At 45.4% G+C, this 110,911-nt stretch overlaps 5 protein-coding genes across 20 annotated transcripts; 3 read left to right on the top strand and 2 right to left on the bottom strand.

The window, feature by feature from the left end:
* Positions 1 to 5,744: 5,744 nt before the first annotated feature.
* LOC108702670 (zinc finger protein 704) lies at positions 5,745 to 14,642 on the top strand. Of its 3 annotated transcripts, none has more exons than XM_041578345.1 (9): positions 5,745 to 6,023; positions 7,762 to 7,931; positions 9,280 to 9,356; positions 9,682 to 9,893; positions 10,146 to 10,246; positions 10,385 to 10,637; positions 11,437 to 11,520; positions 11,817 to 11,902; positions 12,494 to 14,642. In XM_041578345.1, the coding sequence occupies exons 1-9, from the start codon at positions 5,940 to 5,942 to the stop codon at positions 12,603 to 12,605; spliced, it is 1,179 nt and encodes a 392-aa protein (XP_041434279.1). In that variant the 5' UTR covers positions 5,745 to 5,939; the 3' UTR covers positions 12,606 to 14,642. The 3 variants fall into 3 exon arrangements, with proteins under 3 accessions (XP_041434279.1, XP_018093764.1, XP_018093765.1); XM_018238275.2 differs by lacking the exon at positions 5,745 to 6,023 and adding an exon at positions 6,030 to 6,198; XM_018238276.2 differs by lacking the exon at positions 5,745 to 6,023 and adding an exon at positions 6,616 to 6,639.
* Positions 14,643 to 18,188: 3,546 nt separating this feature from the next.
* Positions 18,189 to 46,056, bottom strand: zbtb46.S (zinc finger and BTB domain containing 46 S homeolog). 4 transcript variants are annotated; one of them, NM_001093696.1, is given in 6 exon segments: positions 18,189 to 20,155; positions 23,109 to 23,284; positions 26,330 to 26,605; positions 33,845 to 34,787; positions 37,554 to 37,654; positions 45,838 to 46,030. In NM_001093696.1, coding segments are annotated over 4 exon segments (1,731 nt in total). In that variant the 5' UTR covers positions 34,755 to 34,787; positions 37,554 to 37,654; positions 45,838 to 46,030; the 3' UTR covers positions 18,189 to 19,786.
* Positions 46,057 to 59,116: 13,060 nt separating this feature from the next.
* On the top strand, positions 59,117 to 67,253 carry tpd52l2.S (tumor protein D52-like 2 S homeolog). 7 transcript variants are annotated; one of them, XM_041577798.1, is made up of 9 exons: positions 59,117 to 59,243; positions 60,372 to 60,538; positions 60,937 to 61,085; positions 61,693 to 61,752; positions 62,821 to 62,922; positions 63,609 to 63,635; positions 65,001 to 65,042; positions 65,223 to 65,271; positions 65,363 to 67,253. In XM_041577798.1, the coding sequence occupies exons 1-9, from the start codon at positions 59,225 to 59,227 to the stop codon at positions 65,447 to 65,449; spliced, it is 702 nt and encodes a 233-aa protein (XP_041433732.1). In that variant the 5' UTR covers positions 59,117 to 59,224; the 3' UTR covers positions 65,450 to 67,253.
* A 1,845-nt stretch (positions 67,254 to 69,098) lies between these two features.
* dnajc5.S (DnaJ heat shock protein family (Hsp40) member C5 S homeolog) lies at positions 69,099 to 82,708 on the top strand. Of its 5 annotated transcripts, XR_001933249.2 has the most exons (6): positions 69,099 to 69,667; positions 75,070 to 75,185; positions 76,227 to 76,440; positions 78,240 to 78,411; positions 78,498 to 80,251; positions 80,290 to 82,708. XR_001933249.2 is itself a non-coding variant. In XM_018237383.2 (5 exons), exons 2-5 carry the CDS (start codon positions 75,079 to 75,081, stop codon positions 78,596 to 78,598), a joined length of 594 nt encoding a protein of 197 aa, XP_018092872.1. In that variant the 5' UTR covers positions 69,099 to 69,667; positions 75,070 to 75,078; the 3' UTR covers positions 78,599 to 82,708. The 5 variants fall into 5 exon arrangements, 4 of the variants coding, with proteins under 4 accessions (XP_018092872.1, XP_018092873.1, XP_018092874.1 ...); XM_018237383.2 differs by having other exon boundaries at positions 78,498 to 82,708; XM_018237384.2 differs by lacking the exon at positions 69,099 to 69,667 and adding an exon at positions 71,817 to 71,878 and having other exon boundaries at positions 78,498 to 82,708.
* Positions 82,709 to 83,927: 1,219 nt separating this feature from the next.
* Positions 83,928 to 86,283, bottom strand: LOC432183 (E3 ubiquitin/ISG15 ligase TRIM25). Its single transcript, XM_018238270.2, has one exon. The coding sequence runs from the start codon at positions 86,217 to 86,219 to the stop codon at positions 84,633 to 84,635; it is 1,587 nt and encodes a 528-aa protein (XP_018093759.1). The 5' UTR covers positions 86,220 to 86,283; the 3' UTR covers positions 83,928 to 84,632.
* Between the last annotated feature and the right edge of the window lie 24,628 nt (positions 86,284 to 110,911).

Raw genomic sequence — 110,911 nt, 5'->3', positions numbered from 1 at the left:
CCTGTCTTGGGGGGGGGGGGAGGAAAATATGAGACACCCCCCAAGTAATTGTAATCAATAAATTAATCCCACGGGCGGGTGCCCATGGACTTTTTACCCTGAAGCTACCTCTTCCTGTCGAGTGCACATACGCAGTACCGTGAAGAGCCAACCTTTTAATTAGTAACTTTTAGCAATATTCTAAGAAAATTTGCAGTTGGTTTTTATTTTCTATCATTTGTGTTTGAGTTATTTATCTTTTTATTTAACAGCTTTCAAGTTTGCCATTTCAGCCCTCTGGTTGCTAGGGTCTAGAGATGTCGCGAACTGTTCGCCGGCGAACTTGTTCGCGCGAACATCGGGTGTTCGCGCTCGCCGGAAGTTCGCGAACGTCGCGCGACGTTCGCCATTTTGGGTTCGCCATTGTTGGCGCTTTTTTTTGCCCTCTCACCCCAGACCAGCAGGTACATGGCAGCCAATCAGGAAGCTCTCCCCTGGACCACTCCCCTTCCCTATAAAAACCGAAGCCCTGCAGCGTTTTTTCACTCTGCCTGTGTGTGCTGAAGAGATAGTGTAGGGAGAGAGCTGCTGCCTGTTAGTGATTTCAGGGACAGTTGAAAGTTTGCTGGCTAGTAATCGTTTTGATACTGCTCTGTTATTGGAGGGACAGAAGTCTGCAGGGGTTTGAGGGACATTTTAGCTTAGGTAGCTTTGCTGGCTAGTAATCTACCTTCTACTGCAGTGCTCTGTATGTAGCTGCAGTGGGCAGCTGTCCTGCTTCTGATCTCATCTGCTGACTGCTGCAATAACAGTAGTCCTTGTAAGGACTGCTTTTATTTATTTTTTTGTTGTTTTACTACTACTACTACTACTACTATAAGAGCCCAGTGCTATTAGTCTAGCAGTGTTGGGGAGTGGGACTGGTGTGCTAATCTGCTGCTCCTAGTAGTTCAGCAGCACCAACTTTAATTTTTTTTTTTTTAATATTCATTTTTTTTTATTTTACTTTTTTTTATTTTACTACCGCTATAGTAGTGTATAAGTTGACCTTTTAGGCATTATTTGCCCTGTAGGCATTATTTGCACAGTGTTTTCTTCAACCCGCCATCTAGCTGTGTGACCTTGTTCACATTCTGTCTAAATATCCATAATATTACCGTCTCCAGAAAAAACACCGGAGTGACTTTTTTCAAGCAGCCATAATATATTTTACGTAATCCGTATCCACCGCTGTAGTAGTGTATACGTTGACCTTGTAGGCATTATTTGCACACTGTTTTCTTCAACCCGCCATCTAGCTGTGTGAGCTTGTTCACATTTTGTCTAAATATTGATAATATTATCGTCTCTAGAAAAACCACTTGAGTTACTTTTTTTCAAGCAGCATTCATATATTTTACGTAATCCGTATCCACCGCTGTAGTAGTGTATACGTTGACCTTGTAGGCATTGTTTGCCCAGTTTTTTTGGCCGCAGCCACTGAAGCACAGAGGCCAGAAAAAATATGCCATATAAATGCTGAAAATAGTCATTTTTTGCCATACGTTGACTCAACGTATATGGCAAAAAATGACTATTTTCAGCATTTATATGGCATATTTTTTCTGGCAACTGTGCTTCAGTGGCTGCGACCAAAAAAACTGGGCAAACAATGCCTACAAGGTCAACGTATGGCAAAAAATGACTATTTTCAGCATTTATATGGCATATTTTTTCTGGCAACTGTGCTTCAGTGGCTGCAACCAAAAAAACTGGGCAAACAATGTCTACAAGGTCAACGTATGGCAGTTGTTTAAAGAGAACAGTAGATTACTAGCCAGCAAAGCTACCTAAGCTAAAATGTCCCTCAAATCCCTGCAGACTTCTGTCCCTCCAATACAGAGCAGTATCAAGCAGATTACTAGCCAGCAAACTTACTATCATCTGTCCCTGAAATCACTAACAGCTCTCCCCCTACACTATCTTTTCCAAGCACACACAGGCAGATTTTTCAGATACATTTTTGCCCTTGATCCCCCTCTGGCATGCCACTGTCCAGGTCGTTGCACCCTTTAAACAACTTTAAAATCATTTTTCTGGCCAGAAATGTCTTTTCTAGATGTTAAAGTTCGCCTTCCCATTGAAGTCTATGGGGTTCGCGAACCGTTCGCGAACCGCTCGCGTTTTTGCGCAAGTTCGCGAATATGTTCGCGAACTTTTTTTCCGACGTTCGCTACATCCCTACTAGGGTCTTAATTACCTGGAATATGAATAGGAGAGATCTTGAAAAGCAGCAGTAACAATACATTTGTAGCCTTACAGAGAATTTGTTTATAGATGGGGTCAGTGACCCCAGTTGAAAGCAGGAAAGTCAGAAAAAGAAGACAAATAATTCAAAAACAATAAAAAAGAAAAAATGATGGCCAATCGAAAAGTTGTTTAGAATTAGCCATTCTATAAAAGTGAACCACCCCTTTCAGCAAAAAAGCTTTCACTCTACCGTACATTCACATGCAGGGCCATCAGGGGGTACAGTTGTACAGGGCCCAGGACTAAAGGGGGCCCCGGCTGTGCTGCAGCTTTCGAATTACCCTGCCCCCCCTTAAAGGAGAAACAAACCCATTATTAAAAAAAACCCTACACCCCTACCCGACATAGACCTTCCTCCCCCCCCCCCGGGCTAGCTGCTTCTCTGGGCCAAATGCCAATTTTTACTTATCCCTCGGTGCAGAGTCAGGGATCGCAGTTCACGGCAGCCATCTTCCGGGTCTTCGTGTCTTCTTCCGGAGCTTCAGCAATTACTGAAGACCCGGAAGATGGCTGCCATCAACGCCAATCCCTGAATCTGCACCAAGGGGTAAGTAAAAAGTTAGGGGCATTTGCGCAGGGTAGCAGCTAGGCTGGGGGAGGAGGGAGGGGGGGTCTACGTGGGGTAGGGTTTTTTTTTTTTTAATAAGGGGTGCCGAAGATCTGAAGCGCCAAAGACATGAAAGGAGCAGATGCTGAAGTCCCGAAGCCTAGAAAAGACTCAAAGCCATAAAAGGAGCTGAAGAAAACCAAAGAAGCCGCTACCGCAGAGAACAAGGAAGAAAAACCTAAGGCAAACCTAAGGCAAGTTCTGTGCACACAGGCCTCTGAGCTACTGACGAAGGAAGTCACTTGTACAGTTTCCCAGCAGGTGCAGTTTCCTGCTAACAGGAGCCCCAGCCCAGGGTATAAGGTAATAAATGACAACACCTCTTAAAGGAGACATATTGTCTTAAAATAAGAACGTACCAGTGTATTATACTCATTTAGATATAGAAGAATTGTGCTTGTATTTCATTCTGATTTATTGAATATTTCTGCAAAAACCCTAATAATCACTCCCTTCTCTTCCACTTTCTGCTCCCTGAATGCCCAGGCTGTGTAGGGGAGCCGGCAGCTCACTGCACTGTAGGACAGGAACCAATCAGCAGCATACAGGACCTGATAGGGAACTGAAGCCTCTCTTTGCTTGTGTTACTGCTGGGCTGTGATTGGCTGTCCCCCTCCTACTGTGCTTCTGGCAGGGACCGTTAAGACACACCCACCTCATTTAAAACACAGACAGGGACCAAAGAACATCTATAGGGAGCTCCAATAAAGGGGCTATTTTTAAAAGATAATGTTAATTTTTAACACCATGTAAAAGCAACACCATATATTACTTTGCCTACAAAATGAGGGTTTTTTCATTTATCCTATATGTCTCCTCTAATTCTAGTGGCACCTTCTCAAGCAGGCCCGGACTGGCAATAGGTCAGTTCGGGCAATTGCCCGAAAGGCCGCATTATGGTTTGTCCAAGTGGGCCGCTTCTAATCCTGATTAGAAACTATGCTGCAGCCGCAGCGTCTCTCACTAATGACTTCCGGCTGTTTCTGGAAGGCAGCCTGACACAGTGGGACAAGCAGTCCGAATAGTTAGCTTGGGGGAGGACATTGTATCTACTTAGCCATCTCCCCCTCCTGCAGGCAGTGTGCGATCATTTCACTATCGCTCTTGTGACCTGCTGCAGCTCCCGCCTCCCACCAATACTAACTTCAAGAAGAGATCCGCAGTCGGAAGAACAAGTGCGGGAGGGAGAGGCCTCTGAATTTCTGTGCAGCTCTGGTGAGCCAACGAGGGGCGAAAGAAGGGTGGATAATGAGCAATGTCAGGGTGTGGAGGAGGAGGATGACGGAAGCAGCTAATGCAGGTGGGCCTTGCCTGCTAACTTTGACTACCCCATAACCGACACAAACTGCATGTTCCTGACTATCCAGCTGCCTCCTTCTCTGCACCCTTCACAGGCAACTTACACATTCTCTGACAGCCCCCCCCCCCCATTACTTCATTGACTGCTGCTGAATTGGCTACTACCTCCAATCAGACACCCCCCAAGAAAGTTTTTTCCATGCCCCCCCCAAGCAATAAAGTTTGCTTGGTGTCACCAGTTACATACAGGCTATGTGGGTTATTCTCTTATTTCATTTTACTTTTAAACCCCATTTCTTTTTATTTTACTGCTGGAACTCCCCCCCCCCCTCCTCTGCCCTCCTCACAGTCATTTATCTTGTCTGTACACTAATTTTTTTGTTGTACTTAGGCTGGGGTGCATATAGTGATTAAATTAAATAAATCAAATGCAGGCTATTGTATTATCAATAGATTCATAAAATACATTAAATATTATTATTTATTAATATTAATGAATTGATTAAATAAATTAAATGGAGTACTGGTGTTTATAAAATGTGTGTGTCTGTGTATAAAGTAGAACACCAATTTACGTTTTTCAGGGGACCAGAAAAACAAATGTAAAATCAGGGAGATGTGTTAAAGTGACTTTTTCTTCAAGTACTGGTTAGCTTTTGTGAATAAAGGAAGGCCCTCAAGCTCAGGTTTTCTGGTGGGCCCCAGGTGCCCCAGTCCGACACTGGTGCCATTGGTGCAACTAGTCTTCTTGGTGGCCCTAGCATTCGTCTGCTGCGCAGGACTACAAAAAGGGATGTTAGTCCTGGGTACTTGGGCAAACACCTCTGCCTAGACTGGAAGCAGGGCAGACAAGTCACTTCTGAGCACCCCCCCCCCCATACTTGACCCTAAGGCTAATGTCACACTTAGGTGATTTGTGTTGTTTGAAGTACATATCCAGCACTTCTTGCTCCTGTTCTTCTCTGGTTTATGTGCTGTAAACCGTATCTTTTTTAGTACTATATGTTCAGGATCCAACTAATGACCTGCATGATTTTTTTGCAGTTTTACCCCAATATATGAGTGAATGTGTACAAGACCAGCGCGTGTTTACATGTGGGCTGCTTTGATTTTTTTGCCCGGGCTGCTTTTTACCCCCAGTCCGGCCCTGTTCTCAAGGCTTCTGCTTTATTTAAACTTCAGAACAGAGCTGAATAATTATGTCAACTTCTGTGCCCCATCAAGGCTACGGGTGATTTCGGGGCAGGCTTGAATGAGAGGCACGTTACACAATACAGGATTTGCCTCTGTGTACAGCCCAACCAAGAAATCAGCGGCACAAACCCAATTGAAACCCTAAAACATCACTCAGAATAGGTAGAAATTTTAACCAATCACTAGACTCGCCTGTCACCAGCTGGCTAAACTACAACCAATGAGCGATTACCTACAACCAATCAGCAATCGCTCTTCTAAGCGACGCAACCAATTAGCGGCTTGCATATATCAGCGTAACTAAAACACCGACACACGAGACGGACCCAGCTGTCCATTGGTTGCTAAGTGTCCCATTAGTGCAACCAGGAAAAGGTTCCAGCCGTTCACGTACTAAGGATTCCCTGCGCATCAGAACAGTTCCAGCCACTGCGACCAATATGTTCGCTTAGGGGCTGTCGGGAGTGGTCGGAACTTAGTGACAGCAGAGCGCAGAGGCTAGCAAATCGCCCCGCATCTTTGTGAGCACGTGACACAAGTGTTCGGGAAAACAACAACAATCCCCCAGCCAATGGAAATAGGGGGTATGGCCACGTGCCAAGGGGCGTGCCGCTTGTTGATGTTCGATCTTGGCCTATTGGAACCAAGGAGGAGGGTGGGTGTGAAGGGAGCGCAAGGCGGAGGTGGGCGTGGTACCGGTGCGCGCGTTTCCCCGTTCGGTCTCTTTTCCCGTCCCGAATATGGCGGCCGCGAGCACCGCACTACCGCTCCGAGCTCCCAGGAGCAGCATGGGAGGCGTGCGGGAACCTGGGCCCTGGCAGGGAGCGGAGGTAACTGGAGTGGGCCGGGGAGGGGCAGCTATACACTACCTCTATTCCCCGCACCGGCCCCCGGGGTGACTGTCACGTGCACACACTTACCCGCCCGCTTGTCTCAAGGGTCATCGTCCCATAAACTGACACCGGCCCCGCCCCCCTCAGGGTTACCTGTCTTGTACTCCCAGGCCTTTCCCTTCCGAGGTTGACTGTCATTTATATATTCTGCCCCTCCCCCAGCGTCATACGCACTGGCCCCGCCCCGCCCAGGGTTCTCATGTTCATTAACTTTATCCACCTGTGTTCAAGGGTAACTGTTGCACGCACCGCACGTACTGGCCACGCCCCCCTTTGGGTAACCATCATATGGCGCATTGGCAGGCCCTACTCCCAAGAGTAACTGTGATATATACACACACCCCAGCCTGGCCCCTGTAACTGCCAGATATGATCAAGGTACCAGTAATGCAGGGATGAACTGGGGTTCATTGGGGTGTAACTCTTAGTAGGAGGTGAGGTGCCACCTAGATGTCATGTTACTCCAACACACTCACTCAGACATAGCAACTCCCCTTATAACCTCCATAATACTCCCTAGTACTCCTAGACACCAGTATAACTGACTTCCCCCCAATAATACCACCCCTGGACACCCATATCACCGAGCCTTCACCCCACTAATATCCACCCCATGTGCCCCTGGGAACCACTAGTACTGAACCTCCCCCCCCAATACCCACTTCTCCCAGGAACTCCTAGGTACCAGTAGTATGGAGTCTTCCCCCTTAATACTTGCCCCAGGTACCCCTGGGCACCAGTAATACTAATTTCCCCCAATTATATTTGCTCCCAGGTGCCACTGGTCACTTATAGTATTGACTCCCCCTCTCCTAATACGCTCCCCCCTGGTGCCCACAGGCACTGAACACTGAGCCTTCCACCAATTAATACTTACCCACTACTCTTGGGTACCCCTGGACACCAGTATTACTAACCATTGCCCTCACTAATACTCACCCTCATATGCCCCTGGCACCTGTATTACTGACTCCCACTAGTACTCACCCCTGGGCACCCGCAGTACTGAGCTTTTCACCCGTAATACTCAGCCCCAGGTGCCTGGTCACTAGTAGTGCTGAGCCTTCCCCTCAATACTGATTACTCCCAGGTGCCTGGTCACTAGTAGTTCTGATCCCCGTCCCAATACTCAGCCCCAGGGTAGTACTGAGTCTTCCCCCATTAATACTTACCCAATACTCCCAGGTCCCTGGGTACCAATAATAATGAGCTCCCCCCCCTAATACTTTACCCTCAGGTGCCCAGTATTAATGACAATTCCCCCAACTGATACCCACCCCCCAAGTCTGTGCCTCATGTTCAAGGGGAAGTAAACCCATATATCTATAAATATGTACCTACATACATGTCTAGTAATAAAATGCTAAGCAGCCTCCCCTCATTATATAAAGTTATAGGTAAATGTGTCTGTTTGTCTCTACACTGCTAGTTCTCCTAGGCTTTACGTCAACATTTTTCTTATAGAGCTGACAGTCTAATCAATACTGATCTCACCTGCAGGTGTCCCTCTCTTGCTGTGACTCTGGAGCCAGATTTGAGCGTGACAGGATTTTGGAGTCTCAGGCCGGGCATGGCCAGCACCATATACTTCCTACCCAGCAGCCTCAGTATGGTAGCAGCTACAGCCCACAGGCACCGCCCTCTTCTGTCATTCCTGTCCCCAAACACAGGTCAGTGGGAGAAGAGGGGCAAGTACCAGATCTCTGCTTCAACTACAGGGACATAGACATATGGGGCATTAGGAGAGTAATACCTGTACCAAGGAGCTTACAGTCTACAATGGGACAGGTTATTGTACACGTAATACTTCCCCCTGTGTTCTTCAGAGGCATGTTAAAAGAAGCAGGTATTTAATCAGATCCCGACCCCCCCTTAAACCCCCTTTGTAGGTAATGGGTGGGGAAGGCGTGGGCACATTATGGGGGACTTGTACACACACACACTCGCAAACACACCCACACTTGTTTTCACACATACACACAGACTCACACACATACTGTACATACAGACTCACACACATACACTCAGCCACACTCACATGCTCTTGGATAGTGGCAGGGGGTTTGTCCGCTGTTGCGTATAGGAAGAGGGCAGAACCCATAGAAAGGAAAGAAACTGGCTGAGAGAGGTGAGTACTGAACAGAAAGAAGCACCAGGAGAAGTAAATCCAGAGGAGGGATAAATGGATTCTTGGCCAGAATAAAAGTAGCAGTTGAGCATGAGGGACATGAATTCTGCCTCTTCCTTATTATGGGGTTATCCCTGTAACATATTGAGTTAAATTGCACAATAAATGTGCAAGAATGAAGTTCTGCTGTTGAGCCTTTTTGTTCCTACTAAGTTTCTTCAATGCAGCAATTATAACCCTGGTGGTAGGAGTAGAGGAACTATATTTTAAGGCTTCCATATTGACCTAAAGTATGGCACAGATCATTGTTTACCCTTTAATAACACCATTGGGGGAGTTTGTTAAATCTGGCTGCAATTGGATTGTGACTCGGAGAGAAGTTGTGGGAAGGAAGTAGAAGCAATAGGGAGTTATGAGGAGGGTTATATGGAGCAATATGATGAGTTATGAGGGGTTAGATGGAGCAATGGGCTGAGTTATGGGGGTTAGATGGAGCAATGGGAGGAGTTATGGGAATGGTAATATGAGACAATTGGAGGAGTTATGGGGGGTTAGATGGAGCAATGGGAGGGGTTATGGGAAGGGAAATATGGGGCAATGGGAGCAGTTATGGGGGTTAGATGGAACAATGGGAGAAGTTATGGGAATGGTAATATGGGCAATTGGAGGAGTTATGGGGAGGTTTATATGGAGCAATAGGAGGAGTTATAGGGAGGGTTATATGAAGCAATAAGAGATGTTATGGGGAGGGGTATTTGCTGGAGTAAATAACATATAGAGAGTTGGCAATACAGGGTGGGAGTTACAGGGGAGCTATCATATTGCTATGCTGGGAGTTTTAGAAGGTAGATTTCCTTTCATAACCATATGTATCTGTCACTTTACTTCAGGCTGGATGAGGCAATTGCTGCTGCTGCCTTGACGAGTTTGTCATCGGGCCCCATGGCTCTGGGAGTGGGGAGCACAGGTAAGTGTGGGGTATTGCTGGGGTGGGGCTACAGAGGAGCATATACATATAGAAGGGAAGTGATGGAACAAGACCCTCATAGAATTCAGCTTTCTAACCCTGTTTCTGGGACCCCCCTCTGGGAAGTGTGGGCACTTACAAACCTCTGGGTCAGTGATGATCAGTAGGGGTGGAGCAGCCTGGAACTCCCAAAATCAGCCCAAAACATTTTATTTTCCTCAGGATACCATGATACCACCCTTAAATGTCCAGTGGCACCAACTTATGAATTGCATTATGGATCATAATCCCTTCTTATCGCTTCCTCTCATTTTGTTTGCTGCAGACTCTAACGGACAACAGTGTTGGGATAGCACTGCCGTTTCCTCCATTCACAGAAGCATAAATACCAGTGGGCTGTACATTGAAATGCCTGCCTCATCCATCTCATCTCCCCCTCCGCACTCAGCGCACTCCTGCTTCCACCCAGATGCTGCCATTGAGGATTCAGACACCACCCACCTCTTGTTTGGTGATCCGATTCCACGAAAGAGAAAGGTGAGGGTTTCTCCTTGTTCCTTTGTGAAAATAATATAATATATAAGCTTTCCCCCCAGAGACTTAACACCTATGGGTCCTGCTACCCCCCTCAGGGAAAATGTAAAAGTGGATGAGTTGGGGATCACAGGACGCAAGAGAGGCCATGGATGGTCCAGCAGAGGGATTACCAGGAACGGGGCAATTGGGTCTGTGTCCTTGGCTTCCTTATAGCATCTTCCTTTTATCTGCTTTTTTTTTTTTTTTTTTAAGAATTCCGGCCGGATTATGTTTCGTTGCTTGTGGAAGAATTGTGGAAAGGTTCTTAGCACTTCTGCTGCCATCCAGAAACATATCCGAACAGTCCATCTTGGGTAAGTGAGCGAGGGAGGATGCACTTGGAGTTTGTGCAGGTGATTGTGCAGCTGGTCACTTTGCTTTGCTGGGCAGTACATGCAGGAAAAGCTTGGGCTGCAGGTGGCAGTAAAATACAGTTGTTTGGTTCCTTGCAGGCGGAGCACAGAGCAAGAGCACAATGATGGGGAAGAGGATTTCTATTATACAGAAATTGATGTCAACATAGATACTCTGAGTGATGGACTCTCCAATCTGACTCCCACCTCACCCACCACATGTGGACCCCCATCCTTTCCATACGCCATGTCCCTGGGAGCTGTCAATGGCACAGAATTGCCTCTCATATCCCCACTGAGTCTTTCTGCTCCTGGCAACCTATGCCACGTGCACTCAGATCATGCATATCAGGTGAGAGATTGTCTCATGGCTAAGGGAAAGGTATGGTATGATAGAGAGCAGGGGTAGAAGGACTAGAGGCAGACAGGAAATGATAGAGAACAGGGGTTAGCGGGAGTCGGGATGAAAGTGAGCAGGGGTAAAGAAACTAGAAACAGAGGCAGGTGATAAAGCAGAGGGGGTAGAAGAGTTAGAGGGAGGCAGGGGATGAGAGAGCAGGGGGTAGAAAGTTAAAGGGAGGCCAGAAATGATAGAGAGCAGGGGGTAGAGGGGTTAGAGGAAGGCAGGGGATCACCATAATAACTATAGAGGCAGCAGCCCCTGGGGGGCAGGTGGCAAGGACCATGGGGTGAGTTTCCTCTATAGTTAAAATCCAGACACTCAGTTGGCTGGGGCGAGCAGAGGGTAGCGGGGGGGGGGGTACTTGAAGGTTTGCTGTGTGCGCCAGGCCCCTCAGAAGATTTGTTTTGCAGGGGGCCCAGTGCCTTATAGTTACACTTCAGAGGATGATAGAGAGCAGGGTTAGAGGGAGTCAGGAAATGATAGAAATCAGGTGGTAGCGGTAGAGAGAATGATAGAGAGCAGGGGGTAGAAGGGCTAGAGGTAGCCAGGGAATGATATAGAGCAGGGGTTAGAGGGAGACATGAATGATAGCACAGGGTAGAGCGGTTAGAGGTTGCCAGGGGGTAATAGAGGGCAGATGGGTTAGAGGGAGGCAGAGGCTGATAGAGAACAGATGGGTTAGAGAGAGTCTGGGGTGACGGAGAGCAAGGGGTAGAATCTTGTGTAATTTCTTCTTTGTCCCCTTCAGGCTTTGTCTCCTGTCACCATTTCTGACAACCCCAAAGTTGGATTTTCCTGGCAGTCACCCCCATTGCTCATCAAAGCTCCAGCAGTGAGTACATCGTTTGTACAACACACAAGAGTCATAGTTAAGCATACAGGGTGAGGGAACCCCAACAGGAGTGCTAAGGAAGCTGTTTTACATTAGAGAGGAGGAGGAAGGTACATGAGTGGGAGTGCTAGGTGTGTTACACTAGGAAGGAAGAGCAAGGTACATGAGTGGAAGTGCTAGGTGTGTTACACTAGGAAAGAGGAGGAGGGTACAGGATTGGAAGTGCTAGCTGTGTTACACTAGGAAGGATGTACAAGTGAAAATGACTGTAACGCATGTATAATTTCTCCCTATAGGTCCTTCCAGCGTTGAGTATAACTGAGAAGGTGCAGCCGCAAGTGATCACTGCTCCCTCGCTCTCTAAGCCAAGCGCAGTGACCCGGTAATCCCCTCAGTCTTTCTGTTGCTTCATATTCTTAATAGACATATGGGAAGGGTATCAAGATGGCACCCACCTGCCTGGTTCCAGAGAACCACTATCCATCCCCTGCAAACTACTGTGAGACAGTTCCACTACCCTATGTTACTAGCCTATCCCTTGTGTACTATTTCCCACACACACACCCTCTTATCCTGCCCATCTATGTCTCCTGCCCACTCACTGAACCCTATGTACCATTAACCATCCACCAACTGATTTTTGCTATTACCCACTCACTAATCCCATCAACTTTGTGTACTGTTACCCGCTCACTAATCCCATCCACTCTGTGTACTGTTACCCGCTCACTGATCCAGTCCACTCTGTGTGTGCCATTACCCACTTACTGAGTGCCACAACCCTCCTGATGATCCTACCCACTTACTGCTTACTAATTGCCCACCCAATGATTCAGCCCAGTCATTTTGTAACCATTACCAAGTCAATTGATTCTGCCTACTCACTGTACTATTACCCACTCACTCATCGTATCCACTCACTTTGTAACATTACCCACTCACCAATCCAATCCGCTCCTTTCCTCTCCCACAGAAAGCCACGTGGAGAAGCCAAGAAGTGCCGCAAGGTGTATGGGATGGAGAGGAGGGACATGTGGTGCACGGCGTGTCGCTGGAAGAAGGCCTGCCAGAGGTTCATAGACTGAAGGGTGCTGGGGTACTTTAAATTGGATCCAGGACAGTTTTAATCTTTAATAATGAATTCCCTTTTCCCATTTTGTTCCAGTGGAGCTCAGTGTGGCCTGTTGGTCAGGGTCAGTGTCCTGCATCATGGGGCATTGAGGGGCCAGAGCAAGTCATTTTTATAGGGCGATGGGCACCACAGGGACATGGTGGGGCAACTGTGCATTTAAAGATGTTCCAGGCTGTACCTTAGCCAGCACCTTTGACATTTATTGCACCCCACTATAGGCACAGCTCAACCTCGGGGGTAGTTGGGGCACTTTTTTTTGCCTGTGTGTAAGGGTCATGCTCCTCCAGCCTCATTGTATAATATTGGGGGGCACTTTCCGGCCTCTTGGGGAGGGATACATTAATACCCCCAGACCCTGGGACTGTCCTATCCTGCTAATATCCCTAGGAGTGCACTGCACACTATTTCACCCTGGATTCAGGCATGCTTGTTTTTGCCCCGGCGGGGGGGGGATATTAGCAGTTTGTCGCTATCTTTGCACAGTAAGGGGCACATTTTATACGTGTTTTAGTGAGTTTTTGTATTCTGTGACCTTTAAAGCAACAGCAGCACTATTACTGGGGAAAGTGTGAGCTTGCAGTGGCCGCACTACGTCGGTGCTGTTTGTGGGAGTATAATATACTGCACTGTATCAGGTGGGACGGTAGTTGCCAATAGGGGGTACATTTGTGTATGTAAGGGGGCAGTTGTACTGTGGCAGAATCATGAATAGTGTGACTGGGGGAAGCGTACGGAGTGTGTGTGTGTGACTGGGGGCATCACCCTGAGTTGTACTGAAGACCCCTAGGAGGACTGGGAAGGGTCAGTGCAGTGGGCCCATAGATTAGGGTGCCTGCGGGTCAGGCAAAGTGACTAGTCTCATGTAACCCAGTATGAAAAAGACCCACCTTCTCCAGCAGTTACTGCCCCTGCCCTAAACTGTGCATAGGGTTGCCACCTTTTCTGGGAAAAAATACCGGCCTTCCTATATATTTATCTTTTTTCCCTATTCATAACATTGGGATCAGCCATCATTTTTACCGGCCAGGCCCTACCTGTGCATCTGGCCATTTGCAAGATCTGGGGCAGTTCCCATGAGGCTTTTCTGCCCAACAACCCCCCCCCATCAAACTTGTAGCCAAGGTAGTGACATCACACTCTAATGAGCTGGTGATTGGTGGGGCAGTTGCAGATTGTGTCCAACCGTTTTACAAACTCACTCTAGAGCTAATTTGGCCCTTGGGCTTGGAACACAGTCCTTCCTCCTGCCTCGTTCTTCCCTCTGTGCTGGGTCAATTCTACCAAATCACAGCCAGTTGCTGCTGGTACCAATAGGGGCCTGGAGTAGTGAGCTCAGTGCATGTATATAGTGAGGCACGGCCGGGCACCCCCGAAACTGAGCGCCTCATTTATATGGGCCCTTAGGCTGCTGCTGGAGGGGAGTGTGGTTCTTTCTGCTTGATATGATTTGGTATCCCCTGCACCTCTGACCTGTGTCTGCACAAGCCATCTACAGGGGCAGAGTTGTACCCATGTGCATGGAGGTGGCGTGTGGCAGAAAGCACGGATATGTCACATGTCTCTAAAGGGCTTCTCTGGGACATTCCAAAGTTGCATGTGAAACGGAGGCTTCATATAAACTTTATGTGTAACGATAATGGGGAAAACTTTCTTGCACTAAGTGTGGCCGGGCGTGTCAGGCTTCCTGTGCCACTGAGATTGCACTAAGTTTGGCCGGTGCATCAGGATTACTGTGCACAGAGTGTGGCTGGGAGTGTTGGCGTCTGCATTTGCATTGCGCGCTCTTCAGTCAGTGCCACTGAGTCTTTGGGGGGGGGGGGTTCCTGTAGGAAACTGTGTGCACTGGGTGGGTATATGGATATTACTTTCCATTTGTCAGGCTGAGTTTGTGACATGACACAGCGCCACCTTATGGAGCAATTGTGCCAAGCACAGAGCTGAACCTCTCACGTCTATCCGCAGAAATTAAAGATTTTCTTTTTGTACCTTTCTGCTGCTTTTCCTTCTTGAACTGGACACCAAGCACTGACACCAACACTGAACCCCAGGTTATGCACCACTCACCTGCCCTCTAGATTATCCCATGTTTATATAGAGCAGAGTATTTACATCAGTCCCTGTATCAGTGAATTTACAATCTAAAAGCCCTTTTATTCCCATCAGTCCCTGCCTCAGTAAGATTACTATCTAAAGCCCTTATCACATTCCCATCAGTCCCTTCCCCATTGGGCTTACGATTTAAGTGCCTTATCACATTCCCATTAGTCCCTGCCTCAGTGAGCTTACAATCTAAGGGCCCTTTTATTCCAATCAGTCCCTGCCTCAGTAAGATTACTATATAAAGCCCTTATCACATTCCGATCAGTCCCTTCCCCAGTGGGCTTACGATCTAGGGGCCTTATCAGATTCCCATCAGTCACTGCCTGATTTTATAATCTAAGGGCTTTGTTATATTCCAATCAGTTCCTGCCCCAGGGACTATACAATTTTAAGGTACTATCACCTTCCCAAAGTGAGCATGCACCTGAAAGCACTGAAGTAACAGCCAATCCTTGGACTTGGTGTAGCAACAATGGACTTGGTGGGGCAACACTGAGGAGTGAGGCGATTCCCTGTTGTTGCCACCCCAGGCTCAAGGGCACAGATATAGAGACCCGCCCTTCAAGTAGAGCAGCCTATTCCCTCTGACAAGGTAATGAAACTGTCAGACCCTGTAGTGATCAGTGGAAACAGAATATTCTGTAATTTTGAAAAAGTGAGCTAATACATAGATGTCCTTTAAGAAAGAGTACTTCATCAGTAAGACAGCCTCAGAGGTCTTACGCTCCTGCCCCTGGGTCTAACTATTAGTTGGATGATAACATTACTCCAAACTCGGTGGAAGCTCTTATTAAAGCTACAAGAACATGGTTCTCCAATCTTTTTTACCCATGAGCCACATTTAGTTCTGAGCTGGAGTTTACCCAGGGGGAAACAAGATCAGACAACATGTGGGTTCATTCTTCATAGATATGAACATGAAAATCCAAACCTTCTGCTCTTGTTGTCCAGACAATTGTTCGGTAGTTGTGGACTCTTGTACCTGGTCTCAGAATCTTCCTAAGAGCTACTCCTTTCACTACCTCAATATCCCAGAACAAGGCAGATACTGTACTAAGACAATGGTAGCGGAGAAGAGTTTGGTTCTCTTGCAACCCTCCAATTCTTCCAAAAATATTATAATGAGGGAATTTAGTGCATCCCAATCCAAAGACAAGGACTTTAACAGGAAACGCTAGCAGAATTTCCTAGATATATTACAAAATGTATATCTGTAAGAACAAAGATGGAGGCACTCGGAGGGAAGTTACCTATTATGTATTCTGCTGACAGCCCCAAGTCCCAAGTGGTGTTTATAAACAGATAAGAGGGGGCTGCAGTTACTCAAGGATACTGGGAGATCTCCCTATGTCTAAATTGCTATGGGGGGATAATACCTGGCAGCATAAGGGAATTTGTCCTCCAATATATATTTTTGTGGCATTCCTCATTGTGCAGAAAAGCCATAGTGGATCACTTTCTAGCCAACCCATATCCAGAGATTATACTTAGCATTGCACAGTGTACTCTCTTTCTCCCACAAACTGATGCATCAATAGTGGTTTTTAGGTTCATCCCCTCCAACATTCTCTGTGCCAAAACTTATGAAAACAATAGGGATCATTTAAGCATGAGTGTGCCCATTAGTGCTCATGCATGGAGCACTTTTGCCTGGGGACTGGCTGCAGGTACAATGATCTGGTGCAAGGTGCAGCACCAGCAAGTCATCCCTGATCTATGCCCTATGTTCGCCACCATTCCTTTCCTTGCAAGTAATTGGTGTGGGGGGTGGGATGCATGGTTCCACCCCCTGCCCATCATGAATGCAAGTACCACAGTATTCATGGGGCAGCCACAGGTCTCTGTGTTCCGAAAAAAGTTGCATGCACACAGCATTCCACTTGTTAAATGACCACAATTATCTGAGCTTCATAGTAACTCAGGTTGAAAGACACGTCCATTGAGTTCAACCCTTTATGTTTTAGTGAAACCTGCTTAACTGTAAAAAAGTAACCGTCACCCTGCCTTAGTTCTTCTCTCTTCAGGCTGGGCCCCCTTAGCTCATAACAAAGTTACAGATATATAGAAACATTGGGGTAACAGTCACCCTGCTATACTTCCAGGGGTACCCAAGACACAAATAAGCACTCGCCCCAAATCTCCCCCTAACTGGCCTTCAGACTGGGCCCCCTTGGCTCATAAAAAGGTTACAGATATATAGAAACATTGGGGTAACAGTCACCCTGCTATAGTTCCAGGGGTACCTAGGGCCCATATAAGCACTCGCCCCAAATATCCCCCTAACTGGCCTTCAGACTGGGCCCCCTTAGCTCATAACAAGGTTACAGATATATAGAAACATTGGGGTAACAGTCACCCTGCTATAGTTCCAGGGGTACCCAGGGTACAAATAAGCACTCACCCCAAATCTCCCTCTAACTGGCCTTCAGACTGGGCCCCCTTAGCTCATAAAAAGGTTACACATATATAGAAACATTGGGGCAACAGTCACCCTGCTATAGTTCCAGGGGTACCCAGGGCACAAATAAACACTCACCCCAAATCTCCCTCTAACTGGCCTTCAGACTGGGCCCCCTTAGCTCATAAAAAGGTTACACATATATAGAAACATTGGGGCAACAGTCACCCTGTACAAAGGGTACAAATAAGTACTCACCCGAAATGTCACTGGAATTTTATTGTAAGCGATAAAACAGAAGGGAAACTATTGGTTTCCGTGTGGTGGGTTTCAGGTCAGACTCCACTTGACTGATCATACAGTGCAAGTTCCGTACTGCATGAAAGTAAAAATGGGAATCAGAATTTTCTTTTTCAATTTTCATAAAACATAATTTTATGAACCATCAGAAAGATGTTGCCCCTCCATCAGGCGCCTGGGGAGTTGAATTAGTAAACCCCATCTAAAGTTTGCCTCAGGAACCCGTTATTCAGAATGCTTGGGACTTGGGGTTTTATGGATAATGGATTTTTCTGTAATTCGGATATTCATACCCTAAGTCTACTAGAAAACCATTTAATACATACAGACACACACCAGTGTAAACAATCCCAACTTTGCCAGCTTTTCCACATAACTAAGCCCTTCTATTCCCTTTACTGGCTCTTCTTTGCACTCTATAATTTTTTGCCCATTACTCTGGTGCTGTGTTTGCCAAACTGCTCAGCATGTGGGTGAGCCGGGGTGCTGGTTCCTGTACTAAGGAACAAAGAAGACAAAGTTAATGACACTATATCAGCATTTTGGGGATTATTGAGCATGATGATCTAATGTAACCCACTCAGAGCTGAACTCCAGCCCAGCAGTGAAACCTTAGAGGTGTTTCTCCAATTGCTGCCACCCATTCATATAATTTGTATGAACAAGCACTGGCACTCAAGTTGTTAAAAGTTTCCAATGCCAAACACCCTGGTAGAAAAATCCAGTCCATATAATATATTCATTGCACGGCGTTGCCATTTTATTGTCTGAGAAATGTGTAATAAAAAGAAAACAGGGTACAATAAATAATGTGTGTGTATAGGAAAGCGCAGGGTCGGCCCCTTGGGGGTGGAGCAGGGAAATCTTCCTATAATATTAGCGCTACCAATCCCCTTTTAGCTGTAAATCTGCACCCAATATCCAGTTCTTGCATATTTCACGAAATTATATATATATATATATTTATATATAAATATTCAATCAATTTATGGGAAAGAGTAAAAAAAAAAGCAAAAGGGGTGGATGGTGACTAAGAGAGGGTCTCCCCAGCATTAGCAAACAGGTTAGGGTGGTAAAGTTCATGAACTGATTAACCCTCTGAGTGACAGAGCAGAGAACTCCATGATATTCTTTGTTTATGTCAAGTGGAAAATAAATGTGCAGCCACCGGATGGCGCTAAAGCACAAGCCAAAGTGCAGCTGTAGTTCAACAACATGTGAGGGCTGCAGGTGACCCTCCCCCTGCCGGAATCAATGGCTGGAGTGGATCATTATCTTCCTGATGGCATGGAGTCAGTTGACGTGGGCAGAGGAGTTACCAGTCCATAGGCCAGGCTGCTCACCCTCAGGAAATGCAGTTGAGGAACAGATCTTCCCACAGAGCCAGGATAAGGGGGGGGGGGTAAGGATTAGGGAGGGGCGGCATGTGCAAACGGGAACTGGTTAAAAATAGACTCAGAATGAGAGATCAGAGAAGCCAGAGCCCACCCAACCAGCCCTCTGTGCCACCACGGATCCTAATCTCAGACCTCAGTTCAACCCAGTGTCTCTCAAGCAAATAGGCAGTGGCAGCTTTAAGTAGTCGGCAGCTGCTTCGGCTGAAGAGCTGGCAATGCAATTAGTGGCTAATTATGGGGGAAGGGCAGGGAAGCCTTAATAATTACTGACATATAATGCTATGGTAGGGTTGCCACGGCCCACCTGGCCGGTATTTTACGGGTGCCATTTGATGGGCGAGTCCCTGCAAGTCTGGTACCCACACATGGAATGTTTTCTGCATGTCCTGCTACAGAGTAACCCACAAGGTTTTGGTGCCCAGATGGAGAGAGAGAGAGAGGTGGTGGGTGGGGGTGCCGTGGGGCGATGGCTCCTCACACTGATTGTGTTCAGCAATTAGAAAACATTAGAAACCTCCTAAAAAGATTTGCTTAAAAAAACAGCAGCTGGCAGGGCAGATGGGGGAGAGGCAGGGGTGTTAGGGGTATTGAGGGAGGTGTGAGTCACATGGGAAAGAATATTCGAAGTGGGGGGGGGGAGTTGCCTCCTAAGCAGTTTGTGAAAAAGTGTGACTTTGGAAACTGGGGCCCCTGGATGGCTGTCAAGGATTTAGGAAGTGTGGCCCCTGAACTGTACAGGTCCCTCTGGCAGCAATCACAGGAAGGAATTGTCAGTGAAGTGAAACCAGTACTGGCCCTGTGGCTGCCAGAAATAAGCAATGGCAAGCGGATCAAACAACCTGCCAAGTCTCCTGCCACCAGTGGGGGAGGGGGGGGACCAGATCATTAGCTTCCTCTGCCAGAAAGGTCTCTTAGGGTCCTTGTTTAACCCTTTCTTCACTAGGCTATCCAGGTAAACTCTTTCATCTGCCCCCCACTCACATCCGGGGTGCAATCCTCAATGTCATCATCTTCGAGTATGACATCATCCTGTGAATTCTCTGCCTCATCTTTCCATTTGATGTCATCCTCTTCCTCCCCGCCCATCTCCTCGTCCACCTTCAGCTCGTCCACATCATCCAGGTAGTGGGCTTCTCCTGCGTACATGCCATCAGGGGAGTGTCCTCCTCCGCCATGAGCCACGCCGCGTCCTACACAATCCACACAAACGCCGTGCCTCCGGGAGCCATGTTTGATGCCAACACTGGCGGCGGACATGAACACGCGGTTACACACCTTGCACACGTACTTCTTGTCCTTACTGTGCACCTGGAGGGGGAAGGTAACAAAAGAATAATTATGGGGGCATCTGGGAACCAGCATTCTCTTCTGTGCCCAGGCACACACAGTCTAATTATCACCCCTTTAGGGGCATATCTGTATAGGAAGCAGAGCTTTTGAGTGCTTCAAAGTTAATGAAATGTGTCTTATTCTCAAATTTTAAAGGAATTGTGTAGTATTAAAATAAAAACTGGCTAAATAGAAAGGCTGTGCAAAATAAAACATGTTTTCAATATAGTTAGTTAGCCAAAAATGTAATGTATAAAGGCTGGAGTGACAGGATGTCTAATATAATAGCCAGAACACTACTTCCTGCTTTGCAGCTCTCTTGGTTTCCACTGATTGGTTACCAGGCAGTAACCAATCAGTGACTTGATGGGGCCACATGAATCATAACTGTTTGCTCTTGAATCTGAGCTGCATGCTGAGGATCAATTGCAAACTGAATAATTATGTCTCGTGTGCCCAGGGCCGCCTTCAAAAATCACAGGGCCCTGTACGGCAAAATTTTCTGGGCCCCCTGTAAAAAGGCCACACAGACATCAGAAACATTAACATTAAACACCCCTAAGTTATAAAAAGCCATTGGTGATCAGGGTACCCCCCTGCAAGTAAAAAAAAAAATACTGATGGCCTGCCCTCTCCCCAAGTTATAAAAAGCCATTCAAGTAAAAAAAAACAAAAAAACATTGGTGGCCAGGCCCCCCTTAAGGGGGTCCCAGTCATGCTTCACTTACTTGATAAGCCAGGGCCCCCTGCTGTCAGTGTGCTGCAAGCTTCAGAAGAGAGAACTGGAGAACCCATACTGCCCGATTTTTCTCCTATTAAGTTCTCTGTAATCATTGGTCACAAAAGTTTAAGTCCTGGTAAAGCTGCATTGGGATTTGATAGGCTGGATGAGACGTTCCTACATCACCTATCCAATCCCTGTACAGCTTTACAGGGACCTATCCTTAAGGACCAATGAGGGTACAAAGAACTCAGATCTGAATAGGAGAAAAATCATTTGTGCACTGGAGCTCCTGTCCTCTTTTCTGAAGCTTGCAGCACACTGACAGCAGGGGGGCCCGGCTAATCAAGTAAGTGAACCATGGCCGGGAACCCGTAAGACACAAAAACCATCGGGGCCCTGGACAACTGTCCCCCCCTGATGGCGGCCCTGCATGTGCCCCCCTTAAAGTCACTGACTAACTCAGAGTTATAGAGCTGAAAAGCAGGAAGTAGTGTTCTGTTCTGTTAGACATCCAGTCACTCCAGCCTTTATACATTACATTTTTGGCTAACTAACTGTATTGGAAACATTTTTTATTTTGCACAGCCTATCTATTTACCCAGTTTTTATTTTTACACTGAACTGTTCCTTTAAAAGAAAACTATACCCCCCAAAAATGAATATTTAAGCAACAGATATTTTTAAGTAAATATTGCCCTTTTTTACATCTCTTGCCTCGTGTGCTGCCTCAGAGATCACCTGACCAGAAATACTGCAGCTCTAACTGTAACAGGAAGAAGTGTGGAAGCAAAAGACAGAACTCTGTCTCTTAATTGGCTCATGTGACCTAACAAGTATAGTTTGTTGGTATGTTTGTGTGCACCGTGAATCATACGATGCCAGAGGGCGGCCCTTATTTTTTTAAAATGGCAATTTTCAATTTATGATTACCCAATGGCACATACTACTAATAGTTTTAAAAAATTATTATGAAAATGGTTTATTTACATGAAGCAGGGTTTTACACATGAGCTGTTTTATGCAATATCTGTTTATAGAGACCTACATTGTTTGAGGGGTATAGTTTTACTTTTAAGGGTGGACCCTCTGGCTTTTAGTAACAAAACTGCACCCCACAGTCTCACTGGATCTTTGCTAGAGCCCCACAACCTGGCACCTTGCTAAAGCTGCACAGTGTGCAGGTCTTGAGATGTCAGACTTGCAGTCCTCCATCTGTAGCTGAACTACAACTCGCAGCAGGTGGGAGATGTATACATAAAATGTGATGGGGAGGCAAAGCAAAAGGTTAGTCCTTCCTGTATTCCCCTTTGTTAGACTCACCAACTGACATGCGCATGCACTGGTCTCCTGAGCTATATATAACTGCGCCCCTCAACCCGTACCCTCCCAGGTCTAGTCGTAGCAGATAATGCAGAGGAGAGATAAGGAGCGCCAGACGCAGGGACAGATGGCACGCAATTACATGACAGCAGAGGACACTCTAGGAAGGGGCCGGCTCAGCTGCCATGGTAACCAGAATACAGGGCTCTTTAAATCACCAGGTTCTGCCCCCAACATATATTCTAGATACAAGGAGGGGATAATATACTGGGTCTGGGAATATAAGGGTACATGAACAGAGCTCTCCTGCAACCACAGAACAATCCTATGCTAACCCAGCAGCTAAAGAGCTTTTCTGCCCTCACCCCGCTACCACAAAGCTTTTCTGCCCTCACCCTCAGCCAGCACCCACAGATCCTCCCTGCCCTCCCCTAGCACCCATAGATCCTTCCTGCCTTCACCCACCAACCAGACATCCTTCATGCACTTACCCTCCACCCACAGCCCTCACTAAGCAGAGCTGAAGAGCACAAAGTATGAAGGGAGGGGTGTCCCCCTGATCTCACACAGGATGCATTCACCCACCTAGTTCCATCTCAGACTTACTCAAGCCTTCTGATTCTAGGTCAGTGGTCAGGACTAATGGTCCAAGCTCCCTTTGCAGTGACCACAGTGTAATACTGAGCGTGTAACAGAATCACAAAAACACTTCTGTCCATATGTATATATGAGTGGGAGCTGCCATGTTATTTTGCTGACTGTACAGCATGCATGACTGCATGAGAGATACCAAGTCTAGATCCCTGGGTTGTAGTTTGGTGTCAGTGTATTCAGCTTTGGGTTCCTTAGAAGCATGCCCTAAATGGTACCAAGGGTTCCTCCGCTTACCAGCGTGTGCCTCTTCATGTGCTCCCTCCGGGTAAACTTCTTGCCGCAGATCTCACAGGGGTACGGCCTCTCCCCTGTGTGCGAGCGCATGTGTCTCTTGAGGATGCACTGGTGCATGGCAGAGAAGCTGCAGTACGGGCACTTGAACTTCTTCCGGATGACCGTGAACTCATTGACTAAAGGAGAAGCGGGAGGTTTAGGATAAGGCAGGATCTCAGAGAAACCTACCTTTACACAGCAAGTCCAACACTTGCCCCCCACCAACATATGACGACTGCAAGCCAAGGAAAACACACACACACACCCAACATAAGCAGCAATAACGGCTCCTTTGTATAAGTCTATAGGAAATGGTGACATTCAGGGGCAGATTTATCAAGAGTCGAATTGAAAATTTAAATTTTAGTCTTTTAAAAGAGAACAGAACCCATAGTTTAAAAAATCCCTCCCCCCTATCCTAGGTAGACCCCCCTCCCTCCTCCCCCCTAGCCTACCGCACCCCCCCCCCCAGGCAAATGCCCCTAATTTTTTACTTACCCCTCCATGCAGATTCTGGCCATGGGAGTTCACGGGCGCAATCTTCTTTATTCTGTCTTTTTTCGGAAGTTTCAGCGAATGCGCAGTCGGAGTAAATTTTCAGTCCGAAACACTGGGCATGTGCCAAAAGCCCCAAAAATTCTGAAAATTTTTCGAAAATGTTTGTGACTTTCGCCGCAAGCGCAGTTGTTTGGGACCGAAAAATTACTCCAACTGCGCATGTGCCGAAAATGCCATCAATACAAGAAGATTACCGGAGAAGATGAAGATGGCTGCCATGAACTCCGAGGCCTGAATCTGCACGGAGGGGTGAGTAAAAAATTAGGGGTATTTGCCCGGGGGGGGGGGGTGCAGGTAGGCTGGGGGGGAGGAGGGAGGGGGGTTCTACCCAGGGTAGGGGGAAGTTTTTTTTTTTAAACTACGGGTTGAATTCTCCTTTAAGAACTCGAATTTGACTATTCGCCACCTAAAAGCTGCCAAATTGCTGTTTAAATGGGAGAGGTCCAGGGATCAATTCGGAGTTGTATGCAGCCTTCCTGACATTTTTTTAAATTTGGGTCGATTCAAATCATCCGAGTTTTAAAAATGAGATTTTATTAATACATTTCAATTGGTTGAATTTCGAATTTACAGGAGTTTAGGGGGATTTTTAAAAACTCACATGAATTCGAAATTCGACCTTTATGTGCCTCCCCGTGTACACTATTTAGCAGGTTTTGCAGAGATTCGGCAGATTAGGGCAGGGTTTATAGCCCAGAGATTTTGGCAGATAGCCCAAGGTGGCAAGGGTGCATTTTGGGAGGTGGTAAGGGAGAGGGGAACGGTTTATTGATTTGGGACCAACACATTAGAACATCTGCTCCAAGCACATTGGGCGAGGCAGAGTACAGTTTAGCAGTAATACACTTATATTCTAATTTCATTAAATGTACTTAAAGGGATACTGTCATGGGAAAAATATGTTTTTTTTCACAACACATCAGTTAATAGTGCTGCTCCATTGCACTGAAATCCATTCCTCAAGAAAGCAAAACAGAACATTTTGAAATCTGTCATGGGGCTAGACATATTGCCCTTTTCCCAGCTGCCCAAAGTCATGTAACTTGTGCTCTAATAAACTTCAGTCACTCTTTACTGCTGTACTGCAAGTCGGAGTGACATAACCCCCCCTCCCAGCAGCCCATCAGCAGAACAATGGATACAAAGGTAACCAGATAGCAGCTCCCTAACACAAGATAACAGCTGCCTGGAAGATATAAGAACAGCACTCAATAGTAAAAATCCAGGTACCACTGCAAATTCAGTTACATGGAGTAGGAGAAACAACAGCCTGCCAGAAAGCAGTTCCGTCCTAAAGTGCTGGTTCTTTCTGAAAGCACATGACCAGGCAAAATGACCTGAGATGGTGCTTACCAATATTACAACTAAAAGAAATACACTCGCTGGTTCAGGAATGACATTTTATATTGTAGAGTGAATTATTTGCAGTGTAAAAAGTGTCATTTAGAAATAAAAATGACATCAGTCTGGCAGCTCAGTGATCCAGGTGCAGATTCTGAACAGTTTTGCAACATTTGATACATTTCTCAATTTTTATTTTGTTCAGTTTTACTTTTATGATCTTTTGTTGGATCTTTATTGCTCTTGGTTTCTCATTGAAGAGCATCATTTGCTACTGTATCTTTGTGATTTTACATTCAATTTTTGGAATTTTGTTTATTATTGACTTGTTCATGAACAATAATAAACGCATGGTAAAAATGAAATGATACATTTCTCAGCAGCATCTCTGGAGTATATCAACAGCTGCCCGTAAAGATTCTGCTCAGCAAGGACAAAGATAACAAATCTATCAACTAATTTGTATCAATTTAGAAGTTTACAGGGTCGGCGACCCCCCCCCCCCCACCCCTGGCAAAATGATGGATAAATTGAAGATAATCATGCTGCTGGATATTGTAATAAGAAGGTGACTAGGCTGTGGACACAGAGAAAGAGGCCAGTCTGTGGGTGGGAGTGTCATTAACCCCTTCCCTGCCACACACAGCACCAGATGGGAAACTTACTGGCCCTCATTATTGTCATAGTCAGGTTCTAGTCACACTGGGGGGGGGGCAGCACAATAACACAATGGGGCTTATCTATAAACAGTGGGCAAATTTGCACCTGGGCAGTAACCTATAGCAACCAATCAGATGATTGCTTTCAGTGCTCAACCTGAAGCTGGCAGAGAAAAGCTAATGACTGATTGGTTGCCATGGGTTATTGCCCAGGTGCACATTTGCCCACTGAGAGCAACAACTCCCTACAGTTCCATTGGGGTTTTTACACTGTGGGTAGTATTGGAAGACCAGGCACCTCTAGCACCTGGATCCCCAGAACCAACTGATGCCAGACCCATGGACAAACCAATATAGATCCAGGCAGGAACCACAATCTCTTCTGGACCTGGACCATGGTTCACCATGGATGTAGCCAAGATGGACCATAATTTGCAAGTTAGGCCACTGGGTGAATATGTCGAGGTTATACCAAACATAAGGAAACTGGAGTTATAGGAAAAGCAGGCTCTGAGACCCCTGTGCATTTCATCTTGTTGGTGATTTATTGGGCAGGGCACTTGTGGGGAATTGATGCTGGAACAAGACTCGGGGTGAGGAAGAAATAACAAGAAAGAAACTTACGAGAGAGGGAGTGAGTACCTTTGGGAAGGTATTCAAACAGCAGGGAGCTCTCTTCCCCTAGAATGTCAGCCTTTAGGGACAGGAGGCTGTTTTTGCTGAGCAATGCAGAGCGCAGGTTGGTGACCTGTGCGTGGGTCTCATCTTTCTCCAGCCCCAGGGGGTGAGACAGGTAAGTGGCCTCACCACCCTGCAAAGACTCCTCGCCTTGGGAATAGAGATCCACTCGCTCCTCTCGGCTGTCCGAACTGCCCGGCTCAATCACTGTCACCTCATCACCTGTTGGTGGGACATTAAAAATTGTAAGGTGGGGGGTGGCAAGAGCACACGGTCACATATTTATATACCTATTAACACCTTATCTGCAGTAGCACTATGTACTTAATCCTATGCACTCTTGACACCTGTCCACACTAGGGTTGCCACCTAGCCACTATTTTACCGGCCTGGTCGGTAAAAATGATGGCTGATCCCAATGTTATTAATAGGGAAAAAAGATAAATATATAGGAAGGCCGGTATTTTTTTCAAGAAAAGGTGGCAACCCTAGTCCACACAGAGGCCCAAACACACTTATACAGTGGGACAGGGGCCCAAATACACATACGTATAGTGGTACAGGTCAGGAGCCCAAACACCCACACATACAATGGGAAAGGGCAAGGGCCCAGAGACACATACAAAGAGACAGGCTAGGGGCCCAGATAAACACACATACAGCAAAAAAATCCCAGATACATCAGTAAGAAGGACAAAATGATATTAACATAAGAAAGGTCTGCAAGAGAGTATGGGTGAAATAACATATGTTGGTTGGGTACCAACAGACCTGTCTAGGTGCAAAACAGGCCCCTGGTGAGGCCCAGTGTGAGGTGGGCATCTTGTTACACTTGCCTGGGAACACACAGACACAAGTGGGAGCCAGAAGGCCTGATAGGCCAGTGCAGCCATAAAATATAGAGAAGCCCAGGATTAATATAGCAGCAGGCGCCCGGCACTAATGGATAAACCTACATAGAGGCTGGAGGCTCCCTAGCCATAACTGTGTTATTTGGTGGGTGACTGTGCTTCCATCATAAACTGGTGGGTGGGAGAAATTATCTGGAATCATTAGTGCCCCTAATACACACAGTGCAGGGCCTTTATAGTTCCTATTAATAGTCCCCCCCACTTCCCTATCCATTTAGCCTTGCCCCCACCCTTCCATTATATCTCCCCTTCCCACCTCTGGCACTAAACCAATACACCCCACGCCTACCACTAACAATACCCTTTCACTCCTGGGAATGACAGCAGTGAGGGGTGGAGAGGTTGGGAGTTGCAAAACAGGATACAGGTTGGACCAGTTTCCCTAATCCCCCCCTCAGTAAATGTCCCCCATCTTGTATTATGAGGGTGTCAAAAAGGACCACCCCTGTATGAGCCTACTGGCAGTCACCTGATTCTTTCGGTTGCTCTTGCCCCTCCCAGTTACAGGTGAGCGAAAATGATACTGATCCTCCAGAGGCCCCTTCTGGCCCTCCTAGCACCACCTTTATTCCTGGGGGCCCCAGGACTTTATTATCATGAGACAGGGACTGGGATCCCAGCCTGCTATGTCTTTCTGGCACACACAAGGTTAATATGTGAAACTTCCCACAGCAGGGATTTTTGAGCCACTAGCCTGCCGCACAATATAATTAGGGCATCTTAAATCCAAAACAGGGACTTCTCACTTGGGAGCCCCAGACATTAATAGAGTTTATATATAGGTGGCCCCAAATTCCTTATACCCCAGTGGCACAGTCAGAACGCTCCAGTGCTGGATAGCTGATATACTGCCTTACACTTCAGCATTATCCCTCCATCATCCATCACCCACCTAGCACCCAACACCCTACAAAGTATTCTCTCTAGGGCACCTGGATGTGGTGCATCTCAAATATACCAAATAGCAGTGGAGGGAAGGAGTATAGAAATGCCCAGAGAGGGTATATGGTTCCTAGCAGTGAAAGAGTATAGAAATGCCCAGAGAGCTCTGGCAGTGGAGGGAAGGGCTATGGCAGGGATCCCCAACCTTTTGAACCCGTGAACAACATTCAGAAGTAAAAGGAGTTGGGGAGCAACACAAGCATGAAAAGTGTTCTTGGGGTGCAAAATAAGGGCTGTGATTGGATATTTAGTAGCCCCTATGTGGATTGTCAACCTACATTGATGCTCTGTTTGGCAGTACTTCTGTTTTTTTATGCCAAAAACTTATCTCCAAGCCAAGAATTCAAAAATTAACATCCAAGGGATAGGAGAGCAAAATGTTGCTCACGAGCTACTGGTTGGGGATCACTGGGCTATGGGAATGCCAAGGGAGGGGACATGGGGCAAGACTTAGGCATATGGTGAATGTGGCCTTGGCATTTAGCTAGAGTCAGGGTTAACATCTCCGAGTGAATGGCATGTGCCAACACTGGGTGGGTATCAGTAGGGGCACAAGCCAGGGTGGTGCCGGGATTCCTGGCTGTTTATTTGCACTAGAGACAGATAGGGATAATTGCAGGGAGTAGGAGGCTGGGGGTGTAGAGTTACTGGGCACAGGGTCACTAGAATAGGACTTTTCTTTGGGGGAGGGGTAGCTAGTTCTCTCTGTACCAGTGTCTCATGGTCCCTTGGGGCCCCCTCCCTTATTGCACCTTTCAGCCAGAGGGGCCTTTGTGTGTACAAAGAGGGGCCCAGTACAGTCTATATGTCTCCCAATGATACAGCACAGCCTCCCCCCAGGGCTAAATCATCTGCCCCCTGAATGCACTTCAGCCCTGTGCAAAGGTTTGTGAGAAACATTCCATCTGCATGCAGGTGAAGGGGAGGAATGTGGGGCAGTGGGGAGGGGGGGCTCAAGAATGTGGTAGATTTTCTAGGCTGGGTCAGTGCCTTTCAATAGCCAGCACCTGCAGGACAGGGTGGGACCCACAGGGGGATGGGGGAGCAATAATAACTACCTTATTTCAGCTTAATCTTCCCCTTAACTGAGGCTTGGAAGGAAAGGGTTAACAGCCCCAGTTGCTGATTTACAGCAGTACCAGCCCCGATGCCCCAGTGCGGATATACAGCAACACCAGGACCAGCCCCCAGCCCTTCAGGACACAGCCCTTGCCCCACCCTGGGCAAATAAGCAAAGCCTGAGATCCCTGTGTGGAAGTCAGGGAGTTGTGCTTATCTGCCAGCCTGTTTGGAGAGGGCACCAGGGAGGGATAATAAAGTTACAGCAGGGTGGAGCTAGAAGAAAGGGCTAGGAAGCAGGGGGGCCCAGGAGCCATTGGGGTCACATAAGGTCTCAATTCATATCCAATTTCAATAAATATTGGTTTAACAAGTCAACATCTAGACATTTTGGGGGCCTGAAAAATAATATGCTGTGGGGCCCAGTAATATCTAGTTACACCACTGGCTGGAAGGCCCATAGGGGAGTACCTTTATTAAGTGGAGCTGCTGCTTCCACAGGGCACCCCACACGCTTTCCAGCAAGAAAATAAAAAAAATATTTCTGGGAATGGAACAGCCATATTCCCTGTAGAAAACCCCCCTGCACAGTCACACCTCAATTCAAAGGCATCTGGGCTCACCTAGGAATCTTTGGCAGAGGAAAAATCACCCACAGGTCCAATGAAATGGCAATGGTAGTATATGGGATCAATTACAGGGAAGATGGGAGATGTAGTCCAGCATTGCTGGAGAGGCCCAGGCAAAGCAACAGGCAAGGGTTGCACTAGCAATTACTCCTGTCCCACCCCCTCCCTGTGGGGGAGATCACAGTGGGAGCAATTATTCCCAAACACATTAAGCCGACTCGTGTCCTTGGTAACCAATCTTGGATCAGCTACAGATCATCCAGCCACCCCCACAGGGTTCTGGGGCATTCCAGGCCAGTCAGAAGGGGAGACACCTTGGTGCTTGAGATTATTTTACAGCATCTGATTATTGCACATCAGGCCATTACGGTGCCTTAATCTGCACATGAGGCCTTATTATTCATTGCCCACACAGGTGAGAATGGAGCTACTCTACAAGGGCAGTTGGTCCCTGTGTGTGTGGCTAACACCAGCCACTCTTAAGGGACCAAGTCAGTATTTTATTGGCCAGTGTATGGGACGCTCCATCGGGTTTCCCTGATCGTCATCTATTGAAAATCAGACAAATGTCGATCAGACGGGTTTAAAAATCACATCCGATCGAGGACCACATTATCAATCTGACGGCATTCCCAGCCTTGTGATACAATCGTTGGGCCTTAGGGCTCACAATCAGATTAGCCAGATATCTCCCACCTCAAGATCAATGAGCAGATCTTTGAATGTATGACAACCTTAAAAGGGGCAGTTCACCTTTAACTTCAATTTTAGTATGATGTAGAGAGTGATATTCTAATCTAAGACAATAGGCAATTGGCTTTAATTTTTTTTTATTATTTGCGGTTTTTGAGTTATTTCGCTTTTTCTTCAGCCTCTCTACAGTTTGCAGTTTCAGCAATCAGGTTGCTAGGGTCCGAATGAACCAAGCACTGATTTGAATAAGAGACTTGAATGTGAATAGGAGAGGCCTGAATAGAAAGATGAGTAATAAAAGTAACAATAACAATACATTTGTAACCTTAGAGAGCATTTGTTTTTAGATGGGGTTACTGACCCCCATTTCGAGAGCTGGAAAAGATTGAGTAGAAAAAGGCAAATAATTTAAAAACTATAACTATGGCAACCAATTGAAAAACTGCTTAGAATTGGCCATGCTATAACATACTAAATTTTAACTTAAAGGTGAACCACCCCTTTAAGGTGAGACCCTATAGGTGGCAATACCCATATGGGTCCACTGCCACTCTCAAGCACAGTGAGACCCTTTAAGGTGCCATTACCTATATGGGCAGCTGATTCAGAAACAGTTCCAGCCTTTGGTCCAATCAGAAACAAGGGGCACCAGAAGACCATTGGGCCCTACAAGTATAAAGTAGATATTACTCCAATCAGGAAAAAAGTGCAGTAATTCATAGAAACAAGGTATTTATTTTCATTAGTCATTTCCATTAGCTTCTCCTGTGTTAGTAAATAAGCCCCATGCTGAGGGGCAGTCTCTTTCTTCTACCTCCTGCTTAGTGTCATGCGACAGACAAGAAAGCAATGTGGGTGTTCTCGGCTGCAGAGCTAGCACTTAGGCAGTTGCTATTTTTATCTAGCAGGGGGAACAGGTGAGTGCTTGAGGCCAAGTGGAGCAAGGGTTAAAAGCAACTTAGCCACACAGTGGTGTTACCATAGGGAAGAGAAGGGAGTGAGGGGGAGGAGGGCAGCAATGGAGTCTGGGGAGAAGGAATGTTGGGTGGGGAAGGGAAACTCTCAGTCCCAAAACTGCCACTGCCAGTGTCTAATGCACCTCCCAGCCTCCCCAATCCCAAACAAACTCATCCAATTAACTTCCCCCCCAACCTCCACTGGATCAGCCTGCCCAAAACACTGCCAGTTTGCAGCAACACTGTGTCTCACTATATATATAAACTTTGCCACATAAAGGACATAGCACTGGCAAGCAGTATAGCAGCGCCAACACAAGAAGCTATACCCTCATACTGTACTAATACATGTATAAATACAGATATCAGTTACAGCGACCATTTCCCTTAAATATATTTAACATTAGGCACATGTTGCCTTTAGGCAGTGGGATTGTTGAAATCCAGAGCCAGCTCAGCCCTTTTCCCTACATATACGATGGTGCTGCCATGGTAGTTTTCTGGGAGTGTTTAGAGAGTTCCCAGCATGCCTCACATCAGATCACCAATCTCATGTTGTTCCCTCTCTCACAGAGCAGAACACATGTCCCACATGTTGCCTCACTGGCACTCCCAGGGCAAAAAGAAATGCTGGCTAGTGTCTCACATAATCGCTCTGATAACACTGGGGGCTCTCAAATTCTCCACAAAGGGGGTCCCACGAGGGATTATCCTGAAAGAAGAGCCTCAGTTACATTGTCTGCAGGCTCAGGCTGGCAGTTGGCTTTAAGATGCTATAGACTAGTTAATGGGTCTACTTTATATACCAGTTGGGGCCTGAATGCCCTTGCTTTCCAAACGTCCCTCTTCTACACTTTCCTGTGTGTATGTTTGTATAGAAACAAAGGTGGTAAGGTGTGACAAGGCCAGAAGCCAACTATGAGTTGTATGAGTCTAAAGGTGGCCATAGATGCACAGATAATATCGTACGAAACAAATTTTCTTACGATATTCGGTGCGTGTATGGTGGGAAAAGAGCCGACCGATATCGGCAGAAGACTTGGATATTAGTCGGCTCGGCAATCGGCTGGACGGTAAATTTTTATTGGGTGCCTTTGAAGGCACCCAAACATCAGCCATTGTTAGTGCTGAATCGTCAAATTCTATTGTTTCTACCTGTATATCTGACGATTCAGCTCTACACGTGTGTATTGAAGCAAACTATCTTTCTTGGAAATAGCTTTTCCAAGAAAGATCGTAATTGGTATGTCTATTGCCACCTTAAATGGCCACCTTAAGAGAAGGGGTATTAAAAGTATAAACACAATTAGGTGGCAGGAGGAACACCCTCGGAGTTGCAGCTACACATGATTTGCTTTGTGTAACAGGAGGCCGCTACCGCTCAGCACACTCACCCAGGCAACTTTCTGCAGCCCCTCTGAATGAGAGAGAATTAGGGGGATTTCACTGTCCCTTGACCTCATTTCTCAGCACAGGGGAAGGCGAAAACTGCCCTGCACGACAGGGGGAAATCCCAGCACATAAGCTCCATGCCGCAACGCCTCCATGTTGGGGGGGTATAGCGACTTGGCTCCTGGTGCACAGTGGGAGGGGGATTCTTACTGTGTATGTTTTAGCAAATGCGGTTCTAAGGTAACTGGGACCACTTCTGAGCTCCTGGCGAGCAATCAACCCCCCACCCTATAGCAGTGAGCACAAAATACTCAGTTCTATGCCACAAGTCATTATACTGAGACTTAACCCAGAGTGAAGCTGTTTAATCCAAACAAGTACTCATACTCATGGGGCCCCTCACCTATTGGTTCCAGTTCAACCATGACTGGGTGGGATTGGATGGGTGTACCAGGGTAAGGGAACAAAGAGCTCACAGGCTCAAACCCAGCCCTGGGTTTACAGCATAATCCCAGGATTGGGTTGCATTATTTTAACAGGATTTTAGGAAATTGAGTTCTAACAGCCTTTCCAGAATACGAACAGCTGAACCCAAACTGAGAGGCTTCTGGGTCTCCATGGAAACTGATAGGACAGGAACTGCAAGGTCAGTGTGACCCATGGATCAACAAAGAGAGTCAACTATAGGCGCCTCAGAGAAGCCTGAACAATTCTTCCAACTGAACAGCCATTCACCTACCTCAAGCTTTATCTAACGATAGGGCAACCCCTGAGCACTACCCCCAGCATAGACAAACAACCCAACTGTCCCTAACCACTACTGCAGCATAGATTAAACATGCAACTCCCCCCAAGCGCTAGATATAATCTGTTACTTACCGGAGTTGTCCTGGTTGCTGTAATGCCACTGTGAGCTGGAGATGAAGGAGGGCTCTGGGGAGCCAGTTCTACAGCTCTCCACCATTTGTTGGGTTATGTGACGAACGGTCTCCTTGTTCTTTCTATTCTTCCGCCTCCCAGAGTGCTGCCAGCCTTCCCCCTGCTCCAAGTAAGATGCCCCAGGGTCACCCTTGTCTGGGCCCACATAACGAGGTGGAGAGTCCTGCTCCTCTTTTATGTGCAAAGGTCCATAACATACATCTCCCGCCCAAACAGAGGACACTTCATCCTGGCTGTCCCCCTTATGTTCAGTGTCCTCCTTCCCATAACTGCTCCCTCCCTCATGACAGCTGGCGATGGCAGAGTCTCCTGAGGAGTTGGCCGGGCTTGTTCTTCTAGCCAGCCATGGAGAGATGCTTCGCCCTGCCACAACAGCGGAGAGAAGAGCCTCAGCACTGCTGGATGGAGCACCCATATCATAGTCTGTTAAATCATCAGAAGTCTCTGACTTTATGCTGATGTCCAGAGCAGCCTTGATGAAATTGTGACAGGCCTGGACGATGTCAGTCATCTGCAGATAGCTGGCGGCAGACATTACCTCAATGACATTCTTACTGGTCAGGGCCAAGTGGGCAGAGTACATAAAGTCTATGATGGCCTTGAAACCTTGGGCAGTGACTATGTCCAGCTGCGTTACGGTAGTCTGCTCTGATGCTTTTTGCACCTGACAGTACAGGGTCTTGAAGTATCGACTGCTGCCCAGCAGGACGTTTTTATGCGCTTTGAAAATTTTTCCCTCCACGATGATGCAGACATCGCAAAGGATGCCATGTTGGCGCTGTTCATTTAACTCCTGCAGCAGCTGCCGGTAGTGGGAAGGGATCTCCATGTCCTCTTTGCGATTATTCATTTGTGGGTGTTTGTCTGCTGCCCCCACACAACACTGCAGGATAGAGAGAGAAAAGGGCAATTATTCAGTAAAACAGAGCCACACTGCTGTCATGGCAATAAAGGCCCCAGAGATAATAAGAGCCCAAGAGATCCTCCTAATTACATGTACCACATAGTAAGGGCCCGGCCTTTTGTTATAAATCCTTTTCTAGTTCACTTACAAGTCCACCAGTAAGCTCCACAGGGCACAGCCTCCCAGTAATCATCTCTAAGCTAGTGTCCAAGGGCAGGGCTTCTCCCCTTAGCCAGTAGGCTTCTTGGTGGGCAGTCCCTCCATTGTATTACTAGTCAGTGGGATCCTTGGTGGGGGGTCCTTTCCAGTATATCACTAGTCAGTAGGTTCCTCAGGCAAAGTCTCTCCCAGTGTATCACCAGTTAGTAGGCATCTTGGTTGGAAGTCCCTCCCAGTGTATCACTAGTTAGTAGGCTCTTTCCTGGGGGGGGGGGGGGGTCCTTCTCAGTGTATCACTAGGCAGTAGGTCCCTCCCATTTTATCAAGTATTACTAGGCTTCATCGGGGGGGGGGGAAATCCCTCACTGTGCATCATTAGCCAGTAGTCCCTCCCAGTGTATCACCAGTTAGTTGGCTCCTTGGTGGGGGGGGGGGTTCTACACAGTGTATCACTAGTCAATAGGCTCCTTGTTGGGGGATCCCTCCCAGTGTATCATCTGTCAGTAGACTCCTTGGTGGCGGGGGTCCCTCCTAGTACATCACTAGTCAGTAGGCTCCTTGGTGGTGGATCACTAGACAGTAGGCTCCCTGGGGAGTGGGGGTCCCTCTCAGTGTATCACTAGTCAGTAGGCTCCTTGTTGTTGGTGGGGGGGGGCTCCCAGTGTATCACTACAATCAAGTAGAACTTGTATATTTACTCTTTAATCAGGTATCAGGAACCCTTGTGTCAATCCAAAGCAATCATACAATCAATCCAAAATGGGTAATGATACCACGAGGCACAGAATATTGCTGCTGCAAAGTGGCTTTATTCTTCAACACTATTGTTGAAGAATAAAGGCACTTTGCAGCAGCAATTCCTGTGCCTCATGGTATCATTACCCATTTTCAGATTGACTCCCAGTGTATCACTAGTCAGCAGGCTCCTGGGGGGGGGAAATTAGTTTATCACTAGCAATCAATAAGTTCCTATGTTCAGTGTTTCAGCGTTTATGACAGTGATAACTCCAATTGCACAAAGTAGACTCACAGAAAAAAAAGACGACCCAAGAATAACTTGACATGGCCAGGATGGCTACAAATATTTATGGGCACAGAGGTTAAATAACCCCCCACACTGGTACAGTACTGTGAATGGCCTGCCTACCTACATATACTGCTTTGCAAATTTGCACTTAAAAATCAGAGAGTCAGGATCCCACTTCTGTGCTGCATTCCAGGGCACAGAACATCAAAGGGGCTCACAACCACCCCAGCCCCCTCTCTCCCTCCTCCCCACACCCTAAGGGTAGGGACACACTGGGCGATTTGGGGAGATTTAGTCGCCTGGCGACTAATCGCCGCGACTTTCCACGACCAATCTTCCCCGAATGCCTCCCCTCGCTCTGCGCCTGGCTAAAATGAAAAATCGCGATTCGTTTTCCGAAGTCGCCCGAAGTTTCCTCGTGAGGCAACTTGGGGCGACTTCGGAAAACGAATCGCCGCGTGTGATTAGCGCAGGCGATTTTTCATTTTAGCCAGGCGCAGAGCGAGGGGAGGCATTCGGGGAGAAAAGTCGCTGCGATTAGTCGCCAGGCGACTAAATCTCCCCAAATCGCCCAGTGTGTCCCAGCCCTAATGCTGCTTGGCTTGGGGGGTGGAATTCTGGCTTAAAGAATCAAACCCTGGAGCATGCGGGGAGCAGGTAAGGCCACAGGTAACATGGGGGGGGTACAAAAGGGAAAGACAGAGAGCTAGAAAACTAAAATAAATTTGGAACCACAGGTGGGGAACCAATACTAGAAGCTTGTGGGCATACAGAATAGGAAGGAGAGAAGAATAGCCACAAAGCAGAAAAGCGAGCACACATACTGTTGTAGATAGATTGAATTAACATAGCATGGATTGTGTGAGCACAAGTAATATTCACAGCAGCAGATGTGTAAGTGGGACAGAACTGTGTCACTAATTAGCAATTATGTATCAGTGGGCAGAACCGACTGCACATCCTGCACAAGGCACTGTCCCAAGACAGAAAGTTATTCTCTGCAAGCACTGTGGTTTTCACACCTTTCTATAGGAGCTGCCTGTCACCTGGAGACCAGCATGTCCTGTTATGATAAGTAGAAGCCACAATGTACAGGAAGCCAGCATCCCAGGCAGGGGCATCCGGCTGTATAACACTCATCTTAATCTTATTAGGTGATACATAACTAGACTGTAAGCTCCTAGGATCAGGTCTTCCACTACATCACTAAACTGTAAGCTCCTTTGGCCAGGGTCTCTAATTACATCACTAGACTGTAAGCCCCTTTGGCCAGGGTCTCCCATTACATTACTAGACTGTAAGCGCCTTGGGTCAGGGTCTCCCATTACATCACTAGACGGTAAGCACCTTGGGCCAGGGTCTCCCATTACATCACTAGACTGTAAGCTCCTTGGGCCAGGGTCTCCAATTACATCACTAGACAGTAAGATCCTTGGGCCATGGTATCCCACTACATCACTAGACTGTAAGCTCTTTGGGCAAGGATCTCCTATTATATCACTAAGATATTATAGGATCTCCTATTATATCACTAGACAAGGGTCTTGTAAAAGACTTACCAAGAGCCAATCTGTGTAGATTCTTGACTAATGATGACTGGGTGTCATATGAGCTTGGAGCATGATGGTTGCCACGCCACTGAGGGAGGTCTGGGGAAGCCCTGCAAAGGCAAAGGTAATAAAATGTTTTCCATAGAAAGACTATGGGCCTGAGAATATATAGTTATCTACAACTGCCCCAGCCCCAACAAATACAGCATTTTATCTATACAGCATGTTCAGTTAGATCCTGGAGAAGACTGCTGGACCCCGGAGCAAGCCCAAGATAAACCCTCACCCAGCTCCAGCCCAGAAAAGCCGTATCTGAAGGTGGATACACTATAAGATCCACTTGTTTGGTGAGATCGCTGATATGCCCAACTAAAGAATATTGGGCTTTAACATGGCCAAAAGATTGGATTACAATGGTAGCCATTGTGGTTTCCAATCAGAACGGATAATCAAATCTGTCCAAATGAAATCTGGTTGATTTTCGGCCAGATATTGGTCTTTTGGACCAGTCGGAGGTCCCATACATGGGCAGATAAACTAAAAAGCTAAAAAGCTGGCCATAGACACAAATGACCCTACTTTACTAATGTGAGGTCTACTTTTCGTGATATTGTCCCATTATGAGCTACATCCATAAAAGCATTGTTAGCACTTCATGAAAAATATTACTTCTAAATATCAGAATGAAAAGCATGAAACAGGAGGGTGATTTAAACAAGCTGTTTGTTGTGTCTTGAGATCTACTGATCCCCAGCTAAAGGTCTACTGATCTACCTTTTGGACACCCCAGCCATACACAATCTAAAAATTGGACTACATTTTCGGATCGTGTGTGCCCGACATTTTTTATACCATGGCAATTGGTCGTTTAGTCTATCAGACAGGTTAGAAGATTTATATTGGCTACTAATAAGATCTCTGAATATATTGCCTATCAACGTGTCACTATGATATCAACGGGTAACTGTCATTACTATCTGTCAGACATAACTTTTGTACGACTGCGGTCTGTCAATTAAAGGGGTTGTTCACTTTCAAACACTTTTTTCAGTTCAGTTGGTTTCAGATTGCTCACCAGAAATAAAGACTTTTTCCAATTTCTTTCCATTTTCGATTTCTGACCATTTTTCTAATATTGAAGTGTAACGTTTAATTTTTCACCTTTTAAAGCAGTTCTGGGAGGGGGGTCCTACTGTAAAGTCCTGCGCAGGTCCTCTTTAGTCAGATTCAAAGTAAAATACACAGATAAATACATTACACATATATGACCAGCCACCCCTTGGTTTACAAAAATCCCCCCACCCACACTTAAACAAATGTCACAAGTGCATCATTGGCCTGGGGTAGTGCATATATACATATAACCAAACCAAACACTCCGTTACTTTCTGACTCATAAGCGGAACCATCTGAATGTACTGGATACTTTTCCATACAACCACAGGTTATTACAGAAAGGATGACCTCAAATCAAATGCCCCACCCAAAGGCACAATAAACCCATGGTCACTGTATTGTATACATGACATGAGTGAATAATTGAACAGGCAGTCCTCTTATATGATACCACAAGACAGTAAGCTCCATGGACCAGTAACTCCAATAACACCAGTAGACAGTAAGCCCAATGATCATGGTTTATCATCATATCACTGGACTGTATACTCCTAGGGCAAGGTATTTCATTAAAACACTAGGCTTTAAGCTCTCTGGGGCAAGATCTCCCACTATACAATAATATACTATAATTTAAAGGGATACTGTCATGGGAAAAAAATTTTTTTTCAAAATGAATCAGTTAATAGTGCTGCTCCAGCAGAATTCTGCACTGAAATCCATTTCTCAAAAGAGCAAACAGATTTTTTTATATTCAATTTTGAAATCTGACATGGGGCTAGACATTTTGTCAATTTCCCAGCTGCCCCATGTCATGTGACTTGTGCTCTGATAAACTTCAATCACTCTTTACTGCTGTACTGCAAGTTGGAGTGATTATCACCCCCTCCCTTTTCCCCCCAGCAGCCAAACAAAAGAACAATGGGAAGGTAACCAGATAACAGCTCCCTAACACAAGATAACAGCTGCCTGGTAGATCTAAGAACAACACTCAATCGTAAAAACCCATGTCCCACTGAGACTCCTTCAGTTACATTGAGAAGGAGAAACAGCAGCCTGCCAAAAAGCATTACTCTCCTGAAGTGCAGGCACAAGTCACATGACATGGGGCAGCTGGGAAATTGACAAAATGTCTAGCCCCGTGTCAGATTTAAAAATTGAATATAAAAAAATCTGTTTGCTCTTTTGAGAAATGGATTTCAGTGCAGAATTCTGCTGGAGCAGCACTATTAACTGATTCATTTTGAAAAAAAATTTTTTTCCCATGACAGTATCCCTTTAAGGGTAAGGGCCTTCCACTATCCTATTATACTGTAATTTTCTGAGTTAGGGTATCTGAGTTAGGAGTATACAGTCCAATACTACTATCGTGTAAGCTTACTGGGACAGTGTCTTCCACTATACTACTTCAGTGTAATCTTGTTATTTAGGTATGTTACCCAATTTATTCCCAATTTTCAGTGAAGCCTCGTGCCACTACCAGGGGTACTGTTTGATATGGGGGAAGAGGAGACCAATAATGCTGCTCTTCAGGCATCCAACTACCGCATATCAAAAGCCACACAGCTGTATGTCACAGAATATATAAATTTGGTACAGAGAAACCCCCTTTCTCTGGAACAGGATTGCAAGGGACCCATTTAGATAAAAAGTGGTTATTTTCCTGTGGTCAGATCTAATATCAAATTCCTGGTGCTGGTAGATAATTTCCCCCTGTAGCACAGAATTCTAACCCTCCAGCAATGTTTTACCTGAACATGATGTTCAGTGGGTGGATAGGAATTTCCTTGGCAAATGCATTGGCTTTCACTAGTGTATGTGTGGCCCTAAGTCTGCGTATATACCCCATGTGCAGGAGGACCTTGCTCTGTAAGGGAATAGAGTACATTATATTTATTTTTAAATACAAACTCGCTGCAGCACTTGTGAGATAGTGTTTATTGTGCCAACAAACCAGGCAACCAGGCAACATTTCTGGCTCCAGCCATTAAAACAGAACTCATTATATATCCTTCAAGATCTTCCCCTGTCCCTCAGATTTCACTCACAGTAAACAAAACCACCTTTCATTCCACCACACAGGCACGCTGCCTAGGATTTATCCTAGACTCACATCTGTCTTTTTCACCACCCATTCAAACACTTACAAAATCTTGTTGTATTCAACTGTGCAACATTGCCCGAATACAACCATATCTCAGTTCAGAAATCAAGTAAAACACTGATTCAGTCTCTCATCATCTCCCGCCTTGATTACTGCAACCTACTCCCTGTAGGTATTCCAACAAATCACCTTTCACAACTCCAATCTGTTCTAAATGCGGCTGCTAGACTCATCCATTTATCTCACCGCTCAACATCAGCTGCTCCCATATGTATGTCCCTTCACTGGCTCCCAATCTCCTCTAGAATCAAATTCAAATTACTAACACTCACATTCAAGGCCCTTAATAATGAAGCCCTTCCCTATATTTCATCCCTGATCTCCAAATACACTCCTTCACGAAACCTTCGCTATGCTTCTGATCTTCGCCTCGCTTCTCCTCTCATCACTTCTGCCCATTCTCGTCTACACGACTTCTCTTAGGCTTCTGCTTTTCTCTGGAACTCTCTGCCTCGAGCTGTCAGACTTTCTCCTTCTTTCCAAACATTCAAGCGCTCCTTAAAGACCCACCTGTTTAAAGAAGCTTATTCAATGTACCTTAATTAATCAATCATTGCTGTATCATAAATCACAAAATTGTTTCTAAAATCCTAATGTCTCAATTGCATCCTGACCTTTAGTTTGTAAACTCGAATTTGTAGGGCCCTCTAATCCTATTGTACTCTGTAACCCTTGTTTGTTATCCACCATTTATTCCCTGTTTGTTATAACTAAGGTAAAGCACTGCGTATCTTGTCGGCGCTATATAAATAAATGATGATGATGATGAATAGAGTTCATTATATTTAGGGACAAAAGCAGCCCTCTGTAAGAGAATATGGTACATTATATTTAGAGACAGGGTTCGGTGAATCTCCCTCATGTGCAAAGCCACGGCCCCACTCCGTAAGGGAATAGGGTCGATAATATTTAGGCACAGAGGCCGTGTATATCGCCCCCATGTATATGTGGGTATATAAACAGACAGACACAAAGGGAGGGCCCATTCTGTAAGGGAATAGGGTACATTATATTTAGGGACAGAGGCATGTGTATATCCCTATTTCCAGGAGGGAGGGCCCCGATCTGTGGGGACAATTAAAGGCAAAGGGACAGTAGAGCCGGTGTTGGGCTGGGGGTACCATGGTTTTAGATGCAGACAGACTGCCTCCAAGCACTGTCCCCACACAATATATACTATTATTATTTACCCACCCCCAATCTGTAGATTATGGCAAATGCCAGAGAGACTGCTAAAAGACGTCATAAATAGTAACTATTTTTTGGGCCCATGAAGGACTGTTTGGGCCTTTTGTACTTGAAATACCAGGGCCTACATTGCCATAAGCCAATACATATATAAAATCTTCATACGGGTGCAGTCTCCATGGTGATGTCAGTCTGTACAACTGCTTCACTAGCTGTGACCACTGGCCTGGTCGGGGAGGGGATACATAACCTGCTGGCTGCAAGGAGCAGATTGGGCTGGGAGTGATCCAAATCCAAAAAGGTGGGGAGGAATTTGATTTGATATGGGAATGAGATACAGGAATGGAAAAGGTAAAGGGGTTAGAGTTAGACAAACAGTGAGTGGGCTGGAGGAGGAAAGAGATATGGGGGGGAGATACAGGAATGGGGTAGGACAATGAAGGCACAGAAATAGTTAGTGGCTAGGGGGTGGTAAAAGTTATGGGGGACATATACCAATGGGGGAGGGAAAGGAAGTAGCAATGGAGTGGAAGTAGGAAGGGATTTTGGAGGGAGATACGTGAATGAAGAGGAAGTAGGAAGCTGGGGGGTTAAAGGGGGGGTTATGGGAGGGAGATACAGGATTGGGGGTGGAAGTAGAAATTGAGGAAGGAAGAGATATATAAAGGAGATACAGGAATGCAGGTGGAAGTAGGAAGTTGGAGGAGGAAGGAATATGGGAGGGAGATAAAAGAATAGGGGTGGAAGCAGGAAGCTGGGAGAGGAATTAGGAGGCAGAAGTATAGTGAGTGAAAGAGTTTGGACTTGAGAGCAATGTACACAAATTAACTTGGCAGGGAGGGCGCCTGCACACAGAGAATGAACCAGGAATCAATAGATACAGCCCCTTCCTATATAACCACTGTCTGGAACCGAACACCTAAAGAGGCTCCTTTGTTAGCAAGCTCTTTAACATTCATAGTTATATAGCTCTCCTTCTGTATTCCTCTTTTCTGCACTCTTAGCAGTTTGCTCTGTGTACAATATGAGCGAGGCAACAGGGGTCCAAGAGCAATTACACATTCCATAAAACAGGAAGTTGGAATTTCATATCAATCTGTCACTTCCCTTTCCGATTACTTCCTCTAAAAGATTACTGGTCAATTACAGGGTTTCAGGGTCCTACCAAGTATGGAGAGAAACAATGTGCATAGGTGAGACTAGAGCCAGGGAGGAATGAGCCATACATCTACTTGTGTACAGGTGTGACTAGCACTAGGTAGGAATGAAACATTCCCCTACTAGTGAACAGGTGAGACTACAACCAGGTAGACACTAACCATACTCCTTCTTGTGTACAGGTGAAACTAGAGCCATGGAGGAATTAACCACACCACTACTTGTGCATAGGTGAGACTACAGCCAGGTAGGAATGAAGAATACCCCTACGTGTGTACAGGTGAGACTAGTGCCAGGTATGAATAAGCCGTACACCAACATGTGTACAGGAGAGATTGGTGCCAGGTAGGAATGAACCATTCCCCAACTTGTTTACAGGTGAGACTACAACCAGGTAGGAAAGAACCATAACCCTTCTTGTATAAAGATAGGACTATTGGCATATGGTAAAGAATCATACCACTACTTGTGCACAGAGGAGACTAGAGCCAGGTAGGAATGAACCATTCCCCTACTTGTTTACAGGTGAGACTACAACCAGGTGAAATTCGGTGCAGGTGAGACTAGAACCAAGTAGGAATGAACAATACTCCTTCTTGTGTACAGGTGAGATTATAACAAGGTGTGAATTAACCATTTGCCTTCTTGAGGTAAGGCTAGAGATAGGTAGGAATAAACCATACCCCTACAGGTGAGCGTGAGACTCAAGACAGCTTGGAATGAACCATACCCCCTACTTATATATGGTTGAGACTAGAGCCAGGTAAGAATAATCCATACCCCTACTTGTGTAGAGTTGAGACTACAACCAGGTAGGAATGAACCATAAACCTTCTTGTGTTCTGGTAAGACTACCGCCAGGTAGTAATAAACCATACCCTGACTTGCGCACAGATGAGGCTAGAGCCAGGTAGGAACAAACCATACTCATTCTTATGTACAGATAAAACTAGAGCCACTCAGGAATGAACCATACCCCGGTTGACACAGGTGAGACTACATCCAGGTAGGAATGAACCATAACCCTACTTGTATGCAGGTGCAGTTAGAGTCAGGTTGGAATGAACCATAGCCCTTCTTATGTACAGGTAAGACCAGTGCCCCATCTCTGCTTGTGTATAGAGGAAACTATTGTCAGGTAAAAGTGAACAATACCTCTACTTGAGTACAGGTGAGGTCAATCTGCACCACACAAAAATATCACTACAGGCAAACATTCCTGAAAGTTAGAAACCATAAATACTGACAAGCACTCCGCAGTCCACTCGTAGGGTGAAATCATTCAAGTTTATTTCAGCAGATTAAAAACATTTCAATCCGGACGCGTTTCGTATCAAAGATACGTCGTCATAGGTATCACTACCTATCTTTGATGCGAAACGCGTCAGGATTGAAATGTTCTTTGATACGAAACGTGTCAGGATTGAAATGTTTTTAATCTGCTGAAATAAACTTCAATGATTTTACCCTACGGGTGGACTGCGGAGTGCTTGCCAGTATTTATGGTTTCGAATGCACATCACCTACAGCTACTGGTTACGCACCCTGGCCGCCCGTTTACCTTGGTGAGTGCGGCTTTCAGGGGCGCTTCACCAATGAGGCGAGTTGAGGCTGTCGCCTCAGGTAGCAGCACCCCACTAGGTACCAGGGGCAGCAAAAATGCTGTTCCTGGTACTTTAAGAGCCACGTTTTCAGTTTTCAAAACAGAAATTTGGCTCTTCTAGCGCAGAGAGCAGTTAGCGTACTGGCCCTCTCTGCTGCCCTTGTGGACCCCCTCAGGCGCAAAAAGGTAAGTGCACGGTGGAGGGGGGGGCGGCAGCAACTGCTGCTGCCTCAGGCGGCCCCTTTTCCTAAACCTCTATGTATTGATTGAAAAGTGTTGTAAACCCAAGAGCATGGGACCTGGGGTATATACACCCAGGTCATCGGATTAAAAGGGTAACGGCTAGAAGGAGGCTATTAGTTGTTTCTATAAATGTATAAATTTTAATAGCGGGTTTGAGATATTTCCCAGTAAAAAAATATTCATGCATACTAATGCCTTATAAGAATTGTAGCTTGAAATTGAGCTTATTCTTATAGTTGAATAATTGCTGCCTTACAGGTGCAATTCCACCAGTTGGTTGAAATAAAAACCCTGAAAAAGAAATTCTAAAGTGGTGGAAATACAACTCCCCAAAGACACAAATACATAAGGCAGGGTAAATATTATATCACCTCTAATCCAAAACACCCCAGTGGGTGAAAAGGGACGACCGTAATTCTAAATTCCTCAGTGGGATAAATATCCATAGCAACACCCCACCCAAGTACAAACAACCCCCCCCCCCCCTATATCCAAATGAAAATACAGAAATACCCCAATAAACAGAAATACCCCAGTGGGGCAACTATACCATTATAGTCCCTCACAGATACAATTGCCCCAGGAGAAGGTGAGGCAGACAGAACTCACAATAACAGTAACACGAGTACAGCTGACAGACTAATAACCCAGTGGGGCAGATACTCCATAAAGACAGTGGGGCAGTTACTCTATGAAGGAACAAATAAAGAAATACAATAACAGTTGCCCCAGTAGAGCTGACAGACACCCAACATAACAATTATGATACAGACAGACAGATCTTTCCAAGTGGAAGTACACATCACAGACTCCCCCGGTACCTGTCAGTGCAGCTGATCGGCGCCTCCGCTCCCGGTCACTCGGTGTCTGTCTCCTGTGCGCGATCCCGACTCTGTCAGACGGCGCGGGGGGCGGAGATAGGGCGGAGCCTAAACTGAGTCGGAGTTGGGTGGGGCGTCTGGCTACCCAGACAAGGTGAACCCCCGCCCACTTAGCTCTAAAGATTTGACACTCTTCCGCCAGAGCTTCCCACTTTGGGGTTGGAGGGGTGTAATATAAGCTATTTTAGGCCACACCTCCAAACCTTTCCTTATTGGTCAGCACTGGCGGAAGGAACGCCCATATCGAGGGCTTGGCCACATCTATGTGTCAGTTAAGAAAATGAGGCGGGGACAGGCTGAAGAGCATGTGGGAGTTTGAAAGACACGTGACAGACTAGGTGCTACCTGGGGTTCGTTTGTGTCACACTTTGGTCCTGCCCATGTACCGCCTCCATGTCTCGTATTCTGCCCTACTTGCCTTTATGCCACTGCACTAACACTGTCTCTTCCCTCCTGCTGCTTTACTTACTCGTCTTTTAGCTTCTGTCCCTGTACTTACCCCTATCTTTTGAATGAACATGTAAAGAAGACGGGGGTAAGTACAGGGGTAGGAGGTACTTACCCTGTTCTACTCGCCTGTCCCTCACTTACCTCCATGGACCTTCTGCCCTACTTACCCATCTGTCCTGTACCTACAGCAATTCTTCCCTCCTGTCCATCTACTTACCTCTGTCTTTTACCTCCTGTCCCTGTATTAACCCTGTCTCTTCTCTCCCTGCAGGCAGTCCCGGATTTGTGGAAAGGTCACTTAGGCCCTGGCCCAACCACACCCACATTAGTTCAAAAACACAGGAGATACAATCCCTTTTTAAATTTCCTGTGCGCCAATCCCCATTGCTCCGGTCCAGATGATGACAATTTGCACAAATAAAGGCGAGAGGACAGGGGCGATGAACGGCAGTGGGTCTAGGGGCGCCCACTATGTAAATCCGGTCCTGCCTGCAGGGTCGGACTGGCCCACCAGGAAAACTCCCTGTGGGCCCAGGTGTCAGTGGGCCCTCTTGCTTATAACCATTTAGCCTATTTCATGGTCATTCCCTATTTCTTTATAGGGAAAAGTTCCCTTCCAGCCTAGCTGCTACCCCGGGCAAATGCTCATAACTCTTTACTAACCCCTCCGTACAGATTCTGTCCAGCGGAGTTCACGGGTGCCATCTTCAGCCGCTTCTGTAATCTTCGGAATGAGACCAGTGCTTCGGAAATTTTCGTGAGTTTCGGTGCATGCTCAGTTGTCACAAAACAGAAAATTGCTCCAACTGTGCATGCGCTGCTACGCCGGTCTTATTCCGAAGATTACTGAAGAGAAGAAGATCATTGCCGTGAACTCCACTGGGCAGAATCTGCACGGAGGGGTTAGTAAAGAGTTATGAGCATTTGCCTGGGGTAGCAGCTAGGCTGGAAGGGAGGAGGGGGGTCTATCTAGGGTAGGGAGGTAGGGTTTTTTTTGTTATTAAGGGTTTGTTTCTCCTTTAAGTTTTAATAATTTACTTATCTTAAACAGTTACAATTGTTTCATTGCTTATCTTAAATTGTTACAAAAGTATCTAAGGGCACCTTACTCAAGCTGCTCCCGCTTATTGTACCCTAATAACCCCAGACCCTTTCTCATGATGCCTCAGTCCGCCCTCCCCCCCGAAATGACCATGTGTGTTGAAAAATGGGGACAGAGTGAGAGACGTGGCCCCTAATTAAGTCTCACCACCACCCAGGCAGCTGAGTAATTGTGCTGCACCATGGGGGGCCCAATCGGAGCCCACTTTTTTCCATTACACATGACATCACAGGAGGTGTGATGCAAGCTGCCACTCTCACTATCAGGAAGGAGGAGGCTGAGATATCATAGGAAAGCAAATAGGCATTCCTTTTTTTTGAAAGGGCCCGTGGCGCCTGTGAGAGACAGGTAAGTGGCTTGTTGGAGAACATTGCCTTGCAGTAATGTAGGTTGGATAGCAGCCAGGGCTCTGTTTACAAGAAGTCAGTATTATGTTCCCTGTCAGGTGAACCCCAATGTGACTGGGCTCTAATATTGGGAGTCCTAATGGGAAGAGACTGAGGAGCATAATGACCAATGACAGATCAACGGCAGGATCTCTGGGCTAATAGCTCCTCTTTCCATCCTACTTAACCCCCCCCATGCCACCTGGCAAAGGGGCGAGAGGCAGCTGTTCCCTTTGGGTACCAGGGACTCCTACATGTTAACTCTTTCCTCTGACACAGGTTAACCCTTCTGTCCTCCAGTGGGTGTTTCAGTGTTGTAGCCTCTCTTCCCCTCCCTCTTATCTCATACTTCCCAACATTTTGGAAATAAAAAGAGGGACAACATTTTTTGACCACGCCCATTGTGTGGCCACACCCCCTAATTACCATGTTAATTTTACAAACTTTGGCAGTTTTTTTTTTAGTTATTACAGTTTTGCTAATGAAGGTGAATTGTGAGTCTAACTTCTCCCAAGGGACCTGTTATCTTATATCATTACAATTACTTATTTGCTTATCTCAAAATTGTTACAAAAGTATCTTATCTGCAACTGTGGCTGTTCTGGGCTCTCTGCCAAAGGCCAATTAAGTTAGAAACATTGTTTCTTTTTCTGGCTGTTCAGTGCAGAAAAAAACGGGACTTTCCAGTACAAACGAGGGACTATGGGTTGAGCTGTCAAAAGAGGGACTGTCCCTCTAAAAACGGGACATTTGAGAGGTATTTTATCTACTCTCTGCACCCCTCTTCCCACTCAGGGAGCAGCTGGCGATTCCTTCCTCCCAAACGGAGAGCTGCAGGTCCCCTGGAGGTGAGGGGGAAGGGGGTGTTTCCTCTCTGTTAACACTGGATGGACAGGCCATGCTATATATATATGTATGTGAGTAAAAAGTACATGTGCTAAATACACAGTAGGAAAGAGGTCCCTGTCCCATAGAGCTTACAATCTAAGCAAGTGGATAACATACAGCCACAAATTGTGTAGAGGTTTGGGCATTGGCCCATACATGCCAGAACGGGACCAGACAAGATAGTTCTAGTGCTCCCTCAGTTCTCCCATTTGGGGGGCTGTCACTTTGGTCCAAGGGCTTTAATAAAGGGCATATAAAAGAGTTGCTGCCCATATAAAGGCCAATGTAATAAAAAGCTGGCCATATGAGAGCCAATATAATATAAAACTGGATGTATGAGGGCCATTGTAATGTATTGCCTTGGACTGCGCAATACTGACAATGTCTTACAACCATGTCTCTATATTCAGTAAAACAACTCTGTATAGGCCCACCAGGGGCACATACATACATTACTTGGGACAATTGTATGTCATATTGAATGTCACTGCCAGCAAAGAAAGGGTTATTCTGTAGTCCGAGGGCAGATTAGAAGGAGGAAGGCTGAGAAGGCAGATGGCAGTGTGATGGGGGAGGGGTGGCTGGAGAGGTAATTTACCCCATTCTGTGAGGGGGAGGCATTAAAGCTTTGGCAGATGGAAGGGGTAAATATCTCCCCTTTACTTCTCACCCTACGAAATGGATAGTCCTGCAGTGCAGGTGCTCTTCGTGGATACTTTCTAGGCAGAGAATTGGTTAACTCAAATTTGAGCCCATGCCAGACTCTCTGGGCACCTAATGCACGGGTGCAAAATGTATCCTGATAGGGAGAGGGGCTGCATGCAGAAAATGACCTGCCCACCCCCCACACCTAGTTAGAGACACTGACATTGGGAAGTCCCTTCAGGGGGATATGCAGCAGAGACAGAGAGTCTGAGGGAGGGGAGAGAAAAGGGTAATGACTCAGTCCCTGCCCCAGCTATGAATATATATATATATATATATATATATATATATTTATTATTTTTTTACCACTGAACAAAGCAAAATACCCAGGTGCTACTCAAATAGACATTATCAATAGTTTTCCAAGGGAGAATGAGTGCACACTGGGAACCTTTAAATAGGTTATTTTAAAACCATAATTTTATTTAAGTTAATTAAAAACAGGCCGACGTTTCGGTCCACTTCTGGGACCTATTTCAAGACGATATATATAGAGAGAGAGAGACAAATACAAGAGGTCCTCTGCACTCAACCCAAGCCTCTTGTATTTGTATATCTACACGGACGGATACATGCTGATCTGACTCTCCCCACACTGCCTGCACTGCTGTGATCTCTTGATATTTAGGTGAGGCCTTACTAAAAATATCCTGGTCAGAGAAACCCAGGAGTTTAATAAAATATCATCAGCTGAAAGAACTGAGGTCTAAATAAAATCACAGAGTGATCGATGTAGCTGGGGGCTTAATAAAATACCATGGGCTGATAGATGGAGCTGGGGCTGAATAAAATGCAATGGACTGATAGATGGAGCAGGGGTTGAATAAAATACCATGGGCTGATAGATGGAGCTGGGGACTGAATAAAATACCATGGGCTGATAAGTGGAGCTGGGGCTTAATAAAATACATGGACTGACAGATGGAGCCAAGTGCTGATAAAATATCAGGGATTAAGAGATGGCTGAATAAAATATAATGGATTGATAGATGGAGCTGGGGTGTGAATAAAATGCAATGGGCTGATAGATGGAGCTGCGGGCTGAATAAAATACAGTGGACTGATAGATGGAGCCAATGCTGATATAATATCAGGGATTAAGAGATATCTGAATAAAATATAATGGATTGATAGATGGAGCTGGGGCTAAATAAAATGCAATGTACTGATAGATGGAGCTGGGGCTAAATAAAAAGCAATGGACTGATAGATGGAGCCAAGTGCTGATAAAATATCAGGGTTTAAGAGATGGCTGAATAAAATATAATGGATTGATAGATGGAGCTTTGGGCTGAATAAAATGCAATGGACTGATAGACAGAACTGGGGGCTGAATAATATACAGTGGACTGATAGATGGAGCTGGGGGCTAGGTTGGTGCCTTGCCCAGCGGATGGTGTGTGTGGGTAGGTGCACTACTGGCACATTTATAAGGAGTGCCTCATAGAGAGACAGATGGACCTGCTTTTTATCTCTTTGCTTTGTCCTTTCTAAATCACCATTCCCCCCCCCCCACCCCCTTACAGCTAATGTCATATCCCCAATCTGCGCTAAAATCTGCTGCACTGAAAGGGTTAATCCCCAACACCCCCCACTTCTCTCTTTCCCCTCTCTGACCTTTCTACTAATATCTTTCCTCTCCCCACCCCCTCCTTATCTCTCCCCCAGGCGCTTTCCCCCCTTTCCTTCCCCCCCACCCCTCACTCATCCTCCTGCTGCTATTCCTGTTCTGCCTTCCTGTCCGCCCCCCCCCCCCTCGCTCACATGCCCATGCTGTGCCAGGTCAGCAGGGAGAGGGCACCTTGTACCACACTGGGGTATTTGTGGGGCTGTTGTCAGGCTCAGAATCAAGACACAAAATAAGGTCTCATCCTACTCCATACATCCAGGCACAGAGGCATATCTCTGCAACTACAGGGAGAGGGGGCCCCTGGCAATACAGGATAGCAGGGACTCCCATCTAAGGGATCTTCAACCTGCAACTCTCACCATCCAGCTGAAAGTCAGAAATTCTTGATGTTTTACACAGTAAAAAATATGTCCACCCAAAGGGCACCTGTGATGAGGGTTCTCCATCCTTCCCCATAACTTGCCCTTCATGCTGTGTAATTCTTTATTACCCTCCATATGCTTGATATGGCAGGAGGACTGTTGTGGGGTCTATATAAGATGGGGGTAAACATGTGCTATAAGATAATGTCAAATTATCTTCTTAGGCATGAATTTGGGGCAAAATCTTCTAGTTCTTGTACTTTTCAGCAGTCAGCCCCTACAGAACATGCTTGGCTAGTAGTTTGCAACAGCACAGTTTTCCCAAAAGATACTTATAGTTAGTGAAATGATATACCCCTATTGTAAATAATAAGAATATTAGAAGTCACTGGGGGGGGTTCTGTGACCAGATCAAGGCTGCAGGCTGAGTTATACAGGACTGTATGGCCACTCCCACTCAAGGTACTGATGGGGTTGCCACCTGGCTGGTATTTTACTGGCCTGGCCAGTAAAAATGATGCATGAGCCCAATGTTATTAATAGGGCAAAAAAGATAAATATATAGGAATTTCTTTGCAGAAAAGGTTGCAACCCTAGGTACTGATCTTCGAGCTCTAGGACTGAGAAATAGTGCTGGGTAAGTGCTGAGAAGGCAGAATGGGAGTGAAAAAGGGAGGGTGTGTGGACTCCCTACTGCTCTTTGACCTGCTGGAAGGTGGGGGAGCACCTGAAGGGAGAGGGGCAGGAAGGCTTTTCAGTCAGAGGAGAATCTGCAGTCCCAAGAGGGGGAGGGAGGGGACAAATAAAGGTCCCACTCAGGCAGATTGAGGAGCAGAAACAGACATATTTACATTGCTGTAAAATATCCCAACTTTGGGGTGCAATATCCCCTTCCATACCTGGGCATTAGAGTTGCTGCAATAAATTGACCCCTGGGTGATTCTGGTATGGCCCAGACCCAAACAAGCTGATCCTTGGGCCGAAGACACAAGTGGCAATTTGTCGCAGCAACTTTTTATTCAAAAAACATGATCGCAGCAATTTAGCGGCCATAGATTATTGCACAAATCGCCAAGATTATTTGCAGAATGATTGTGGTCATCAATCTCTGTGATTGTTTTATAAGTCATGGCGATGAATTGCCACGTGTCTTCGGTGTATGTCTTGTATTGTATGTAATGGCTACATGGAATGCAATATAGACTGCAGCATCCATCAATGTTTCTTACAGTAGAAGAGGAAGAGGATTCAGCGTGTGCTCAGATGTAAAGTGGGGAACCCCCTAATTTACTAACTCACCCCAAGAGAATGCTCCATAGAGCCTGATGTGTGCAGACCCCAGAGATTCAAAGGGTTAATACTGATGGGGAGGGGCGCTTCCCCAATTGGAAGAGAGTGAGAGTGGGAGAAGAGGAACTCCCTGGACCCCTCCTGCTGCAAAGGGCTATTTTGGGGAGCCAGAGAGTATGATGCTTCCCCTTTCTGTTGTGCCTGTGTATGTGGGTATCCGCAAGGTAGAGCAGAAAAGAGGAAGTGCCCCCACAACCGACCCCCCCCCCACACTAGCCGAGCGCTCACCTGTCTGCAAACAACAAAGGGAACATATAGGCTGCCTGTCTTCCAGAATGCAATAGAACTGCAAGCTCCTGGGCACAGGGCAAGGTAACCAGATCAGTGCTTTGGTTACAACCCCCCCCCCCCCCGGACAGGCAAACTATATATCCATAAACATGAAATGAAAATGAAATGATTGGCCCCACAGCAGAATCTTTTTACGGCCCAGGACATCATTTGTACAACTATTGTTAAAGGGATACTGTCATGGGAAAAAAAATTTTTTTCAAAATGAATCAGTTAATAGTGCTGCTCCAGCAGAATTCTGCACTGAAATCCATTTCTCAAAAGAGCAAACAGATTTTTTTATATTCAATTTTGAAATCTGACATGGGGCTAGACATTTTGTCAATTTCCCAGCTGCCCCATGTCATGTGACTTGTGCTCTGATAAACTTCAATCACTCTTTACTGCTGTACTGCAAGTTGGAGTGATTATCACCCCCTCCCTTTTCCCCCCAGCAGCCAAACAAAAGAACAATGGGAAGGTAACCAGATAACAGCTCCCTAACACAAGATAACAGCTGCCTGGTAGATCTAAGAACAACACTCAATCGTAAAAACCCATGTCCCACTGAGACTCCTTCAGTTACATTGAGAAGGAGAAACAGCAGCCTGCCAAAAAGCATTACTCTCCTGAAGTGCAGGCACAAGTCACATGACATGGGGCAGCTGGGAAATTGACAAAATGTCTAGCCCCGTGTCAGATTTAAAAATTGAATATAAAAAAATCTGTTTGCTCTTTTGAGAAATGGATTTCAGTGCAGAATTCTGCTGGAGCAGCACTATTAACTGATTCATTTTGAAAAAAAATTTTTTTCCCATGACAGTATCCCTTTAAGGTCCCCATAGACGCGATGATTCTTCTTTGGTGAACGACCGATTTCAGTGCAGTCCGACCAATCCATCAAATTATCGTGCGGTTAGTGGGATTCGAACGATCGTACATCTTACAATGTTTCACACGACATCTGTCAGAAAATTGATCGGCCAGGTTTAAAAATCTTTATCGGTCCCAGTGCAAACTATAGGCAGCTACTCTTCAGTTTTGCTGGCAATATCGGCTCAAATGGTCTTTTTAGGTGATGGACACATCGTACATTTAAACGATCATTTAGAGATAATCGAGGTCTCACGATAACGATTGAATCTTTTAAAAATCTTTATGTCTATGGCCAGCTTTACAGTATCTGTCTAGTGTAAAACTGTATCTACCAATTAGGGTTGCCACCTTTTCAGGAAAAATACCAGTCTTTCTATATTTGTATATTATTCCTATTAATAACATTGGCATCAAGCATCATGTTTATTGGCCAGGTGGCTATCCTACTGGCAGTAAGTGCCACTGACAGTTAGTTCCACGCAGCTGGAGGGCCACAGGGTGGAATTCTGGGAGTTATACCATCCCCGTGGCTTTTACAGATTGTATCATTAGAGCCAAAGGTGAGATCAGACATGTGCCCATGAGGCAGAATACTTGGCTGGGAAGTTCTGGTTAGTGTGGGAATTGCAGAGCTGGCACCAGCATAACAGCAGGGTGAGTGGCTGTGCTCAATGGCCACCCCTAGTGATTAGCTGCAATAAGGCAGGTTCTCCTGCTCTGGAACTGGGGGTGGGAGAAACTGGGAGGGATATTTTAGGTGTGGAAGCCACATAAATGATTGTGTCTCTGAGGGCTGGTTGAGGTTGTTTGTGTGTGTGGGGGGGGGGGCGGTTGTATAAGTGGCTTCAAGGATGGGACAGAGGCTTGGGGCAGGGTGGATAATAAATAAATAAAGAAACAAAGGAGTCTGCTGCCCTCCAAAGGCTACCTGTCTGAATTACATGTCAGGCTGCATGTTAGGGGGTAGTGATGAATGCATGTATATTTTTATTAACTTAGTGCTACTTATGTATGCAGTACTGTACAGCAGAACAATTAATTCATGAACACACAGGGGGTCATTACAATAATTGATACAAATAAATCCATAGTACAATTGCAATAAAGATTCCCCAGAGCTAAGTGTAAAAGAGACAAGAGGAAGGAGATCCCTATCCCACAGAGCTTACAATCTAAATGGGAGTGTAACTTACAGACACAATTAGGAGGATATTAAGTGCTGCAGATCACAGTGGTTGACACAGCAATATAAGTTTAAGTTCCCAGTTAAGGTGTTATGAGAATGTTCCAAGTGCAGCAAGACAAAAAAAAAGTTTAAGGAGGGAAACAGCAGTAGTGGTGGAAGGTGCAACAAAGCAGTGGCGCCCCCAGGAGTGAGCAAGAGGAGTGGAGGAGTTAAGGTGGTCATACACAGGCTGATAAAAGCTGCAGACAGAGCGAGTTGGCAGCTCACTGGCCCGTGTGGGGCCCACCAATGGGCTTCCCTGATCGATAACTAGCCGAAAGTTGGGCAGATGTCGATCGGGCAGGGGATAAATCACGTTGGATCTGACCACCCGTATGCCATACATTATGATTGGATCGTTGGGCCCTAGGGCCCAAGATCGGATCAGCCCGAAATCGCCCCAAAATGGGCATATTGGGGAGTGATCCGCTCGTTTTGGAAAAATCACCAAATTAGCGGATCTCTATGTGTGTGGCCACCTTTAGCCAGGAACATATGGAGACACATAGTTTGTAAGTTATTCTTTGTTTATGAGAAGCCATGATAGGGACTTTAGCAAAGAATGGGCCTGCACCCTCTTGAATGAGAGGGGGAGAATTCTAGCAGCAGTATTTAATACAGAATGTAGTGAGGAGAGATGGGAGTTAGGGAGTCCAGTTAGTGGCAAGTTGCAGTAGTCTAGTCAGAATAGGAGAGCATACACAGGGGCGGATTAATGCACAGACTACCCTATAGACTAAGGGCCCAGTGTGATTGGAGGGAATTTCTATTTTCTTTTAATATTTATTTTTAATTGCGCTGATGAATCTGGTTGGGCAAACTTGCTGGGAGAAGAGTGCAGGCAAGGCTTGTGAGTATGCACCTGAATGTGTGCAGATCCAGTCGCTATTGTGGGCCAAACCTGACCCAACGTAGTGAATTTGGGCAGGGCCAGGCCAAAACATCTGGGCCCCCTAGGCCACCTGGCCGGCAACCTCTCTCCCCCCTTGTGCAAGTGTGCATGCTCTTATGCAACCACGCTACAGGAAGAGCAGGCAGTGAGAGGACAAGGGTGAGGCCTTTGCACCCTAGGCATGTGCCTCTTCTGCCTACCCCTAGTTCTGGCCCTGAGCATGGGTGCACACATGCAAATTCTGCATGCATCTGGACCCAGCAGTAGTCTAGAAGGAGGCCCTATGTGTATGTAGTCTAGGGGCCCCACATGCCATTAATCCCCCACTAAGCATACTTGAGCATCTTAGATGTTGCAGGTGAATAAAAGAGATGGATTTTGGAAATAGTGATAGGGTTTGACAGTGGTGTTATAACCACAGACATGCTTACATGACAGGGTTATGTAAGCATGTCTGTAGCGATAATCAATAGCCATCAATAGCAATAATAAAGGCCGAAGTAGGACCAGGCTTTGGTGGAAAGATGAGTAGTTCACATAGCCTTGCGGCACTGCATTGCATGAAACTGAGGATGAGGTTCTGTTGGCATAAGAGATAGTGAATGATAGATTAGAAAGATAAGAAGAGAGTTATGACACAGCCTGATTATAGATATCAAGCAAATGCAGAATTTGCATCAGGAGGGAGTGGTCAACCACATGAAAGGCAGATGGTAGGTCAATATGGATTAGGACAGAGAAGTGACCTTTGGCTTTGGCAACTTGATGATCATTTGTAACTGCACAATGCAGTCTCAGTAAATAGCAAAGTTTGCAGTGGGTCCAACAGATTATGGGTGTATAGAAAGTTAGCAATACAGGGGAACACAAAAAATTTCTAGGATTTCAGAGGCGAGTGGTAGAACTGATACAGGACAATAATTCCATACAATAAAAATTAAAAATAGGCCTGTTTGAATGGATAGGGGAAAGTTACAGACAGGCCTGGATTTGTGGTAAGGTTTACCAATGGGCTGATCATGAAATACAATAGTTTTTTAAATTTGCCATGCGCCAATCCCCAACCTGATGATGAAAATTTGTGCATGTGCACAAATGAAGGGAAGTGATGTAATTGAAGATGTAAGAGCTGGAGTGTTTAAACAAAGAAGGCATAGGGTCAACAGAGCAAGTTGTGAGTGGGAATGACAAAAGAAGCTGGGAACCTAAGGGTTAGTCCACACGAGGAGATTCGGGGAGATTTATTCGCCTGGCGACTAATTGGCTCTTCTTCTGGGCGACAATCTCCCCGAAATGCCTTTGCGTGTCATCCCATCCGCTATAATGAAAAGTCGCCTGCGCTAAAGCACACGCGGTGCTTCCTTTTCCGAAGTCTGCCAAAGTTTCCTCATGAGGCAACTTCGGGCGACTTCAGAAAACGAAGCGCCGCGTGTGCTTTCGCGAAGGGCGACTTTTCATTATAGCGGATGGGAAGACAAGGAAAGACTGTTCGGGGAGATTGTTGCCGAGAAGAAGAGGCGATTAATCCACAGGCGACTAAATCTCCCCGAATCTCCTTGTGTGGACTAACCCATAGGTTAATGTAACAGGATAGAAAGAATTAAGGAAACAGAATGTGCCTAAATAAACTACAGCAACAAATGTTAGATTTCATATGGCACCATAAAATATAGAATAAATAAACAGATATGCTACCAATCTACCACAAGAGGGGGCTTAGCTTTTCCACATTTGGAAAGTTACAGGAAGGCAGCCATCCTAGCCCAAATAGTTAAATACCACCAACAGCATTAACAGATGGGTGGAACTTGAGAACCAATGAACTACTCCTCATAAAGCTGCAGATCTACAATGGTTAGAGCATAAACATAGGCCAAAAAAAGCACGAATACTCAATGGTGGAATGGGACACAGTTAAATGTTCCTTGTATCCTTGAAAAACCCCATCCCCACTCACACCACTATTTCATAATCCTGCCTCCCCCCCCCAGGTATGCATTCCTCATTATTCTCATGGTGGACATCTCATGGATTTCAAACTATCCAAGATGCAGTCAGAGACTCTAAACCACTTACATGGGACATTTGATTTTAACAAATCATCCACTATATAACAAGGACGATGGAACAACCTTATTCAGATACTTTACTATTTGAACATTTATGCAACAAATTTCAGACAGTTTTGGGGCAAAAATCTGCTGCCCACCAAAATGTCTGACATTTTTTTAACCAATATTTATTAAAATTATATATATATATATATAAATCCTTCAGAATGGACCAGCACTCTAGAAACTTTTCAATCAAAATAATTGTATTCAAACATCACTTCTGTGACCAACGTTTCTGCCAACATTGGGGCCTTTATCAAGGATAATGATAAAGTCCTTGATGAAGGCCCCAATGTGGGCCGAAACGTTGGACACAGAAGTGGTTTGAATAAAATTATTTTGATTGAAAAATGTCTGGAGTGCTGGTCCATTCTGAAGGTTGTATACTACATTTGATTAGAGCACCCATCACAGATTATGAAAGGAAGAGTGCGGGTACTTTCAGAACAAATCTATAAATATAATACACAAACACCATGAATATCTTATAAATGATATCCTTATAAATGGTGAGTTTTGATGTCATCAGTTATAAACGGTGAATTCTGATGTAATTTCTGTCACATGACTCACTGAAATTTGTGTATTATAATAAATAAAGTACCTCCAGTTGTAAAATATGAGGATATTAGAAGTTACCTTGCAGTTCCATGACCTGTATAAAAATACTCAGCCTTCGGCCTCGTGTTTTTATAAGGTGATGAAACTCCTCGGTAACTTATAATATCCTTATATTTTACAAGCGGGGGTACTTTATTCACTATATATTAGGACTTTATGGGGCGCCTATACTTCCTGGGCCCCCCTCTATAGTTATGCCCCTGGTGACAGGCAAATCCTAATTTATGATTTGATTTCGGCCACCGTCATCAACCGAAATACCCCGTATTTATCCACCACTGGAAGGAAACATAGCCCACCGAAAAGATGGCGCTTAAACTCCTTGTGCCGACACACTTAGGAGACCGCATATCATTTCCGGCAAAACAGACGTCTGCGCATTTACACTGCTAAAGTGTTGATTTCCGGAAATAGGCCACGCCCAGCAGCTGTCGACAACTTCCGGTAAAAGGAGACATGGAGCCCAGTGGTCAGGGTGAGAAACGAAGATAAATTGCCTGTCTATGAGGGACGGTACCATTAGACAAAGAGACAGTCCTTGTTACATGGGGGGAATCAAGTGAAAGTCAGTCCCCCTTACCTGGGGGGGGGGGGGGGTAGTAATCAGTGAGAGACAGTCCCTCTCTGGAGAGTTTCAGTGAAAGACAGTCCCTGTTACATTCAGTGGGGGGAATCAGTGAGAGTTGGCCCCTGTAACATGGGGGAAGGGTTATCCATGAAAAACTGTACCTGTTACATGATGGGTAACAGTGAGTGTCAGTCCCCCCTGTTGGGGACATGGGGAGTGGTATCAGTCAGAGTCAGTCCCTGTTACATGGGGGGGGGGGTGATATCATTGAGATTAAGTCCCTGTCACATTGCTGGTATCAGTGAGTGTCAGTCCCTGTTAAATGGTGTGGAGTATAGTATCATTGAGATTTAGCCCCTGTTACAATGTGGGTATCAAGTGAGACAGCCCATATTACATTGGGGGGATATCAGTGAGAGACAGTCCCTTTACATTGGGTCGTGTATCAGTGAGAGACAGTACCTTTTACATTGGGTGGGGTATCCGTGAGAGACAGTCCCTGTTGCATTGGGGGTATCCGTGAGAGACAGTACCTGTTGCATTGGGTGGGGTATCAGCGAGAGACAGTACCTGTTGCATTGGGTCGGATATCCGTGAGAGACAGTCCCTGTTACATTGGGGGTATCAGTGAGAGACTGTCCCTGTTACATTGGGGGTATCAGTGAGAGACAGTCCCTGTTACATTGGGGGTATCAGTGAGAGACAGTCCCTGTTACATTGGGGGTATCAGTGAGTCAGGAGTCAGCCCCTGTTACATGGGGGAGGGGCGTTCAGTGAGAGTCAGTCCCTGTTACAAGGGGGGGGTTCAGTGAGAGTCATTCCCTGTTATATGGGAGGGGGGTTTAATAATGAGCATTCGTCCATTTTAATTGGGGGGGGTATCCGTGAGAGTTAGTCCTTGTTACATGGGGGGGGGGGGTTCTATGAGAGTCAATCACTTTTACATTTGGGCCCTTCCCCCAGCCTTGCAAGTAGAGCTATGAGTCTGCACTCCCTTGCTTCCCTCCTGCTGACCGTGCTTCTCCTCCTGAACAGACATCAACCTTAACTCTCCCAACAAAGGTTTGCTGACAGACTATGTAGCAGATGTACCTGTGGCTCCCACTGGGGGGCTTGTCCCTGCTGATGCTGCTGGGATGGCAGTGTTGCCAGAGGGCCTGACAGAAGCTGAGGCTGAGGAGCTTCGCAGTGAGTTGCTGAAGGTAATTTGGAATCTGGTGGTGTCCCATTAGCGGGGAGGCACCACTGCTCTCCTGGGTTTATCGGGTCTCTTCCTGACACCAGTGGAATGTACCACATTTAAACTGGGGGGGGGGATAACAATTTGGAACCCTTCAGTGATTTGGCGTTTAATTCTTCTTTCATTTGGAATTTAGAAACAATGGCTGTAATATTATATGTACAAATCATTGCAAAAGAAAGCAGGGTCTGTCTGTCCCTTTCTATGCTCTGACTCCTAGTGAACTAACCTCCGCTACAATGTTTCAAGAGTCAAAACCAGAGAACAGAAATGGATAAACAAATGCTCCTTTTAGTTGCCAGGAGCTGTGCATTGGCATCTCTGTGGCATGGGCTAAAATCCTCTTCCTTTGGGTGGCAGGTGGAGGAGGAAATCAACACCCTGCGCCAGGTTCTGGCTGCCAAGGAGAGACATTCCACTGAGCTTAAGAGGAAACTGGGCCAGACCCCCCTAAATCAGCTGAAGATGAACTTGTCCAAGAGCCTTCAGGAGGTGCAGATGTCAAACGCGTGAGTACCCCCAATGTTGCCACCTTCAGCTCCAGCTCACACCAACATGGTCCTAGTATCACCCTCCCAGGGAGGTCCCTATTTATATATAAGCCCCCAAGGGCTTGTGCCTAGGTTGGCAGCTTAAGGGGATGGCGATTGGGTGCCTATAAAATCAATATATATATATATTTATATAATATATATTTTATTTTATGAAAGTAGCTTCCCCTCTTGTGCCCCCACCCATAGTAGGAGTTAGCCAAGAATGGCTCCTTGTGTGTCAAATTTATATGGCAGTAAGTAGTTGATGGTTGGGGAAGGTTCTGCAGCTATTAGGGGCAGTAAGTCAGGGTAAGGGAAGGTTCTAGAGAAATTAGGGGCCTCAAATCAGGATTGGGGAAGGTTCCGGAGCAAGTAGGGACAGTAAGTCAGTAAGGACTAGGAAAGGTTTCTGAGCAATATGGGGCAGTAAGTCCATGAGGATTGGGGGAAGGAACATATTTGGATCAGTAAGTCAGGATGGGAGGGGGGGAATGGAACAGTTAGGGGTAGTAAGTTAATAAGGATTTGGGGAAGGTTCCGGAGTAATTAGGGCCCCAATACACTTGTCTCCTTTCTGTTTCAGTTATGTAAAAACATCAGAGAAACTTGGCGAGTGGAACGAGAAAGTGACCCAGTCTGATGTGTGAGTTTCTGCCCCATTGTGCACATTGGCTGCCAGCTGGGGGGTGCTATCTCCTGGGGCTTCTTTGCATTAGAGGGTTGTCTGTGCATTGGGAGCATGTTTTATTAAGAGCAGTGATCACCAGTGCATATTTAGGGCAGAGATTGGGGAGTGGAAATGTCCTTCCTCTGGCCATTGCCCAATGAGTGTTTTATTTGTATGGGGCCTCCAAGATCCAGAAATAGGATAGTTGGTGGCTCTCACGTCTGACAGAATGATAGAGGGGGGATCTTGGGCCTAAAGAAAGGACAGAGTCGGACTTTTGAGTCTGTGAGAAGGATAAGGGGGAGGTCACAGGCCTGAGGGTAAATGTGTGTGGGGGGTCATACCTGAAGGATGGATAGAAGGAAGCTCTCAAGCCTGAGGGACTGATAGAGGGGGCTCTCAGGTCTGAGTGTAAGATACAAGGGGGGATTTCATACCTGAGATGCTCTTGCACCCGATCGAAGGATAGAGGCGGAGCTCTAGGACCTGAGGGAAGAACAGAGGGGAGGCTCTCCGGCCTGTGGGAAGGACAAAGTTAGGGTTTCTGGCCTGAGGGAAGAATAGAGAGGGGGGGGTTTGAAGCCTGAGGGTATGGGGCAAGGAGGGCTCTTAGGTCTGAGGGATGTATAAAGCGGGGCTCTCAAGTTTGAGGGAAGGATGGAGGATGTTCATACCTGAGGGAGAGATGGGAGGGCTATCAGGTCTGAGGGTAAGATACAAGGGGGTTAATTCCTAAGGGGGGATACAGGGGGGCTTCCAGGCCTGAGGGTAAGATTTGATTGCTGCACAAAGAAGGAGAGTGCCAGTGTGTGTGTAGGGGGGGCTTGCTGTGTGGGTGTTGCTTATAGGGATGTAAGCCATAGGGCAACAGTGGTGCACAGACAGTACAGGGAAATCTGCTTTACTGCTTATTCCTTTGCTCAGTTTCACATGGACTGTGCTAGACTTCTCCCACCCAGGTACTTCTCTTTGTACCTACCCCTTTGTTCTCCCTGTGTGCCCCATCTACCTCTGTGTGTGTAAATCTATATCCATCTGTTGCAGCTACAAGAAGACCCATGAGACCCTGTCACAGGCAGGGCAGAAAACTTCTGCAGCTTTGTCTAACGTGGGGACAGCTATCACCCGGAGACTGGGAGACATGAGGTAGGGTCACTTCTTACCCTGTGTGGCTGTAAGTTACTGTATGTCTCATGTGCAGTGAGACACTGGCACCAGCGCAGAAGTGAAAAGTTTCAGCCAGTTGCTTCATTGTATTAATGCAGATGGACAGTGCCTCTCAGGGTTGTGGGAGTTACAGTATGTTTGTTGGCAGCCTGTTACCAACTGACACTAAGCTGCATTGCTTTTTTTTCTCTCCTTGATGCTCACAGTCTCCTCCTGGCACAGGGGGCACTGCAACCTCTAGAGATGTTCAGGGGGTAAGAATCCCAGGAATGGGTGCAACCACTGACCGGTGCCAGCCAACTCTAGCAGCCTTTTTTCTTGGGCACCTTGCCATCTTGAGGGAGGGGGGTACCTTGTACTGTGCAATGGCAAGCATGTCATGGGCCCTGTATTTGCCATTAGGTTTACATATATACTGCCCTCCGCTCATGTCCCTCTGTGTTGGCTGGTTCATGTGATAAGCAGTGATCTCTCCTTGGGGTATGAAGTGCTGTGATTGGTGGGACAACAGTGATCTCTCCTTGGGGAATGGAGTGCTGTGATTGGAGGGAATCTTTCTTGGAGTACTAATGTGACTGGTGTGATGACCTGGGCATGGCTTGTTGTGATTGGGTGGGGCACTGATTGTTGTGCTTATTGCTCTCTATCCATGCTCTCGTTGGCAGGGCTTTCCCTTTCTCTCAGTCATTTAGGTAAGAGGTACCTGTTTCCCTTGTCTCTCTCCTTCCCGCTGCTCTCACATATCAGACAGACCAATATAGTAATGTAACTGGGGGTGAAACACCCCTTGAGCTCTATGAGCTTCCTGCTCATATGTGGGCTGTGGTGGGATAAATGCCTCTAGATATAGAGCAGATAGAATGGGAGGAGGAAATGAACAGGATAGCATAAAGTATTGGCAGGCTGTGGGAGGGGCAGGGATTGGGTGGTTAAGTGGAGGTAGACTAGGTAGGTTGCTAGACATAGGGTATCAAGTATTCTGGTACCCCCACTAATACTTTGTACTGGGGCATGGTACGTACACACTGCCACATACATGCACCCTCCTGTACCAGCAGCAAGCAGTGAAGTGCTTTTTAATACGTAAACTTGATCACTAGAGCTTACAGTCTAGAGGCAAAAAGGGGTATAAGATCCTTATTTTAGGGGAGCTGCTGAAGGAACTTTGTACTCCATGTGCAAAATGTCTCATTTGTGTCAGTGCTCAGAGCAAATTTATCTTACTGCAGTGCTGCACAAAACTCCTTTTTACTGCAATTTCCCATCAGCACCTACAGCTTCCTCACATTCTCACCCCATGTTTGTCAGTGAGTATCCCTCTCTGTCTGGTCTGTGTGTGCCAAGCTGGCATGTATGTGTGTAGGGCACTGGCTAATCTGTGCCAACTTCCTCTCAAGCAGAACCAAGCAGCCATTTCCACAAAGTTATGCCCCATGGTACCCATTTCTATAGGGTGTGGATCCTCAAAGGAACAGAAACACCAAAAAATAAGTGTTTTAAAGGAACGACAATATAATGTAGTGATGCCCTGTATTGCTAAAACTGGTGTGTTTGTTTCAGAAACACTACTATAGTTTATATAAACAAGCTGCTGTGTAGCCATGGGGGCAGCCATTCAAGCACAGGATACACAATAGATAACAGATATGTACTGAAGATCCCATTAAATACTACAGAGCTTATCTGTTATCGCCTGTGTATCCTTTTCTTTTTTCAGTTTTGAATGGCTGCCCAGCAGCTTGTTTATATAAACTATAGTAGTACTTATCTGTTATCTACCGCATATCCTGTGCTTGAATGGCTACACAGCAGCTTGTTTATATAAACTATAGTAGTGTTAATGAAGCAAACACACCAGTTGACTTTCATTATTTTTTGGTGTTACTTTTCCTTTAAAAAGCATTAATACAGGGATTGTCACAGATCCTCCAGGGGTGCAGGGCAAGCCCACCTCCTTATATGTGAACCACCCTCCTCCTGGCTGCTTGGTACTGGCCCAAAGCTTGTTCTGCCATTGCTAACTGTGATTTTCCCCTCCCCCATGCTTTCGGGAGCAGCAGCTACTCTATCCGCCACTCCATAAGCATGCCTGCCATGAGGTAATGTATGACTCTGGGGCTGTGGGGAGGGCACTGGGTTGGGCCACTAGGGGGCACACAACACAGATTGGATTTGGTTTCTCACTTTCTTCCATGTAGGCAGGTCCCCCAGGGCAGGAGTCATGGGGGGGACGACGAATATAAAGTCATTTTTACCATGTTCTCTTCTTGGCCCCACAGGAACTCACCCACCTTCAAATCGTTTGAGGAGCGTGTGGGAAGCCTAAAGGTAGTGGGCAGTGTCCATATTGTCTGTATGCCAGGTATGCCCTAGTGCTGGTGTTGTTCATCACTCTCCTCTCTGCTTCTGTTACCCCCAGAGCCGGGTGTCCCTCGGAGGAGGAGAAAGCGACAGCAGCAACTTGCACTCTCCGGATAACAAGTCACAGGACTCCGCTCCCTTCTAGGCCTTGCTCTCCATACTGTGACCCAAAAGAACATGATTGTTTCCCAGCCACTCCCCTTCCTGTTTCTCTGGCTCTCAGCCTGGGAATCCCTCCGTTTAAATGGAAACTTTAAGAATAGCCTTAGGACATTATCTGCATTGCTGCTGCTGCCTGTAGGGGGAGCAAGTCACATGGATGGGGCTGGGGTCGGGGTTGCTGCTGCCTATAAGGGGTGCACTTCACATGGGTGGGGCAGCAAGATGCATGTTCATAAATATGAAACTAAAACAGCCTCCTTCTAATAGATTTGGTAGGGGTGGGGCTACTCTGTTGGGTGGGACTAGGTGGTTATGTTATTGTGATCTAACCTAGTGTGAGGTTATTGACAATAAAGTGGAAGAGAGATGGTATTCCGTTATGGGAGGTGCTTGATAGGACGCTGTTGGTGTGGCTAGAGAGACACTAGATGAGTTATTTTGGGAGATGCTTGTTGGACTGCTTGGGTGGGTCTAGGGAGTAACCAAGGAGGGTGAGGTTGTGGGAGGTGCTTGATTAGAATGGTATGGGTGGGGTTATAGTAAAATGAGAGAAGGTGCTTTAAGGGTTAGAATCCTTATTTTCATATTTATGGGAACTGCCATATTGCTTGCCTCTGTACGGCACTGCCCACTGATAAGCTTTAATTCCCTGTAGGTAGCTTGATGCCAGGCAAGCATTATGCAACTCATGTGATGTACACTTGTACCCAGACTTCCCTTTAAATGCAGGAATCGACAGCTTCTTTGATTTAGTTTCCCTTTAAATAGCAGGCGCAGTTGTTCTGTGACACCCCCAACTTGATGTAAATCCTAAAACAGGATGAAGGCGGGGATTCTGGATGCAAATCATCTCCTAATTTAACCCTTTTCCTTCCTATAGGATATTCAGACTTGTTGCCCAGGGCAGTGAGATTGCCCACTGGGTGTGACCCCTTTTCATACCGATAATTTGTGAATAGGAAACACTATCAAGCAACTGGCGGGTTTATCCCATATTGTCAGGAAGCCCTGAGGCTATTTTTGATTTGATTTAACCCCCTGCTCACCAGAGAAGGGTGCAAGTTTATTCTAACTTTGTCTTTTTTCTTTCTCTGTGATACTTGAACTGCACTGCTTACTAAGCGGGACCACAGGTGCCCCCATGCAAATGCTGTAAAGACCATAGATATATAGATATAGATATATATATATATATCTATATATATATATATATATATATATATATATATATATACACACACACACAGAACTCTTTTCATCCATGCAGTGTCATTTATACTGTGTATCATTCTGTATTGCTGCTGTTCTGTCCGTGAGAGAGAGAGGGTGTAATTAGAACTGCTGGAAATTATAGAAAGGAGCAAAGCTGATTGGTTTATGTTTTGCATATGGAGGGGCTTTACTTTAGGATCATGGGAAGGATTGCATCACCTCTGGTTTTTATTGCTGGGAACTGTAGTTCATTGACAGGTATAGGGGCCACAGATGAGCACTCCTTGCCCCAGGGGTAAGTGTGTGGCCCCACTCTCTATTGTCTTCTCTGTACTGTGCATTGTTGTTCTCCTATCACTGTGTAACATATAACCAAAGGCATCACATCTTGCTGGCACCTGCACTCCCCTTCCTGGGGAGCAATAGTGGCGCCCCCACTAATTTCAGGCATGCAGGTTTTATCTACAAAATGTGTTTGTACCACAAATCCCTCAACTGAAGGGGAGAGGCCACAGCTCTGTAAGTGGCTCCTTCCTCTCTTTAGGGGGCTCTATCAATAAAGCATTTAATAGGAACCTGTGTGAGTCTGTTGCTTTAGAGCAGTGATCTCCAACCAGTAGCTCGTGAGCAACATGTTGCTCACCAACCCCTTGGATGTTGCTCTCAGTGGCCTCAAAGCAGGTGCTTATTTTTGAATTCCAGGCTTGGAAGAAAGTTTTAATTGCATAAAAACAAAGTATACTGCCAAGTAGAGTCTCCTGTAGACTGCCAGCCCACATAGGGGGCTACCAAATGGCCAATCACAGTCCTTATTTGGCACCGAAAGGGACTTTCATGCTTGTGTTGCTCCCCAACTCTTTTTACATTTGAATGTGGCTCACGGGTAAAAAAAGGTTGGAGACCTTTGCTTTAGAGGGACCTGCCCCGGGGGAAAGGGGAAGGGACCCAGACAGTCAGGTAGGCAGATTCTGCCAGTATTTAAAGGACAGCTAATACGAACATAGGAAATAATACTTTTGAGTTATTCTGGGAGCAGAAACCTTGGTTGTTATTGCTGTGAATTTAGGGTCTGGTCTGGGCCCTTAGTGAGCATTTATCCATTAACCAAACTCTCCCCTAACTGGCTTATTGAGTTCAGTGGAATGTTAATGAGTTCAAGGCTTGGAGGAAGGAGCCCTTAAACATGAATCTTATGCTGGGATATTTATATATTCATTTGTGGGTTGTGATAGACTCATGCTTGTTGCCAAATGCTATATTTTAATATATATATGTACAACATATGCCTGTTTATGAGGATTCATTACTAAAAGAAATAATTCAATCAAAATACAGGTATGGGATCCATTATCTGGAAACCCATTTCCGAATTACAGAAAAGTCTTCTCCCATATACTTCATTTTAATCAAATAATGCAAAATTTAAAACGTATTTCCATTTTCTCTGTAATAATAAAACAGTACCTCGTACTTGATCCCAAATAAGATATAATTAATCCTGGTGGTAAAACAATCCTATTGGGTTTACATCATTAATTTTTTTTAGTGGATTCAAAGTACGGTGATCCAAATTGCAGAAAGATCCCTTATACCGAAAACACCAGGTCCTATACCAGTATAAATTTATAAATGCAACCTTTTGACACACAGTAATAACAAAAATGTATCAGAAATCTCCATAGAATATAGAACAGATATTTATAGATACTTACAAATGTGTATATTACATTTAGGATATGGGGACAGATAAAGGAGGGTTAAGATAAGGGCACAGAAAAAAAGAGGTTTAAGGGTCTCACACACAGGCGTTTGCTTATGCATTTTTAAAAAAAATGTTTAAACACTTTTTTTTGCCACGCCACACTTACTTGATTAGCCGGGCCCCCCATCTTTCTGAGAACTGCTGACTTCGGGAAGGCATGGATGTTTAAGGGGCCCTGGCCACCAATTTTCTCATAATGTGGGGGGGCCCGGCCACCAATTTTTCTTTTCTCATGTGGGGTCCTAGCCACCAATATTTTTTTATGGGGTGCCCTGACCACCAATATCTTTTTATTTTTTATTAACATGTGGGAACCCTAGCCACCAATATTTTTTTTGTTTTTTTTTACTGTGTGGTGGGGGGCGGGCCTGTGGGGGTGGGGAGGGCGGACCTGTAGGTGGGGCTTGCGGTGGGTGCAGCCCAGTGGGCCCAGGAAACGTCGTATGGGGCCCTGCGATTTCTGATGGCAGTCCTGTACAGGAGAGATAGGATATATGTGGAATGGGATGAAGGCAAAAATAAAGGAGAAATAGGATAAGAGGAAACATAAATGAGGGATAGGGATAACAGCACGGATAAAAAAAAATTCATGGAAAACTAATGGATAGGAAGATGGCACGGAAAATTAAGGGATATGATGAGGGAGTGCAGGAAGACTGAAAGGATATGGATAAAAGAGAGATATAAATACTTTATTATTTGAGTTTTTTTTCTCAGATTGATCACAAAGTCCCCTAGGGCCCGGGCTGCCAATCTATGAATGGCAGATGTTAAATGCCACAGTGACAATTTATTAAGTTGGTGGGGGGAGCTGTTGTGGTCTCAAATGAAATGCCAGGACCTATTGAATCCCATGTCAGACTTGCCTAGGGCTCAGTATCAGAGGCAGCACTTCTAACTATGGGGCCCCGAGTTCAGACCCAGTAACCCATGTAGGCAACCTCTTAGCCCTATGGCTGCTGCGGGCCCCTTTCATTTCCGGAATAGCTTGTGTACCTCGCTCCTACCTATGTGATCATTTAAGCCTAACGGGAAATGTGGGACTTGTAGTTCCTAATGATGCTGACAGGCGCGCTGCATTCCGGGAGATGGGCGGACGTGTTTCTAGCTCTTTACGAGGACGCGCTTGCTGCGGAGCTGTGTGACGTCAGTGCTCGGGTTTGCGCACGCACCGCCCACTCTGCGTCTGAGCTGCCGGGAGAGAGAGAGAGACAGAGAGACCGGGAGGTAAGTGGGGCCCTTTAGAATGGAGAGGGGTCTGTCCGAGTGCACGTTCCTTAATATTCATCTCTATATTTACTGCACTCCCGCAGCTGTGATACTTATATATATTTATAACTGCCTGTTTATATGTCCAGCCTATAATCCTGCCCCCAGTGGATAATGATATCCCTGATTTCCTGTATGTGCCAATTGTATCATTATATCCCTGTATATACCCAGTGTTTCATTATATCCCTGTATGTGCCCAGTGTTTCATTATATCCCTGTATGTGCCCAGTGTTTCATTATATCCCTGTATGTGCCCAGTGTATCATTATATCCCTGTATGTGCCCAGTGTTTCATTATATCCCTGTATGTGCCCAGTGTATCATTATATCCCTGTATGTGCCCAGTGTATCATTATATCCAGTGTTTCATTATATCCCTGTATGTGCCCAGTGTTTCATTATATCCCTGTATATACCCAGTGTTTCATTATATCCCTGTATGTGCCCAGTGTTTCATTATATCCCTGTATGTGCCCAGTGTATCATTATATCCCTGTATGTGCCCAGTGTATCATTATATCCCTGTATGTGCCCAGTGTTTCATTATATCCCTGTATGTGCCCAGTGTTTCATTATATCCCTGTATGTGCCCAGTGTTTCATTATATCCCTGTATGTGCCCAGTGTTTCATTATATCCCTGTATGTGCCCAGTGTTTCATTATATCCCTGTATGTGCCCAGTGTTTCATTATATCCCTGTATGTGCCCAGTGTTTCATTATATCCCTGTATGTGCCCAGTGTATCATTATATCCCTGTATGTGCCCAGTGTATCATTATATCCAGTGTTTCATTATATCCCTGTATGTGCCCAGTGTTTCATTATATCCCTGTATGTGCCCAGTGTATCATTATATCCCTGTATGTGCCCAGTGTATCATTATATCCAGTGTTTCATTATATCCCTGTATGTACCCAGTGTATCATTATATCCCTGTATGTGCCCAGTGTTTCATTATATCCCTGTATGTACCCAGTGTATCATTATATCCCTGTATGTGCCCAGTGTTTCATTATATCCCTGTATATACCCAGTGTATCATTATATCCCTGTATGTGCCAATTGTATCATTATATCCCTGTATTTCCCCAGTGTTTCATTATATCCCTGTATGTGCCCAGTGTTTCATTATATCCGTATGTGCCCAGTGTATCATTATATCCCTGTATGTGCCCAGTGTTTCATTATATCCGTATGTGCCCAGTGTATCATTATATCCCTGTATGTGCCCAGTGTTTCATTATATCCGTATGTGCCCAGTGTATCATTATATCCCTGTATGTGCCCAGTGTTTCATTCCATCCCTGTATGTGCCCAGTGTTTCATTCTATCCCTGTATGTGCCCAGTGTTTTATTCTATCCCTGTATGTGCCCAATGTTTCATTCTATCCCTGTATGTGCCCAATGTTTCTGCCTCTTTCTAAACTAATGTATGTGCCCAGTGTATCATACACTGGGCACATACATTAAAATGCTTTTTGGCTGCTTTGGTCACTTTCCTATTCCAGCTCTGTGTTAACTGTCATACATGAATGAGGGAGAGGCGCGAGGGTGAGATTCTCAGTGCAGAAGTGAGAATTTGCTGTGAGTGAATTAATTGAAGGCACATAACATGTCTCTATGGCTTCAGCTTCTCCGGGATATTGGGGGGGGGGCTGTATGTGGCAGTTGTTGGCAGCTGGAAACAAGCAGAGCTGATGGTAACTCTAGCATACCTCCCAACATTTTGAAAAAATAAAGAGGGAAACTTTTGACCACGTCCATTTTATGGCCACACACCCCTAATTACCATGTCCATTTTACAAAATTTGGCAGGTAATGGAAAGTTTGAACACATTTCTGGGAGTTTTAGGGTCAGGTTTTATGTTTTATAACAGTTTTGCTAATGAAGTTGAAGTTGAAGCTGCAAGACACAGTTTCCCCAAAAGACCTGCTTAGTTATCTTAAATAGCAAAAAATTTCGTTGCTTATCTTAAATTGTAATAAATGTATCTAAGTGCACCTGCCACATATTCTGGGCTCATAATTAAGTTTATAAACTTTGTATCTTTTTATGGCTGTTCAGTTCAGGAGATCAAAGTCGGGACATTTCAGCAACAATCCAGGATTGCAGGTTGAGCTGTCAAAATCGGGACTGTCTCTTGCGAAAAACGGGACAGTTGGGAGGTATGCTCTAGAACTGACATTGTCCCCTTGGCACTACCTTTTGGCTGGAGCTACCTATGGCCCTTCCTATTGGCTGGAGCTACCTATGGCCCTTCCTATTGGCTGGGGCTGCAAATGTTACTATTGCACCAGTAAGAAGGGATCTTTGACACTGACACAAACTCTTAGAATTCTTCAGGGCCAGTGTAACCAGGACACGCCTAGCACCCCTCCAGTACAGGAAATGGTTGCATCCAGCACCCGTCTGTATCCAGCTGGGCGTTTATCTATCTAACCCTTAAAATAACAGTTTTTATCCCAGAAGACAACACTGCAGCCCCTAAAAGCCGGGGCATCTATCTAGAACTATGGTGCTGTTTCCTTTAAGTAGGGGCCCCACAGGCAATAGGACTGGGATTCATGATTTGTTTAGGGTGCAGCGAGTGCTTGCTGCTGGGACTCACCTACCAGTGACACTTATAGATTTGCTTCTAAACATCAAGATAACAGAAAGGAATGTAAACTAATTTTCAGTCTTTGCTTGACAGTCAGCTCTTCTGGTTTTACCAGTTCTGCCTGATGTTCTCCAGCTGGTTTATCTATCCCCCCCCATATGCTTAGTGTAGTACTATTCTCCCTTGCATGGTTGTGCCCTCCCCCCCCAACTATCTAGACCCCATCTCTACTCCTATATGTCCATAATATTTCTCTGAACCCCTTCTCCCCAGCGCTGTACTGCTCTTACCTCCCTTCTCCCCAGCGCTGTACTGCTCGTGCCTCCCTTCTCCCCAGCGCTGTACTGCTCGTGCCTCCCTTCTCCCCAGCGCTGTACTGCTCTTGCCTCCCTTCTCCCCAGCGCTGTACTGCTCTTGCCTCCCTTCTCCCCAGCGCTGTACTGCTCTTGCCTCCCTTCTCCCCAGCGCTGTACTGCTCTTGCCTCCCTTCTCCCCAGCGCTGTACTGCTCTTGCCTCCCTTCTCCCCAGCGCTGTACTGCTCTTGCCTCCCTTCTCCCCAGCGCTGTACTGCTCTTGCCTCCCTTCTCCCCAGCGCTGTACTGCTCTTGCCTCCCTTCTCCCCAGCGCTGTACTGCTCTTGCCTCCCTTCTCCCCAGCGCTGTACTGCTCTTGCCTCCCTTCTCCCCAGCGCTGTACTGCTCTTGCCTCCCTTCTCCCCAGCGCTGTACTGCTCTTGCCTCCCTTATGTACTGCCCTTGCCTCCCTTCTCCCCAGCGCTCTACTGCTCTTGCGTCCCTTCTCAACACTATAGTGCTCTTCTTGATCAGCGCTGTTCCCTGTAATTATCTGTTCCCAAATAACCCTTCTTTTTCTCTGCTTCTGCCTCCCATTCCCAGGAAGTGAAATTGGTGCATTTAATCCTTGTATGTCACATGTTGGACACAAAAGTGATCTCTGTGTGTTCTCACTTCCCCTTGTACAAATAGGACCCACCCTCTCTTCATTCTAACCTTAAACTCCTTTGTGCTGTAGGGCCAGCACCCTGACTCACCCAAGGCAACGTGCAGTTGTTGACTTTCCCATTGTGGCATAGATAGGGTGACTGTGAACGCCCCCCCCCCCCCCCATATTATTTTTTGTTGTAGGGCCCCATAGATTCGGAGATGCTGGGTCCTCACATCCCATTAGAGAAAATGGTTTATTAGTGAGTACCCACAGCATAACATGTTAAATAGAGTGCTGGTGATTTCCATGGTATAACCAACTGATTTCAGGCGGTGTTTAGAATGAGACAGGTGACAGTTGTCTTCCTTATACCTTGCCCTGTATTCCATCTGGCAAGGGAGAGGTTAAAGGCTGCGCTTTTCTGACCCATTGATTTGTCTCTGCAGCAGCAAATTGATTGGTGGGGAGGCAGTGAGGCCCCGGCAGGTATAAGGGTCCTGCCTAGGGTTGCCACCTGGCCGGTATTTTACTGGCCTGGCCGGTAAAAGTGATGGTTGATCCCAATGTTATTAATAGGGAAAAAAGATAAATATATAGGAAGGCCGGTATTTTTTTTCAGAAAAGGTGGCAACCCTAGTCCTGCCCCATATCACTCAGCTGTTCACTTATTGGGCTATACAATCATTACAGGCTGTAACATTTATATCCATTCGTTTCACGAGTACAGTATTTAGGTGGTGGATATTGAGGGGAATGGGAAAGATCTCTGGTGGGGAGTTGGAGCATACTCCCAGGCAGAGTTCTAGTTGCCCATTCACAGTATTGTGTTCCAATACAGGCAGCGGCAGGACTAAACAAGTGATGTGATGAGGGAAGCTTTTTGCTCATCGGCTGCTTCTGTCTGTGCTTAAAGATTGCAGAGGGGATGGATTAACTCCCAGCAGCCTCTCTGTGGGGGAGGGGTTTATTAACCCTGTAACTGCAGAACTGAGGAATTGCTTAATCTGTATGAATCCAGCAGAGCTGCCTCATTAACCCTGCGTGTGCAGCATTGAGCCTGGAGTCTCCCATCATGCTCTGCTCATAGTAGCAGATGGCAGGGGGGGGGGGCAAACTATTAGTTGAAAGACGCCCAAGGGGATTTAAACAGACACTGCAGGAAGCATTTAACCGGGTCCTTGTACCTGCCTTCCACTCCTGCATTTTTGTAACTGGGTTTCGGGTCAGTGGGTAGAGCCAGATTGGGGGGTAGCCCTTAGATTACTGGGGGCTGGTGCCTCTGTCTTTCCTTTGCTCTCTGGGGGACTGAGATCTGGCCGGGCTCATCCATCATTTTCTGTATTTTCCTGGTTGGCTTCTTGGCTTGATGAACATGTGAGTACATTCTTATGGATGTCTTGCAATATGGCAGCATCCTGAATAAACCCCCCTGATTTTTATTGCAAATATTCGCTTTTCATCTCTTTTATTGCACCCAACCTCCACCCATTCACTGCTGGAACCATTCTTGCACTTAGAAGTTTATGTACTGTTGTATTTTTCTATCGAGGGCTGAATATACTTGAGCAGCAGGCAGTGCTATTGAGCTTAGTGTTTTATGTACTGTTGTATTCCTGGAGCCATTGCTGAGTCTAGAGATGAAGGTGGTGCCTTTCCTAGGGCCCCAGAGCCCTACAAGGCAATGTGAGCATGCTGCCTTAGGCTTAAAGGTGTCAGGGTGTTCTTAGGGACCCCATCCCTCTAATTGTCTTTCTCTTTTGTACCCCCCGGACACCTCAATGTTTCAGTAACAAGATCTCTTTCATCCTTAGTGAATAAAAATGGCAGATCAGCGGCAGCGCTCTCTCTCCACCTCTGGGGAGTCTTTGTACCATGTGCTAGGATTGGATAAGAATGCCACAACTGATGACATCAAAAAATGTTACCGGTGAGTTGAACCCCACAGCACCATTAATTCCTATAAAGTAACGTATGGTAAAGGAGCGATACCTCCTTTCCTCTCCACCAACGAATCACTCATGTCCCCTCTTTTGCTAGGGAATCCCATAACTTGACCCACCTGACTACATTCCCACACCTTCCCAAGTAAATACAGTATCAGTTACAGCAGCTCAGGAGGTAATTGTTTTGTTATCTCTGTACAGGCTATGAGCAAAATTAGGGGTAGTTTTTCTAAGGCTAATCATGAAGAATTCCATCTTTTAAAGGAGAACTAAACCCTAAAAATTAATTGGGCTAGTAATGCCATATTTTATTTACTGAATTTATTGAACTAACTGAAAGGTTTAACATCTCTATAGTAGCAATGATCCAGGACTTCACACTTGTTATAGGGGGTCACCATCTTGGAAAGTGTCTGTGACACTCACATGCTCTGTGGGCTCTGAGCAGCTGTTGAGAAGCTAAGCTTAGGGGTCGTCCCTAATTATTTAGCAGAAAATGAGGTTGGCCTGTAATATAAGCTGATGCTACAAGGCTGATTCTGATGCTAGTTGCACTGGTTTCTGTGCTGCCATGTAGTAATAATCTGTATTAATTACTAATCAGCCTTATATTGTGACATTTCTATTCTATGTGTACTGTATATTGTGAGTGGTCCATAAGCTCAGTAAGTGACAGCAGCACATAGCATGTGCAGTGAATCAGCAGAAAAGAAGATGGGGAGCTACTGGGGCATCTTTGGAGACACTCTTTACTGCTAAACGGTTGTGGTTGCCTTGGGATGGTACAGAAGCACAAAACATAATGCACAACATTTCTACCTACTTTTTTAGTTAGCCTTTCCTTCTCCTTTAACTCCAGCTGTGTATGTTCCCAGTGACATGATAAGGGAGTGTTGGTAGTTGTAGTTCTGACACGCTCACTAAGGGCCGTCTGTAGGTGCCATGGACAAACAGTGGGAAAGCCAAATATCCAGCATTTGTGGTACATTTGACACTTGTTTTCTCATTCCCACAATACTTTGCAGCAAGTTAGCATTAAAGTATCACCCCGACAAGAACCCAGACAACCCTGAGGCGTCAGAGAAGTTCAAGGAGATAAACAACGCCCATGGTATCCTGGCGGACAGCACAAAGAGAAACATCTACGACAAGTATGGATCCCTGGGCCTCTATGTGGCGGAGCAGTTTGGCGAGGAGAATGTCAACACATATTTTGTGCTGTCAAGTTGGTGGGCAAAGGTAGGCTTTTGTGGAAAGGAGGCGCCCCTTCTACATTGCCCCCCCCCCACTTCTGCGTTATGATCTGTGTATATCTGGTTGCTGTCTATAATTTGATATTATTTTAATGTCTAGGACAGCAGTCCCCAGCCTTTTTTCACCTGTAAGCCGCATTCAAATGTAAAAAGAGTTTGGGAGCATAAAAAAATCCACGGAGATGCCTATTGGCTATTGGTAATATGGATTGGTAGCCTACAGGAGGCTCTCTTTGGCAGTACACATGGTTTTTATACAACCAAAACTTGCCTCTAAGCCTAGAATTCAAAAATAAGCACCTGCTAAAGGGAGTCTGTCATGATTTTTATAATGCAGTTTTTATTTTTAAATTGCCCTGTTTACACTGCAAATAACTCACTCTACAATATAAAACGGGTGTCCAAACTGCGGCCCGAGGGCCACATGTGGCCCAGGATGCATATGAATGCGGCCCAGCTTGGTTCCCGAGGAAACGTCATGTCGCAAAGGATATAGGAGGAGGAGGGACTCTGCCCATTGCCCAGTTAGTAATAATAATATAACAATAAGTCTATTTAATGTCCAGGTGTCCCATATTCCAGTTTATAGCTCCATCGGGTTATCCATCTGGCATTGCAGTTCTTTTCTGTGTATTTTCTTTACTTTAACAAATCAAACATGTTTGTGTATTTAATGTGTGGCCCCAGACAATTTTTCTTTTTCCGATGTGGCCCGGCGAGCCAAAAGTTTGGACACCCCTGATATAAAATTTCATTCCTGAACCAACATTTTAGTTGTAATATTGGTGTGTAGGTGCATCTCAGGTCATTTTGCCTGGTCATGTGCTTTCAAAAAGAACCAGCACTTTAGGATGTAACTGCTTTCAATGTAACTGAAGGTGTCGCAGTGGGACCTGGATTTTAGTATTGAGTGCTGTTCTTAGATCTACCAGGGAGCTGTGATCTGGTTACCATCTCATTGTTCTGATGTTATGCTGCTGGGCGGGGAGTTGGAAGGGAAGGGGGCGATATTACTCCAACTTGCAGTACAGCAGTAAAGAGTGGGGATGCATCTTATTCACTATTTTGGATTTGGCCGAACCCCCGAATCCTTTGTGAAAGATTCGGCCGTATACCGAACCGAATCCGAACCCTAATTTGCACATGCAAATTAGGGGTGGGAAGGGGAAAACATGTTTTACTTCCTTGTTTTCTGACAAAAAGTCACGCAATTTCCCTCCCCGCCCATAATTTTCATATGCAAATTAGGATTCGGATTCGGTTCAGCTGGGCAGAAGGATTCGGCTGAATCTGAATCCTGCTGAAAAAGGCCGAATCCCAAACCAAGTTCTGGATTCGGTGCATCCCTAGTAAAGAGTGACTAAAATTTATCAGAGCACAAGTCACACGACTGGGGGCAGCTGGGAAACTAACAATATGTCTATCCCTATGTCAGATTTCAAAATTAAATTTAAAAAAAATCTGTTTGCTCCTTTTAAAAATGGATTTCAGTGCAGAATTCTGCTGGAGCAGCACTATTAACTGATGCGTTTTGAAAATATTTTTTTTCCCCATGACAGTAAGCAAAGTGTTGCCCAGGAGCCATTGGTTAAAGATCACTGGTCTAGGGTATCTTTGGGGCTCATCTTGCATGTTTTTGGGGCATATATAACACACACTAAGGTGCAGTGTATAATTCTCTATTGTTTTGGTGTTCAGTTGCTTTCTCCCTGTCCCAGACCTTGTTTAGCAGAGTGTAAATTGGGGTGCAGTGCATAATTTTGGGTGTTTCTGTCTGTCCCTCAGGCCTTGTTTATGTTCTGTGGACTGATTACCGGATGTTATTGCTGCTGCTGCCTGTGCTGTTGCTGCAACTGCTGCTGTGGGAAGTGCAAACCGAGACCCCCCGAGGGGGAGGATCAGGATATTTACGTTTCCCCTGAGGACCTGGAGGCTCAGATGCAGTCGGATGAGAGGGGTAAGTGTTTGTTGGGTTGCTCTAGGCCAATTTATTGGGGGCTGAATGCCGATATTTACTGACATCTGCCCCATCTCTCCCTGCAGACACTGAAGGCCCAGTGTTGGTACAGCCCGCTTCCGCCACAGAGACCACGCAGCTCACCAGCGACTCCCACGCCAGCTACCACACCGATGGATTCAACTGAGTGTGTGTGGGACCCCAGTGCTGTAGGATTAGGAAGGAGGGGGGAGGACTGAATATGCCCCTACGCCCCCTCTGTTTAAACAACCCCTAACCCTCCATCTGACCAGCTTTTATCTGCTCCCCTTGGTGCGATGAGTGAACAGCCAGGGGGCCGGCGCATGCTCTCCACTCTCCATGATCAGATTTTAATTTATTTTTATTTTCTGTATGTCTAGTTTTTATTGGGTCTATTTTTGTATTGGAACCTGTCGATGCCACCACCCTGGCCCCTCTCCTCCCCAACCCAGAGTAATTCATACCCTCTCTCTTCCAAGTGGATTTCCCTTAGGGGATGGGGTATGGACCTTGGATTGTGTGAATGGAGCATGAGAACAAGTCCTATCCCTTGTGCCAGTTTTGACTCCTCCTTGTGCCCCAGTCACATTGCTGTGCTGCTAGTTCTGTAAGTGTTTGTGCACTCAATACATCCCCCATCCCCACTCCTTACTCTGTAATTCTCCTGTATCACCTCTGAGTGCCAGGAGAGGGTGTCAGTCACTTTTCTCTGGGTAGAAAAGTAATTGTCTCGCCCTGTGTGTATCCTGCTTTACCCATAACTTCAGGAGAGGGTGAGTTTTTGATCCCATTTGCTGTAGGTTTAACTTCTGTTTTAGTGCGACTCTGTGGTACCTGTGCCCCAGAAATGTATTGATCTGTTATAGAGTTTATTGTGGGTAATTCTACCCTTGGGTCCTGGCACAGTGACTCCTACTCGGCTGTGCATAGCGCTGGCAGTGTGGGCAGTGCCATATTTATTTGTATATAGTGTCAGTAGTCTACAGAGTGCTGTGCTTATCTGTATATAGTGTCACTAGTGTGCACAGTGCTAATCAGTGTGTGCGGTGCTGCCAGTGAACCCGTCACTGTGCCAGAGAAGGAGAATGACTGCCCAAAGACCTCCTCGCACTCTGTCTCCCCCAATCTGAGTTAGCATCAGTGTTATCCCTACAGTCCAATCTACTAGGCACCCATCCATACCATAATATAAGTGTCTGCAGTAGCAACAAATACCCATCCATACATATAGTGCCTCCATTAGTAACAAGCACCCATCTGTACATTAGGTGCCCCAAGTAGTAACAAGCACCCATCCATACATTAGGCACTCCAAGTAGTAATGAGCATCCATCTATACATTAGTGGCTCAAGTAGTAACAAGTACCCATCTATACATTAGTGCCCCAAGTAGTAACAAGTACCCATCTATAGATTAGTGCTCCAATTACTGACAAGTATCCATCTATAGATTAGTGCCCCAAGTAGTAACAAGTATCCATCTATACACTAGTGCCTCAAGTAGTAACAAGTACCCATCTATACATTAGTGCCCCAAGTAGTAACAAGTACCCATCTATACACTAGTGCCTCAAGTAGTAACAAGTACCCCTCTATACACTAGTGCCTCAAGTAATAACAAGTACCCATCTATACATTAGTGCCCCAAGTAGTAAAAGTACCCATCTATACATTAGCTGCCCCAAGTAGTAATAAGCACCTATCTATACATTAGCTGCCCCAAGTAGTAACAAGTATCCATTTGCTGCCCCAAGTAGTAACAAGTATCCATCTATACATTAGTGCCCCAAGTAGTAACAAGTACCCATCTATACATTAGGTGCCCCAAGTAGTAACAAGTACCCATCTATACATTAGTGCCCCAAGTAGTAACAAGCACCCATCTATAAAGCACCGATGCATTAGCAGGGCCTGTCTAAAGCTAGGCACATGGGTAGATGTGGTGCCTGTAGAGTTACTAGATAATGAGACCCAGTTAAACGAGCCATAAACATAATGTTCATGTATTTATTGAGGGAAATCGTCCAAGGAGAGATTTGTGGTGGTGGTTCTGTCCTAGAACAGCTCCTCCTAAATCATCCCTATAGTTTTAAGGTCAGGTGACTCACTGGTCACTTGACAAATTCTTTGATAGTTGGACCTGCATCGTTAGGTCAATGTCTTGCTTCATGTTCTCAGGAGCTTCAGTTGGTCTCATCCTCCCACAGAACATGCTTCAAATAGTCTTCTGACTTGTCCATGTGATCTTTAGCAAACTGTTGGGCAGCAATGTTCTTTTAGGATGGTAGCAGTTTTCTCCTAGCAATCCTATTGTTGTTCAGTGTTCTCCTAATGTTGGGCTTATGAACACTGACATTGGCCAATGCGAGAGAGAGAGAGAAGCCTTTAGTCCCTTAGCTTTAACCTGCCTTACTGAGGTCCCCTGGAGCATTACAACTCCTTACTCTTGTTAATCTTTGTTGGATGAATTGCATCCATGTGTACATAATCTGTCTAACAGTGGGACTGGTGGAGCTCCAACTCTTTAGAAATAGTTCTGTACTTTTTCCAGACTGGGAAACTTCAGTAACTGGTTTACTCTAGAAACCTCCTGTGTTGGAATCATGACCCCCCCCCCCCCCCCCATCCCCACACAACTGTATTCTTAAGAGTCGACTTTTGGATAATGAATCCCCACTATAAATAAGGTAATCCCCCCATATTACCATCCTATTAATTGGACTCCTAATTTCCTCTAAACATGACCCGATGACACCAGATGGGCACATTATTCTGCCCAGACAATATGCCACTTTGGATCAGTTTTCTCAGTAAATTAGTGGCTCGTTTGGTTAATTGGATCTCATTATCTAGTTTTAGGGTTTGTGTACATATTTATGTACAAATATTGATTGGTGGGACCTTCATTTTATGAGGGGATTGTGTCAAAACTGTCAAAATTCTAGGAAAATTTTAAAAATCTGGCAATAGGAAAAATGCAAATTGCCTGTGTGGCATCACAAAAAATTGCCATCTGTTCCAGGATCATGTTGAAGCGGCAAGCGTAAAATCGGGGTTCTGCTGTAATTCCAAGGGGTTCACAGACTCCTGAGCACCTCTGCATCTGCAGGTCTGCTCATAGGTACTCACAGCTTACTCCAGGCACTTGGAAGTGGCCAAACGACAGGTTACTGTGTGGCACAACACATAGACCCATCTTTTTGGGAGAGGATGGGACCCAAATTAAAGGTAAAGTTAATCAAAAAAAGCATTTTTTGAGAGACTAACCACGTGTTTGAGGAGGCCCAGGTGCCCTGCTCTGAGCCTTCAGCTTAATGAAGCAGATATCGGACACTCAAAAGGCCTTTTGAGTGCCTGCTTTATAAACTAAACAGTGATAAAGGTAAAGTTTTACTTAAGGGACCAGTATAACCAAAAAGTCAACAGGTTTTCTATGCATGTTGATCTGTTATGCAGGCCATACATGAGCTGATATTTACTGCCAACGACAAACTCTCAGTAGCTTATTGGCCAATGCATGGGGCCTACCTGACCAAAATCTAGATGAGAATCTGTCATTTATTTAACTGGCAGGTCTATAAATGCTGCTAAAAGAGATGGGTCTGTACAGGCTCCTGTTATGATCCAATCATTGGCCCTGATGCCAGACAAATGGATTAGTATGGCCCAGTACCTGGTGACTTTGCCAAATCTGGATCTATTTGTGTACAGCCAACTAAACTCAGTTGGCACAAGCTGCAGTAGCTTTTATTGTGACGTTACTACGGCACATACTGTTGGAACCGCCCCCACTAAAGGGTCCAACTAGAGATCAGGGTGTCATATATTCATGGCTGGGTATGCATGATGCACATTATCAGGACTGACTGCTGGGTGTTTATTCAGACCATGTCCTACAAGACAATGAGTGAAAGGAAGGTTCTTGCTGATCTAAGAACCATACACCAGAATGGGCAGCAGGTTCAACACTTCCCTTTTCGTGAATTGGATCCCCCTCCCGTACCTCACAGGGTATTGGGTACAGCATCACACTCCATGGGCAATCATGTGACTTGGGGAAGAAATCTGCCCAGGGCAAGGGTAGATGTCAGTGACTGTTGGGTAACTTGGGGGGTGCGGGAGATGCCAGGGTCCCTCTGAATATCCACAGAGGAGAGAATCCTACCCTGTTTATAGCATGTCATGTTATGTTTGTCTGAATATTTTTTCTCCTGTAAAATGAAACCAGGATGTACAACAAGTCGAATCACTACTGTATAATAAATGTTTCATTGCAGGAGCCTTGTGCCGCGTCTTGTATTACCACTATAGCAGCGCCCTGTATATCTGTGATACCATGTTATTGCTGGGTACAGGGTGGCACCCAATCTCCAACTTCTATATTACTGTGTAACTGCCATAGCAGAGCCCCCTACAAATGGCATACCAATGTTAATTCTAAGGTACTGGGTGGCACCCAATCTCCAACTTCCATTTAACTGTGTTACAGCCATATCAGTGCCCTATACATCTGGGATACAATGTTACTGCTAGGGCACTGGATGGCACCCAATCTCCAACTTCCATATAACTGCTACAGCTATAGTAGTGTCCTATACAGCTGGGATACACTTCCTTCCTGTTGTAGTATTTCTGGTCAGGTGATCTCTGAGGCAGCACACAGACCATCACGAAATTGGTGGTTCAAGGAGATATAAAAGGGCAATATTTACTTAAATATATATAACAATTTGGTAAGATTTTTTCAATATGCCACTTAATATGATATAAATCTGTTGCTTACGGGCGCCATCTTTACCGCTTTGGTAGTCTACAGTAAGTAAGCGGTGTATCGGTGCATGCGCAGTTGTAGCAATTTTTCGGTCCCAAACTACTGTGCATGCGTCACCGAAATTGCCGAAGGGAGCCGAAGATTCCTGAAGTGGTGAAGATGGTGCCTGTGAGCTCCGCTGCTGACTGTGCATCAAGGGGTAATTAAAGACTTAGGGGAATTTACAGGTATTTACACCTGTGCGGGAGGGGGGACTATAGAGGGTAGGGGATAGGGTTTAGTTCTCCTTTAAGGGCAACGGCACATGGAGTGATAGGCAGCGATTTATCCCCTTAGAAATTTCTTGCTTTAAGGGAAGGGGACAAAATGCTAAAACACACAGCCCTGCATTTGTGAGCGAAATGTGCCTGCCACTTAGCATTACAAGACATTCTTGCAGCAGTTCACTTGCACATGTGGTTGATTTGTAGCACTCCTGTTGTACCATTACCCTGAATGCCACTGTGTGACAAATTTCAGCACAAGAGGGGTTACATCTTGTTTCTAACTCAGAAGCATCTGTTGAGACTCCTGCTGGTTAAATATTCTGCATTTTCCTGCCATAAAATCCCACCCAACTCCTGCCAGACACCAGCCTGTTGCATACTAATACTGGGGCCCAATCTGGAGGGACTGTAGGCTCCTTGATTTTTGTTTATAACAACTCTTACACACAAGCACCAGATTGCCCATAAAATGCATTTATTGCAAATAGATGTGCTTATTTTCATTTGAATCATACATTGTGATGAATAAAAACAATACTGCAATAAAACGCACATATATATGCTTATGGGTACAGCCAGGCCGAATACAATGGAATCAACACATTCATTTAGATATCCTGACACCTGCATTGTACAAAATATCTGGGGCTAAGACACCAGTGCAGTCGCACATTGCAACCAATCAGACTTGTTTTTTTAAAGAGGATTTATCCTCGGATCCCCCACTGCAGTATCTATTTGCAGGGGGACATAGATCTGATATAATACTACTTATTATTTGCACCCCAGATTAATCATGGCAGCATAATCAATATATTTTATTATCCTTCCTTTAAACCCATTATATCCAACATAAAGTGCTCAAGACCTGGCTGAACTGTGATTCTATTATAGGCTGAGCATCAGGATTTAATTTCCTGCCAACTTTATGGTGGGTTCAATGAGGCAAAGTTCTACTAGTTGGGTGACCTGGCAAAACGAGGGTCTTGCTAAAGATTTTTACAGCTTAAGCCATGTTCTAACTGAAGAACAACCAGATTGATGGGAAAATTGGCTAGATTCTGTGCATATGATTCTTAGCCAAATGATCACTGTCCACTGATTGCAGGAATTAGTTGGCGGTATCTTTGCATGCATAGCCAACATAAAATACATTCTGGGCCCTAACTAATGATTCTCACCCAACTATCCATCCATATCCCAAATGCAGCATGGAGGGGCTCAGTGAAGTTGGTATTGAGGGTGTGCAAGTGTCTGATTGGCTCACTCAGCTCATAAAAGGACAGACGTCCGGCCTCATAGTCCAGTGAGATTCTAAACCTATTGCAAGAAATTTTGGGAGAAACTGACTTTACCTCAGAGTTGTGCATTGTTATACAGTCAACAAGATCCCCTTGATATAAACACCAGGACTTGTTATTTTTCCCAAACACAGACTGGAGCCCTTGCTTCTCAATACTGCGATAGGACACCCCTAGCCCCCAGTCCTGTGATTCGCTGCCCTCCACTTCCCAGTAATGTCGCCCAGAGGAAAACTCTGTGGTGCTCAAAACCTGAGCATATTGAAAGCTATCTGGGGTTTGTGGGTGACACTGGTCTGTCTCTGCACATGATGCAGATTTCTTATCCTCTGATATAGCGACATATTTACCAGCTGTGTTTATGTCCAGTAACATGTCTGTAGCCTCCTGCCCATAGATTGTTTCCTTTACCCCAGTTACAATCCCAGCTAAGCCCGTGAGTAATGTCTCTGAGATCAATAACTCATCCAGATCTCCTACAGCAGGAACCTTTATATCACTTTTCTTTCTGTCCTCATTATCTGCCCCCTCAGCCCCACAAAAGGCAGTTACATTTGATTCCTGTTCCTGTAGGACAGTGAGTGGATCTGCCATGTTGCACAACTCCTCAATGTGATGGATCTTCCTGGACAGCTCATCCTTCTTTATTTCTAGCTGCTCCGTTAGATCCCAGAGTTGGAGGAAAAGCTCCTCTTTCTGCCTGGAGATGTCACTCAGGAGTCGCTTCTCTAGGGCTTCCAGCTGTTCCCTGATGACCCTAAACAGGGCAGTGATTCTCTCTGTCTCACCAGCTGCTTTTTTTACCAAACGTCTTTTGCTGCACTGCATGCTTTTCAGTTTTTTCATAGTCTGCTCTCTCTCTGGCTTCAATTTCTCCAGAACATTCCTCAGTTTCTCTTTCTTCTTCTCAGAGGCCTCATTCAGCAGCTCCACCCTGTGGCCCCTGTGTTCTCCAGCCAGGCAGCAGGACACACAGATACAGGCACCATCCTCACAGCAGTAATACTTTAGGAGCTCATTGTGTACAGAGCATTTTCTTTTCCCAAGGGAAGTGGTGGGTTCAGTTAAGACGTGTTCTGTTGACTTGCTGTGCACCCTCACATGGGCATCACACAGAGAAGCCTCACACAAGAGACAGGATTTAGCAGCAGGTACAGGAGCTTGAATACAGTAAGTGCAGAAGATCCCAGTTCTGTCCTGCTCTGGGTGAGTATAAAGGAATCGCTCAGCTATATTACCCAACTTCCTGTTCCTCTGCAGGGCAGGGCGTTCCTGATACTCTGCTCTGCATTCAGGGCAGGAATAACCCCCAGACTCCTCTTGGGTATCCAGCACTTTCCCAATGCAGCCCTGGCAGAAGTAATGGCCACACGGCAGGGTTACAGGATCAGTATAAATGCTCAGGCAGATGGAGCAGGTCAGCTCTTCTCCCATATCAGCAGCAGCCATTACTGAAAGCTGGAAGAGAACGTGAAAGTCCGTGTTTTATTTCCACCAATGACTCCTCTCAAATCTTCTCCACACCCACAAAGGGGGAGGGTTGTCATCCCTCATTCTTAACCCTCTGCATTCCTGCTGCAACATGGCTGATTATGTACAGTACAAAATATAATGGTATAATTCTCCTAACAACTTTTTCTGTGTGCTCATTTGTCACTGAGGTTAAGTCCCAGTAGAACTACACATGGATTAGATCAGGGGTGTCCAACCTTTTGGCTTCCCTGGGCCACATTAGAAAAAGAAAAATTGTCTTGGGCCACACATGATTTGTAAAATTAAAGAAAATACACAGAAAAGAACTACAATACCAGTTGGATAACCAGATGGAGCTATACATTGGAATAGGGGACACCTGGATATTAAACAGACTTATTATTATATTATTATTATTACTAACTGGGCAATGGGCAGAGTCCCCCATCCTCCGTACTCCATAGGTCACCACATTGTTACAACCTGGCATAGTAACCCTGTTCCTAAAAAGACGACAGACTGAGGTGGTTAATGTGTCTGGACTTAGAGAGCACAAAGTGTTATTTCACTCTCGTTTTCTCTGTATTTCCATACATTTATTCCTTAATTTCTTTATTTTTTTTTACCTTCTCTTTTCTCTCTCCTTCAAGCTGGGCCACATTCATTACCATCCTGGGGCGCATGCAGGTTGGACACCCCTGGATTAGCGGGTGAAATTTAAACCTGCCCTCCAGCCTGTCCAATCCCCATGCTACATAGTTACATAGTTACATAGTTAAATTGGGTTGAAAAAAGACAAAGTCCATCAAGTTCAACCCCTCCAAATGAAACCCCAGCATCCATACACACACCCCTCCCTACTTTTAATTAAATTCTATATACCCATACCTATACTAACTATAGAGCTTAGTATCACAATAGCCATGTTTCATCTCCAATTTTTTAATACTGTGCAGAGGGTCAGGTACCCACAGGTTACCCACAAAAAAGTGGGTAACCTTCAGGGTGTAGGTAGGTCTTTCTAATGTGGTATAAATGTGGGTTTGTGAGTCTGTGGATTTGCAGGTTCTGGGTTGTGTTGTGGGTCTTATATAAAGCAAATTTTACACTTTTACAAATATCTTTAAACTTCCCACTTCTGATAATGTCTCTTTAGGTTTGTAGCAACATCACTTCCTGTCAGGGAAAAAACCCAGTGACCCTGGCCTTCATGGGTCTCCAGCTGACCCAGGGCTCTGTGCTCCCCAAATGCTCCGTCTCATCTGATTTCAGGCAACAGTTGAGGAAGGAGGTAAAACATAAGCAACGGCATTGATGGTGGTGGAGGATAAGAGGGCGGATGTCGGGAGAGGGGGCGCTTGTGTTTGCAGCACTGGTGGGCTCTCGACACCCCAGTCTGACTCTGCTTCCTGCTTAATGGTAATCAACAGGGCTGGAATTAGGGGTAGGCAGAAGAGGCACCTGCCTAGGGTGCAACGATAAGGGGGTGCTTGGCAGGTACCTATTAAGCATCTTCTGCCTACCCAGGGTCGGAACGCTGTCCAGGGTCCCTCTCCGTGCTCCCCGCCCCTACTGTGAGGCGCAGCTCGGCACAAACAAATGCAGGAGTGCTCGGCAGGCGCGCATAAAGGCACAAATGAAGGCGGACTCGGCGCAACGCGCATGAGCCACTCTGTTACTGACCATGAAAAACACAGTCTTGGTCAGGTTAGCGCGCACGTTTGGGCATGCTCACAGTGGGTAGTGGGCTGGTTGCCCCGCTTTCCTGGGGTGCCTGGTTTGCTTGGCCCAGCCGTGGTTGTGGATAAGGCAGTTGCAGGTAGGGTTGCCACCTGGCTGGTATTTTACTCGCCTGGCTGGTAAAAATGATGATTGATCCCAATATTATTAATAGGGGAAAAAAATAAATATATAGGAAGGCCGGTATTTTTTTCCAGAAAAGGTGGCAACCCTAGTTGCAGGTAAATATGTGGGTCTGGTTTTCAAACATTGGACCCATGCAGGACTTTACTCTATTGATACATTATTGTAACTTCCTTTGCTTTATTTCATATTTGTTACCTAATTGAGGATGTGTATATTGTGTGCCTGACAGTATCGTGCTACACAGTGCATACCCTGCTCACCCCGGACCTTTTGCTAAATAGTGTTGTACTGGAGCTCCAGGGTATTTGTCTACAGGGCCTGTGGATGGCCTTAGATCCATCCTAAAATTTGTTCCCCTGGAAAAACCTTAATTTGTTCTCTTAGGAACCTTGTTGCACAGCACATATTGTGTGTCAGTCTCTAAGCTCAGTAACGGACAGTAGAACAGAGCATTTGCAGTGAATCAGCAGAAAAGAAGATGGGGAGCTACTGGGGCATCTTTGGAGGCACAGATCTTCTCTGTTAAAGGGCTGTGGTTGCAGGGTCAGACACCAGGAAAAAACCTGGCGGGCCCCAACCTTCTGCTGTCCACACTGCCTGCACTCCCCTCTGATCTTGCCCTCCTCTGGCCCTGATTGAAAGATCTGGTATGAGTGAGGGTAGGGTTGCCACCTTTTCTGGAAAAAAATATCGGCCTTCCTACATATTTATCTTTTTTCCCTATTAATGATATTGGAATGAGCTATCATTTTTACCGGCCAGGTGGCAACCCTAGGTGGGGGGCTGGAGAGAGAGTTGCAGCTGGGGCAGGGGGACATTAAACTTTAAACTTCAATTTTGGAAAAACTTTCAAAAATAAAACATGGAAAGCAATGGATAAAAGCCTTTATTTCTGGTGAAAAATCTGAAAACAACTGAACTGAAAAAAAAAAAATGTATGAAAGACGAAGAACCCCTTTAATTAGAGATTCCAGCAAGAAACTGTAGAAAAGTGACCCACTTATCTGTCCTATAGGATTATTCTGAGCCAGACCACTTAGGCAAGGAAGCTGGAACAATTGGTTTCTTTGACCTACTGATCACAGATCAGCAGTTCACGGGCGCCATCTTCAGCCACTTTGGTAATCTTCGGAATGAGACCAGCGCTTTAACAATTTTCGTGAGTTTCGGAGCATGCGCAGTTGTTGAGAAACAGAAAATTGTTTCAACTGCGCATGCGCCGACATGCCAGTCTCATTCTGAAGATTTCCGAAGAGAAGAAGATGGCACCCGTGAACGCCGATGCTTGAATCTGCAACGAGGGGTAAGTAAAACGTTAAGGTCATTTGCCCGGGGTAACACTTAGGCTGGGGGGAGGAGGGAGGGGGGTTCTATGCAGGACCGCCATCAGAAATCACAGGGCCCCATATGACAACATTTCCTGGGCCCCCTGGGCTGCGCCCACCGCAAGCCCCGCCTACAGGTCCGCCCTCCCCACCCCACAGGTCCCCCCCCCCCACACAGTAAAAAAAACAAAAAAAATATTGGTGGCTAGGGTTCCCACATGTTAATAAAAAATAAAAAGATATTGGTGGTCAGGGCCCCCCATAAAAAATATTGGTGGCCAGGACCCCACATGAGAAAAAAAAATTGGTGGCCATGCCCCCCCAAAATTATAAGAAAATTGGTGGCCAGGGCCCCTTAAACGTCCATGTCTTCCCGAAGTCAGCAGCTCTCAGAAAGATGGGGGGCCCAGCTAATCAAGTAAGTGTGGCGTGGCTAGGGCCCCCCTTACCCTCGGGGCCCCCTACAACTCTCCCCCCTGTCCCCCCCCTGATGGCTGCCCTGGTTCTATGTAGGGTAGGGGGGTTGGGTTTTTTTAAGTTTAGGGTTCAGTTCTCCTTTAAGTTAACGTTTAGTATGTTATAGAATGGCCCATTCTAAGCAACATTTCAATTGGTCAACATTATTTATTTTTTATAGTTTTTGAATTATTTGCTTTCATCTTCTGACTGTTTCCAGCTTTCAACTGGGGGTCTCTGACCCCATCTAAAAAAGAAATGCTTTGTAGGGCTACCAATGTATTGTTATTGCTGCTCTTTATTGCTACTCTTTATTACTTATCTTTCTATTAAGGCCCTCTCTTATTCATATTCCAGTTTCTTACTGAAATCAATGCCTGGTTGCTAGGGCAGTTAGGACCTTAGCAACCAAACTGCTGAAATTGTATATAAATAAATAATAAAAAATGAAAGCCGATTGCATATTGTCTCAGAATATGACTTTCTACATCATACTAAATGTCAACTCAAAGGTAAACAACCTCTCTAAGGGGAGGATAACTGGTAGGGGGTTCCCTACTTCTGTAAATAATAAAGCTTTTTGGTGTGGATGCAGACAGACAGACAGGTAGAAGATCAACGAAGAATTTCCATTTGCCAGGTGACAGGAAGGGAAACTGTATCTCTCTTCACTTCTTGCTGTTCCATTTTTTCGGGTGGTTAGGCTGAACCAATGAAAAGGAGACTCTGCACATGTACAGTATGACCCCCATTGGCCTTTAATTACTTCTGTGATTGGGGAAGAGGTGTAAATAAACATAAGGCACCCCTGACCAGAATGGAATCACCTGAAAAAGGCATTGAAGGGCAGCTTGGGCGCAAAAACTTAGAGCTAAGTTGGGGAAAGAATAAAAAAAGAAGAATAGACATTTACTCCTAAATATAATTCACAGGGATATACCATTTCATGTTCTGCTGTACAGAGACAAAATTCAGCAGCCAGCTATGCTGCATGGGTGTCTAACTTTAAAGGCATTATCTATAAACTCCCTTCCTTTACTAACTAAAACGCTATAAATTCAATGTGTTACATTGCCAGTTGGTAAGTAATGCAAAGTGTATTCAGTGGCTGCATAGAAATCAGTGGCATGGCTGCTGTTTGCCTTTATACAGATGAACCACAGAATTAGATTTCTCCAGTTTGATCTTCAGTCTGGTGTCTCTCCTCACTGTCCAATAGAAGCAGCAGCAGGACACAGGGCAGGATACTGAGCTTCTTGTGGCTGCAGGTGGTTCTCTTGTGGCATTTCTTATCGTTGTTTCCAACCACTGCCTCATGGGCTGACAAACCTGAGATTGATGTTCGTTTCTCCCCATTCTCAGGTCAGACAGTCCTTGGGGCAGCAGCGCTCATGTCATGGCCACTTGGACGGAGGTCAGTAAAGGCCAGTCCTTTAAATGAGTGTGAGAGACAAGAAGGTTAAAAGAGTGGGGAAATGAGGGGCTGGGGGTATTGGTATGAGTGAGACTGTTAGGGAGTGGGTTATCCGGGTAAGTGAAAGTGTTAGGGAGGGTGGGGTAGTGGAATGGAAAGTGTGGTGTTTATACAAAGGGCCTGTGGGTTTCAACAGAGTTCCTACATAACAACGCGCCATGCAACAACCCAATCATCTCCAGCTACATGGCAGACAGATGCGCACTAAGTTACATGTTGCAGACATCAAACTTCCACAAAATACTGTGCTTACAAAATCATCTCCTGCTGACAAACGTCAACAAGCCAAATGCAAGGCTTATACTGACAGAAAACGTGGGGCACTTTCAGCCTGGATCTTTAGTCAGAATTAAGAAACCAGGAATACTGAAACAAGTACAATCTAAATTTACTACACCACTTAAAGTGAGACGTCAGCAAGGACCATTCACATATGAACTGTCTGATGGACGCATATGGAATGCAAGTCGTCTTGCTCCTGCTAAATATGACTTTGGAGAAGTTCCATTTGATAAAGGACATTTTCCTACTCCTGATGTCAACTGCATAGGCCTGAAGAAAGTGAACCTATAAGATGTACTGAGAGAATCAGAAAACTACCTGCATGGACCAAGGACTATGTGATGTGAATAATGCATAATATTGCTTTAAAATGCATACTGTTTAATTGTTGTTGTTTATTACATTTGCCCAAATGCTTTCCTACTATAGGGGGAATATGTGGTCTTTCTACAAAGGGCCTGTAGGTGTCACTGTGCACAAGAGTTATACTGTGTACATAGTACTTTCTATACTGCTTAAGAGTATTAGAGTTCAAGCTACTGTTGAAGTGTAATGGCTGCATGAACCTGCTAATAAAGCACTGTTATACTCTACTCATCTTCGGCTACCAGAACACAACAGAAAGGCAGAGATATTGCAATGAGGGAGTATGGTAGTGATGAGAGAATGAAGTTGGTAAGGTAGCATGAGGGAAGGATATTACTAAGGTGAGAAAAGAAGTACAAAAGGTGGGGTCTCTGGAACACAGGCACAACCTATCAGAAAATACCCTACCCATCCACATACCTCCTCATTTAGACACACCTGTGCTTTCTGGTAGGTGCATGTATCATACTGTGACATCATAATGCAAAAGTCCTGCCACGATGGTGTAGTTTTTACCTCTGGCCTGTGTTTTATGTGTGCACCCAATCCCTGCATCTACAGATGTGCTGCTACTAACAAAAACGATAAGGACCGCTTATGTATCCTTGCAGTACTCCACAATAAAAACCTGCTTTTTACCGGAGTGCCGTCCTCCTGTGCTGCTACTACTACTACCAGGGGAGGTAACTACAGAGGAAGCAGACCCTGCGGTTGCAGGGGGTCCCAGGAGGTATAGGGGCTCTATGATGCCCTAATTCATATACAATGTCAAAAAACCTCTAGACATTTTCGGGGCCTGAAAAATAATTTGCTGTGGGGCCCAGTAATATCTATTTACACCACTGGCTACTACTGCTACTGGGCACTATACGCCCTTACACACAGGGCCTGTGTATGTTTCCTGTGTGTTTCCAATCCCCCCCCATACACAAGTGACAGGGCAAGCCTACAGTACCAGTGAATGAGGTTCCCCTTTGCAAATAAAGAGCTGCCATACTCAGTGATATTGCTGAATGCAATCATGCACCCCCCAGCCCTGCATCTTAAGCTGGCCATAGATGCAAAGATCCAATCGTACGAATCGAGGATTCATATGATTTTCGGACCGCGTGGAGAGTCTGGCGGAGATCGGTCCTTTGGTCAATCGGACTGGTTAAAACATTTCTGTAGGCTACCGATAATATCTCTGCATGTAGTGCTGATCATACGATTTTCAGTGGGAGACTGTCACTAGCTTCTGTAGGACATAACTTTCGTACGATTGCTGTCAGGGGCAGAACATCGGCTGATCTGTTCTTTTCTGCTTTATTTGATCTGAATGGTTAGTGGCAGGTCGGGAGATGGGGAAGTCCGATCATTTGAGGATTTGAACAATCGGATATTTGCATCTATAGCCAGCTTTAGTCACAGGTTGCTTCTCCAGACATAAGCACAGTGTATTCACATATACAGTACCAAGTTAGCGCACAACGTGCCAAGCAAGCACTCACAGCAAAGTACTAAGCAAGCACTCACAGCAAAGAGGGTAACTGCACACAAATACACAGAAAATTCACTGGCACACGTGGCAAATACAAGAAGGGTCATGCCCTTGCGTGTTTATTTGTCAAAAGGGGTTTCTGCCCCGATACGTTGCACTTGTTGACTGGGAGGGTGCCGATCGCACCGGGCTCTCAATCCTTGAAGGCCAGGGTGTGCGAGTTTGGATTAACCCTGTTACACTCATTATAACAGGTGCAGCATTGCTATTGTCTCGTTTGTTGTCCCGGTGGCCCAGCTCATTCTCTCCCTTTTATTATTCCATTGGAACCACTGGTGTAACCACAGGTCCCAGAATACTGATTTAGTGAGATGGTGGTACACACATCACTTTATGTCTTTAAATAAATAAATGTGCCCCACGGTGGGCAGGACAACAAAAGATGAAGAAAGGAAGAGGAGCTCTTCACTTGCTGCTATTCTGATTGATCAGCCAGACCTTACATACATACATGCCGCCAAACCATTGCCCCTTTCCACCTGTCACCACTGTTGTAAAAATTAGGTAGTACCCTGCCTGGTGCCCACACGAGCAGTGGTGTCTATAAAATGGTGTGCTTTCTCTATAATAACATTAAGGGTGGGGAACAGGGCCGGATTTTAAGACGCAACACCCCTAGGGCCCCCTCACGAGCACCCCACATGGCTTGAAACCTCCCCCTCCCGCCCATACTCATACCAATCTGCTTCCCCAGCTGTCTCTGCATCTACTGGCCCTTTTGTGATCTTTTGCAGTGGACATTGAGTTGGCGGGATATGTCAAAATCTCCCATATAGTCCCCTGTGGTGATGTGGCCAGTGGGCAGTATGCAGCCTAGGCCATTGTGGCCAGCCCATAAATCAAGGCCTGGGCAGGCAGACAGGGCATTCTGACCACCAATGTTCCCCCATATAGGGGAGACACAGACTGTCCCATGTGCCACGAGCTGTGAGGAGCCCTCAGGAGGTATTTGGTCCCTGACCAACAAAGCCTTAATCATTGGCACGGGGGACAAATATCAGTTTAATAAGGGGGTGGGCTTCTCTGATAACAAAGTATTATTTTGTAGAATTGTTTAAAATCCTCCCACCCTTTCACAATTAAAGCCTATTAGATATGGCTTTAATATGTAATATCCTATATCTCCAATCCAACTGCTCACAATGTCTGTGCTACTCCCTGCACTGTTCACATTTCTGCACATTCATCCCCCCCCCCCCTCTATCTATAAAGCCCTCTAGGGGTAGGATCATTCCTGCACAGTTATGTGTAATTGCAATGGATACTATTCCCACAACCCAGATATACAGACCTGGACTGGGATTCAGAATTGGCCCCAACATTATACAGAGGCCCAAACAGCCCCCCACCAGCCCACTAAATAGAGTCTGTATATCTCAATTAACAGTAGTCCCTCTGGCATTTGCCAGGACCCACAGATTGCCAGTCTGGACCTGCACTGTCCTCAATAAAAACAACATTTAGAGCTCTTACTGACGAGTGGTTGAAGCTGCGCTCCCCTGCGTTCCGTTTTTCAGCGTTCAGCCGCAGGGGAGCGCAGGAATAGACGCATTTAGCTTTTTTTCAATGGGGCTGTACTCACACAGGAGCGTTTAGGCACCGATCTCAGGTTGAGACGCAACATGCTGCATTTTTCCTGCGTTCAGCGCCTACACGCGCCTGTGTGAGTACAGCCCCATTGAAAAAAGCTAAATGCTCCTCTTCCTGCGCTCCCCTGCGACTGAACTCTGAAAAACGGAACGCAGGGGAGCGCAGCTTCAACCGCTTGTCAGTAAGAGCCCAAACTCACACTGGAAGGCTCTCCGGTCTTTTTCATTATATATGATACTGCTGCGGAGATGGCTACTCTACTAAACTGTTGAAGAGCTTGACTATAAGTCTTTTGGAGGATCGCTGGGAAAATAATTGATTATATTGGACCTGCGCTGTGCATTTCACTTAGGGCTCTTACACATGGGCGTTTTTTCCTGCGCTCCCCTGCGTTGCACTTTCTTCCATTCATTTGCAGGGGAGCGCAGGACTAGACGCACTCAAATTGTCAAGGAGGCTGTACTCACACAGAAGCATGTTTGCACATGCTGCATCCCACCTGCATTTGGCGCTTACATGCGTCTTTGTGAGTACACATGGGCATTTTTTAAACACATGCTGAACATGATAAAATACATATATTGGATTTAAATGTGCGTTTTTTTACTCAATTAACTGTGTTTTTTCCTTTCCAATTGCAACCCTCTGTTCTATTGATAGCTATACACACATCATGCGCAAGAGAATGCAAGATGTTGCCTCTGTACAAACGCACTGAATCGCAAATGGAGTAAAACGTAACTCAGAATACTCATCAGGTGCGATCCTGGCCATTTTGCCGCCCGAGACGGACTTCGTTTTGCCGCCCCCACCTCCCCACGACACATTTTCAGCGACAGAGGGGGTCGGGGGCATCCACGTCGCCATTGCACTAGAGGAGCCGAATTTCCAGGTTTAAAAAATTGAAATTTGGCTCTTAGTTACCAGGAACAGCATTTTTGCTGCCTTTGGCAACCAGGGAGGCGCCGCCACCTGAGGCGAGTTTCTCAACTCGCCTCATTGGCGGATCGCCCCTGATACTCATGAATACAAACAGGCTGAAAATAATGGAATCGATTAGCAAATGCATTTATTTGCACTCAAACCTGCATTTTGTTTAACTGCCTGTAAGTGCCCTTAGGGCTCTTACAGACGAGCGATTTTACCTGCGTTCCGTTTTTCTGCGTTCAGCCGCAGGGGAGCGCAGGAATAGACGAATTACATTTTTTCCAATGGGGCTGTACTCAGACAGGCGCATGTAGGTGCCGAACGCACGAAAAATGCAGCACGTTGCGTCTCAACCTGCGTTCAGCGCCTACACGCGCCTGTGTGAGTACAGCCCCATTGCAAAAAATGTAATGCGTCTATTCCTGCGATCCCCTGCGGCTGAACGCAGAAAAACGGAACGTAGGGGAGCACAGGTAAAAACGCTCGTCTGTAAGAGCCCTTAGGACTAAACTACACAGGAGATTTTGATCAAATTTTGTGGGTCAGATTTTATCTGATCTTGCCATAAAACACCACAAGATTTGTAGGATTCTCTGAACTCTGACTCCCCTATAGCTAGAATGTAAAGTCGGATCAGATAAAGTCTGATGGTGTAATTTGTTCATGCATCTACATCCGACAGTGGGGGAAAAAAAGTCGATCAGATACCGATCAGCAATGGGCGAATTTGTCCCGTTTCACTTCGCCCAAAAATTTGCAAATTTCTCGTGAAATTCACGAAGCGTCAAAAAATTTGCAAAACGCAGCATAATTTTCGCAGCCGTTTGTGAATTTATTCGCCGGTGGGAATTCACCGCAAATTCGTGCCTGGCGAAATTCACCCATCACTAATACCGATATTTCATCTTGACTAAAGCTCCCATCCAAATGAGGGCACATCATTATGCACAACATCTTAATATCCATTCATTCCTCATTCTCACTGGGTTTATAGTTATGTGTAACTGCCTTTGTCTCTGTCACTTTCTATTCTTTTTTCTCCTCTGCACTGTTGGCTCTGACTCCTGAAACAATGTAACTTTAGGCAACTTCCCAATATTCATTCCTCAGTCTCACTTGGTTTATAGTTATGCATAGCTGTCATTGCCATTGTCTGTCTCTATCACTATTTATTTTCTTTTGTTGGGCAAAAAAAATAAATCTGTTTTTGGATGAAGTTCCCCTTTATTAAGTATTTTAGTGCCTTACAGTATGGGTTTAATGTGTCCATTTTTAATGAGGTGTGGTGGTTATCACTAAAGATTAAAATGATCTCAAAACAGAAAAAGAGGAAATAATGGGTTAAACCCGCTCTGATATCTGAAATGGAGAAAGTCTAAAATGCTCTCTGTTTGGCACAATATAAATTCACGCCCACCACTGCAGATTCAGGTGTACAAGAAATGTAGAGAAATGGAAAATAATGACTTTTACTTAGCAAGAATCAGTGTCTGATAAACTATTGCCCCCCCCACACACAATTCCCTCATCTGCCAAATATAGATCATATTAAAATATAGAAGATTATTTTGTCTTAATTAGCACGGGTTCTTTGTCCTGAGCTAACAAGTGGCTAGTTAATTAGCTTTCACCTACCTGCGCGCTCAGTAGAGAGGAGCAACCCTACCTGTGTGCACTGTGCAAAGTCGGCTGCAGAAAGGAAGGGGTGTGCTCAGTGCTGCAGGTTATAAAGGGCCTAGGAACTGGGTGCATGTGCGATGGCTACTGGAATCTCTCAGATGGTTTCTCTGCTTCCTGTTTGTCTGGGTTAGGTGTGTGTGTTGAATTTCTTTTGTGAGCCGGACACTAGGGGACCTGATTTCTCCTCCATCTCAGCACAAATCTTGTGCTTCTGATATCCCCATGATGGGTCCTAGGGCCCAGCACAGACATGAAAAGCTGTGCGAGAATTTGATCTAGAGCAGAGAGAATTGTTTTTAAAAGTCTCTCTACAGATTTGATAGGAAAACGCATTCTAATCAATGCATGAAAAAAAGAAATAACCATAAATATAAAGAGCTTGTGTAGAACAGAATATGTTTTTGTTGCTTAGTATAAAAACCCCACAGCTTTATCTTCCGCCAAGGTTGTAACTGTGTTATACTTATAGTCTTAAGCATTATGCTACTGCAGTGTCTTAGCATATTAGGAGCCTCGTGGGAAGACTTTTGCTAAGATTGTGCCATGAGAAACTATGGGCTAAGATGTAGAAATGCTCCAAAATAAAACGTGGGCTCAGATGTACTATGATAAGTCTTGGGCTAATATGTAGGGATGTCACGTGAGAAGACTTTGGCTAAGATGTAGGTATGTCCCATGAAAAGACTTGTGCTAACATGTAGGGATGACTCAAGACACAACTTGAGTTAAGATGTAGGGCTGTCCTATGAGAAGACTTAGGCTGGGGTATATGTATGAATGAGAAGATTTGGGCTAAGATGTCATTGCTTACTTTATTTTTCACTGCATCTGATTTGACGCCTGCGTTTTGGCGCAGTGCGTTGGATCCACTGAAAACGCATTTGATTGTGAAATAAGGGAAATGCTTCATACTGGATCATCATCATCACTCCAGTCTGCAGGGGCAACTGTTCCAAAGTAACAATCTCCAAAATTACCTGGGCTGGCAACAGAGAAACTACTTAGCAAGTGAAGAATAAAAAATCTGTTTCAAAAAAGTGCAGGAAGCCCAAAACAGAACTTCAGGAGGCACATAATGGCACTTGGTGCCCAACAGAAGGCTTAGTTACCCCACTGCAGTAGCACTGAATATATTATGCAGATGATAAAACTGATCATGCCAATCAATGGGAGACTTATCTGGAGCCTTTGACCAATGGGAGACTTATCTGGAGCCTTTGACCAATGGGAGTCTTTGACCAATGGAGACTTATCTAGAGCCTCTGACCAATGGGAGAGCTTGTCAGTTCACAGGAAAGAATAGTCTTCCCTCTATGTTGGTAAAATGTAATGGGAGCATCAAGGGGAGCAACAGTGTGCATGGTTTGGAAGGGGGTGAGTATGAAAGGGGATAAGAAGGCAGAGGAAATATGGGTCCAACCTACTCCTCACCTCTTTCCCATCTTATAACATTGCCCCACCGCACATACTCACACCTATTTACTTGCCCCTTCTGCCAAGATCCAACATCAAGTCAAACTCTTCTCAACTCTGGCTCCCCAATGCTGGGGTTGGTCTGGATGAGGATGGTTCCAATCCGAACATCTTTGCACACAGCTCTCAGTGCTGTCTCCAAGGTCTCTTCAGCTCACAGTTTGGACACAACAGTAATCTGGCGACAGAGGGCACACATTCAATATCATCTGCAGTACACTCAGCGAATGTGAACAGCTAACACAAGGACATGCACCCACTATCACACCTTTCCTTTTTTTCCCCACAGTTAGAGAACATGGAACATAACTACACAGAGTTCACATACAGTATTCCCATTCACAGCCATTGTCTCATCACACACAAACTTCACCGTTTGCCATCATACATGCGGCCCTGGTAGTCATGTCCTTGAGGGGTCTGTACTGTAAACTCTGGGGAGTATGAGAGAAAGTGTGAGTACATGTGTGCATTCTACACAACCCCCAGTACATTGTGCCAAGTGATATAACACACACACAACTTTGTCCCCAACTCTTACCCTAAATGGTAGGAAAGATGAGGCATATTCAATCAGAAGTCACATGAGTCGCCAGGAGTAAAAAACTCAAATAACTCAAATAAACTCACATTGGCTCGTTTCTCACTCCCTAATGATAGAGAGTCGAGGAATTGAACTGAGATGATCAGACTAACAGTACACAAGATAAGTGGAGTGTTCCGTGTGTCCCCAAAAAGCAAGTCTAACAATTTTCCAGATGGGCTCTGTAATTGTATAAATATTGTACATCTTTTCCATGAGCCCCTGCACCAGTAGAGCTTACACTCTTATCCCCATATGTAATAAAATGCGTTACATTTGCCCAGGAGCAGTAACCTTTAGCAGCCAATAAGAGTTTTTTTCTTAAAGAGATGGCTAGTAAATGTTTGCCTCTGATTGGTTGCTATAGGTTACTGCACCTGGGTATAATTAGTGTCTTTTATTACAACAGTCCATATGGTCCCTATGATACTCACCCATCCATTATAGGCAATTAACCTGTCTGCATGTAGTTGGGGCATGGAAGAAAACCAGAATACCAAGAGTAAATCCACAAAGACATAGGGATAACATGCAAACTTCTGGAAAATGGTACCCTGGCTGGCACTGCTGCATCTGCTGCAAGGCACTAATGCTATTGTGCTATTGTGTCACCCTAGTGGGCTAAATGAAGAAGGGGCACAGCTTACTCTCCATGTGGGAGACACCATACTGCTGACAGTGGTGCTACTAAGCAGGCTATACCAAGTGTCAATGACAGCATTAAACACCCTGCTGTGAGCAGCCACATCTTGAAGCTGGGGGGGCATAAGTGTGTATGAAATAGCTCCTAAAATGCATGTATTAAGCTATAACAGCTAGCAGCAGCAGCAGACAACTCCAATGGGAATGGGCACCGCCAACCTGCATCTTCGCTATGGGAAGTCAGTTGGGACATGTCAGGTGCTTTTAGCAAGAGACTGTGCAAGAGAGCAAATATACATCACTGGCAGCCAAATCTCACGTGGAAACAAAGCTCTGAAAGGAAATCACCAGAAAATACACCAAAATATTTATAGCTGCGGTTTCACTGCTTATCTGAATGTCCTGTCCACCTACCAGCAAGTAAGTGTTTCTGTACTAAAATATCCCCATGCCACTAGGAGCATGGCCTGGCTGTTTTGGTTATCACATACCCCCAGAAGGAACTATGGATTTGGGATCCTTGGGCGGAATGATGCAACCCATCAAGCCCATTAGGCAAGGCATTTTCCTTGGATTTTACATAGTTGCAATGGAAAGAGCACCGACCTGATTATTGTGTGCATGATATGGACTTGGGGTGTCTCTTTCAGAACCGGAGTCCGGGGCAGGGGCTGGGACTGATGGGCAGATGCCAGAGCAGTCCTAGGTTAAGAAAGATCAAGAGGGAAAAATTACATGGGTGGATTAGTGCAACAGGATGCCTGTTAGTGTCATACAAGCAGTCACACCTGTTAGTACAAGATGCTCACTACAAACCAAACAGGCTAATGTATTATTGAAGTTCACAGATAACCAAACTGCACACTGGTCCTATTCTGGTAGACAACAGTGCAAGAAACTGAAGGGCCCACACACCCAATCAAGGGACCCGACTATAGGTCACGGTTATATTAACACAAACATGTCAGGCAGTAGCCACACACGAGATGAACACAAGTCTCACATGTACCAACTGAGTTTCTTCTGTCCAGGAACCATGATGGAGGGGTGAACCATGTTAAATATAGTGGGGGAAAGGGGAGAGACAGAATTAGCAAATGTTACAGACAGTTTTGGACTGGGTGCCAGGGGCACACCAGAAAACCTTAGACAGTGGGCCCACTTTCCAAACTATTATTCCTCCTTTGCTCACTCAACCTCTTTATTTCCTAGTCTTTTTTATCTACTTACTATTTTCTTCCATTTTTTCCCATAAAGAAATAGCGAATGACCATGAAATAGGCTATATGATTAGAAGCAAGAGGGCCCACTGACACCTGGACCCACGGGGAGTTTTCCTGGTATCCTGGTGGGCTATTTCATCACTGGTTACAGAGATGGTGACAGAGAAATGAGGATGGACTGGGGATAGAGATAGAGGAGGAGCATAGGATTATCCAGAATGAAGAGAGAAATGGGGATATAAGAGTTAATGAGTGAAGAGGTATCAGGGAGAGTGGTTGGGTTGGCAGATATTTGGGACTGGGGTAAAAGGATAGGCATGGTAAAAGGATGACAAATAGACCAAGTAGCAGTGGTGGGCTGGAGGTAGAGAAGACAACAGGGCTTAAAACATGGCTACAAGAAAGAAACAATTCAACAATTAAACAAAGAAATGGAGATGGGGCTATAAGGAAGAAAGATGAAGATGGGCTATTAGGAAAAGAGATGGGGACAAGGCTATTATCCACATATGGATATGGGGGAGTGGTTATAAAGAAAAGTTATTGGGAGGCAAGAAGAAAGTGGGGTGTTAGTGGGTTAGTGATATTACTGACAGTGAGACACAAGGAATAAGAGAGTGGGGACCCACATGGAGGGTTACGTTCTCTGTACAACTGTGGGATCCACTATATTAAACCCAAAGCAACAGCTTGGGGCGCAGTGTCCGACTGAAGGTTTTACTGGGGAGGGGCTTCCTGTTTAACACGCGGGGGCGATAGGAAACAGTGGGCAGTTTCCTGCATTTAACCACAGCTACGTCTGACCCACAGTGGAAAATAAACCTCAGCCCGACCAGAGCAGCAAGTGTGTCTGTGTGTGTAAGGCACAGACTAAAGGGGGCGGGGAGGCAATAAGATTTAATCAACACTGAATCATGGCAGTAACATATTTATCTGGTCATTCTAATATTCTATGATAAATGTCTTTCTACCATATCAGCACAGTGAGGGAGAGCTCAGTACTGCCCCAAATGGTAGGACAAAGTGGAGACAAGTGCAACATTCCTTAGAATTTTTATTCCTGGAATATAATCTCCCCTAACCACACCCTTTTAAAAACTACTTCCCAAACCAACTGATGATCAGACGGGAAAAGTGACATAATTTAGGAGTACTGCACCATATACATGTTCTGGATATAAATCCAACATTGGGTCAGATGTTGGGGGACAGCACAGAGAGACAGAAAAGATTCCCAGTCAACAAGAGCTGTGGGGCTTTAGAATTTCTGGTTTGGGACACCTGTGCTACTGAGTATTTCTTTCTGGTATTGGGATTCAATGTTGTAATAGTCACAGCAGGGGCTGCTGGCGAAGGTAATGTCTAACCCGATGCATTTAAAAAAATCTCAATGTAAGGCCAATAGGTTTATGATCTCACTGGTAGTACGTGGGGTCTCGGTGCTCATGCCCCAGACCTGCAACTCAAATTGGAGGTATCCAACCAAAGGAGAAAATGGCAGGCACTCACAGATCCCACAAATAGGGTTGTAAAAGAACTGAGAACTTTATTTTAGGCCACAAAGTAAATTAATACATAGCCTATGTCTTACCTGGCACTCGGCACCCTCTGCAGCAATTGGGACAGACAGAGGCAGTATATACATATACACACACTATACATATACACACACTGTGCTGAACTCTATAGGGCAGTGGGGGAACACATATCTCTACAGAGCATCCTCAGCTAAACTCTAGGGCATCCTGTGCTGAAGCACAAATCACTATGTTGCACATTGCACTGAAATCTATGAAGCATAATTTAAGGGTACAGGGGACATGGCTCATTATCTGACCGAACAACTCAAAATCTGTCAGATTGCATTAAAAACTATAGGGCAGAGTAGGGAGTGAATCGCTACATGGCAGAGTATATTAAATAGTCAACAGAAAGGCTAAGCTAGAGCAGCAACGTCCTTTCACACCCCTTATGCACTTACAGTATAATCAACTCAAAAATGTTTATAACAAACAAGGGGGGGGGGGACTGTGTCTTTGGCAGGACACTTACCAAATTTGAAGCTTTATGCAATGTTAGAGAACTACCCAAACATACCCTTTCAAGTGTATACAAGAACCTTCTGGACCTTGGAAGCTTACTTGATCTACCTTTCTTTAAAGCATGGAGCAGAGACTTAAATATCAACCTCACAGAAGATGAGGCTAATGATATAATATGCACACTGATGAGGAGCTCCAGATGCAGCAGGATTCAGGAGCTGAATTACAAAATCTTAACCAAATGGTATCATACACCCTCAAGGCTTTATAAAATGTTCCCATACACACCGCGCACTTGTTGGAGGTGTAAGGGGGGAGAGGGAACCTTACTCCATATTTTTTGGGCTTGCCCCTTGATTGTACCGTACTGGAATTCAGTCCTCCACCTTTGTTCCCATATTGCAAATGGAAGAAACCTTGATGACCCTGCCTATTCACTTTTATTTCATATGTCGCAAGAAGATAGATCTCACTTTCACAATTCAGCTCTCCCACATCTACTAAACTTTGCCAAGCTACTGATCCCTTTGTTTTGGAAATCGTCACAAGTGCCTTCAGTAAAGGACTGGCTATTGAAAGTGGATGAGATACAAAAATTCGAAGAACGCTCAGCTTTCACAGCAAAATACGCATATACGGCTCAATGCGCCACATGGTTATTGTTTAAGGGAGAGCAGGTATATAAAGATTGTATAATTTAATGCAAAAGTGTGTGCTAGACATGGAAATGCATGCTACCGATGTTAAACTTCTGATACGCCCAACGTTCCCTACCCTCTACCCCTTACCCTATCTTTACCATTGTCGGAAGCACAGTTCTTAAGCCTTATAATTGTTGCAGCCTAATGTGTTATATGTAGAAATATGATGTTGAATGTTTGCAATAGATGTCAAAACTGTTGATTTATAAGGTCTGTGAAAGATTTAAAATCAATAAAGACATAATTGATAAAAAAAAAAAAATAGTCAACAGAAAGACCAGGGCTATCCGGCACTCAGAGGAATCCACAAGAAAAAGTTAAAAAACAAGTCTTTATTAGTCAAAGATAAAAATATTCTTACATCTCCATAAACCCTACGCGTTTCGTACCCCAAAGGTACTTAATCATGGGCTTGATTAAATACCCATGATTAAGTACCTTTGGGGTATGAAACGCGTAAGGCCTATGGAGAAGTAAGAATCTTTTTAACTTTGACTAATAAAGACTTATTTTTAAGATAGCCATGTTAGCCAAAAGATAGCCATGTTCTTTCTGTTGAACATTCTGGTTTGCCGCTCCCTTAAGCTACTACTAACTTTAAGATACACAATCTACTTGATGAGCTATTTGCATTGATGTTCTGGAGCCCATTTTCTTCCTTTTGTTGCAGCAGAGTATTTGGAATGCCAATTGACAGATACTGTAGATGGGGGCTCAGGGGGCTGAACACAAAGAAGCACATACTAGTGATCAGCTCAAAGGCATCGGGGTGGTCAAAGTTAAATTCATTCCTGGCCACCTGTGCCTGCTGCTCCTGGGTCAGCACCTATGGGATTAGAGACACGGACCCCCTTATTACCAAATATACTGTCTCAGGTCTGGGCTGAGAATCAAAATAGGCCCTGGCATTTCAGGTACACAGAGGCCCAATCAGCCCACACAGAGGCCCAAACAGTCCCCACCAGCCCACTAAATACTGACTTTCCATGGCACCTTATAGCAGAACCCACAGATTGCCAGTCTGGGCCTGTACTGTCTGAGTAGCAATATACCCTGTATAACTGTCACTTGCTAAAATTTTGTGCTGAAAGCAGTGCAGGTGCATCAGCACTGGCAGATAAGGATGAATACACGTATGTATATATATATATATATATATATATATATATATATATATATATATATATATATATATATATAGTCAGTAATTACTCAGCAGGGCCAGGATGCCCTTTTAAAAAGCATCCATGGACAAGAGAACCACCCAGGGCACATCCAGCGGTTTAATAATCATTCTTGCAACTGTGGTCTTTCCTGAGGTGCTTTCTCTCCACCCAGCCCTGAAAGGAAATCACAGGAGGAAAACAGGGAGGAGTGGTTGGGGAAAATAGAAAGAAAAGAGAGTAATGAGACGGACCATGTTATCTTCTCTTAATATACTTCCTATCTGCTTGCACCATATCATGCTCTTCTAATATAGAGTGGTTGGGGAAAATAGAAAGAAAAGAGAGTAATGAGACGGACCATGTTATCTTCTCTTAATATACTTCCTGTCTGCTTGCACCATATCATGCTCTCCTAATACACTTCCTGTCAGCTTGCACCATATCATGCTCTCTTAATACACTTCCTTTCTGCTTGCACCATATCATGCTCTTCTAATATACTTCCTATCTATTTGCACCATATCATGCTCTCCTAATACACTTCTTGTCTGCTTGTACCACATCATGCTCTCCTAATATACTTCCTGTCTGCTTGCACCACATCATGCTCTCCTAATACATTTCCTGTCTGCTTGCACCATATCATGCTCTCCTAATACACTTCCTGTCTGTTTGCACCATATCATGCTCTCTTAATACACTTCCTGTCTGCTTGCACCATATCATGCTCTCCTAATATACTTCCTGTCAGTTTGCATCATGTCATGCTCTCCTAAAACACCTCCTGTCTGCTTGCACCATATCATGCTCTCCTAATACACTTCCTGTCTGCTTGCACCATATCATGCTCTCCTAATACACTTCCTGTCGGTTTGCACCATATCATGTTCTCCTAATATACTTCCTGTCGGTTTGCACCATATCATGCTCTCCTAAAACACTTCCTGACAGTTTTCACCATATCATGCTCTCCTAAAACACTTCCTGTCTGCTTGCACCATATCATGCTCTCCTAATACACTTCCTGTCTGCTTGAACCATATCATGCTCTCCTAATACACTTTCTGTCTGCTTGCACTATACAGTCTCTCCTAATACACTGTCTGATCAATAGAATGGGAGGCGCGAAAACTTGGCTGACAAAGTACATAGAAGGAAAAACTAAAACTATTAGTGGGCAAAAAAGGATACATTTGAGTTTAATAAGGGATGGAGAGCATAGGGTGGGCAGTGTTATACAGATGGCAAAGAATAAATCAGGTTTTGGGACATTGTCTGATTTGCAGTGCTGCTACAAACTGTGTCTGCCAGGGACATAACCTATTTGCACCTGCCAGGTCTCACTGATAACAAATGAAAAGCTCAGTCAAGGGGGTAAGTTGATTTTTTTTTTTTTTTAGCTGCTTGGGGACAATGCCTTACGTATACCGGTGTCAAAGTAGTGTGCTTTATCTGTCATGTTTTGAACATTCATTGGGAACTCCAGACAATGGATGACTAGAATAGGAAGTAAATGGTTTTATTTGGGGGAGAGGATTTTGGGTTCTGCACATACTGTAGCTTGATTAGGTTTAGATTAAGAAAATCAGTTTTAAGGCCTACATTTCCAAATCTGGGACTACATTTTTTTAAATTTATTTCTCCACTTTTGACTCTTTTTTTTTTTCTTTCCTCTTTCTGTCCCATGTTATTCAACACCCTCCCTCTCCAAATATCTTCTGCTATGCCACTATTTATCCATTTGTCCCATATTTTCTTTCCTTTTGATAAAGCAGTGTTTTGCATATGGACTGTTTTATATGTTTAGAGATCTGTTATGTTTAGGGGTATAGTTTCCCTTTTAATACAGTGAAATCCCATTGGCTGCAATATTTCTGTTTCTGCTATGTCATGTGGCTTATCTGCGTTTTCTCATCTATTGCCTATCTTTCCTTCCAACAGATTGGCCAGGCTCATGTCTAAGAAGCATTGGCAGAAGCTCTTCATAAAAATGGAGAGAGAGCCTACACAGGCTGAATCCCCACTGTGCATACTAAAGGGGTATGTATGGCTATAGGCTAACGAAGTTTCATCAGCCCCAGTCATTGACCATTTTCATTCCTTCTGAAAGTCTTTAGGAATGATTTGTTGCAATTCTCTGATGGGGCCCAGCAACCCTGGTTGCTTGCCTGCTGGGTAAGAAAAATCAATGGCAGGTATTTATGGTGCAGTGGGGGTTTAATGCTCAGCAAAGCTACAAACCACTTGCATTATGGCCCATAAGATCCATGTTGCACCTTTATTGGAAAGGGCAGCTGGGCTGTTAACTTGAATGCCAATAAAACATCACCCTTTAGACGGGACCATTTGAGCTGTAGCCTATTACCAGTGTCGGACTGGGACACCAGGGGCACACCAAAAACCCTTAGAACAGGGGCCCACCCAAAAACCTCTAGACCAGGGGCCCACTCTAAGTATTCATTTCTTCCTTTCCTTACTCAACCTCTCTTCTCCTATTCTCTTTTCTTTACATACTATTACATATTATTCTGTCTATTTAGCCTCTTTATTCTCATAGAAATAGGCAAATGGCAATGAAATAAGCCAAATGTTTAGAAGCAGGAGGTCCCACTGATACCTTGGCCCACTGGGAGTTTTCCTGGTATCCCGGTGGGCCAGTCCGACACTGCCTATTACCCTCCATTGTCTATGTATACCCTTGTGGAGAATAAAGCAAGTTGTGGGGAACTTAAGCTCCCCACTGTTCCTTTCCCATGATTCTTACTGTAAAATAACCACAGAGCTGTACAGTGCTAGAGCTTTACAGATTTGTTTCCAGTGCCAGTACAAATTATTTTCAGGAGGAGGAATGCACTGGTGAAGGCTAAAAACTCAGAACAGCACGAGCTTGAGAAGATGCAAGTACTTCAGAAGGAAACAATAGAGAATCTCAAGAGAAATGAGCATTCCATGAAAACTGCAGTAACTAGAGCAGGTGTGTGTACCTGTTGGTGGGAGGTGCTATGTTTTCCTGGCTCAGTATAGTATGAAGGTATAGTTCATTGTGTGCACAGACTATTTCTTTTGTATATTTGTATTTATACATATGGTTGGGAGGTGCCATATTGTTTCCCTTAGAGAGCACAGTATGACGGTATAGCATAGCTTATTGTGCGCCCAGAACATTCGTTCTCTGTATATTTTTATTTATCTATATGGTACGGAGGTGCCATATTGTTTGACCTCGACAGTACAGTATGAAGGTGTAGCATATTGGCTGTGTGTCCACTGCATGGCTTCACCTCTGCCTTCTATGTCTCAGGTTAATCATTGAATAAGGATGTCACTAAACCAGTAGATTTTTGCCATAAAACCAATGACGGACTTGAGCACAGTTCAAATCAGACTGAGCCAGATGAGTGTAAAGTGGTGGATTTTGTTGCTTCTCTAAGAAAACACCAACCTTCATCGTGAGATTCGAAGCATGGGGGGTTATCATTGGATTTGTTCTGACCCAGGTGTGTGGGAACATAACTGTAATTTACTTGGGCTGTATCCAAAGGTTCAGGTTCCTAAACGAAGATACATAGTCCCAAAACCCTTCAATCTCTCACAGGGAAAAAAGTGAAAGCACCAAGGCTTTGGGCACAGCTGCAGAACAGGTTATTTCTTTCTACAGAAGAACTCCCACAAGTTATTGCCTGCCAGAGGGAGCTGGAGGAAGAGGAGGTGCCAGTTATCAAAGCTGCTTGTATGCCACACTACAGGGTCCTATTTAAACCCAAACTTGTAGAACAGAAATAAGTAGAGGTTTGTCCCTTTTCCTTTTTGAGTGGGACAAGGAGTGCCAGCTACAGAAAGAGAAGCGATTGGATAAACTTTGCAAAGAGGAGGTGAGTGTGGCAGATTACAGGTGGGATGTGCTGGACACAGGGCAGAAAGAGGAGCATATGTACTGCTGAGTGGTGTGGGTGCCAGTCAGACACATGGCAGTTCAGGCATTCATTGCTGTGCAGCGTGGGAACCATACATGCAAAGCTCAACGCTAGATCTTTTCCTTGAGGTATATAAATTCAAGGCTCAGCCTATGCCACCATTCTATCATATCGGTCTCCCTGAGCAGAGGGTGAAGATGTCGACCCACCAAGAGCCATTTGAGCTGGAGAAAGACAAATGCATATCCTCTAAAATGTAGCACTTGCAGCAGCAGGTGAGTACCATCACCCATAAATTCACTTCACATACATACATCATTGGATGACACTGTGGAAAGGCACCATCACCTTCCTGACTTTATATTTTTTATTGGTCAGATCAATGAGGAACCCAAGAAGGTAAATAGGAGTCTTGCAAGTTAGAAGACTTGTGTCTTTATAGGGGGTGTGGGCATTCACTGACTAGATGTATTTTGCTTTGCCTAAGCCAAGCTTTCTCATCTAACTGAGCTAAATAGTCTCCAGGCAGCAGTACTGTAATAATGCAGCTTGTAATGGTCCTTTCTGTATAGTTCATTTATTGGCAGCGTGCCATGTGGCTTAAAATCTCATCACATCTTTGGAGCCAATAGGCTCTTTTGAGATTCTATCTCTGCCAAGCCCTTCTAACCTTGTCCTCCTTGGTGTGTTTCTTTGGGCAGTTCAAAGCTTTCCTGAACTATGTAAAACATCAGAGAAGATCAGTTGGCTAAGGAAAGACCTGGTAAGTGCTTGGCTTCTGGAGGGTTGGTGAGGGTTCAAATTAAGTGTTCATGGGACAATCAGAATTCCCATGAGGCTGTATTTTATTTTTAAAAAAATGAAGTAACTTGATGGAAGACATCCCTACACCTAACATTGTGCTAACTGTTACCTGGTAGGGGACACACAAATATGGTGCTCATGATTTTCCTATCTTGCAGGTGCACAGTCTATCAGGAAGTACAAAGCTGTGGAAGATAAAGCCAGTGATGTCCCACGTCTCAGGCAGGTTTAAGTGCTCATGCAGCTGTTATTTCCGTGTTACGGGCAAATCAAATTTTCTGTGAGTTATTGGCTGTTCATGCCCTGGACCGTACACATTCTGTTGCACAAATGCGGCATGAATGCAGACGCATATCTCTACCTGAGGGGTCTAGGTGTATGTAAATACTAGATATTAATGGCCTGTGCTTTTATAATGCATTGTAAAAAAATGTAAATAAGTTTAATAAACCTTGCAATAAAGTTCATGTGAACAAGCTGCTCGATTCTTCTCTGGCTCCTTTCATCAGCCAATTGCACATGTACACATATTGTTTACATCTTGCATGTCCCATTGCAGCATGAGGCCAACCATAACCATACTGATAGGGACAGAAAAGAGACTGTGATAAAAC

The sequence above is a fragment of the Xenopus laevis genome, chromosome 9_10S (genome assembly GCF_017654675.1).
Source record: "Xenopus laevis strain J_2021 chromosome 9_10S, Xenopus_laevis_v10.1, whole genome shotgun sequence".
Taxonomy (NCBI): domain Eukaryota; kingdom Metazoa; phylum Chordata; class Amphibia; order Anura; family Pipidae; genus Xenopus; species Xenopus laevis.
Note: the sequence above shows the minus strand (reverse complement) of the source record. Positions and strands in the feature narration are given on the sequence as shown.

Excerpts from the sequence above, each read along its gene's own strand:
- LOC108702670 (XM_018238275.2), top strand. The coding sequence starts at position 6,109 with ATGGCGGCCGCGAGCACCGCACTACCGCTCCGAGCTCCCAGGAGCAGC. Across the intron at positions 9,894-10,145 it reads CGATTCCACGAAAGAGAAAG|AATTCCGGCCGGATTATGTT; the intron begins GTGAGGGTTTCT and ends TTTTTTTTTAAG. Across the intron at positions 11,521-11,816 it reads TGCTCATCAAAGCTCCAGCA|GTCCTTCCAGCGTTGAGTAT; the intron begins GTGAGTACATCG and ends TTCTCCCTATAG.
- zbtb46.S (XM_018237534.2), bottom strand. The coding sequence starts at position 35,001 with ATGATTACTGGGAGGCTGTGCCCTGTGGAGCTTACTGGTGGACTT. Across the intron at positions 26,606-33,844 it reads CAGCAACCAGGACAACTCCG|GTGATGAGGTGACAGTGATT; the intron begins GTAAGTAACAGA and ends TCCCACCAACAG. Across the intron at positions 20,156-23,108 it reads ACATGAAGAGGCACACGCTG|GTGCACAGTAAGGACAAGAA; the intron begins GTAAGCGGAGGA and ends TTCCCCCTCCAG.
- tpd52l2.S (XM_041577798.1), top strand. Across the intron at positions 62,923-63,608 it reads CGGAGACTGGGAGACATGAG|GGCTTTCCCTTTCTCTCAGT; the intron begins GTAGGGTCACTT and ends TCTCGTTGGCAG. Across the intron at positions 63,636-65,000 it reads CCTTTCTCTCAGTCATTTAG|CAGCTACTCTATCCGCCACT; the intron begins GTAAGAGGTACC and ends TTTCGGGAGCAG.
- dnajc5.S (XM_018237383.2), top strand. The coding sequence starts at position 75,079 with ATGGCAGATCAGCGGCAGCGCTCTCTCTCCACCTCTGGGGAGTCTTTG. Across the intron at positions 76,441-78,239 it reads TGTCAAGTTGGTGGGCAAAG|GCCTTGTTTATGTTCTGTGG; the intron begins GTAGGCTTTTGT and ends TCTGTCCCTCAG. Across the intron at positions 78,412-78,497 it reads GATGCAGTCGGATGAGAGGG|ACACTGAAGGCCCAGTGTTG; the intron begins GTAAGTGTTTGT and ends CTCTCCCTGCAG.
- LOC432183 (XM_018238270.2), bottom strand. The coding sequence starts at position 86,219 with ATGGCTGCTGCTGATATGGGAGAAGAGCTGACCTGCTCCATCTGCCTG.